Raw genomic sequence first — 144,179 nt, forward strand, 5'->3', positions numbered from 1 at the left:
CAAGAAACACCAAGTTTCCTCCCTGTCATGAGAGACAATAAGTGAAATTAATGTGGGGAGATGGAAGCTGGATGGCCTTCAGGGGCTGACCTGCAGAGTGTTGAACTTCGGGATATAGCAGAGAGAGAACTTGACATGACTTGTTACCCCAGGCTGTGTAATCCTGGAAAAGAGCTACCATGCAGCCCATGCCTGGTCGACTGGAGGACCACCCTAGTGGAAAGGGGTCAATCTGGGCCTCTGGCCTGCCATGCACTCAAGCATAACAATTGCTTTTGTTTCACCTGCAGACGGAATATTTGATCCATTCCAACCAGGCATTTGCATCTTGATATCCTGTCTCTATTGCTAAAGTTTGTTTTAAATCATTTACTTCTACAGCGTCTACTTTGGTCCTATCATTAGATGGAGGAGTAACAACTGTTTCATTGTGAGAGGTTTTGGAAGAAGGCTTAGGGGAAGGTGTAGGTGGTGGGGGATCAATGAAACATATTTCAAAGTATCTGATAGGGTCTGTTCCTGAAACCTCATCTCCCATACCATAAAAACCAGCTTAAAGAAGGGAACCAGCTTAGAGAAGGGGAAGATCTTTGAGGGTTTGGGGTAATAACCTGTATTGGATTGCACTGGTTTAGCTGACAGCTAGGTGAAGCTGTTCCTTTAGTAAAATGAATGTATGGCTTTAGGAAATTACAACTACTGGTTGAGGCAGTCCATCCTTGCTCTTTAGTGGTCCACAGAACGTTGGACCAACTGCAGCATAAAAGCTCTATGGGGGGCAAGACTCCCAGCTGATGCCAGGGTCCTCATTGAAATCTTCCCAGACTAAATGATCCCAATTCAATAATGTCCAGTCTGAGAAGAGCCAGGAAGGACAGAGGTACTTTTCTGAAGTGGAGAGCTGTCTTTGACTTAAAAAGTCTCCATAGGATGTAACAAGGCAAGCATCAAATTTAATAGTTTGAGGTGAAATTGACTTGGTTACATTAATAACTAGGTGGTCAGCAATAGAGTGAGGAAAGAAGGAGTAACAGAATAGATGAAAGGAAGTTAAATTTTTCTTAGCTTTAGTTTGGTAGGGTTTTCCCCTGGGACTATGGCCCATGACTCTGGAGGGGGTGGCGCTTTCTTGACTCAGGTGTAACGGGTCCATCCTTTTTCTGCTATTCGGACTGCGGTTTCAGTAGTTAGGAGCATTAGGTAAGGTCCTTCCCAGGCCAGTTCCAGCTTTTCCTTCTCTCCAAATTTTGATGGGGACGTGGTCCCCAGGCTGATGTTGGTGTACTGGGAACTCTAGAGGTGGCACCTGTGCTAAAAGACCTTTAGTTCTGAGGGAAGATAAAATGGAAGATAAACCAAGTATATAATTTCTGAGAAACTGATCTTTTGTTTCAAATGTAGGAAGATCAGTAGTAGAATGTAGATAAGGTGATCCATAAAGCATCTCTTAAGGGGATAGGCCTGTGTCTTTTGGGGGAGCAGTTCAGACTCTTAACAGGGTAATAGGCCTTTCTACTTTCCCTAATGAAGATGAGTGCCAGGGAGTATGATAATCCCATGCTACATCCAGTACCTGGGATAATTTCTTAATGACATGTGCCGTGAAATGAGTCCTATTATCTGAATTAATGTTTTCTATTAATCTAAACCTGGGTATAATATTTTCAACTAATGCCTTGACTACATTATTAGCAGTTGTACTTGAAAAGGGAATAGCTTCTACCCAATGAGTAAGGTGATCTACTATTACTAATAAATATTTCAGACGACCAATTGGAGGCATCTGTGTGTAATCAATCTGGATACTTTGGAATGGCCTTAAGCCTGGACTCCTTCCCCCAAAGGGTAATCTTTTACTAAGCAACTATCTGTAACCTGTTTGGCCAGGGTATAAATTCCTATGCACCCATAAACTCTGAGGACTGCATCACACATGGCTTGGGACCCACAATCGGTCCCTTGATGCAGTTGGAACAAGAACTCCCTTATAAGGGGCTTGGATAACATTTCTCTCTGGTCTAGCAATATCCATTTTCCTTCTAAATTCTCTTTAGCACCTATTTTTATTAGTTTTTAGACCAAAGAAAGCCAAACACCATTTTATATTTGACAATGCTTCCTGTATGATTTTATACCAGATAAGCTAAATTTCACCTTTATATTAGTGTGCCATTAATGTTAAACTCAATTTTAATAAAACCTTGTAGGCATATTTATCCAATTTTAATGTCTGACCATAAGGTAAGATTTTTATAGACTCTTTTTAAGCCTTTATAATTTTTGTTAAAGAACAGGTTAGTGCTTTAAGAAAAACCCGTCGTGCTTTTATTTTAATGTCCAGTTTACAGAAAAACTGTACCAGTCAGCCTGAGCTCCTGTTATCTGAGTAACTTTGCAAGGAACTTGGGTACCCTCTTTAGTGAAAAACATAATATTCGGAGACATTTTTGCATACTAGGAATAGGAAAAAGTGTGTGAGAGGATAAGCAGAGAATCATATTTTCTGGACAAGGCACACTGTACTCCAACTATAATACACAGTAAACGTACTACTGTAAGCAGTAATACATTTAAAAAGTGTGCCATCTGGGTCAAAGAAATCAAAAAAACAAAACACCACAAAACCTGCGTAGGAAATCCATTCTGCTATTTTCTAGCTTTATAATATTGCACCGTATTCTTAATGCTTCTTTATCTTATTTTTATCATATGTAAAATGAAAGGAATGAATATATCCTAGAGATATTTTAAAGCTTAAAAAGATGTAAAACTATTACTACATTTCTTGTTGTTCAATGTCAACTCAGTTGTAATTAGTACTAGTACCACAAAATATCATTTGTTTTATGCATAAAATTAGAATATGCAAAAATATTGTAAAATTTTGGAAGTGTTGTATTATTGTAAAATGTTTTACTACGTTTTTATACTTACTTTTTTTACTTATACTTTTTTGTATTTAATTTTTTTCTTAAATGCTAATGCACATTTGTTTTCTTTTTATTTTGTTATTTCTTAAATAACTCGGAATGCTTTGGCTCAGAAACATGTTTTTCCCTTCACTAATAGGAATTATTGAATCCCTTTAGGAGACTCTAAAGACTGAGTCTGGAAAACAATTGGTTAACATTATACCAGACTGTGACTAGAACCCAGTAAAAAAAGATAGGAATAGCCTTGAATGCTATAAAAGAGGAAAAGCCTAAAATAGCCTGTAGTGGTGAATCCCCAAAAGTCTTGGTCTTGTAAGTGATCAAGGAGGGGTAAATTTATGATGAAATCTAAGGTCTTGAAATAGGGTTCTGTCATTTTCAGAGCTTACTTGGGCAATTTAAAAATGAAACGTCAACTGAATTAAAAAGTCCACATAGAAAAAATTATAATATCTACCAAGTACTAATATAAAAATACTCTAAGAAGGTAAGATCATAAAAATCTAGGGGGAAAATATTTTATACTAAGATTCAGACTCCTACTATCATGAAGATAGGTGGTAGAGAATTATAACTCATCTCTGGTTCCCCAGATTATTTTATCAGTATTAAACAGAAGTTAACATAGGCCAATACATAACACACCAGTAAATAATTTGTTCAGGTGGTTGTTTTTCATGAACAACATATATTAAGCAGCCACTGTGACGAAGGGTTTGTGAAAGTGTTGAAAGTAAATGCCTTCTGCTGGTTAGTCATGCCCTTTTACATTTTACTGTATCTTTCACACCATTCATAGATGTGTCTTCATGTGCTGTCAGATATATAGTGCAGTATAAAATGCATTCGTATCTAGATCTATCACATGCTGTATATCACGTATCATATACTTATAAATAGATCTGTTATCTCTGTGGCTTGGAGATATGCACCTATCATTACTCCAAAGTTGGTGTGAGTGGTACTGTTTTCAAAGGGAGAGATAATAGTATATTAACCATTTATTTATAAGGCAATGTCATTTTCTCAATGTCATCAAAGTCTATATCTTAAGTTTTAAAATAAAGAATACAAAGTAGGAAATTTAAAAAATATACAATGGAGAAAGAATACTTAAAATCACTAAAGTTTATTTCATGAGTTTTTATTATCATTACAGTTTGCTTCGAATCAATCAACTGACCTTTCCCACAGGCCAAGTTGATTTGCTTTAAGATTACAGTGAATCCACTTGTAAGTGTATGGAGACAGGGCTAAAGTGGTAACAGTCTCATAAGTTTACTTTGTTTCTAGGAAAAGAACGTTTCTTATGACTACAGAAACCTGACCAAGCTTCTGATACCGACTCTTCAGTTTTGACATAGCTGCCTTCACTTCTTTGTTTCTTAGCATGTAGATTACAGGGTTTAAAATAGACGTGAAGATGGTGTAGAATACAGCAAGGACTTTGTCAACTGAGTAACTGCTGAAGGGCCACACATAGATGAAAATACACGGTCCAAAGAATAAAGTGACCACAGTGATGTGAGCAGTCAATGTGGAGCAGGCCTTCACCATGCTTACAGAGGAGCTATTCCTAACTGTAACAAGTATTACAGTGTAGGAGACAACCAAGAGGAGAAAGGAACTCAGAGAAAGAAAGCCACTATCTGCAACTATTAGTAGGCTGACAACATAAGTGTCTATGCAGGCTAACTTGGTCACTAGAGGAAGGTCACAGAAAAAAACTATCTACCTTATTAGGACCACAAAATGGCAGATTAACAGTGAATGCCAACTGGCTGGTGGTATGGATGAAGCCCACAAACCAGGAAATGAGGAAGAGCACAACACATACACAGCAGCTCATGATTGTCATGTAGTGGGGAGGTTTGCATATAGCAACATAACGGTCATAGGCCATGGAAACTAGGAGCACCATTTCACTGCCAGTGAAGAGATGAACAAAGAAAATCTGGGCCAGGCGGGCATCAAAAGAAATAGTCTTGTGCTCAACCAGAAAGTCTGCAATCATTTTAGGGGTAGCAGAAGAGGCAACACATACGTCTATAAATGACAGGTTGGCAAGCAGAAAGTACATGGGGGTGTGAAGGCGGGAATCTGAGGTCACAGTGAGGATGATGAGAAAGTTGCCCAACAGAATTGCTAGATAAAGTAGTGAAAATATAAGAAACAAGAAAGGTTGGAGCTCCCTTGAACTAGACAGTCCCAGCAACACAAATTCTGTCACCCAAGAATGATTTGTCTCATTCATTGAATTTTGGAAGGGACTTAATTTCAGCTACATGAATAGGAGAGAAACAGAGATCAGTTAATGAAGTGAGCATGGGTTTGGTTTTCTAATTACACTTAAACTTTTCAGAATTCCAATTCCTATTCCTATGTATGTGTCTGGGTTTTCATGAGTTATTACAAGTTATACAGCTAAGTGTGGAAGATTGGGTTAAAGGGGAGAGTTGTCAAGGAGATGTTCAACCAACTGGGATATCTAAATACATTAATTTAAGAAATAAAATCGACAATTTAAAAATGAATTTGAGCATCTGAAGTTTTTGTGACACTACAGAAATCCCGTCTAAAAGTCTACAGAGACAAAATCTAAACCAATTTTTCTAAAGTAAATGATAGTAAAAATTTTTTGAACATCTGCCACAGAGGAAGATAATTTCACAAACTTGATGACTAAAAAAGTTAGACACAAAAGAGTATACACTGTATTGGTCTATTTAAATGAAGTTCAAAAATGGCAAAACTAAGGTGTAGAAAAACCTCATAGCAGTTATCCTTAAGGGACAGGAAGTGGTCATGGGAGGGGTTTCTGAAGTGCTGGTAATATTCTTTCTTGATGTGGTTGATAGTTACATGGGAGTGTTTACTTTATGAAAACTTACTGAAATATGAACTTTTGCTTTTTTCTCTTTTGTATACATACGTTGCATAATTATGAAAATTAAAATAGAAAGAGAGACAGCATTAGATTTGTGTAAGAGAGCTCACAGGAGAAATCATTGCCTTAAGTGATTATATCTTATTTCTTCTCTACAGTTAAACATTATGTAAACGAAAGTACAGAACCCTGGCAAAATTGAAAGGCCCCAATATTATTGGAACTCTTTTATGATTCAGCTTTTCATGGAGTTCTACTTTATCATGAAATCTAGCACACTGGTTCCTTTCAATTAATCCCTGAAGGTATGAAGCGTCTTTAAACTTAGCCATTGGTGTTACTAACCATAGACAGTTTATTGAGCTATGATTGATATTTCATTTGATGTGACGTGGCTTAAAAACGTATAAGTTATATTGCTTACTATAAATACTAATATAACTAATAAGTTATATTACTTATTACTAAGGAAATCAGACCAGAAAAAAAAGATTTTTCTTTTCTACTCAGTTACTCTATATTCTATGTTATCAGAACTTTCTTCCTTTTATGTTATTTTTATTTGTAGAAGCTATTTAGAACTTAGAAAAGTTTTATGGTAAATAAGAAAAAATAAAATGTGAATTTTAAAGGAGCATTACATTATCTGATTTTGAAGAATCTTTCTCTACATCTTAATCAGGTCTTGGGAGAGGATGTCTTTTATTTTACTCATTTCTAACCACTTGCAATTTTTGATATTAATGTCTTCTTAGATCATAGCTGCAAATTGCTAAGTCTCTCTTTGGGTTAGACTGGAGGGTTTATTTATAAGAACAGAACGTGTGATAAATAATTTTAACTCCCAGAAACCAAATTTAGACTCACCTCTGTATTTCAAATCTCCAATTCTCCCAAAAAAATACAAATTTTCTCCCTTATTTGCAAATGATGTGTTCCAAGACCTCCAGTGGATGCTTGAAACCACTGATAGTACTGATTCCTATATAAGCTATATTTTTCCTATACATGCATACCTAAAATAAAGTTTAATTTATAAATTGGGCACAGTGAGAGATGAACAGTAATAACTAACAATAAAATAAAAAAGTATAACAAGATACTGAAATAGCATTTATGTGAATGTGTTTCTTTTTTTCCTCTCTCTCGCTCTCAAAATAGGTTAATATTTTTGGACCACAGTTGACCTGAGGTAACTGAAACTGCTGAAAACAAAACCATGGATAAGGGAGAACTCTTGTATTATCACAGATTATATCAAAACTATGGCTCTAGGCTTTTTAGAAGAGTTTAACAAGTGGAGCTTGAAGGTAAGGCAGGCTACCGAAAAAAATTATACAAATCTCTCTTTCTTCTCACTTCCCAGAAGTCCTGACCCTTCAATCCTGTGACGTAAATACTGCATTGAATCCCTAAGGCATGAATAGAAGTAAAATCTAACAAAATCAGTGAATAGGAGTTCATAGGTACTCCATCAGAAAGAGCAAAGCAATAAGCACAAGGAACGAGTGTCCTATGGAGACCCTCCAGTGCTGCATTAGAGAGGGGCATCAGGAGGCATTTCTGAGCACAGAAACTTCCTGGTGTCTTTAGGCTAAGACACATAATCCAACTATGTGAAAGACAGTCATAAGAATCATCCTCCTGATAGCTTTTCTGACTCTTCTGCAGAGCTGTATTGTTCCATTTTCATTGGCTTCTTCAGGTGCTCAGTAAAGGAAAATACCCTGTTTTTCATGGAGAAAACATTGGGCAAATTGATTCAATCAAGAAATTTCTTAGTATATAAGATTAAAGTGGTAGAACACATGAACTCTGAACCTGTTTCTTACCTAAATCCATTCTTTTTTAGTTCACTTACTTTATATAAATTTAAATGCCTGCTTTTCCCCAGGCACTGTGCTATGCACTGGTGATGAGGCAGTTAGGTTTATAACTTGTCTCCCTAAAAATTATTTGCTAATATTAATAACCCTTTCCTTATTTAGACAAGCTGATGAATTCACTTCCCTTTACCCCTAGTACATTCCCTATTAGATAAAATGGACTGTATTTTTGTTCCCAATAAAATCGCTGTACTGTAGTGAAAACAAAGCTATTATTTTAAAATGTTCTGTGTTGTATCACTGGGTAACTGTGTGATGCTGAGCAGTTCCTTTAGCCATTCAGGGATTATTATCATCAAATATTAAATCTTGAGACTATTAACCTCAAAGAGACACTAAAAATATTTCTTAAAAGATTATATAAATGAAAATTCTTTAACCAACTGTACTGACTAAGTATATGTATGCATTCTTAGTAATGTATTATTTTAGATCAGAAGAAGTATTTTCTCATAATTTTACATTATGTGGTCTGACTCACACAAGAATGAGTTTCCAATAAGTAGATGTTTTATGTAAAGACGTTTTTTAAAAAAAAATTCTTGAAAATTTGAAGATGGATTAATGCATGTATACAGGGCTGTGCTCAGCAAATCTCAGTTCCCTCCTATTTTAAATTCTGTCAAATGAATCTTGCCTCAATATTTCTATCTCAGATATTATGACTGATAGATGAAGTGAAATAAATAGGTATCGTTTACAGGGGCCACCAAACTCTACAAGTTCAAATAGGTATCTTTCACAAACTTGCCAATATTGCTGTTCCCCTGAACCCCTCTCCCACTCCAAATGCAGATCAGAGAAATAGCAGTCTCTCTATTATAGACTATATTGGAGACAAATGCTGGTGCATGGTCTTCAGAAGGATGCTGACAAAACACTTTTACTTACCTAAGATGAAATGGAAAGTGTGGAGCTATCCTATAATCTATAGTCATTAATGCTTGGGAAGAATTTCGTTGTTACTTCCACATCTCCTAAGAAAACAGAACAATCCCTCAGGAGATAAGTCATAAAGAATTTACTTCTAAAGACAGAAGTGGATTCAGGGTGTCTGTAGCTGAGTTGTCTTCAAGGAGGTGAGACAGGTCTGGATGCTGTATTTTAATCTAAGTCTTAGGCAACTAGAGGAGCATTTGGAGCAGTCAGAAATCTGAAAGGAGAAAAAGAGTAGACTGAAAAGAAGAAATGCTGAAAACAAAATCTTCTGCTTCACAATTTTGCAAAGGATTCAGCCTCACTGGATCTATAAAACTGGAGAATGTTTTAGGAAGTACCATCAATAATAGCGATTTTTATATGATTTGGGATCTGTAAAGACTCTGAAGTAGTAAGATACTGCATTATTTTATCAAAAATTTCATCAGGGAAGATTTAGGGTTTTCTTCCTTTCATCTGACTTTCCCTCGATTCAAAGTGTAGGTGACTTTTTACTTGCTTCTGACAGATATATATAATCATTATATAACTAAATCAAACATCTTGTGCAGTAGTGATATAATGAATTTACCATAATAGTAGTAATATTTTAAAATATATTTTAAGGAATTATACATGGGATATGCTTTTGTTCACAAATAGAATATATATCCAGCAAGAAATGTTAAATTTCATTAGTGGTTTATATGACTACTTTCTAGTCATAGATTAACAAGGAGCATTCTAAACTATAAGCTTTAAAAACCTGAAGTTCAAATCAATGGATGCTGGCCAAAGACATTATGGACTATCAAAAATGTATTAGCCATATTGAGTACAATGTACACTACTTGTGTTTGTGGGTGATAGGTGAACTAAAAATCTTATACTTCACTACTATATAATTTATCAATGTAACCAAAAACTGCTTGTTATCCTAAAAGTTATTGAGATAAAAGAATATATTAATTTTTAAAAATTAAATACATGTATTAGCCTAGGATATAGAAAATATATTTTCCAATTCTATCTTTCACTAAATAACTTTATAATTGTAAGCAAATTACATACCCTCCCAGGTGCTCTGTGTTTCCTCAAAAAAAGAGTAGAATTCCCTCTCCCAAATGCAGTCTCCGGTTTTTGAAAAACATGATCCAAACTGTGTAAGTCAATTCAAAGATAAGAATAATTATAAAATATTATATTGAAATTAAAGTATATCCAATCAAAAGCATAAAACAGCTGGTTTTAGTAAAGTGATGGCAGCAGTCACTCTTCAGAGTTAGGTATTGGGACAACGGTAAATAGGTAAAATGGGCATAGAATATTCAAAGATTAATTTAAAACAATACGGAGGAGAATTGACTGTCTCTGGTCTCTGTTCTGTTCTGACTCAATCTCTGTCCCTGGCCTTAAAATATCAGCACCTACCCAGGAAAACAATATTCACCAGGAGCCATTGGATGAGGGACAAAGATAGAGAACCCATGTCTTTTCCAGACTTCAGTCTTCACCTTTTACACTCTGCAGTATCAGTATACTCAGCACACTGATATAAGAAAAGCCATCACGATTATTACAAGCTAATTAGGAATTTGACGTCACTGGACGGTAGTGACCAAGAGACCCAGAGGAGAGTTGTGATAGCAGAAATACCTTAATCAGGGATAATTACGTGAGACAATTTGTTTGCCCACAATAATTATGGTGCATCACCTTGAGGATTTCACAAATGGAAGAAGCAGCAGGCCTAATGGAAATGCTTTGTTCTGTAAGAGATGTAACACTTTTTTTAAAAAGCAATGAGTAATTTTGTTAGCTAATTCTTTATGTTTCCGAAGAGCTTTAGAAAAGCACTATTGGGAGTGTCAAAAATTGATGGGGAGTCATCATGTGACTGTGCATATTACACGGCAAACACCTTGGCATTTTGACAGCTTCACAAAAGCCATGTGCTTGGTTTCTAGGGCAAGGATTTTAGAGTAAAAAAGTGAAAGCTGCTTTATTAATACAATAGAGATACTGTATCCTACAGAGTAGATTCTAGTAAAGAGACTCCAAATAATTTTGCAAACATTTATACTTCTGAGTTCAAATAAAGAATTTGAGCATTAATGGGACTCTAGGTTCATAATACAAAACTCAAGACTCTAGTACCATACAGTCTAGATGTGTCATGATCAAAACTCCCCTGTGCACCCCTTTACAGATAACCTCTTCCCCTCCTCAAACACCTGGAAACCATTCTTCTGTTTTCCATGCCTACAGATGTGTGTTTTCCAGAACATGAGACAAATGAAATTGTACAATGTGTAGCCTTTTCAACTGTCTTCTTTCATTTAGCAATATACATTCAAGATTCATTCTTGTTGTTGCATGGATTAATAGCTCTTTCTTTGTTACATGGAATAGTATCCCACTGTATTTCTACCACAGTTTGTGTATCCATTTGTATATTGAAGGACTTCTTGGTTGCTTTTTCTCTGTTTTTGGTGATTATGAATAAAACTGCTATAAACATTTTTTGTAAGTTTTTATGTTTATGTTATTTTTCAAGTCAGGTGGAGGATTTGATTTGATAAGAAGAAATATTTGATTCTATTTTAAACTCTGAAATTAGGTGCAAACAGATTAGGATTGGTATGTCTTCATGATTGATTAAGCCCCTTATATGACATGCTTCTCTTTACTTTTGATTATATTTTTTCTTCTGAAATCTACAGAGTCAGATATTGATGTGACTGCTTTAGCTCCTTTATAATTACTATTTGCATTGTATTGTATATCTTTGTTCATCTTTTTATGTTTAAGTAGTCTGTGTCTTTATATTTAAAGTGGATTCAAGGTAGGCAGCAAATAGTTGGCTTTTGCTTGTATTGTTCATTCTAGCAATGCCTGCCTTTTAGTAGACTTCTTATACTATTTACATATAATGTAAATGATATGTTGGGTTTATATCTACTACCTTGCTACTTTTTTTTAATTTGGGACTTCCTTTACTTTCCGTTTTTGTGGTAGAATTATATCAACCATGATATGTCTTGCTTTTGTTTGACTTACAAAGTCTTCATTTCACTTTCATTTTGAAGGATATTTTACATACTTAAATGATTGTGTTGACTGTTGTTTTCATTCTGTTTTTTTAACAATTCTAATCCTGTTTTATAATAAGTATTCAGTTATTCAAATCCTGGTTTTTCAGTATATGGTTGTTCTTTTATCCATGGCTACCGTAAGATATTTTCTGTATGACAAGTTTCCCATATGAATTGTGATATGTCTTCTTGTGATTTTCTTTTGATTTATCTTGCTTGAGGTTGGTAGAACTTCTTGACTTTTTTTATTATAACTTTCAATCAAATTGAGAACATTTTGGTCCCCATTTTATCCTTTCCTCTGGAACTCCAGTTACATACGTGTTAGGCCAGTTGGCATTCTCTTGCATATTGCTGTGACTCTGTTCAGTTTTTCCTTTCACATTTTTGTCTCTGTACTTTGGTTTAGAGATTTTCTATTGCTGTGTCTTCTAGTTTACTGATCATTTCCTTTGTGGTGTCTAACATTTTTCACCTCACGAAATCTTGATGTTGTTAATATATTCCATTCCTCTCTTCATTCTGTTTATATTTTTTATTTATATACTTGAGCATATTTATGACAGCTCTCTTAAAGTTATTTTATTCTAATTTCCACATCTTGGTAATTTCTGAGCTTATTTGAATCAGTTTCCAATTCTACTCATTATGATGTATATTTTTATGCTTTTTTACATTTATCAATGGTGGACGCTAAAAATATTTCTGAGTGCTGGATTCTTTCTTTTTTTATTCAAAAGTAGTAGTCTTTGTTCAGTCGCAAAGTTACTTGTGGGCTAGGCTAATTATGTCATTTTATTTTTAAATATTTTAGGGTGGGTTTAGAGTAGGCTTCTCTAAGCTACTTTAGCCTTAGTATTAAGGAATTATCTGGTATTTAAGGAATTGCCCAGGGTCGACTAAGGTCTTGGGTATTTTTATTTTATTTTATTTTATTTTATTTTATTTTATTTTTTAGTTTATTTTATATTTTATTTTATTTTATTTATTTATATGTTATGTTATGTTATGTTATGTTATGTTATGTTATGTTATGTTATTTTTTATTGAGATGGAGTTTTCACTCTTGTTGCCCAGGCTGGAGTGCAATGGCATGATCTCGGCTCACCGCAACCTCCACCTCCCAGGTTCAACCCATTCTCCTGCCTCAGCCTCCCAAGTAGCTGGGATTACAGGCATCTTCCACCAAGCCTGGATAATTTTGTATTTTTAGTAGAGATGGGGTTTCTTTATGTTGGTCATGCTGGTCTCGAACTCCCGATCTCAGGTAATCCATCCGCCTCGGCCTCCCAAAGTGCTAGGATTATAGGCATGAGCCACCGCACCCGGCCAGTCTTGGGTATTTTTAAAAGACTGTCTTCTCTGGCTGATCAGACATCATACGTCTCCTGAGTAAACTCACACAGTTCAGCTTATAGCTCTACAAAATTTTTTCTTGATTTTAGAAGATTTAGCCTTTGTGTATTCATCTTACTATTCAATAAACAACTCAAGTGGGCCCCATAGAAACTTCTGAAGAGTTTTTCTGTTTTGTTGTTGTTGTTGTTGTTGTTGTCGTCCTGGATGTAGATTTTGGCCATCGCCAGCTCTCTGAACTCCATTTTCTGTTTCTAACTCATCAGGTCAACTGTACTCTGCTTTGAATTGCCTTTGCTGCCCTGAAATGTAGAAAGTACCTCCAAGGAGGAAACTAGGTTGATCATAATATTAATCTTATATTTTATTCTCTCAAGGATCTTAGTCTTGTGTTGCATGTAGACTAATGCTTAAACACAATGTAGTGGTATATTTTATCCAGTTTTCTTGTTGATTATGAAGGGAAATTAAATCCAGTAGTACCTCATGGCTGGAAGTGGAAGTTCATACTGTTTTCTTTTTTTTTTTTTTTTTTTTTTTTTTTTTGAGACGAGTCTGGCTCTGTTGCCCAGGCTGGAGTGCAGTGGCGCAATCTCGGCTCACTGCAAGCTCCGCCTCCCGGGTTCACGCCATTCTCCTGCCTCAGCCTCCCGAGTAGCTGGGACTACAGGCGCCCGCCACTACGCCTGGCTAATTTTTTGTATTTTTAGTAGAGACAGGGTTTCACCATGTTAGACAGGATGGTCTCGATCTCCGGACCTCGTGATCCGCCCGCCTCGGCCTCCCAAAGTGCTGGGATTACAGGCGTGAGCCACCGCGCCCGGCCACTGTTTTCTTTTAAAGAAAAAAATCATGAATATTGTTTACTTCTCTTTTAAAATGATTTATAATTCATTTACCATGAAATTTATCCTTTTAAAGTGTACAATTCAGTAAATTTTATCATGTTAACAAGGTTATGCAGCTATCACTACTGTCTAACTCTAAAACATTTTCCACAACCCCAAAAGAAACCCTGCAACCATTAGCATTTACTTCCCATTCTCCCTAAATGCAGCCTTTGGATACCATTAAACTATTTTCTGACTCTTTGGAATTGCCTATTCTGGACATTTCTAATAAGTGACATGACATAATAATAATGTGTCTTTCCTTAACTTGGCATATTGTTTTTAAGTTTCATCCATGTTATGGCATGTATGAATGCTGTATTCCCTCTTATAGCTATGTAATATTCCATTGTAAGGATATAGAAATTTTGTTTATTCATTCATCAGTTGATGGGAATTTAGGTTGTTTTCAGTTTTGATTGTCGATAGTACTGCTGCTATGAATACTTGTATACAAGTTTTTGGATAAACATCTTATTTCTCTGAAATGGAATAAAAACCTATGAACCCTGACTAGAATTGGAATTTCTGGGGCATATGTTTCACTTTTTGGGGAACTACCAAACAGATTTCCAGAGTGGCTATACCAATTTACATTCTTACAAGCAATAGATGAGGAATTTAATTTCTTGACAATTTTGACAGCATTTGTTATCTTCCATTTTTTAAATTACTTACAGCTATCCTAATGGTTGTGAATTGGTATATCATTATAGTTTAAATTTCCATTTTATTAATGACTAATGGTGTTGAGCAATATTATGTGGTTAAGGTTATGTGCGTGTCTTGTTTGGAGAAAAGTCTATTCAAATCCATTGCCCATTTTTAAGTAGGTTATTTGTCTTTAGTTATTATTTTTGAGAGTTCTTTATATATTCTGGATACAAGACCCATGTCAGACATAACTTCACAATTTTTCATTTGGTGAGTTTTCTTTGAACTCTCTAGATTGTGTCATTTAAACCTCAACAGTTTTTAATTTTGATAAAATTAAATATCTATTTTTCTTTGATTACTTGTGTTTCAGGTGTCAAATCAGAGAAATTATTACCTAATCCAAAGTCACAAAGATTTACATATGTTTTGTTATGCTGTGTTTTCATTTTCATTTTAAAGCATTTTATAATTTGCCTTGTAATTCTTTCTTTGGTCCAATGCATATTAGGAATATGTTGTTGAACTTCCACTATTTGTTAATTTTTCAAGTTTTATTGTGTTACTGATCTCTAATTTGATTCCATTGTAATCAGAAAACATAGTTTGCATGATTCTAATCCTTTTAAATTTAGTGAGACTTGGTTTAGGGCCTAATACATGGTCTATCCTGGAGAATGTTCCATGTGCACTTGAGGAAACTGTATTCTACTGTTGTTTGGTGGAGTGTTTTATAAATACATTAAGTCTAGGTGACTTACAGAGTTTTTCAAGTCTTTTATTTCCTTGCTGATCTTCTTAGTGTTCTACTTAAAAGTATTAAAATTTTTGTCTATTATTGTGAAACTGTCTATTTCTCCCTTGAATTACGTAAGTTTTTGCTTTATGTATTTTAGGACTCTGTTGCCATTTAATGAAATAAATAAACACATACACACATGTGTACAAAATTGTTTAATCTTCTTGATGGGTTTATGCTTGTATCATTACACAATGTCCTTCTCTCTCTATTAAACTATCACAAGGACAAAAAACCAAACACCGCATGTTCTCACTCATAGGTGGGAATTGAACAATGAGAACACATGGACACAGGAAGGGGAACATCACACACCGGGGCCTGTTGTGGGGTGGGGGGAGGGGGGAGGGATAGCATTAGGAGATACACCTAATGTTAAATGATGAGTTAATGGGTGCAGCACACCAACATGGCACATGTATACATATTTAACCTGCACGTTGTGCACATGTACCCTAAAACTGAAAGTATTATATATATATATATATATATATATATATAAAAAGATGTTTTGTTATAAAGTCCATTTTATCTGATGTTGATATATCCACTCCAAGTCTCTTTTGCTTATGGCTGTTGGCATACTGTATATTTTTTTCATGAATCTTCTGTCAACCTATTTGTATGTTTGAATCAAAAGTGAATTTTTTATAGGCGTCATATAGATAAGTCATGTTTTCAATCCATTCTGCTTATATCTGCCTTTTAATTGAAGTATTTAATCTAGTCATTAATAATAAGGTAGGGCATCTGCTACTCTGTTATTTGTTTCTATATGTCTTGTATCTTTTCTGTTTCTCTTTCTTATTATAGTCTTCTTTCATGTTAAACGTATGTTTGCTAGTATATCATTTTAATTATCTTGTATTAGTGGTTTCCCTGGGGCTTAGAATTATCACCTTAACTTATAACAATCAAGTTTGGATTAATATCTATTTAATTTCAATAATATTTTTAAAACTTTGCTTCCATATAGCTCTGTTTTTACCCTTTCTCCGGGCTGTTATTGTCATACAAATTACATCTTTATACATGTTGTGCTGAACAACAAGTGGATTTGTAGGTGTTTCTTTGTGAAGTTATCTTCTAAATCAGGTAGGAGAAAAAAGTATTACAAATAGAATATATATTTATGTATTTTACATTTACATATGCATTTACCTTTATTAGTCCTCTTTATTTCTTCATATGTATTCAAGTTACTGTCTAGGACTTTTACTTCAACCTAACGGGCTCTTTTTAGTATTTACTGTTAAGAACCAAACTACTTTTCTTTAATAAATGTTCCCTGGGTTGCTGTAAGCCTTTCCTTAATCTCCGGGATATGGAAACAGTGGCCCTGTAAATTTTTGTCAATTTTTCATTTCTTTATGGAAGAGGGATTTTAGATTAGCTCCTTACTTTATCATTTTTGGTGGCATAACACTCTATTTTGTAGGGTGTTTTTTCTTTTACCATTTTTACTGGATATATATTCAGTGGAAAATAAATCATTCTACCAAAAACACACATGGACTTGTATGCTCATCACTGCACTATTCACAATAGCAAAGACATGGAATCAACCCAGATGTCCATCAGTGGTATAATAGTTTGGATTTATAAAAATGGTAAATATACACCATGGAATACTATGCAGCTATAAAAAAGAATAAAATCATGTTGTTTGCAGCAACATGGGTAGAGCTGAAGGCCATAATCCTAAGCAAATTAACTCAGGAACAGAAAACCAAGTACTGCATGTTCTTACTTATAACTACGAGTTAAACATTGAGCTCATACAAATATAAATATGGTAACAATAGACACTGTGGACTACTAGAGGGTGAAAAGGGAGCTTGGTTTAAAAACCACCAATCAGGTACTATGCTCACTACCTGTGAGATCCATACTCAGTATGTGAGGTTTGGAGTATGGATCCCATCGCATGTGTGAGCATCACACAAGATTCCCCTGTAACAAATCTACACATTTATCCCCTGTATCTAAAATAAAAGTTGAAAAGGAAAAAAAATTTCCAGGGATTTTGATGATCAGATGAATCTGATAACCACTCAGCTAGTTGGCCTCTAAAGTCCTTTTGAATTAGATGTGCTGTAAACCTCACCTCCTCACCTCATGTGCTGTGAACCTCACCTCCTTCTACTTTATGTTTACATTTTTGGCTTTTTTGTTAAAATTATTTTTGCCTTGAGCGTTGATATTTCAAATAAGTGGAGTAGATAACAGTGTCATTCCTAGATAGCATTGTGTGCTTATGGCTGATATTAAACTTTTCAGCCATATATACTTTTTATATTCTTTATGAAAGTTTTCTTTACAACAATAATTATTATTTTTAAACAGTTTTTGCACCTATTGAAGTAACTATATATATATTATATATACAGTTTTTCTTTTATTCTGTTAATACAGTGAATTGTATTAAATTATTATCAAATGTTCATTCAGTTCATCATCAACATTGCATTGCTGTGTGATCTCAAATGGATACTATTTTATTATTCTGTTTTCCTGAATTTGTATTGCTCTGTGTTTAAAGGAATTTTGTATTTTTGTTTTTGAGCGAGATTGGCCTATAATTTTTCCTTCTTGTATGACCCTTTTCAAGTTTTGAAGTCAGAATTATTCTAGCTCATTATGTGAGCGAAGCAACGTTTTCTCAGAACGAGGAAACAATGTCAGTCTGTTTCAGATGACACTTTATTAATTTTTTAATTTTCATTTTCAGTTTTTGTGGGTAGATAGTAGGTGTTCAGAAGACACTCTTGCACTGAGAAAATCAACAGTTTATTTTCTCCTTATGACTTGCTTTACCCATTTCTTCATGAGGCTATATTTTCTACAGTTCATCATTTCCAATGTACATATATATATATGCATTTAATTTTATGTTACAGAATTAGGGAAGAAATTATTCAAGATAGACTCCTAGAAATACAATTATCAGCTCGTGAGTACGGACATAATTTGATAAATACAGCAAATTGCTTTCTAAAAGTTGTTCAGTAATTTTTGACCAAATAGAGCTTCCATGTTTTCAAATTTTTTTGTCTTATTTAGTAATATCCTTTTGTTTTACTCTTTATTAATCTAATAGGGGTCCATTTTTATTATCTATTAGATCAATTTTTTTGCTACGTTTGTTTTCTATTTGTATATCTTTAGAAAATATTCTCATAATATTTGACTCACAAAACTTTATAGGTAATAAAATAAGTCTGACAGAGAGGGTTAAGTTCTAAAAACATGTATAATGGGTAAGAGAACATATGTGAATGTATGATGAGATTGATTTAGTTATCTTGCAGTGATATGTAACCAATAATTACCTTATTATCCTTACAATACTATAAAGTAGATATTATTATAATCCTAACTTTGTGTTAGAAGCAGCTACAATTTAGTGCTAAAGTTAGCGTCACAAGGCACACTGGTAGTCTGAAGGTTTGAATGCACAAAGAACATACGTTTAACTGCTATATATTGCTTAAATAAGGATCTGATTACGGAAAACCTCTATCTAAGGATGTCTACCTGGTCTTTAAAATAAATTTTTATTAGTATTATTATTATTTTAAGAGACAGGGTCTTGCTCTGTCACTCAGGCTGTAGTGCAACTATGTGATCATGGCTCACAGCAGCCTTGACCTCCTGGCCTCAAGTGATCCTCCTACCTCTAAAATAACAAAGTTGTGCCCAATTATATTCTCTGCTCTTTCTGAAGTATACATCAGCATGCTCACTTTTATCTTGCTACTTCAATCCCATGCTTGTGTTAGCAGTAACAATAATCAGTCATAATTCACTATTTTGTTTTATATTAGGCTCTCACACCCAAACCCCAAGTCCTCATGCTCAAAAACCCAGGTTGCCTTGATTTGGTAATAATTTTAGCCCAGAATCCCTTTATCTCTCTGAATGGCAACATGTATAGTAGCTTTTAAGCTTGATGCGATTAAATTCCACATACCAATTTTGAGATAAATCTCAGGAAAGTAATAAAGGGTGAAGAGGAGAAGCTTCCAAAACTTTTTAAAAAATAATTTAAAAAAGGGAATCACAGGAGTCTATAAAGGAACTATTTAAATATCATGATACTCCCCAAAGTCTCAGATAGCCAATCTCATGAATTGCAAAAGCCAATTAAAAAACGAACTTCGTTAAGTGAATTCATCTTGCTATGGTAGTTATTAACACTATTTTGGTTGCTTCTCCCCCATATCAAGATGGTAAGAACTTTTAAATTGTTTGCCCATAATTGCAAATGAGAACATATGTCATGAGACAGAAATGTGGTGACCCCAAGGTTTGCAACAACTACATTTACCCTCATTTAATGTTCTGCCTCTATGCTTTCTTTGTCCTTATCTAAAGTGACTGTGCCAGTAAGCACTAGCACACATGCACAGGGCCTGAAGAAAACTAGATCCAAAGAAATGTAAATCCAGCAATGGGTCTAAGAAAATTAGAATTTTGTTTTCTCTAATCTTATACTTCTTCCTTTTCTTGAAAATTTTTATGTCCAAGGTTTTCAAATTCCATACAACACAATATTTTGCCAAAATTATCCAATATTTTAATTATCACTACACAGTACTTGATCATACAACAGACATAAGTGGGTAAAACTGCCCAGATATAAAAATAGCTTGCTTTGGGATGTTATGGAAACATATCCCATTAGAGCTGCAGAAAGACTTAGGAAATCTACAGAGAAGAGCAGGCGACAAAGACAAAAGTAAATGTTGTGGCACAGAGTGAGTGCCCAGGAAATTTGATGAGCTTAATTGAGGAAAGGAGCCCAATCGTTAGCCCAGACTGATAGACCACATTTCTTCTTCACATCTTCTAATTTTCACAGGCATTTCAGTTCTTCTGTTTCCAAATCTAGTCCTCCTTTAGTCTCCCTTAACCAGGGTAACAGCATTTGTATTCCCGCAGTGGCTTCAGCCAGAAACTTCTCTCCTTCCATTTTCTTACTCCCACTTCCATCAAAGCTTTCTATTACAGTTTCCCTTGTCTAAACCTTCCCTTTCTTTCTCCTTAAACGTTTCGAAGGGCTTCTAATAATCTCCAACTCTCTGCACTGATTTTTTTCCAGTCAATTTCTCCTGAATGCTCAGAGCAGTCTTTAAAAATAAGATAAATCTTTAAAAATAAGATAAATAAGTCAAACAACTTTAAAATGATAAACATGCAGTCATTCCTCTGTATACATGGGTTCTGTGTCTATGGATTCAATCAATCACAGATCAAAAGTATTTAGAAAAAAACAATTCCACAAATCTTCAAAATCAAAACTGAAATTTGCAACACACCAAGTACTACATTGAATTCACTTAAACGAAGTGATATGTAGACATTGTATTAGATATTATAAGTAATTTAGAGATGATTTAAAAGTATATGGGAGAATGTGCATAGGTTATATGCAAATGCTACACCACTTTATACCAGGGACTGAAGCATCCATGGGTTTTGGTATCTGCGGGCATCTTGGAACCAATTCCCCATAGACACCAAGGGACCATCATAGTCCCCATTGCTCTAGAAATATAATCCAGTCTCCATAATGAGCCCTTGATATCCTGTATTTTACATATTAACCTTCAGCTTCATCTCTTCTCACTCATTGGTCATTCACTAAAGTCCTGCTTTCATTTTCTGAAACACATAATCCATTTCCACTTCAGGGAGTTTCCATTTCTCTCTTGTCTGCCTGAATATTGTTTCCTTCGGCTCTTCTATTGTATATCCTTCTCACTGGAACTAAATAAAAGATTATTCATTACACAGAGCAGAGAGAGGCTTTTTCTGAGCACCATTCCACCCTCTTCACTCCTTTGTTTTTTCTCATCTCACATTATTTACTACCTTCGTAACACTCATTAAACTTTTAATTTGCTCGTTTGATTTTCTTACATGTTTTTGTTTCTCTCTCCTTCCTGCATCTCCACTCCAAGACTGTGGGACTCGTGGGGAAAAACTGAGTGTCTTAGGATCACTATCATCACCCCAACACCTGGCCCAGAACCTAGCAAATAGTAGATGCCCACAGAATATTATTGATTCACTGAATAAATGAGTGTACAAGCGGCTGCGAGGTGGTTACTTTTTACCTTTCAAAAATACCATAAAACTCTTTTTTTTAAAAAATGAGAATGTTATAATGGGGTCATACATATGTTTTTATTGACACTGGCTTCTTTTACTCAACATAATGCCTTTGAGATTCACCCCAGTTACTCTGTGAATCAATCGTTGGTTCCTTTAAATTGATGAGTGGTATTCTGCACTGACTCTGGACTTGGCCATGTGTCTTGTTCTGCTGAAAGGAATAATAGCACAAGAGAGTTTTGCATTGGGACTGCCCTCTATTGTTACTATTGGAATACTGAGGCCACCATGGAATTGAGCCTAAGCCAGTCTTTTGGAAGACAAGAAGCAATGATGTCCTGGTAAATGTTTAGGAGCTGGTTCTTGGGGTAAGGGGGCAGAGAAGGCTCTGATTTGTAGTATTTTCCAATGTCTGTGGTACAAATACTCCCACTATGGCAGATTTCAAGCCACCAAGTGTATAATAACTACCTCACAAAACCCCTGATAATGTAAAACAAGCTCTCATTCAGGTATAAGTCACCTCCAGCTGATGACAGATGAGAGACCATGTAGAGAGAATTTGGGGCCTGGCTGACAGTAAACCAGCTCATGTTGCTAACCTGGAGGCTACCAGACATATGAGGGTTGTCAGTATAGATTTTCCAGCTCACCCAGACTTACCAGATATCCTAGTAGAGATCAAACATCTTGGCCCAGACCAGAAAAGGTACTCATCTGGTTTGTGAACAAATATAAAATGGTTCCTAGTTTAATTCAATACATTTTGAGGTGGCTTAATATGGAGCAAAATCTAATAAATACAATTGGCTATCATTTCATTCCATATCACCTATGGGTATCTTGAATATTATAAATAAACAAATGATAAGCAGTTTCTGAAAAAAAATGAGTCTGCAAGTCACCACGAAAAGTAGTAAAATTTTTGTTTTACTGAGATAAGTGGCTACGTTGTTGTCATATTGCTAGTGTACCGCTAGGTTCATGTGGAACTCGAATTATTTTTTTTAAACAGTGAAAATACAGGTTGTAATACCAGGAGTAAAAATAAACTGTCGATGCTAGCATCCCATCCTTGTTGATGTTGCATTTTTTTCTTTTCATTATATGTTGTTGTGACTATTGTTATAGAAAATTTCACACAACTGTCCTCTAATAAACTGTATGTTAATACTAGTGGTCAGTGTTGAGAACCAGACCCAAAACTGAAACCAAATATTTGAAATACAAAGATTTAGAGATGTTCTGCTCCTTTTCTTTTAAGAAAAAACAGAATTTAAATCATCCTGGTGGCACAATAGGAGCTGAGCTAATTTTTTAAATTGAATTTTAATGCCGGATAATTTGCATAGAAATGAACCGAAATAGACCACTCAGAATTAGGTCCCTTCTTGTACAGTTGGACAGTAAGGAGATTTCACCATTATGGACCTATGTAATGATAAGGGGAAGGAAGCACAGAAAACAGTCTTGATGATCATTCTCACACCCTAGAACAAGATATTTGGATTTTCTTCTTGACATGGGCTCTTAGGATATGTATATATGTACTGTATAAATTCATTTCTACTTTGTAAAACCAAACCCATTCCCATTAGTATGAATTCCTTCAACTTTCTCTCTGAAGTATCTAACTTTCTTAACACATCGTCTCCCAACTATAAATTCATCTCTTCCCATTTATACCCTAAACTCTTGAAATCAACTATTACATCATGTCAGTTGTCCCCAGGTCATCATTTCCCATTGATTTCTCTTGAAGTTTTCTTTAGTTGTTTGTTTCATTCTCCACCCTTTTCTATTCTAGGCCCCTGTTGGCTCATTATCATGGCTACATTATCTGGGCTTTTCTGCCTCTAGCCTTTATTGAGATTGGAGAATAAAAGGAGCTGGCAGGAGATTAGAGGGAAAAAGGAGAGAAAGGTCTGGATTTTACTCAGTTTCTCCTCCCTGCCACTTCACTAGAATTCTTCTAGTAATCTATCCTTGAGTATTTATACCTTGTAGGTCCCTTTATGGCTCTAGCTCTCAACAATTTCTGACCATCTACTTGTCTCTCCAGGCCAAGAGTAATAAAGCTTCCTGCTGGTTCTGGTGTTAGGATGCCTCATTTAATCCTGCCAAGATTTTTATAGATAGTTGATTCTCATATTATGTTGAAAACCTTTGCCAAATAGGTTTTATGTTTTCTTCTGTGGCCTTGACTAATACACTTCTTGACCCATTGTAATGGGTCTGCTTCTTGCTCAACACTTACAAAAATGTGACCCACCAAGCTATTTCACTAAATAAATGGCTTCTGGTTTTAGGGGGAATTTTGTCATTCTCCTGTGAGAAGGTGTTAAAGGTACTTTTTTTTTTAATAGCATGCTTTTTTTTTCTGTATATTTTTCTATATATTCAATTACCTACTGAGCATCTCCACTTGTTTTCATATGCACACTTCAAATTCATTATGGACAATATTCAACTTATCTTTCCCTTATGTAACAATTCATAAAGACATTTTTTAAATGAATGAACTCCTGGAGTTGTGTATTGTCTTGCTAGCTCCTCAAGCAAGAAAATTTTACACCAATTTTGTTTCTCCCTTACAGTCAAATGTAGTCAAGTAATAGGCATTATCTATATAATATTACCTATGTAACAAACCCGCACATGTACCTCTGAACTTAAAATAAAAGTTATTAAAAAAAAGAAATGCTGCTGATATTTTTGGTTGATGCTGTATCCTGCAACTTTACTGAATTTATTTATCACTTCTTAGAGCTTTTTGGTTGAACCTTTATATAAAATCTATGTATAAAATCATGAAATAGAAACAATTTGACTTCCTTCTTTCTGAATAGATCCTTTTTATTTATTTTTCTTGCCTAATTTCTCTGGCTAGGACTTTAGTACTACGTTGAATAAAAGTGGTGAAAATTGGCATCTATGTCTTGTTTCAGATCTTAGAGGAAAAGCTTTCAACTTTTCTCCAGTTAGCTGTAGTTTATCATTTTTGGCCTTTATTGTGTTGAGGTACATTTTGTTGAGAGTTTTAATCAAACAGCATTGTTGAATATTGTCAAATACTTTTTCTGTTTATCAAAGTGATAGATTAGCTTGTGTCCTTGATCCTGCTAATGTGCTATATCACATTTATTGTATTATGTAGGTTGTATTATCTAGAATGAATCCCATTTGATCATGGTGAATGATCTTTTTAATGTGCTGTTGAATTTGGTTTGCTAGTATTTTCTTAAGGATTTTTGCATCTATTTTTATCAGAGATATTGTCCTGTCATTTCATATTTTGTTGTGTCCTTGACTGGTTTTTGTATCAGTTATGCCAGCATTGTAGAATGAGTTTGGACGAATTCTCTCATCTTCAATTATTTTGAAATAGTTTGAAAAGTATCGATAACATCTTTTAAATGTTTGGTAGATTTCAGTAGTGAAGCCATCATATCTGGAGCTTTTCTTTGATGGGAGACTTTTTATTATAGATTCTATGTTGTTGCTCACTATTGGTCTCTTCAGATTTTCTACTTTTTCATAATTCAATTTTGGTAGGTTGTATATGTATATGTTGGCATGTAGTTGTTCATAATAGTCTCTTATAATCCTTTGTATTGCTGTTACATCAGTTGTAATGTATACTTTTTTATTTCTGATTGTATTTGAACCTTCCATCTACTTTTCTAAGTTAATCTAATTAAAGGTTTGTTTCTGTTCAAGGATTTCTGTATTGTTTTAGTCACTATTCCACTTATATCCACTCTCATTTATTTCTTTTTTCTACTAATTTTGTGTTTGTTCTTGTTGTTCTAGTTCCTTGAGGTATGAGGTTAGACTGTTTATTTGAGATTTTTTGTATTTTATGGTGTAGGTGTTTATTGCTGTAAACTTCCCTCTTGGAACTGCTTTTGCTGTATTCCATAAGTTTTCATATACTGTGTTTCCAATTTCATTTGTCTCATGAAGTGTTTGAATTTTCTTTTTAACTTATTCATTAATCCATTTGTTATAGAGGAGTATGTTGTTAAATTTACATGTATTTAAATGGTTTCTAAAGTTTTTACTGTTAGTGATTTCTAGTTTTATTCCATCATGGTCAAAAGAGATACTTGATTTTGATTTTTACAGATTTGCTGAGATTTGTTTTGTGGCCTAACATCTGATCTACCCTGAAGACACTTCCATGTGCTGATGAGGAGAATGCATACTCTTCAGCTGTTGAGTGGGATGTTCTGTGTATATCTGGTAGGTCCACATGATCTAGAGTGCGCTTTATATTTGTTGTTTTTTTTTTGCTGAATTTTTGTCTAGATGATCTGTCCTTTGCCAAAAGTGAGATATCGAAGTCCTCTGTTATTATTGCGTTAGAGTCTATCTCTCCCTTTACATCTAATAATATTTGCTTTATATGCCTGGGTGTTCTGGTTTGAGATTCATATATATTTGTAGTTGTTATATCCCCTTACTGAATTGACCCGTTCATCATATCATGACCATCTTTGTCTCTTTTCACAGTTTTTGACTTAAAGTCTATTTTATCTGATCTAAGTATAGCTACTTTTGCTCTCTTTTGATTTCCATTTGCATGGCATATAGTTTTCTCTTCTTTATTTTTAGTCAATATGTGTCCTTACAGGTGAAGTAAGTCTCCTGTAAGCAGTATATAGTTGTATGTTTTTAAAATGCATTCAGCCATCTTTTAATTACAGAATTTAATACACTTATATTGAAGGTTATTATTAATAGTTATGGATTTACTGTTGCGATTTTGTTCATTGTTTTCTGGTTATTTTGTAGGTCTTTGTTTCTTTCTTCCTCTCTTCTGTTTGCTTTTGTGGTTTCATGGTTTTATTCCATTCTCTTTTTCATTTGCATATATGCTGTAACTTTTTTCTTTTTTGTTACTCTGGGGCTTACATAACAAATCTTATAGTTCTAAAGGTTTATTTTAAGCTAATAACAATTTAACTGATTGCCTGCAAATATTCTAGACTTTTACCCTCCAACCCAATTTATAATTTTCTTGTCTTAATTCACATCTTTTATATGGTTTATTTCTAAAAAACTTATTGTAGCTATGGTTATTGTTGACCATTTTGACTTTTAACCTTCATACTGTATACCACCACTACAATACTGTAGCACTCTGAATTTAATTATGAGTTTACTTCTACCAGTGAGTTTAAATACTTTCATGGTAGTAATTAACATCCTTTCACCTCATGGTGGCAATTAACATCCTTTGAAACCGTCTTTTAAGCATTTCTTGTACAGCTGTTCTAGTGGTGATGAATTCCATCAGCTTTTGCTTGTCTGGGAAAGACTTTGCTTCTCCTTCATATTTAAAGAATAACTTTGATGAGTATACTGTTCTTGACTAGAAGTTTTTTTTTTTCTCTCAGCACTTTGAATATATTATCCCATTCTTTCCTGGCCTGCAAGGTTGAGAAATATTCTGAGAAATATGCTGATAGTCCAAGCAGCAAGATAACAGCCATGAAGTCCCATATAGGGGGATTTCCTCATAAGAAAATGTCTTAGGCTGCAGGAGTTTGTGAGGCTGCTGTGCTAGCTTGGGTACAGCCTCATCACTGGGCATGAGTGCCTGTTCCTTGGGGAACAGGGTGCCACATGGGCTCAGGTGCTAAGGTTACAGCTGTTGTGCTGGTCCTCGGCTCTGAGTAGATGGAGCCAAGATACCGCAGTCACTGGGATGGAAAGATGGAGTGCCTTCTTGGCAGTTTGTTTCCATGGGGTTAGAAGTTGTAGCTGCTCAGCTGCAGAATGGTGCGCTACCATGAGTAGGTGTGGTGTAGTGGCAGTGAAGCCTAGGATATGGGAAGATAGAGTGGCTACTGGCCCCCAAATGAGAAGGCACCCTAGCAGTGGCTTCAGTCTCAAGATGTCATTACACTGCAGCAGCTTCGATAATAGGGCAGGATGAGACATAATGTGAGCTCCTTGTTTGGAGTAACATAGACATGTGAACTCCAGGCAACTCCTCAGGCTGGGCCTAGGACCTGTAAGGACTACAGTGATCTCCAGGAGCAAAGATTGTGGGTGTCCACATTTTAATTTGTGTTGCTAAGGGCCTCCTGCATACCTTTTCTCTGTAAGGAGAGTCTGCCCTGGCTCTGACCTCATCCCACTAGGAGAGAAAAGATGGTAAAGGCAGAGTGTTCCATTCCCTTTTTTATATGGCCATCCTGAGTCTCCGTGATCCACATGGTCTCTGCCATTTCCTTGTTGTACTCCAGGGCTCTCTTTCATATATTTTAGTTGAAATGTGGTTATTTATTTGTTTCTTTGGTCCTTTTGTGTGGTGGCCGGGGAGGAGGTTGAGTGTTAGGAACTTCTAGTCAGCTATCTTATTGGTGTCACTTCCTCTTGCATCTTCTTGATTTAAGATTTATTTAGGATCCCAGAGTCTTCTGCATCCTCTTGGCAGACAAAGGACTAAAGAGTTAAGGCAGACTTCATTATTACTATGTTAGTCAAATTATTTCTTTTTGTTGATAAGAATATGATATTTTGTTGGTAAGAATAGGACATATGGCCTTGCTTAGAAGAAAGGTGACTAAGAATTGTAGTTCTGGAAGGGGAGCTATTTTCCAGTAACAGCTCTACACTCTAGAAGAAGATATAAGAAAATTGATGAATACTTAGTTCCCTGTAATTTACTCTGTCTCCTATAATCTGAGATTTTAATTTCTCCAGTGCAGTGTTTATCTGATTATCCTTTGTAGATAATTTCCTTTGTAAGTAAAGTTCTGTACTAGGGAGAACTTCACTTTTCTTCTTTGTCTACTAACATACTTCAGGCCTCAGATTTGTCTTACCTGCTCTTAAGTCTTTATCAAAGCAATTTAGACTCTATAGCTATTTGTTTAACCTACCTTTTCCACTAGGACTGGGAGATTTTTCATTTTTCTCATCATTAAATTCCCAGTAGTTAGCAGAAATTCTGGATAGAATAAAAACTTTATTAATATTTGTTGAAGAAATTCATACATCACTTAAGCCTGTTCTTTACGCATTTAATTTTTAGTAAACTCTTTACTGAGGTGTAACAGAAACATAAAAAATCACAAATCATAAGTGTATGTATAGTTTGATGAATGATGAATCACCATTGTATTAGTTTCCTACAGTAACAAATTACTGCACACTTGGTGGCTCATAAGAACAGAAACATATTTTCTCTTAGTTATGGAGGACAGAAATTCAAAATCAGTATCACTGGATCAAAATCAAGATGTTAACAGGGCCACACTTCTTTCAGAAACTCTGGAGAAAAATCTGTTTCTTGCCATTTCCAGCTTCTGGTGTCCGTGAGGATTCCTTGGCTATTGGCCACATCACTCTCACATCTTCAAATCTCTTTGCTCCAACTTTATATCAATCTACCACTTTATGTATAAGGTCTCTCTTAGCCTTCCTCTTACACAGATACATGTGATTGAATTTTAGGCCCAGCTAGATAATCCAGGATGATCTCCAGATTTCAAGATTCATAAATTAAGCACATCAACAAATACCCCTTTTTTCAAATATAAGGTAAAATTTATAAATTTCAGGAATGAAGACATGAATACCTTTTGGGAGACTACCATACCTTCACATGAACTCAGCCACATGACTATTTAATAGATTGATCTAAAGAACATTACCAGCCCCTAAGTTATTCTTCCTTTTAAACTTTCTATCAGTTTTTGACTTTGTTAACTGAAGAGTAATTAGTCCCCTGACTTCTAACAAAATGGATTACATTTGCCATTTTAGAATTTATATAAAGTAATACAGTTTGTTTTAACTATTGTCTGACTTTTTGCTCAGCATACATCTATGTTTTGGTGTACAATTATAGTTCTTTTATTCTCGTTGTTATATGGTAATCTATTTTATTAATATACCAATATTTAGTCTATTGTTGGGCATATGGCTTGTATTACAGTTCTGCTACTAATAGAACTGCTATGAATATTTCATACATGCCTTTTAGTATATATTGTATGTTGGACATACAACTAGGAGAAAATTAGTAGAATTAGTGTGTGGTAGAGTAGTATATGTGTGTTCACTTTTGGTATATTCTTCCAGCTTTCCAAAACGATTGTATAAATGCATGTTTCAGTAATAGTCTGTGAGAGTTTCTGTTGCTCCACATCCTAATTAACATCTAGGAGAGTATTACTTTTTCAGTTTAGCCATTCTGATGTATATAAATAAATATTGCATTAAAATTCAATACGTATATGAATAATTATTAATACAGTTAAGCAAACTTTCATATGCTTATTGAGCATTTGAATATCTCCTTTTGTAAAGGGCTTATCAAGTTTTTGCCCATTTATCCATTAGTCTGCTTTTTTCTTACTGATTTATGAGCAGACTTTTAGTATTTTCAATATAAAGTTTAAAAGGAGGAATATCTTGGGGGCTGCTTATATGCTTAGTAAATTTCTTTTTCCAAATTATGAGCTGCATTTTCACTCTCATAATGTCTTTAATGATGATTATGTATTTTAATGAAGTCTAGCTTGTCATTTTTTCTTTTAAGTTTAAAATAATTTGTCATATTTAAGAAATCCTTGCATATACAAAAGTCATGAAAACATTCTCCTATGTCTCCTATATCATCTTCTAAAAGCTTTATTTTTATTTATATAGAGATATATATTATTCTGAATTATTTTTGTGAATTTTGTGAATTTAGAGCCAAGCTTTTTTGTAGTTGTTTGTTCAAGGTAGGAGTATAATTGCCAAGCATCATATTTTTGTTTCTTCTCTTCATTATCCTATTTCTCATAGATCAGGTAACTATATACTTTCTTTTTGTTCCCAGAATCTCTAATGTGTTTCACTAGCATGTTTCTTTTTTCTTTACCAATACAAGATTTCAATATATAGTCTTTTGTTTAACTTTTATTTTTATTTCAGGGGTATACGTGCAGGTTTGTTTTATAGGTAAATTATATGTCACAGATGTTTGTTATACAGATTACTCTGTTACCCAGGTAATAAGCATAGTACTCAATAGGTGGTTTTTGGATTTTCCCCCTTCTGCCACCCTTCTCTCTGTAGTAAGCCCCAGTGTCTATTGTTTTCTTTTTCATGTCCATTCCTACTCAATGTTTAGCTCCCACTTACGAGTGACTACATGTGGTATTTGGTTTTTTTGTTTCTGTTTCTGTGTGTCTTTGCTTAGGATAATGGCCTTCAGCTTCATCTATGCTGCTGCAAAGGACATGATATCATTCTTTTTTATGGCTGCATTGTATTCCATGGTGTATATGTATCTTGTTTTCTTCATACAGTCTACTATTTATGGGCATCTAGGTTAATTCCATGTCTTTGGAAATGCAAAGAGGCAAGAATAGTCAAGAAAGTTTCAAAGGATGACATAGTCTACCATATATGAAGACTTCTTGTGTCTTTTTTCAAAATTTGAAGAAAGTCTTGATATATGCAGTGTATGCCTGCCTTCAGAATTTCTTTGGATATTCTTACCTCTTTGTATTTGCATATAAATTTTAGAATCAGCTTGTCAATTAGCTCAAATATATTATTAGAAATTTGATTGAGATTGCATTAAATCTATGGATCAATTTGGGAAAAATTAACCATTATCAAACAACATTGCTAAATGCACTAGTTAACCTTAATAGCTTAAAATATTTTCTACATATATACAGACATACAGAAATGTGTATTATATATATACAGAAAAAAATGTTTTTCTAAAATTATATTCAACTCTTTCAGTTATTTTTAAATACACAATGAATTATAGTTAACTATAGTCACCCTATTGTGTTACCGAATACTAGACTTTATTCCTTCTAACTGTATTTTTGTACCCATTAACCATATCCTCTTTATATCTCCCTCCCCACTACCCTTCCTAATCTCCAGTAGCCATCATTCTACTTTCTCTCTCTATGAGTTCAATTTTTTTTAGCTGAGATATGAGTGAGAAATATGAGTGAGAACATGTGATAGTTGTCTTTTCATGCCTGATTTACTTCACTTAACATGATGTCCTCCAGTTCCATCCATGCTTTGCAAATAACAGGATTTTATCATTTGTATAGCTGAAAAATATTTCACTGTGTATGTGCACCACAGTTTAATTATCCGTTCATCCATTGATAGACACTTTGGTTGATTCCATATTTGGCTATTGTGAATAGTGCTGAAATAAACATGAGAGAGCAGATATCTCTTCAATATACTGATTTCCTTTCTTTTGGATATAGACCCAGGAATGAGCCATCTCGGCTCACTGCAAGCTCTGCCTCCGGGGTTCACGCCACTCTCCTGCCTCAGCCTCCCGAGCAGCTGGGACTGCAAGCACCCGCCACCACGCCCGGCTAAGTTTTTGTATTTTTAGTAGAGACAGGGTTTCACCATGTTAGCCAGGATGGTCTCAATCTCCTGACCTCGTGATCCGCCTGTCTCGGCCTCCCAAAGTGCTGGGATTACAGGCGTGAGCCGGAAAAAAGATCTCGTATACACTATCGGTGGGAAAATAAACTAGCACAGCCACTATGAAGAACAATACAGAGTTGCCTTTAAAAACCAAACCAAAAGAAAACAAAAAAACTACAAATAGAACTACATATGATCCATCTATCCCACTACTGGGCATTTATCCAAAGGAAAGAAAATCAGTATATCAAAGAGACATTTGTAGCCTCATATTTATTGCAGCACTATTCACAATAACCAAGACGTGGAATGCACCCATGTCTGACAGCAGATGAAGAGATTTTTTTAATGCAGTACAAATATACAATGGAATATTACTCAGCTATAAAAATAACAATCATGTTATTTGCAACAACATGTATGAGACTGGGGTACGTTATGTTAAGTGAAATAAAGCAGGAACAAAAAGCTGTTCATCACATGTTCTCATTCTTATGTGGAAATTTTAAAAAGTTAATCTTGGCCAGGCGCGGTGGCTCACGCCTGTAATCCCAGCACTTTGGGAGGCCGAAGCAGGTGGATCACCTGTCAGGAGTTTGAGACCAGCCTGGCTGACATGGCGAAACTCTGTCTCTACTAAAAATACAAAAATTAGCCGGGCATGGTTGCAGGTGCCTGCGTTCCCAGCTATTCCGGGAGGCTGAGGCAGGAGAATCGCTTGAACCCTGGAGGCAGAGGTTGCAGTGAGCAGAGATCGTGCTATTGCACTCCAGCCTACACAACAGGGCGAGATTCCGTCTCAAAACAAAACAAAACAAAAACTTGATCTTACAGAAGGAAAAAGCAGAATAGAGATTACTAGAGGCTGAAAAATGTAGAGAAAAAAGGAGAAAGGAGACATTTGTTAAAGGACACAAAATCACAGCTAGATTAGAGACATAAGTTCTTATGTTTTATAGCACTGTAGGATGACTATAGCCAAAAATAATATTTTTTATATTTTCAAATAGCTAGAAGAAAAGATATCAAATATTCCCAACAAAAAATGATAAATGTTTGAAATGATGGGTATGCTAACTACCCTGATCTGATCTCTACATATTATATGTATCACATCACTATGTACCACATAAATATGTAGAATTATTGTCAATTAAAAATAAACTTAAGAATATAAGAACACAAAGAAAATCAATTATACTAAACTGTGGTATTCAAATATTTTTTCAATGGTGATATAGTAATACAAGTGCTTTCTGAACACACTGAATAAGATCTAGTGAGAATCTAATAGCTAAACCAATTTTAAAATAGTAATGTTCCATAAACAGAACTAAAAACAAAAACCACATGATTATCTCAATAGATGCAGAAAAGGCTTTCAATAAAAGTCAGCATTCCTTCATGATAAAAACACTGAACAGACTAGACTTTGAAGGAACATACCTCAAAATATTGAGCCATATATGACAAACCCACAGCCAACATTATACTGAGTTGGCAAAAGCTGGAAGCATTCCACTTGAAAACTGGCACAAGACAAGGATGCCCTCTCTCACCACTCCTATTCAACATAATATTGGAAGTTCTGGCCAGGGCAGTTAGGCAAGAGAAAGAAATACAGGGCATTCAGATAGGAAGAGTGGAAGTCAAACTATCCTTACTTGCAGATGACATGATCCGGTATCTGGAAAACCTCATAGTCTCAGCCCAAAAGACTCTTAAGCTGATAAACGACTTTAGCAAAGTCTTGGGATACAAAATCAATGTTCAGAAATCACTAGTATTCCTATACATGAACAACAGTCAGGCTGAGAGCCAAATCAGGAATGAAATTCCATTCGCAATTGTCACAAAAAGAATAAAATACCTAGGAATAAAGCTAACTAGGGAGGTGAAATATTTTTACAAGGAGAACTACAAAACACTGCTCAAAGAAACCAGAGATGACACAAACAAATGGAAAAATACTCCATGCTCATGGATAGGAAGAATCTATATCTTTAAAAGGGCCATACTGCCCAACGCAATTTATAGATACAGTGCTATTTCCATCAAACTACCATTGACATTCTTCACAGAACTAGAGAAAACTATTTTAAAATTCATATAGAACCATAAAAGAGACTGAATAATCAAGGCAATCCTAAGCAAAAGTAACAAAGATGATGGCATCATGCTCCCTGAATTCAAACTATATTACAGGGCTACAGTAACCAAAACAGTTTGGTAATGGCACAAAAATAGACACATAGACTAAGAAACAGAATAGAGAACCCAGAAATAAGACCACACACCTACAACTATCTGATATTTGACAAACCTGACAAAAACAAGCAATGGAAAATGAATTCTCCATTCAATAAATGGTGTTGGGATAACTAGCTAGCCATTGTCTTAGTAGCCTAGACAACTGCCTTGTCTAGGGAGATGGCAGCAGAGATGAAGAGACATAAATTAAGTCAGTATATATTTTTAAAATAGGAGGACTATTTAGTGGATTGTATGGAGTAGTGGATGAGAAAAAAGGGGGAATCAAAATTGTGAATTTATTAATAGCTAACTATTTATTTGACTGCATCCATTTTTCCTCTCATTCTACCTCCAATTTCTTCTCTTTGTACCTCAGACTCATCTTCCTTCTTTGATGACAAGGGCTCTAAAGTGAGTCACCTAAACTGCAGTCTGAGGAGGAGTCAAGGGTACTGCAAATGTGAGAGCCAGATTCAGATACTGGCATGTGGAACAAGTTGAAGAATGGCTAATCTGACGTTCTGTATTTATCCAGAAATTTTAACTAGGCTCCATGAGTAAGGCTTTGAGGGCACAGTTCAGGGCTTAGCTGATTCCCCCCAAATGAGCTCTACTACCAGAAATTCCCTGGTAGAGATTATTTATTCTCCAGCTTTAGGGCTTTTATTAGATGAAATGTCTTACTTCATGCTTTAATTTTATGGTTCTATTTTTAACAATTTCCTGAACAGTACATTCTACCATGTCTCAAAATAAACAATTTGTTATATTTTTATAAATCTGGACAAAGTCTGCCTTGTTTATTAACGTGTTTTTAAAAAATTCAATAGATAACTATTAAGTCATTTACTTCTCAGTTAATTTATAGAAGACAGCATTTCCATTAGTATCTTTTGAATAGGTAAGAGATGAAGGACAAAATACTTTAGACTTTTAAACTATGTTTATTTTATTTAAAATCATTGCTGTGAAAAAAAAACAAGACATTGACCTATTGAACATAGTGTATTATTTTTCCTTTTATGCAATCTTGGCATATTCTTCAATTCAAAATAAGAAACCCCAAAAGTATATAATACTTCTTTGGAAAAATATGCAAAGGCCAACACATACAAAGGACAATGCTAGCTACAGAAATGCGTCAAAGACTAATAATAATTGACAAAAATCCAGTATTTTAACAATAATTAATACCAGGTAAATTGATACATCCTATTACAGTATGAAATTCTGCCATTTAATTTCAAGTAAGAACCCTTATTTCCATTCTAGTACCTGCTGTCTTATGCATGTTTAACACAACAACAACAATAATATAAGTAGTTAGCATATATTAAAGCATTAACGAACACCAAGCATTGTTAAATATATTACATGTATTTTTGCTTAATTTTCACAACATTACTAATGGTTAAATATTATTACCACATTTTGTAGGGCAAAAAACTGAGGCTTAGAAACATTGAAAAAAACTTGCTCAACGTTGCAAAACAAGAAATTTGTGACACTGGAATTGACATCTACAAGGGACTGATGTAACTAATTGCTGGATACATGTCCCTCAAAGACACAGAAACAGATCTTGTATTCTAGTGGATCTCCGGCACCCAGTGAGGGCCTGAAACAGAGTACATGTCCAACAAATAATTATTGAAGTAAAGATTGACATTTCAGGAGCAGAGATTAATATTCAAAAACAAAGATGAGAATTTTGGCAGAAAAGTCAAAATGAGGTAAAAGTACATTTCCACCTTAACTTTTTTTAATTTGCTTAGCTGACATAAGGAAGAGTTTATAATTTGTTTGTTTTTTTTAATTTTATTATTATTATACTTTTAAGTTTTAGGGTACATGTGCACAATGTGCAGGTTTGTTACACATGTATACATGTGCCATGCTGGTGTGCTGCACCCATTAACTCCTCATTTAGCATTAGGTATATCTCCTAATGCTATCCCTCCCCCCTCCCCCCACCCCACAACAGTCCCCAGAGTGTGATGTTCCCCTTCCTGTGTCCATGTGTTCTCATTGTTCAGTTCTCACCTATGAGTGAGAATATGCAGTGTTTGGTTTTTTGTCCTTGCGATAGTTTACTGAGAATGATGATTTCCAATTTCATCCATGTCCCTACAAAGGACATGAACTCATCATTTTTATGGCTGCATAGTATTCCATGGTGTATATGTGCCACATTTTCTTAATCCAGTCTATCACTGTTGGACATTTGGGTTGGTTCCAAGTCTTTGCTATTGTGAATAGTGCCGCAATAAACATATGTGTGCATGTGTCTTTATAGCAGCATGATTTATAGTCCTTTGGGTATATACCCAGTAATGGGAAGGCTGGGTCAAATGGTATTTCTAGTTCTAGATCCCTGAGGAATCATCACACTGACTTCCACAATGGTTGAACTAGTTTACAGTCCCACCAACAGTGTAAAAGTGTTCCTATTTCTCCACATCCTCTCCAGCATCTGTTGTTTCCTGACTTTTTAATGATTGTCATTCTAACTGGTGTGACCTGGTATCTCATTGTGGTTTTGATTTGCATTTCTATGATGGCCAGCGATGGTGAGCATTTTTTCATGTGTTTTTTGGCTGCATAAATGTCTTCTTTTGAGAAGTGTCTGTTCATGTCCTCCGCCCACTTTTTGATGGGGTTGTTTGTTTTTTTCCTGTAAATTTGTTTGAGTTCATTGTAGATTCTGGATATTAGTCCTTTGTCAGGTGAGTAGGTTGCAAAAATTTTCGCCCATTTTGTAGGTTGCCTGTTCCCTCTGATGGTAGTTTCTTTTGCTGTGCAGAAGCTCTTTAGTTTAATTAGATCCCAGAAACCAACGAGAACAGAGACACAACATACCAGAATCTCTGGGACACATTCAAAGCAGTGTGTAGAGGGAAATTTATAGTACTAAATGCCCACAAGAGAAAGCAGGAAAGATCCAAAATTGACACCCTAACATCACAATTAAAAGAATTAGAAAAGCAAGAGCAAATACATTCAAAAGCTAGCAGAAGGCAAGAAATAACTAAAATCAGAGCAGAACTGAAGGAAATAGAGACACAAAAAGCCCTTCAAAAAATTAATGAATCCAGGAGCTGGTTTTTTGAAGGATCAACAAAATTGATAGACCACCAGCAAGACTAATAAGAAAAGAGAGAAGAATCAAATAGACGCAATACAAAATGGTGAAGGGAATATCACCACCGATCCCACAGACATACAAACTACCATCAGAGAATACTACAAACACGTCTATGCAAATAAACTAGAAAATCTAGAAGAAATGGATAAATTCCTCAACACATACATCACCCCCAAGACTAAACCAGGAAGACGATGAATCTCTGAATAGACCAATAACAGGCTCTGAAATTGTGGCAATAATCAATAGCTTACCAACCAAAAAGAGTCCAGGACCAGATGGATTCACAGCTGAATTCTACCAGAGGTACAAGGAGGAACTGGTACCATTCCTTCTGAAACTATTCCAATCAATAGAAAAAGAGGGAATCCTCCCTAACTCATTTTATGAGGCCAGCATCATCCTGATACCAAAGTCTGGCAGAGACACATCCAAAAAAGGGAATTTTAGATCAATATCCTTGATGAACATTGATGCAAAAATCCTCAATAAAATACTGGCAAATCGAATCCAGCAGCACATCAAAAAGCTTATCCACCATGATCAAGTGGGCTTCATCCCTGGGATGCAAGGCTGGTTCAATATACACAAATCAATAAATGTAATCCAGCATATAAACAGAACCAAAGACAAAAACCACATGATTACCTCAACAGATGCAGAAAAGGCCTTTGACAAAATTCAACAACGCTTCATGCTAAAAACTCTCAATAAATTAGGTATTGATGGGATGTATCTCAAAATAATAAGAGCTATCTATGACAAACCCACAGCCAATATCATACTGAATGGGCAAAAACTGGAAGCATTCCCTTTGAAAACTGGCACAAGACAGGGATGCCCTCTCTCACCACTCCTATTCAACATAGTGTTGGAAATTCTGGCCAGGGCAATTAGGCAGGAGAAGGAAATAAAGGGTATTCAATTAGGAAAAGAGGAAGTCAAATTGTCCCTGTTTGCAGATGACATGATGGTATATCTAGAAAACCCCATTGTCTCAGAACAAAATCTCCTTAAGCTGATAAGCAACTTCAGCAAAGTCTCAGGATACAAAATCAATGTACAAAAATCACAAGCATTCTTATACACCAATAACAGACAAACAGCCAAATCATGAGTGAACTCCCATTCACAATTGCTTCAAAGAGAATAAAATATCTGGGAATCCAACTTACAAGGGACGTGAAGGACCTCTTCGAGGAGAACTACAAACCACTGCTCAAGGAAATAAAGGAGGATACAAACAAATGGAAGAACATTCCATGCTCATGGCTAGGAAGAATCAATATCTTGAAAATGGCCATACTGCCCGAGGTAATTTATAGATTCAATGCCATCCCCATCAAGCTACCAATGACTTTCTTCACAGAATTGGAAAAAACTACTTTAAAGTTCATATGGAACCAAAAAAGAGCCCGCATCGCCCAGTCAATCCTAAGCCAAAAGAACAAAGCTGGAGGCATCACGCTACCTGACTTCAAACTATACTACAAGGCTACAGTAACCAAAACAGCATGGTAGTGGTACCAAAACAGAGATATAGATCAATGGAACAGAACCGAGCCCTCAGAAATAATGCCGCATATCTACAATATCTGATCTTTGACAAACCTGATTAAAATAAGCAATGGGGAAAGGATTCCCTATTTAATAAATGGTGCTGGGAAAACTGGCTAGCCATATGTAGAAAGCTGAAACTGGATCCCTTCCTTACACCTTATACAAAAATCAATTCAAGATGGATTAAAGACTTAAACGTTATACCTAAAACCATAAAAACCCTAGAAGAAAACCTAGACATTACCATTCAGGACCATGGGCAAGGACTTCATGTCTATAATTTGTTAAAATGAACTAGTGTTTCCAATTTAAAATGTGGTTTTCTATCTGGCTCCAACACTACATTTCTTCATAAGCTTCTGCACATTATTTAATGTTAAATATTTGGATTGGAGGTTGTGTTGAAGCATGTTTTACAATTATCTTGGACTTTTAAGTGGCAAAACTATTAATGCCATTTCTTTCTTTGCAAGGCAAAGTCATGTTTTTCTTATGCTACTCGCTGTTCAAATCTATGATGACTGATTGCTTCCGGAACTCTTCTTATATACATCAGTCATTTTAAGTAGACACATTTTTATCAGTATATCAAAATACCATGCAATCTAACCTAGTTTTGTCACCCCAACCATATTAGTGATGGAAAACTGGAAAACGTTCTATTCGTTTTTCTGTCATATGTCTTAACAAGCTGCAGTCTTAGAGACATGCTAAAACTAGAATATCGAATTTAACCTGCTAGTGACTTTTTTTGAAAGAAGTTATTCTTCAAAGGCATACTACTTTAATATAAGATGTATTTTGGGAAGAAGTTTTAGGAAAATAGAAATGACATTTTTAGAACCCATTCTGTATTACTTTCCATAAAGCAGTCATGACAAATATTTAATTTACCTTTTACAATATTTTTAGAGATGAAAAAGGGAGAGAGGTAAAGTGAATCCCCAGGGATAATACAACTAGGAAATGACAGAATCAAGATTTAATTCCAGGGTCCATGTTTGTCTACAGAAATGTCTTTGCCCCTTACAGTGGTTCAGCCTTAAATCTGTCCTGTGAATTCTCTGGACCTTCAATACTTCAGCTGTTAGAAAATTGGACTGGCTGGCTGATTTCCAAAGACTCTCTTGTAATAAAAAATCTGTTTAACATGATCAATAATATACCAAATTAGGGAGAATCATGCTAAGTATTTCTTAAATTCTTTTTTTCCTTTCCATAGGTTATATTATGTTGAAAATTAGACACAAAGCTTCTTCTAAGACTAATAATATGCTGCAATATTTATTTTGGAAATGAAAGCTTATGATTAATTTAATAGCTAATATTTTTCCCAAACATTGAGTCTTGGTAGTAAATAAATTCATCATACTTATAATTTTCAGCCCAATTTTGAAAGCCAGTCAGATTTGAGTAGTTTACTGTCTATGATTTAAACTTTACAAATTATTATTTGATTATTTACTATATTAATTATGAAGTGTGATAGTGGTATAAACACCTATTAAGAAACTGTATTGTTAAATTTCTGAATCTTTGAACTGTTCTCTTATTTTCAGAGTTGACACAGAACTCAAACAACTGAACCGCTTAAATCAAGATTGTTGAACATTAACTAAAAGAATCTCTTCACAGTATAAATTTTCCCATAAAACTATTTCCAGTGTTATACTTGTTTTGTCCTACACTGCTAATTATACTTCTAAATTAATCTAAACACCATCAGAGTACCACAAGGCTGTACAGAATGGGAGTATTCTGGATTAGAAAACAGGAGATTCATATTTTATCTCAGGCTTCTTTAATTAGTCTTAATCCGAGGTATGTTTGTAGGATCCAGAGGTCTATGAAGTCCTGAATTTATGTTCACAATTTTGATTATATGTTCATTTTTCTATGAAAATCACCTTTACATTTCACCAGATTATCAAATAGACCCATAACTCAAAAGGTTTGTAAACACTGCACTAACTTTTCGTCAAGATGTCGCACATTTCTTATCCCTGACTTCTTTTCATAATTTAAACTAAATGATTTGAAAGGTAAATTCTAAGTTTAATTTTTTGATTGCTCTAAGAACATAACTGTTGATATTATATCTCACAAAGGAGATCGCTATTCATTGCATGAAGTATCACGGAGCAGTTTTCCCAAGACTGAAATACTGAATATTCAGTTTCTTCTTCATTGCTGTCTTCACTTCCTGGTTTCTCAAAGTATAGATAAGTGGATTCAGAAAGGGAGTGAAGATGGTATAGAAAACAGAGAGAATTTTGTCTACCAGGAAGTTTGTGGAAGGCCACACATAAATGAAAATACAGGGCCCAAAGAACATTAACACAACAATAAAATGTGCTGTACAGGTAGAAAGAGCCTTGGAGGATCCTGTGGAGGAGTAGTCCCTGATAGTATTAAGAACAATGATGTAGGAGGTGAGCAAAAGCAGAAAACTTGTAAGAGCAGTCACACCACTGGTTGAAATCATGGAGGTCCCAAGAACATAAATATCTATACAAGCTAACTGGATGACCAAAGGAAGATCACAGAAAAAACTGTCTACAACATTGGGAACACAGAAGGGCAAATAGAGGGAAAAACTAATTGGCTCATTGTATGTAGAAAGCCCACTGTCCAACAAGAAACTGCCACAAGCTCAACACACACTCTTTGGCTCATAATTGTTGAATAGCGGAGAGGTTTACATATGGCAATATACCTGTCAAAAGACATGGAGATCAGCAGCACAATCTCAGTCCCATTGAAGAGGTGTAAAAAAAAGATCTGAGAAATGCAGCCTTCAAAAGAGATGGTCTTACGCAGAGCAAAAAAGTCCATAATCATCTTTGGTGTGGCAAAGGAGGACAGGCACATGTCAATGAGACAGGTTGCTGAGCAGGAAGTACGTGCGAGAGTGAAGGTGTGAGGTGGATAGGACAGTGAGTAAAATCAGGCAGTTGCCCAACATGGTCATTAAATAGAAGACAGAAAACACCACAAAAAAGAATATCTGGAGTTCAGGAGAATCAGTAAGTCCAAGTAACATGAATTCAGATACTCTGGAATAGTTAAACCCCTCCATTCATCTGCAGACTCGGCTTTATAATTGTAAAAGGAACAAAATTACAGAGTTTGAAAATGTGATATTTCTACAACCACATATTAACTTATCATTCGCTTAAAGATTGATTACTAGATTCCAATGAAAAATTCTCAGGGTAAACGTTTTTGGGGGGACTCACTTAACAGTTGCTACCAGATATAATCTGAAAAGTTTAACCTCTTGGTTTTGACCAGCATCAGCACACGTTGAGCTGTAGTCATCACATGCCCATACAATTATACACCTATCTGAATACTACTTAACGAGTTATGTAATACACATTTATTGAGGCAGATTACATTACATTTGTGTGCTCTACTGAATAAGGCAGGTAAATAAAACTAAAAATAAAATAAGTGTTGAACTCTCAAAGGTTTCTCTTACACACAAAAATGTGAATATTTTGAATCAACTATTGTTAAACACTAGACTTAACTAAGACTTTAATGATTTCAGAAGATCCATTTAATATCTTATGAGGGTGATAAATTATTTAATTTTTAATTTCTTAATTCCATAAGACAACTGATAACCAAAAGGCATTCTTGTAACCTACAAGAGTTATTCTCCACTTTTGGTAATTTATTATTTCATAGAAACATGTTTTAAAAAGAGAATCTCCCTCCTTTAATTCTCTTCATTCTACCCAAAGCTATATTTTAAACTAGAAAAAACAAACAAAAAAGATACATTAAGAACTCAGAATTATTTTTCAAAATTACTTTTTTCATTTACAGTGCTTCCCAAGTTCTAGAAATTTTATTTCCTATGGAATATCAATGTCTTTACCAAACAGTCAAAAGTGTGGTACAAAACAAGTGAAACTTAGTCCTAGTAAATGAAAGCTAATTTTGTGACCAGGTAGGGTTTACTTTGCCAGCCACCTAATGAAATTTAAGCCTTTGACTACAGAAATTTTAGCTGAGTAACTGGAAATTTGTCCGGGTTGCTGGAAAATTTGATGAGACCAAAATTAATTAAGTAAAAAAATATAGTGTTACATCAGGCATTTATAAGTCTATATGCATCTAAATCATTTTTTTAGTTAAATTGCTTTTTCCACATGTAAAACTACATGAATTCCCTTGTTATATTACACATTTGAATATTTCACTTTATATATTTGAATATTTATCTAGTTTTGATAATAATTTAATTATAATAGATAATGCAATTTTATCTAATCCTGTATTCTAACTTACCGTCTTTGAAAATGCAATATTTCATTCCTTCTTCAATAAAAGTTTTCAAGGTACACTAAAAAAGATTTCATTATGTCAGTGAAACGTGGTGGACGAATGTCAAAAATTTTAAAATATCAATATACTAATATTTAAGTTATAGTCAATATGCTTAGAAAAGAATAAAATCATTGTTATAAACTCAAAGAATGAACAAATGGAAAAAGACTCAAAAATGGGCCGGGCACAGTGGCTCATGCCTGTAATGCTAGCATTGTGGGAGGCTGAGGCAGCGGATGGCTTGAGCGCAGGAGTTTAAGACCAGCCTGGCCACCATGGCGAAACCCTGTCTCTACTAAAAATACAGAAATTTACCAAGCATAGTGGCACACACCTGTAATCCCACACCGGCTTCTCCGGTGGCTAAGGCAGGGGAATCCTTTGAACCTGGGAGGCGGAGGCAGAGGCTACAGTGAGCCAAGAACATGCCACTGCACGCCGGCTTGAGCACTAAGTGAGTACCTGTCTCAAAAAAAAAAAAAAAAAAAAGAAAAGAACTATTTGACTTTTATTTTCTTCATTATCTTCCATTAATTTATTCCCAATGATCCTTCCAAAAATTCTTGAAAATAAATAATAATAAAGAAAATCTTGCATTATGAATGCCTGAGACTACTGACTATTGAAATTTTAGATTGTAGATCAATACACATATAGATTTAACTGTCTGACAGTGCCAATGTATCAATTCAGTGAAAAAATAAGTTTTATGATTATGTGCCCCCTTTTTTCTGAATTAACTGATTCGCTGATTAAATTTGCAGATAAGCTGATTGCTTTTAGTTAAAAGTAGTAGCATGGTTTCTAGTCTAAAGAAAAAGTCTTATCTGATTTGCAGTAAAAGCTAAAACAAGTGTTCCAAAACAATTTTGGCTTCTTTTTTGGATAACTATCACAAATTTTACATTGACTACACATTCTGACTTTAGAATAGAAGGATTATACCAATTGTTCTGTTGCAGCAACTTTCAGAGTCCAGTTAGAAGTGGAAAAATAAAAATGGGAAAAAATCTGATTCATTTTTAAAAATTTTAATTTGTTTTTAATTGTTGCTGTGCAGAAGCAAATGTACTGGAAATGAATTGTACTCAGTTAATTATAATTTACCTTACTATTCCATCCTTAACTCATTCTGTGATTGAACACTAAATATCAAAATTTTAAATATTACTTTCACGGCCGGGTGGAATGGCTCATGCCTGTAATCCCAGCACTTTGGGAGGCCGAGATGGGTGGATCACTTGAGGCCAGGAGTTCAAGACCAGCCTGGTCAACAATGGTGAAACCCCGTCTCTACTAAAAATACAAAAATTAGCCATGTGTGGTGGTGGGCATCTGTAATCCCGGCACCTGTAATCCCAGCTACTCGGGAGGCTGAGGCAGGAGAATTGCTTGAACCCAGGAGACGGAGATTGCAGTGAGCAGAGATCACACCACTCACTCCAACCTGGGAGACAGAGCAAGACTCCATCTCAAAAATAAAAATACAAATAAATGTTACCCTCAGCAATATTTTTCCTTTAGATGACCTCATGTTTTCCCATGTGGAGGAAAATCTGGTTACATCTCCATTTATTTGCACATATTTAAATTGTTTTGTCAATATTGAAAAATTATTTTGGCCGGGTGCAGTGGCTCACACCTATAATCCCAGCACTTTGAGAGGCTGAGGTGGGTGGATCATGAGGTCAGGAGTTCAAGACCAGCCTGGCCAACATAGTGAAATCCCATCTCTACTGAAAATTAAAAAATTTGCTGGGCGTGGTGGTGCATGCCTGTATTCCCAGCTACTTGGGAGGCTGAAGCAGGAGAGTTGTTTGAACCTGGGAGGCAGAAGTTGCAGTGAGCTGAGATGGCGCCATTGCACTCCAGCCTGGATGACAGAGCTAGACTCCATCTCAAAAAAAAAAAAAAAAGAAAAATTGTTTTTAAATTTTGTCATAGAATGATATTCAAGAATTCTTAAAAGGAGTCTATGGCTCAGTAGTTAAGAGTAGTTACGGTATTCTTGACTTCACTTATGTCTCAGTAGCCTAAGATTTGACCTCTACTTGTGAGAATTATATTAGATGGTCTATGTAAAGCTTGAAGCATATTTTCTGGGCAAAATTTAAGGAATTTTCTAGGTTTGAAAATCCAAATTTAACAATGCTGTTCAGAAATAGTGTGTTTTATTATTAATAACATATGCAATAAAAATTCTAATCTATTTAATTTCAGGGATTTAGAAAAAGACCATGTACTACCAAAATAATTTCATCTGTTTGAAATTGCATTTTTCATATCAAAATGGCACAAGTTCCTTTTATATTAAATGCATTGAAAACCCTCAGCTTCACACATTTGAATATTTCTATTTTACTGACAATTTATTTACTATTGGGAACTACTCATATTGATTTAAACATACACATAAGTTTATATTTATATTTTTTTCTCCTTTTCATCACCAGAAAGAATGTTTTAGTTCCTATTTAATGGAACCATCCATTTTTATGTCTTTAAGTCATATATAATTTTTTCTTTGCTATTCCTCCATTGTTTCTGTTTTATATAATTATTAAATAAATGTCAATTGTTTTGCTATCTGAAGAATGCAAACCACAACTGCTTCTGAAGACCCTATCATATCTAGCTTTTAACCTACCAGTTATGCACCTAGCGTCAAAAACACCATTTCCTCCGAGATTCACAAGCCTACTGAAATCACCATAGTTCTTTAGTAAGCATCAGAAGCCTGGAGTATGGATGTATATTTTTCTCCTGTCTTTATTATAAAACCCCTTAGAAAGCAGTGACATTTACTAGATCAGGGATTAAACACTATAATCTACTTGCAGTGGGAGTCATTAAAATGTTGACCCAACTCTTCACAGAGTTGCAACAAGAACTGTGAAGTGTGTCTTTGCTATTTAAAGTGGGAATGCACTCCTGTGATGTAGCAATGTTCATTGGAGAAAAGCACAACTGGGACTGGCCTAGGAGAAGAAAACATTGAAGCAGTCATTTGCAGAGCATATGGGGAACAAAAATTACTCCTTTAGTTATGGAAATATTCCCATATTTATGCCCCAGTTTGCAAAGTCCAACAATTGGAAAATTATTCTTTTAGGCTAAGGCAATTTGTCTGCAGCAAATACTTGCTTACTGGAAGTTGCGTATTAAAGGAAGTATCATGCATTAAAGTTTCTGACAATACATTAAAAAATTAGCGCAAACTAATACTGATAGCTGTTTCGAGGGATAGGTGAATCATAGAAAGGGGGACGTTGGAAAGTCCAACATAGCCAGGAGGAGAGAAGAGAGGTAGTATGTAGTACCTTAGATGAATAGTGTAAAAATTAAATTATAAAAATAAACTTTAAACATTCAGTTCAATGCTTACTACAAGGAAAGTACTTAATAAAATATAGTAGAAATAATAGCAGGGATGTTTATAATAATTATCATTATTTTTGAAGTGTTCATAATGGATTATCCAGGAAGATACAGATGTGGATTCACAACCCAAAACCATAAGCCAAGGGTCTTGCCATATTTACCTGCAGGTCAATGATTTATCTGTGGCTTGCTCTCTAAGCACGACTTGTTTCCCAAATACCTGAAAGACTGAACTCTTCACAACTGTCATATCCATCGTACATTCCCCACAGGTCTGGCAATAGACCCCAAGAAAATCTTCCCTAGCTGACCACATTTCTAGCACTCTTTGAAATAAGGAAGCACGTTTAGTTTTAAGATGTTTTTCCTTCTACGAAGAAAAAGGAAATGATTTTTTAAAAACTTAACAAAACTGGTATAAAGATTTAATAGTTTTCTAGTTGTCCCTTGGTATCCATAGAAGATTGGTTCCAGGACCCTCGCTGATACCAAAATCCATGGATGTTCAAATCCCTGAGTTAAAATGGCATGATATTTGTATACAATCTAAACACATCCTCCCATATACTTTAAATCATCTTAGATTACTTATGATGCCTAATACAATATAAATGCTATGTAACTAGTTGTTATACGGTATCACTTTCTGAATTTGTATTATTTGTATTGTTTTTTATTAATATTTTGGATCCGCTATTGGTTGAATCCAAGAATATGGAACCCACAGAAAAAGAGGTCTAGCTGTAAATCTAAAATATGTATCCAATTGTAAAACAAAAAATAAGGATATATAGTAATTATTAGAGTAATCCTGGAAAACTGTATAAATCCTGGAAAACAGGTATAATTATTATTAGAGTAATACTGGAAAAGGCAAGAGAATAAACAGAAAAATAATAGAAATAAAAATAATTCAAAAAAAATAATTCAGAAAGAGAGCATGAAGGAGTTTTTTGGTATTAGTAACCTGTTGTATATCTTGGTTGTGGTGCTGATTACATAATATATATGTATGCTAAAATTAATGGATTGTTTACCAGAACAAAGAAAAGGTCCATTTTACTTTAAGATAATTTTATAAAGTAGAATTTTAAAAAGTAAACCCAGATAATTCAGTACAAGGGCAAATTTCAAAATGAGAAAATAAATTCAATAACCTTCTTATAAATTATTCAACAATATATTGAACTTAAATATATTGAACTTAAATATATTTAATTGTTAAATATATTGAACTTAAATATATTTAATTGTTAAATAAATATATTTAACATTATATTAAATATGTAATATATTAAAATGTAATATGTTAAAATGTAGCCAAAAAGAACCTATTCAAATGAACAATAGGCTATATAAAGTAAATAGGAATAATCTTAAACAGAAATGTGTTGTTTATAAATGACAAAAGCTATACTATTCTAAAAAAAGAAAAAAGTTGACAAATACATTTAAATACTTATTATGGTATTGGAGAAAAATGCAACATCGTTCAACACATACATTTTCCCTCCTATAAAATGAAATTCAATAAACCATGAGATATTTTTGAGTTCACAAAATAATTTTCAAAATTTGTCTGAAGGCAAATCAGATTAAAGTAGTCAAGAATTAGAAATATTATTTCGTTTGTTTGCTTTATGTTTTGGTTTTTAGCTAACTTAAGCTTTTTTTATTCGTACAAATTTATGGGATACGTGTGGAATTTTGTTACATGTATGTAATGCATAGTGATTAAGTCAGGATATTTAGGGTGTTCGTCACTCCAGTACAATACTTTTTAAAGTATAGTTATCCTACTCTGCTATCAAACATTCAATTTATTCCTCCTATCTTATCCTTTAGTGCACTTCTCTTTATTCTTTCCCCTGCCCTTTCCACTCACTCTTCCCAGTCTCTGTGATCTATTTTTCCACTTTCTACCTCCACGTGATGAAATTTTTTTAGCTCCTGCATATAAGTGAGAACATGGGATAGTTACCATTTTGTGCCTGGTTTATTTCACACCAGTTTTATCCATGTTGCTGCAAATGACATTATTTCATTCTTTTTTATGGCTGTGAATAATATTCCATTGTGTATATACACCACATTTTTTGTTGGTTTGTTTTGTTTTCTGTTTTATTTTTTCATGATTTTTATTGGAGGATATCATCATGAAATATTCTGTATTTTGTATGTTACTGGCTTGATAATAGATCATGCTCGGGAATTATTTCAGAGCTTCATCACCTCTTCCAAGCACCACTTGGGACCTGAGTACCCCAAACATTGCTGGGTACACCTGCACATCATGCTACTGCCCCTGCGCACCAGCACATCCCTGGCTGCTGAGCCGTCCACCTTGCCATCTTCACTGGTCAACAGTTCTGCATGCAGTTTGAAGAGCTTTGCAAAATCCCTCACCAACTTCACAAACCCTGAGTCTTTTTACTATCACCTTCATAAGCCCAAAACCCCACTTAGGTTGGTCTCATATCTTTGCATTGTGAAAAGTACTGCAATAAACATGCGAGTGCAGGTATCCCCTTGGTATATTGATTTTTTTCCCCTTTGAGCAAATACCCAGTAGTAAAATTGCTGTTTCCAATGGTGATTCTATTTTTACTTTTGTGAGGAATCGCCATAATGTTGTCTACAGTTGCTATACTGGTTTACATTCCCACCAACAGTGTAGAAGAGTTCCTTTTTCAATCTGTTATATTTTGTTTTGCTTTGTTTTTGTTTTTGTTTTTAGGAATAGTCATTATGACTAGGGGAAAATAATATTTCATCGTGGTTTTGATTTGCATTTATATAATGATTAGTGATGTTGAGCATTTTTTCATATATCTTTTGGCCTTTTGTATGTCTTCTTTTGAGAAATGTCTATTTATATCCTTTGGCCACTTTCCAATGGAATTTTTTTTTCCTGTTGAGTTGTTTGGGTTTTTGGTAAATTCTAGGTATTAGCCCACTATTAGATGAACAGTTTGCAAATATTTTCTTCCATTCAGGAGGTTGTCTCTTCACTCTGCTGATTATTTCTTCTGCTGCTCAGAAGCTTTCTAAGTTAATTAAGTCCCATTTGTCTATTTTTATTTGTGTTGCTTGTGGCTTTTGAGGTGTTAGTCATAAATTCTTTGCCTAGACAAAAGGCCAGGAAATTTTTCCCTAGGTTTTCTTCAAGTATTTTTATAGTTTCAGGTCTTCTGTTTAAGTTTTTAATCTACTTTGAGTTGATTCTTGTATATAGTGAGATAGTGGTCCAGTTTCATTTTTCTGGATGTGGCTATCCAATTTTCCCAGCACCATTTATTGAAGAGTGTGTCCTTTCCCCAGTGTCAGCTTTGTTGAAGATCAAATCTGCAAACAAATTATAAAACTGTAATATCTAAGTAATATTGGAGAAGCACAGAAAACAACTGACAATATAAGGGACTTGAGAACAATGAATTATATATAGACCAAGTATATATAAGACCTTACAATATTATAATGTGAATATGTTACCTGAATTGCCAAAAGGGACTTTGTAGATGGATTTAAGGTTGCTAATCAGCTTGCCTTCCAAATGCTACCGGAGGTACAAAGAGGAGCTGGTACCATTCCTTCAGAAACTATTACAAACAATAGAAAAAGAGGGACTCCTCCCTAACTCATTTTATGAGGCCAACATCATCCTGATACCAAAACCTGGCAGAGACACACATAAAAAAGAAAATTTCAGGCCAATATCCCTGATGAACATCAGTGCAAAAATCCTCAATAAAATACTGGCAAACCAATTCCAGCAGCACATCAAAAAGCTTATCCACCATGATCAAGTTGGCTTCATCCCTGGGATGCAAGGCTGGTTCAACATACCCAATCAGTAAACATAATCCATCACATAAACAGAACCAATGACAAACATCACATGATTATCTCAATAGATGCAGAAAAGGCCTTCGATAAAATTCACCCCTTCATGCTAAAAACTCTAAATAAACTAGGTATTGATGGAACGTATCTGAAAATAATAAGAGCTATTTATGACACACCCACAGCCAATATCATACCGAATGGGCAAAAGCTGGAAGCATTCTGTTTGAAAACCAGCACAAGACAAGGATGCCCTTTCTCACCATTCTTATTCAACACAGCATTGGAAGTTCTGGCCAGGGCAATCAGGGAAGAGAAAGAAATAAAGCGTATTCAAATAGGAAGAGAGGGAGGTAAATTGTCAAAGTTTGCAGATGACATGATTGTATATTTAGAAAACCCCATCATCTTAGCCCAAAATCTCCTTAAGCTGATAAGCAACTTCAGCAGTCTCGGGATACAAAATCAATGTGCAAAAATTACAAACATTCCTATACACCATTAATAGATAAACAGCCAAATCATGAGTGAACTCCCATTCACAATTGCTACAAAGAGAATAAAATACCTAGGAATACAACTAACAAGGGATATGAAGGACCTCTTCAAGGAGAATTACAAACCACTGCTCAAGGAAAAAGAGAGGACACAAACAAATGGAAAAACGTTCTGTGCTCATGGATAGGAAGAATCAATATCATGAAAATGGCCATACTGCCCAAAGTAATTTACAGATTCAATGCTATCCCCATCAAGCTACCATTGACTTTCTTCACAGAATTAGAAAAAACAACTTTAAATTTCATATGGAACCAAAAAAGAGCCTGTATAGCCAAGACAATCCTAAGCAAAAAGAACAAATCTGGAGGCATCACACTACCTGACTTCAAACTATACTACAAGGCCGCAGTAACCAAAACAGCATGGTGCTGGTACCAAAACAGATATATAGACCAATGGAACAGAAAAGAGGCCTTAGAAATAATGCCACACATCTACAACCATCTGATCTTTAACAAGCCTGACAAAAGCAAGCAATGGGAAAAGGATTCCGTATTTAATAAATGATGTGAAAACTGGCTAGACATATGCAGAAAACTGAAACTGAACCCCTTCCTTACACCTTATACAAAATTAACTCAAGATGGATTAAAGGCTTAAATGGAAAACCTAAAACCATAAAAACCCTAGAAGAAAACCTAGGCAATACCACTCAGGACATAGGCATTGGCAAAGACTTCATGACTAAAACACCAAAACCAATGGCAACAAAAGCCAAAATTGACAAATGGGATCTAATTAAACCAAAGAGCTTCTGCACAGAAAAAAAAAAAAAAACTCTCATCAGAGTGGACAGTCAACCTACAGAATGAGAGGAAATTTTTGCAATCTATCCATCTGACAAAGGGCTAATATCTAGAATCTACAGGGAACTTAAACAAATTTACAAGAAAAAAACAACCCCATCAAAAAGTGAGCAAAGGATATGAACAGACACTTCTCAAAAGAAGACATTTATGCAGCCAACAAACATATGAAAAAAAAGCTCATCATCACTGGTCATTAGAGAAATGCAAATCAAAACCACAATGAGATACCATCTCATGCCAGTTAGAATGGTGATCATTAAAAGGTGAGGAAACAACAGATGCTGGAGAGGATGTGGAGAAATAGGAACCCTTTTACACTGTTGGTGGGAGGGTAAATTAGTTCAACCATTGTGGAAGACAGTGTAGCGATTCCTCAAGGATGTAGAACCAGAAATACCATTTGACCCAGCAATCCCATTACTGGGTATATACCCAAAGAATTATATATCATTCTACTATAAAGACACATGCACATGTATGTTTACTGCGGCACTGTTCACAATAGCAAAGACTTGGAACCAACCCAAATGCCCATCAATCATAGACTGGATAAAGAAAATGGGTCACATATACATTATGGAATACTATGCAGCCATAAAAAAGGATGAGTTCATGTCATTTGCAGGGACATGGATGAAGCTAGAAACCATCATTCTCAGCAAACTAACACAGGAACAGAAAACCAAACACCACATGTTCTCACTCTTAAGTGGGAGTTGAACAATGAGAACACAGGGACACAGGGAGGGGAACATCCCACACGGGGGCCTGTCACAGGGTGGGGGGCTAGGGGAAGAATAGCATTAGGAGAAATACCTAGTGTAGGTGACAGGTTGATGGGTGCAGCAAACCACCATGGCACATATTTACCTATGTAACAAACCTGCATATTCTACACATGTATCCCAGAACTTAAAGTATAATTTTTAAAAAAGACTTCACCAATATTATTTATTTTTCCTGTTGCCTCAGGTTCCAACATGGCTCAACATGGCAGTTGCTGATCCTGACTTTGCTTAAAATTTGGTACTTTATCACAAATTTTAAAATTAATTTTGATTTCTCAAAATATTGATTAAAATATTTATCTCTACTATTGAATTTTTGGGCACACCTTTAAATTTTGCATGCAAGATAAGCACCTTCCTCAGTTGTAGGATGTTGACGGTGATAAGGACATTAGCAAAGGAAATATTGAAAAGCTCATGAATACTGTTGCATAATTCTTCTTAGAGAAAATAGTTTCTTGGTATAGGATAGAACAATTGCTAAAGGGAAGGTGACCTCCTACATAGCATGAAAAGATGTGTCATGATCTTGGTATTTGTAATTTGTTCCCTTTCACTCTGCTCAACTAAAACAAGGATGAAAAACATTTTTCCATTAAAGATTATTAATTTTAAAAATTAATTGAGTCAGAAAAAAATGCAAATTAATTTTATTTTATTTTAAAATTATTTTAATCTTTTGCTTTAAAGAAAACACTGAGTTTATGGGTCACTTTACAAGTGAAATAAGAACACAGATTTGGGGGTAATAAACATAATTTAGCACCAAATATATTTGTTCTAATTTATTTCACAGTTTAAAAACAAAGTGTAAGAGTAGAAAAAGGAAAGAAAGAAGAAAGGAGAGAGAAGTACAGAAAAAGTTACAATAATCAAAATAAAAACCAAGAGAAAAGGGAAAAGAAAGACTAGCAGAGACATAAATGGAAAGATAGTCGTATGACTTAAAAAAAAAAAAGGTGAAGAGACAGAGAGATACTAGTCCACGAGGAGAGCAAGACCATCCAGAGGCAGAACTCCTTATCCAAGGAATTCAGAAGTAATTAGACATCCCTATTATGTAAAGCTGGCATCTGGTATGAGATTTCTTTTCCAAAAATTTGTGAGTAACCAGAATTTCTATGCATCTCTGGAATGCATGTATTCTAAACTCATTGTGCAACCCTTGCTGACATCAAGGCACCAAAATGTCTATAAATGTAATTGTTTACCATGACCTATGTGGCTAATATGGTAAAAATTACCCTTAAGCTCCCACTTTAAGGTCCATAAATACCCTAAGGAAAAATCTAGTGCAGTGGCATACTCAGTCCTCTCTTGCTGAGGAGCCCTGCTGCACTTCTCTGCAGCATTCTTTCCATCTAATACAGCTTTCCTTTCCAAATCTATACAGTTGTTGGTAAATTCTTCTTACTACCCACAAGCCAACCACACTCCACTGCCTGGGCTGTGACAGCTCGCATGGCAGTCCATATAAATGCACAGTCTACAAATCCATATAACCACAAAAAGAAAACAATGATAAAGAGAGCTGCACAAAGGAAAATAGAGAAAGGAAGCAAAATGAATGAGGTTAGATACGTTCTTAGGTGGAATAACAACCCCATCTTGGAGTAGGTTAGTCTTGCCACCAAAACTTTTAAAAACATGATTTTTTTCATAATTGTGCATATAATCCAGGATCTTACTCACCTCTTAATGTTCACTCTAATACATAAGATAAAATTAATCTGAAGATCTAAAATAGTCCTCAAAATGGAGACTTTTTAATCCTTCTAGGAAAGTTTTATCACCTTGGATAGATTTTTTCCTCCAGATAATCTTGAATTAATTTTACAATGAAAAGTATTACTGGTATTTTATTAAATTGTATTCAATTTATGCATTGGCATGTATATATTCAATAATATTACTTTTAACCAACAAAAGAGTTTGTCTCTGAATTTATTCATTTTTTTCTCAAAAAATATTACCACTTTTTACATGAACAGATACTTTCCAAAAGAAAACATGTATACGGCCAATAAGCATATGAAAAAAAAATGCTCAGCTTGACTATTCATTAGAGAAATGCAAATCAAAACCACAATGAGATACCATCTCACACCAGTCAGAAGGACTGTTATTAAAAAGTCAAAAAATGGCTGGGCACGGTGGCTCACACCTTAAATCCCAGCACTTTGGGAGGCCAAGGTGGGCAGATCACGAGGTCAGGAGATCGAGACCATTCTGGCTAACACGGTGAAACCCCGTCTCTAATACAAAATACAAAAAAAAAAAAAAATTAGCTGGGCGTGGTGGCGGGCGCCTGTAGTCCCAGCTACTTAGGAGGCTGAGGCAGGAGAATGGCCTGAACCCGGGAGGTGGAGCTTGCAGTGAGCCGAGATCGCACCACTGCACTCAGCCTGGGCGACAGAGTGAGACTCCGTCTCAAAAAAAAAAGTCAAAAAATAAAAATTCAAAGAGAATTGTTTTTTTCTTTTTTTACTTTTATGGCACGACTTCTAATATTTTTATATCCTTAACACTTTATACAAAAAAATCAAAGGAAGAAGAAGAACATTTAAGTTTACTTTGTTTCATTTTTCAGAGTTAATAGTTGTTTCACATTCTCACCAAGATTTGATTTTTAAATGTGGATCTTGTATCCTGCAACCCTTGATAAATTTCCTTGTAAATTATAGTTCTTTAAAGACACCATAGTATGCTCTACACATATATTTCTTCTATGAATAAATAGATTTTTATTTTTTTCTTCCTAATATTAATACCTTTAAAAAAAAAACTTTATTTCAGTGGTTAGCACATGTTGAATAGAAGTGGTGAGAGCATGAATACTTGCATTCTTCCTAATCTTAAGGGGGCATGCATTCAAGATTTTATCATATGTTATAATGGTTGCTGTAGGTTTTTCATAATTGCCCTTTATTGGACTGGAGAGGGTCCCTTTCATTTCCAATGTACTTAGAATTTTTTACAGACATGAATGGATGTTAAAACGAATGATTTTCTGCCTCTATTGGCGTTCACCACCACACCCAGCTAATTTATTTTATTTTATTTTATTTTATTTTATTTTATTTTATTTTATTTTATTTTTATTTTTAGTAGAGTTGGGTTTCACCGTGTTAGCCAGGATGGTCTCGATCTCCTGACCTCCTGATCCGCCTGCCTCAGCCTCCCAAATTGCTGGGATTACAGGCACTAGCCACTGCGCCCGGCTGAGGACATGTGTTTAAAAAGGTAGCATAACTCCTATTTCTAGCTGCTCTTGCAACTAAAGGTGGCTGTGTACAGAATAACTCTATTCCTCTATATCCTGTTTGGACAAACCATCTTTCCATTGATTTAAGCACACTTTCAGAATAAAACGTAATTTCTTATCTCAGGAATTCCAAAGTCTAATGGAAGAGGCAAGCTTATATTGAATAATTTAGCAAAGCAGATTGTGCTTGGCAATAATAAAGTAATTCAATATATAAAACATAAGAAAAGAAGGAAATATCTGTTTCATAGTTGTAATTAGAACTTTACTATGCAGAATAGGTAGAGAGGCATTCCTCAAAAGATTAAGAGAGGTATAAAGTAAATGTAAATGTCAACTATAGGGGTTTTCTTAGGCAGAGAATCATGCTTTAGGGTAAATGAAGGTGACGCTGGTATTCAGGTTCCTTTGGAGAAGGCAACAATAAAAGTAGAGTTATCATTTATGAGATCCAAGAAGCCCAAGAAAAGATAATAAGAGCCCAAGCCACAGCAGGCTCAGACTCTTTTTCCTAAATAAAAAGGAACGAATAGCTAAATATGACAAAAGTCAAGGTATCTTTTAAGAAAGTTACACTTCCCCTGAAGCACAACAGAAATCAAAGATAGTCACCCTACAGCACTCCTTGCCTCTCTTCCAAGGATACAGCTATGTATTGTTTTTTAAAAAAGGTAAAGGGAATATATCACTTGACCATGTCTCTTTCCAAGGTGAATTTCTCCAAAAGCACAACTTTGGGGCACTTGTATGAGATATAGTTTAAACCCCACTGAATTTGATTTCCCACCCTCCCAGACACTTACCTTTATTATTTTCTCATATTTGTTTGCTTTTGTTTCCTTAATATAGTCCAGGAAAGGTATTTGTGGGCCGTCCTACAGGAGAAGTTATAATGAATTGAAAAATGTGAAGAACCTTCTATTCTCCCAAGAGTATATGGCAAAGAGGGTTTAATTGCACCCAAAATATCAGTGTGGAAGGGTCACATAACTGATACTATAAAGTAACACATTGTCTTACAGAATTTTCGTTCTTAGGCTGAAATATTACCTTCTTCATCAAACTTACCTGACCGCATGTTTGATGTTGTTTGAGTAAAATATAATACTCTTTTATTTCCCAAATGCACACAGACACACACACACACACACACACACACACACACACACACATATTATGTTTTGGGAAATATATGTGCTATAGTATCTATATTTATTCACTTCTTAAATTTGTACTTAATTAAAATGACAAGATGAATTTGCTGAAAGGAGTTGGTAAAATGATCAGCTGTATTCAGTCACATAACTATTGTTTAGTCTTAGTAATGAAAATAGAAAAAAAAAAAAAAAAAAACCAGCCAGGTGCAGTGGCTCACGCCTGTAATCCCAGCAATCTGGGAGGCCAAGGTGGGTGGATCACCTGAGGTCGGGAGTTCGAGACCAGCCTGGCCAGCATGGTGAAACCTCATCTCTACCAAAAATACAAAAATTAGCTGGGCGTGGTGGCACGCACCTGTAACCTCAGCTACTTGAGAAGCTGAGGTAAGAGAATCACTTGAACTTGGGAGGCGGTGCTTGCAGTAAGCCGAGATTGCACTACTGCACTCCAGCCTGGGTGACAGAGTGAGACTCCACCTCAGTCAAAAAAAAAAAATGAAAATAGAAAAAACCGACAGACACTAAAAGCTAAGAAAATAGTGTGTTCATTTTGGAATCTAATTCAAAATTCATTATAATGAATTTTAACGGGCCACCAAAGGCATGTGTTGAAGTTCACTGAATATTATTCAATGTTTGAGAATTACAGACAGCACACATATTTCATTTGTAGCAATGTCTGATTTGTTTTGCATATATATATTTGCATTTATTTAAAACAAAAAACGTCAAAATATATTTCATCTGTTATTTGGAAAAAACATTGAGTAACTAATTGTCCAAATATAGGTCTCTATTTTCTAATTTTTAATTAACAATGCTTCTTATTTAAAAAAATAACTTATTTCAAAATAACTGACATTTAATGTTTTTACATTTTTTAAAGTGTTCATGTACATCTATTTAATTTCTAGATATCGTGAGGGAATCGTCACTGTATCTGGAAGCCAGATGCCAAAGATGTTCAGTTATTATCAATGTATCTATGCATAAAGGATTGAAAATGATTCTTCATGCCATAATTTATCTAAATATTCATTCCTTTGGAACACTGTTTTCCACCAATAGTAACAAGACTTGGAACAAAATAAAATAGTAATATCATGTGCATTTTCTATTTGTGCACTTTTCCACTTCTGGAAATAGTCATAGAATCATTTTGTGACAGATTACTATCATCCATGATCCTAAGTCACTAAGAATAAGTGTTAGAGTCTTTGGGTTAAATTGCCATAAGGACTAAATTTATTTTTTAACCAATTCCCTAAAGAATCAACTGATTTTTAGTTTTACAGCATATGTATGACCTCTCCATCCATTTTGCCTTAATTCTAGTTCTTTTTATCCTTCAGTGGTGAGAATGAGAAAACCTGGATGCATATGGCTATGGTTGATTTGAAAAGTACTTTTTAAACATTTGGAAGTTTTTCAAAACCAAAAGCATATTTGCCAAGTGATCTTTTCCCCCTACATTTTAAATCCATGTGCAACCTAAGAGAAATTTAGACCATATGCTAGTTCAGATTGACTTACATTAAAATCATGAAAATTTTATTTAATAGCTCTTTGACACACAGGGAGTGTTTAAATTAAGCTTCTCTAAACTTTACATTTTTCAGAATACACTCTGTTTTCTATCTACCCTCAACTACTCCTCACTACTCTCCAGGAAAATATCAGATTTAATTCAGGAGGTGTAAGTTGGATGTTTTCAGTCCATCAACAATGATTAAGTAATTTAAAAAGCATTCTTTTTTTCACTTCTTCTCTAGTTTTCGTTTGTTTGTTTAAATATATCTGTGCAAGTTCAGAACAGTTTTATTTATATTAGGACCAATAATCTGAGGAATGAAATAAATTGTTGCATTTGTTGCAATAAATGAGTTTATGCTCCCTTTACAGAACATTAAGGACATGAACTTTTAAGTTTTAATGTTTCACTATAAATGATACTTGAGTCTTCTATTAGAATAAATAAGGTAAACCTTATATAAAGAAAAAATAAAAATCTTCTCCTTCTCATCTGCATTTGCAATCCCACATGCACTGAAGTAATCAATGTTAATGGTTTTCTGTCCATTTGGCCACACCTCTAATGGATGGAATTTATGTAGTGTAATTCTTTGTCAGGTACAACTACACATGAGTAAAACTAGGTGTGATTTAGGACTCAAGATTAGGATTTTTAACTAGTAGTGAAATGGGAAGGGAAAAGCAAAGGTAAAATATACATCAACTAATTGCAGAAGGGTGTATAGAAGGGAGTCATCTGTATATATGACATCTGATGGCCCCGCCACTCAGCTAACCCATCCACGCTTGAAATGATAAATAGACAAGTGCATTGAAAATTGTAAGTGTGACGGAAAGGTCACCACGTGATTGCTACTATTATATTGTTTTATTATTTTGTTCTCCCAACAATGTGTAGCTCAAATTTATACTACAGGCTGTTCATATCCCTTAACAAAATATCCATTAATTTATGAATTTGACAAAATTCTAACTTACTGCAATGTCCTATAAATAATAGTTCGGCCCATCTGCGGTGATGACTGTTCCAGAAGATCTTTCTGATGTTGAATAACTAATACTGTTTTTCAATGTTACTATTAGGTTGGTGCAAAAATAATTGCGATTTTTGCCATTAATCCCAACTACATTTGCACCAACCTAATAGTAATTTAACATGCTGTATCTAACATTTGTGGACACTGATCGAATATGCAATATTCTGGGGAGAAGTTGGTGGAAGAGATGTGTGTTGTTTTGTGAAAGATAGTATTCTGAGGGAGGGCAGAAAAGGGATATATATGTAAGAAAATAGTGGATCTTGATCAGATGCATGCTTGTTCCTATTTACAAGAAGTCTACTCTGTGTTACTGAACAAATAAACTTACATGAAGTCAACTAATTCCAAAGAATTTACCGTCTAGAGAAATTCACATTTGTAATAATAAATAGTTTTCTTAATGACAGAAATTTCATGTCTTTTTTATTTTATAGCTATAAACATAGAGTTATAAAATCTAAATACAGACAAGCCTACCCAGTGTTTGATTATATTCAATGATGTTTAAAAGTAATAGCCTCTCTTTTGTTCTTACTGGGAACATTATCATTAGCACAGTGCTTCATACAGGCTCTTATTACTTCTATCTCCCATTGTTATGATTGGCAAAGCACAAAGCCATACTCAACTAGGAATACTTGGGCACATTGCAGCATTTATCACAGGGTGGACTGGATACTGAGTTTCTTAATTTATAAATTTTTCTTTCCAATGCAAAATTTGTGAAGGCTTAATGTTGGAAAAATGTCTGAATGGCTATAAATTCCCTTCCTAATTCCCTCCCCTCAATGCATACCTGTTTTTTTTGTTTTTTTTTTTGGCTCATTCTTAGAACTGTAGCTGTTCTTGAATCTTTGATGGGTTGAAGCTAATCCACATTCAGATTTTACAATCTCATATAATTGCCAAAATTCTACCCTTCAAAACACTTGTTTCTTTCTTTTTTTCTCTTACATTTCCTAAAAGAAAATTAGTGAAAAAACAATTTTTTATTTGGTCTGAAACTTTATGGCAAATCTGAGGACAGGAAGAAATTAGGGACTTCTTTGTGCACTTTTGATTTGGCGAATACCTGGAATATATATTTTTCTCTCTGCACAATGCAAAGTAGTTGCACTCACAAAGTATCAATTAGAAAAAGAAATTCTTCCCACATTTCATCAGAGTTTTAAGTGGTTACACTACAATAATCCCCAGCTATTTGGGAAATGGTAAAAAAAACTTTGAAGATCAAGCCATCATTATTATTTTCACTAAAACCTAAAAATTCAGCCACAATATGTCAAACCAGTTGGGACAGGACTTCCTTCCTCTAATTTAGTTTTTACTGCTGGATACCTGATGGGCTACTTACTATATCCGGTGTCTCATAGGGCAAATTGTACTTGGAGACAATGTGAATATTGGCTCTGTTATACTCATCAGTCTGAGCCAATATAAACATTCTATGAGTAATTCTGAATACTATCAGTCAGCTTGTCTTCAGCCTTTAAATTTAGTAATAATAGCAAAAATAGTCAACATTTATTGAGAACTATGTTCCAGACTTTACTAAGAACTTTATCTGCAACACTTTATTTAATGCTCATCACCAATCTGTGAGATACTATTGTTTTGCTCACTTTTACATAAAGGAAGTAGGGCTTAAAGAGGCAAAGTAACTTGACTATGATTACATAGCTAATAAATTTTGGAAAATGCCATGATTTAAAACTGTGATTGTAAAAATTATAGCAAAACATCAGACCCTCTTATTATTTACCTCCCCTCTTTCTTTGGAGGTGGTCAATCTGTTCATATATACCATAAATTTTTCTCCTATCAAAATGGCTTCATAACATTTGATAACAATTAAGGAAATCTAAACAATGTATGGACTTTAATTTAATATCATGTGGCAGTATTGGTTTGTTAGTCTCAAAAAAGTTACCATACCAATACAAGAAGTTACTGAGAGAGGAAACTGAGTGTGGGGTATGGGAGAACACTCTGTGTTATAGTCAATTTTCTAGCAATCTAAAGCTATTTTAAAATTAAAATTCTATCTTAAAAAATGACTATATAGGCTGGGTGCAGTGGCTCACATGTGTAATCCCAGCACTTTGGGAGGCCGAGGCGGGCAAATCACCAGGTCAGGAGATCGAGACCATCATGGCTAACACGGTGAAACCCTGTCTCTACTAAAAATACAAAAAAGTAGCCAGGCCTGGTGGTGGGTGCCTGTAGTCCCAGCTACTCAGGAGGCTGAGCAGGAGAATGGCATGAACCCAGGAAGTGGAGCTTGCAGCAAGCTAAGATCACACCACTGCACTCCAGCCTGGGTGACAGAGTGAGACTCTGTCTCAAAAAAAAAAGAAAATGACTGTTTATGCATACCCAGCCGGTGTTTAAAACAATCCACCCATACAACTAACAGACATCTTCTATCACAATTTTATGATGGTTTTGCTAAAGAGTGGCAAAATATACTCAGAAACCAAATTAGCTGATTTCGTTAAACCCATTCTTCTTAATGTCAGAAGCCCTTACTCCATGTTTTCAAAATTCATGATATTGTAAGGATTGTGAAAAAATTCGAAAGCAAATTAAGGTAGTCAAAGGAAAAGTGTTTACAAAAATGTTACTAGCACAACAATCCATCTACAAAAATGTGAACATATTTTAATAACCTTGAACATGGCAAGAAGAGTTGCAATATAAAAAGAGATTTACATGTACAAAAGCTGAGGGAAAAAGTTTCAGCTTCAAGCATTAACGTTTTAGTTCATAAATCTGAAGGAAAATAAAGAGAAAATAAAGGCATTAAGAGATATGAAACAATGTAAAAATGAATATTTCTTTTATGAATCCTTGTGAATATATGACAGTATACAAGCTACAGAAAACTAGTTTACTGGGCGGATCACGAGGTCAGGAGATCTAGACCATCCTGGCTAACACGGCGAAACCCTCTTCTCTACTAAAAAATACAAAAAATTAGCCAGGAGTGGTGGCGGGCACCTGTAGTCCCAGCTACTAGTGGGGCTGAGGCAGGAGAATGGTGTGAACCCGGGAGTCAGAGGTTGCGGTGAGCCGAGATCGCGCCACTGCACTCCAGCCTGGGCGACAGAGAGAGACTCGGTCTCAAAAAAAAAAAAAAAAAAAAAAGAAAGAAAAAAGAAAACAGATAAAGGACAAGCAAATAGAGAGGGGGAAAGCAGCCACCACCGTAATTTGAACAGTAAAACTGAGAGGAACTTTGAAGTGGAAAGGAGTGTAGTCTTTATTTCATCCTTGGGGATTTGTCAGGGCTGGAGGATGCACACAACAAATAAATAATTTAGAGTGCTCTGAAATATGGTCAGACAGCATATGCCTTGCAGTTATGTCTACACTTTGTGCTTGATCCAAGCATACATATTATTGGGGCAATATCTGACTGATACCTTTTAAACACACCACACACACACACACACACACACACACAATGTTTTATAGAAAATATATCTGGGCCTGGCTACATTTCCAGAGTGCCCCATTTCTCTTGGTTCAAATTTCCGTCTAGAAATCAAGTTAAATCTTTGGGATGACACTAATGTTGTAAAGGTGCTGCATAAAAATAAGATTTTTTAAAGTAGATAAACCATTCAATAATTTTCTACAGCAGGTGAATGACAGAAGCATTGACCTGAAATTTCACAATGGACTCCAGTGAGAATTCCCTGCAATCATGTCTCTTTTCCCATTTGTTAAGTACAACCACAGTACTACAACCACAGCCACAACTACACCAACACGATTTCCTCACATGATCAGCTGTACTTTCCTGCTCTAGTCCAAGATCTTCCAGCCATGCCTTCCTACAGCACTCTACAGCAAGGGTCAGCAAACATTTTCTAAAATGAGCCAGATAGTCAGGACTGGGAAAGGCTTTGATAAATGAGAGAGAACGAGTGACTACACAGCCGGGAGGAGTGTGAAAACAGAAAAAGGACAAGGCCGGGCGCGGTGGCTCACGCCTGTAATCCCAGAACTTTGGGAGGCCGAGGCGGGTGAATCACGAGGTCAGGAGATTGAGACCATCCTGGCTAACACAGTGAAACCCCTGTCTCTACTAAAAATATAAAAAATTAGTCAGGTGTGGTGGCGGGCGCCTGTAGTCCCAGCTACTCGGGAGGCTGAGGCAGGAGAATGGCATGAACCCGGGAGGCAGAGCTTGCAGTGAGCCGAGATCCCACCACTGCACTCCAGCCTGGGCCACAGAGAGAGACTCCGTCTCAAAAAAAAAAAGAAAAAAGAAAAGAATAAAGAAAACAGATAAAGGACAAGCAAATAGAGAGGGGGAAAGCAGCCACCACCGTAATTCAAGTTTTATGTGCCGTAATGTCGCTCTCAACTGCTCACCTCTGCTAATGTGGAGCAAAAGCAGCAATAGGCAATATGTAATCAGAGATATGGCTGTCTTCTTCAGTGAAACTTAATAAAAAGTGGCAGCAGGCTAGATTTGGCTTGTGGGCTATAGTTTGTCAAACTATGATGGAACGTTTAAAATTTCCCTGGTTACTTTAACTGCAAAAGTGAGTCTTGCATGTTATATTTTACCTCTTCCAGCAGGGCATACAGAGAGGAGCTAGTCAGAACACTTCTTTTTGACATTTATATACTGAGAAGTATACCAGTGTGTTACTACAGTACATCATGGAGAGTATTCTATCCTTTCCTTTCAGTTCTCATCTTTTGTCCTAGATTAATAGAGAACATCAAGTACTGTTTTCGGACAGAAAAACTAACAAGCCACCTAAACCCAGTCTTTCTGGCCTCTTAACATTAATGTTGAACTTTCCTTATGCACGGTCAACAAAGATGCTTCAACACTTCTGTAAGCTTCTCCAATCAGACATTGTGTTTCATTTTATCATCTGCAAAAAGCAGGGGAAAGAGTTTCCAATTTTGTATTGGTTATCAACTGCAGCATAACAAACCACCCCACAACTCAGAAAAATAATCATTTATCCTCTCAGCTCAAGTATCTGGAAACATCTAAGACCAAGTTGATCTAGGTTGAAACTAGTTGGGCTTCCCTGAACTTGCACTTCTGCAGTTTACTGACTGGAGGGAGTTTTATTATTTACTGGCTTGCATTGGGCAAATTATCTAACGAGGATCTGCACCACCTTTCTTCAATCTTCCTGGAAACAAGAGACTAGCTGAGATATGTTTGTCTCATGGTAGTGAAAGAGGCACAAATCAAGTGTAATTATGCAAACTCCATTTAAGCCTTTGCTTTTGTAATGCCTGCCAAAGTTCCACTGGTCAAAGCAAGCCCCAGGAGTAAACCTAGGTCACCAAGCCATAGTAGAAAGACACTACACGTGGAGCGGATTCAGAGAAGTGTGAACATTTTAGTCAGATGTGCAACCTCTCTAAGACTGGCACAAAGGTGAGTGTCAGTAAAAGCCCAGCTTAATTCCAGCTACCTGATGTTCAGTTCAGTTTTTCAGCTGTAAAGAAGAGAAGATGATGCCTACCACAGAAGATCATTTGTGCAATTACAAGGATTAAATAAGAATATGAGAAATGTGTGAAGTGCCTAATACAAAGTTAATTGGTAAATGTTCTATATTTTTCATATACTCTTGGGCTTGAAAACAGATTAATTCTAAGCTTTCTAATATTATTCTGTCATAATTGCATAGTTTAGTGGGCCTATCAGCATGTATAAGCAAATGTTAATCAGAGCCAGCCAAGGTTGTGTCTTTTGGATACCAGGAAAGAGTTACCGTGGCTCTTAGAGAGGAATTGATATGGAGTTTAGTAAAAAAATAAATTTTAGTTTGCTATCCAAAATATATGTTTTGTAAATAGAGCTAAGATTTGACTGGAAATTTGAGAAAGGTTGGACAATTAGTTATGTATATAAGAAACTGTGCTGAACCTGCCAAATTCTTTGAAGTGGGTCACAATGATTGAACAGAGAAGGTGCAAGTATGATATACAGGAATATCACATGACAAGATTTAGTGGGTAGGTGGTTATTGCCATTTGGTCTGTTTTGCTATTTATAACCAGTCTTAGGAGTTTTCTTTAAAACTCATGAAGAAATGAGAGTCTACACTAGCACACAATAATAATATAGATCGGTTGAAAGTAAAAGGAGGAAAAATGGTATGTTATGTAAACATTAATAAAAGAGGGCAGGAGTGTTATCTCAATACCAGCTAAAATTAATTTCAGAGCAAAGACAATTGGGAGAGACAGAGAAGGGCATCACGTAAGACAAAAAGAGTCAGTTCACAAAAAAGATCTGGCAATCTTAAATGTACGTGCAACCAATAACAGAGCTACAAAATATGTGAAGCAAAATCTGATAGAACTGCAAGAATAAATAGACAAATCAACAATCGTAATTGGAGACTTCAACAAGCATCTTTCAATAATTGGTAGAAAAACTAGATCTAAATACTGTCAATGTTATATATATAAAAAAAAAACTCAACAACACCATCAAGCAACAGGATCTTACTGGCATTTATAAAGTGCTCCACCACTGGCTGGGTGCGGTGGGTGTAATCCCAGCATTTTGGGAGGCCAAGGCGAGTGGATCACCTGAGGTCAGGAGTTGACGAGCCTGGCCAACATGGCAAAACCCCATCTCTACTAAAAATACTAGAATTAAGGCTGGGCCCGGTGGCTCACGCCTGTGATCCCAGCATTTTGGGAGGCCGAGGCGGGCAGATCACCTGAGGTCAGGAGTTTGAGACCAGCCTCAATATGGAGAAACTCCATCTCTACTAAAAATACAAAATTAGCCCAGCATGGTGGTGCATGCCTGTAATCCCAGCTACTCGGGAGGCTGAGGCAGGAGAATCACTTGAACCTGGGAGGTGGAGGCTGTGGTGAGCTGAGATTGCACCATTGCACTCCAGTCTGGGCAACAAGAGTGAAACTCCGTCACAAAAAAAAAAAAAAAAAAAAAAAAAAACTAGAATTGGCCGGGCGTGGTGGTGCATGACTGTAATCCCAGCTACTCGGGAGGTTGAGGCAGGAGTATCGCTTGAACCCGGGAGGCAAAGGTTGCAGTAAGCCGAGATTGCGCCATTGCACTCCAACCTGGACAAAAGGGTGAGACTCTGCCTCAAAAAAAAAAAAAAAGAAGAAAAAAACGGGCTCCACCCCCTAGCAGCAGAATACAGCAGAACATTTAGGTACCCACAGAACATAAACCAAAATGGACTGTATCCTGGATTTTAACAAACATTAAGAATTTTTTAAAAACTGAAATCCTGTAGAATGTATCCTCCAGCCAAAATGGCATCAAATTAAAAATAAAAAAGTAAAATAACAGCAGAATCTTAAATACTTGAAAAATAAACAGCATACTTTTTTAGTTCTTTTTTTTACATTTTTATTTATTTTAACTTCTGGGGTAGATGTGAAGGATGTGCAGGTTTTTTACATAGGTAAATTTGTGCCATGGTGGTTTTCCCTACCTATCAACCCATCACCTCGGTTTAAGCCCAGCATGCATTAGAGATTTTTCCCGATGCTCTCCTCTCCCTCCCCCATCCACAGGCCCCAGTGTGTGTTGCTTACTTCCCTGTGTCCATGTGTTCTCATTGTTCAGCTCCTACTTATAAGTGAGAACGTTAGAAGTTTGGCTTTCTGTTTCTGCATTAGTTTCCTGAGGATAATGGCTTCCTGTTCCATCCATGTCCCTGCAATGGACATGATCTCCTTCATTTTTATGGCTGCATAGTATTCCATGTTGTATGGGTACTACATTTTCTTCATCCAGTGTATTACCGATGGGCATTTAGGTTGATTCCATGTCTTTGCTATTGTGAATAGTGCTAAACAGCAAGCACACTTCTAAGGAGAACGTCTCAAGGGAAACAATTAAATATATTAAACTGAATAAAAATAAAAATACAACATATCAAACTTGATTTAACACAGTTGACATCAGTGCTGAGAGGAAAATGTATTTCACTAAATGTATATAATAGAAAAGTAGAAATCTCTCAAATAAAAATTCAAGCTATCACATCAAGAAAGTAGAAAATAGTAGCAAAATAAAATCAAAACAAATATAAGAAAGAATATAATAGGGATAAGAGCAGAAATAAATGAAACAGCCAAAAGAAAACAACAAAGAAAAGCAAAGAAATAAAGCTGGTTCTTTGAAAATATCTATAAAATTGACAAACCTTAACTAATAATGATAAAGAAAAAAGGGATGTCATAAATTACCAATTTCATGAATGAAATGGGCTATCCTTACAGACCTTGAAGACATGAAAATGATAAAGGAATGTCATGAACAACTCCACTCACATACATTTGACAACTTGGGGAAAATGGGCCAATTTCATGAAAAGCAGAAACCACCACAAAACTCACCCAATCTAAAATAGGTAATTTAATAGCCCTAAAATGTAAGGACATTTAATTTCTAATTTTAAAGACTCCTGAAGGAGAAATCTCCAGGACAAAATGGTTTTACTAAAGAATTTTATGTACTGCTTAAAGAATTGACACCAATACACACAATCTTTTCTGAAAATAGAGAATCTTTCCCAATTCATTTTATGAAGCTAACATTACTCTGATATCAAAATAGTACAAAAAAGTAAACTATAGCCTGGTAATTCTCTTGAACATGGATACACCAGTTCTTAACAACATTAGCAGTAGCACTCAGCGATGTACACAAAGAATTACACATCATGTCCCAGTGACGTTTACTCCAGTGACTGCACACCTAGACATTCATCCCACTGAAATAAAAACTTTTTTTTTGCACTTGTAATTGGCTTCCCCTCTGCTTTTGTTGGCAAGAGCAGGTCGGTGTCCCAGGCTTAGAATCCATTTTTCTCTCTTTCTCTCCATCTGTCTCTCTGTCTCCGTCTCTGTCTTTGTCTCTCCCTCTCTCTCTCTTTTTTTGACAGAGCCTTGCTTTGTCGCCCAGGTTGCAGTGATGCGATCTCGGCTCACTGCAAGCTCCGCCTCCCGGGTTCACGCCATTCTCCTGCCTCCCGAGTAGCTGGGACTACAGGCGCCCACCACCATGCCCGCTAGTATTTTGTATTTTTAGTAGAGATGAGGTTTCACCGTGTTAGCCAGGATGGTCTTTATCTCCTGACCTTATGATCCGCCCGCCTCAGCCTCCCAAAGTGCTGGGATTACAGGCGTGAGCCACAGTGCCCGGCCAGAATGCATTTTTCCTCCCACACCAAAGCACCTGCAGTATGGGTGAAGCAGCCTGGAGCCTGGCTGCATAAGCCTGCACAGCAGGAGGGTCCCAGCAGGAGGGTCGAGGTGCCACTGCCTGGGTCCAGCTCACAGGCTACCAGGGAGGCTCCGATCTGGCTCCCTGGTGCTGGCAGTGTACTGTTCCCAGGATCTGCATGTGGGGGTGCCTTCCTGCATCTCCCCATCAGTGGTAGGTGCTCCTCCCAGCCGCCTCTTTCAGGCCTGGAGACAGCGGCCTGCACCTCAACCCTACTGCATGCCAGTGAAGCGAAGCACCCCGGGCCAGAAGCCCCACAGCTGTTGGCCCTGGTTTGGACACCAGGCAGGGGGCACCACAGCAGGAGCTAGCAGCCCAGCCCCGATTCTGTGGCCCCGAGTGCCCCGTTGCTGATGGCCCTGTGTTCTGGGCACGGACCAAGGAGGAGCAGGTGTGGAAGGCGCCTCACGCAGGCCCTGGGCTCCGTGGGCGTCTTGTGCTCGGAGATTTTGAGGCCATTTGCATCCAGCTTCGCCAACCAGAGCTCTAAGCTGCAGCGGCGGCCACCCGCAACAGCACCACCACTAGTGTCTTGGGGGCTTTCTTCAGAGGAGGCTGTCAGCATCCTCGAGTTCCAGGCGCTCTAGCCCCAGTCCTGCTTCAAGAGGCTTTTTCCCACCACAGGCTTCTCCTCAGTGGCCAGAAAGCTGGGTCAACTCCCATGAACTTTGCCAGTAACGCAAGGCTGTCACTGACATTTGTGGCGCCAAGACTTGCGCACGCGGATTGCACACATCGGCCACTTCCTGCACCACGTGCAATGACGCGCGCACGCCTCACGCGCACGCCGCATAACGTCTGAGGCGCGCACGCCTCACGCGCGCCCCGCACGCGCGCCCGCCTCACGCGCGCCCCGCACGCACATGACGGCTTGGCTTACCTGTAATGGGTGCGCTTCGCTTTGCGTTCCTCGCTTGGCCTTGCGTTCCTAGCTTGGCTTGGCGTTAGTCGCTTTGCCTGGTGTTTCTTGCTTGGATTGGCGTTTTCTCCCTCGCATTCCTTTGCTGGGCCTGAATTTTTCTCTGCTGGGTTTGGCATTCCCTTGACTGGGCTGGGTGTTTCCTTCGGAGGGGGGGCTTGGCCTTTCCTGGGGTGGGCCTGGGGTCCCCCTGGTGGGCGTGGGCTTTCCCCGGGTGGGTGTGGGTTTTCCCTGGGTGGGGTGGGCTGGGCTCCCTTGCTGGGGTTGGCAAGTTTTGGCTGGGATTGACCTTTCTCTTCAAACAGATTGGAAACCCAAGGTTTCCTGCTAGTTGGTGAAACTGGTTGGTAGACGCGATCTGTTCGCTACTACCGGCCTCCCCTGGCTGTTAAAAGCAGATGGTGGCTGAGGTTTGTTCAATGCCCACTGCCTCTACTGTGAAGAAGCCATTTGATCTCAGGAGCAAGATGGGCAAGTGGTGCCACCACCGCTTCCCCTGCTGCAGGGGGAGCGGCAAGAGCAACATGGGCACTTCTGGAGACCACGACGACTCCTTTATGAAGATGCTCAGGAGCAAGATGGGCAAGTGTTGCCGCCACTGCTTCCCCTGCTGCAGGGGGAGCGGCACGAGCAACGTGGGCACTTCTGGAGACCATGAAAACTCCTTTATGAAGATGCTCAGGAGCAAGATGGGCAAGTGGTGCTGTCACTGCTTCCCCTGCTGCAGGGGGAGCGGCAAGAGCAACGTGGGCGCTTGGGGAGACTACGACCACAGCGCCTTCATGGAGCCGAGGTACCACATCCGTCGAGAAGATCTGGACAAGCTCCACAGAGCTGCCTGGTGGGGTAAAGTCCCCAGAAAGGATCTCATCGTCATGCTCAGGGACACTGACATGAACAAGAGGGACAAGGAAAAGAGGTAACCGGGCCTGGGATGGGAGGAGGCAGGACATGGGGGGATGATGGGGACATACCCTCCTGGCGCAGGGAGGGAGGAGCCAGGCTTTCTCTTCCTCCGCAGGCCCCACACCACCCTGGGTGTGGAAACCTCAGAGAGGTCAGGGCCCAGGTCCCTTTATAAACAGCGACACAAAAAGTTTTAGCTGATTTCCAATCCAATTACAATTTCCCTTATAGAACACTAATAGACTGTTTTAAAGTGATTTAACTCGCAAAATTAAGTCGATGCAGCAGATTATTTTTAATGTACACATTTTAAAACAATGTTCTGTACACTATAGAAAGGTGTATATTGAGAACTAAGTCCCATAATATATCAACTTCTGGGCTAAATATCTTTCAAATAAAATCCAATATGGATTTTATATCGATGTACCCCTATGTAAATACGTTCTTTACTGAGTAACCTTAAAAGGAAACTGAAATGGGAAGTATGGTTCATATCTTTGAATAGGAAGGTTCGTTTTTCTTAAGATGTGAGCTTTTTCTGTGTTTATCACTTTTACATAAGCCAAATAAAAATAGCAAAGTCTTAGTGTCTTTAAATTGCACATGATGTATTTTATCATTGTGATAAATTGATTTTTTTTAACAGAATGGAAAAAGACTTGCTTTTCCAGATATCAAAATGTGCATGTGTTATTTCCACAAATTGTTTACTAACAGCTGAAAAGATATAAATGAACAGAACAGAATAGGAAATCCAGAAATACCCAAATATATGTAAGAATTTAGCACTTGATAATGGTGATGTTTCATATTGGTAAAACAAGGTGAATTATTCATAAATTAAATGCATGCTGCTTGGAGAAAACTACCTAGATTTTTATGTCACAAAAATAAGTTCCTGGAGTATAGATTAAAAATTTTAAAGATACAAAAGGAGAAAAGTACCAGAAGAAAACACAAATGCCTATTTATATGTGAAAATATTTATTTATTTTTCTGAGACAGACTCTCACTCCATAGCCCAGGCTGGAGTGCAGTGGTGCAATATCAGCTCACTACAACCTCTGGTTCCTGGTTCAAGTAATTCTCTGCCTCAGCCTACCAAGTAGCTGGGATTACAGGCACCCACCACCATGCCTGGCTAATTTTTTGTGTTCTTAATCAAGACGGGATTTCACCATCTTTGCCAGGCTGGTCTTGAACTCCTGTCCTTGTGATCCACCCACCTCAGCCTCCCAAAGTGCTGAGATTACAGTCATGAGCCACTGAAACCGGCATATATATGCAGATATAATAAAATAAGCTCAATTTAAAATTGGGCAAGGTACTTTTTTGCATGTCTACCAGTGACCTGTGCACATAGGAAAACAGCATTCCTGCTAAGAGAAGGAATTTAAGTTAGAAGAGGAATGAAAGACTATTTTCTGTTTAAGTTAGAAGAGGAATGAAAGGCCAGCCATGGTGGCTCATGCCTGTAATCCCAGCACTTTGGGAGGCCAAGGCAAGTGGATCACGAGGTCAGGAGTTTGATACTAGCCTGGCCAGCATGGTGAAACCCGTTTCTACTAAAAATACAAAGAATTAGCTGGGCATGGTGGCATGCACCTGTAATCCTAGCTACTCAGGAGGCTGAGGCAGGAGAATTGCTTGAACCAGGGAGACGGAGGTTGCAGTGAGCTGAGATTGCACCACTACACTCCAGCTGGGTGATGGAGTGAGACTCCATCTCAAAAAAATAAATAAATAAAAATAAATAAATAAATATAAAGGAATGAAATACTGTTTTCTGTCCACAAAGTTTGTGAGGGTGAAGAACAGTGGTACTTATATACTTGCTGAAAGTTTAAGTTGCTGCGACTTTTCAAATAGACACTTTGATGGTAAGAACCATATTTTTAAAATGTGTATGCCTTTTACCCATCTATTCCATTATACTGAAATATCTATATGAAACAGACACAGCTGTTTTTCTTAGTATTGCTTAAAATAGCCATGTATTGAGAAGAACTCATATAAAGATGTTATAAACAAATTTCAGTGCATCCATAGGATGGAATAATATGTAACCATTGAGGGTGTCAGTAGATACAGAGATATGTCGGCATGCAAAGATGTACTTTGCTATATCAAGTGAGAAAAAATCAGTTTGTTATACATATACACAAACAGAATCTGCTCTTGTGTTAGCTGGAAATATGTGGAAAATATAATCAAACTTATTTCTGGGGATTTGTAAGTGAAGTTTTTCCCTTTCTCTTATCTGTGATTTCTGCAATGAACATCTGAAAAGTTTTAGTTAAGTTTCATTAGTAATGAAATAATCCTTGGGAAGAGAAGGAATATGCTACTTGCATAGATACAAATAATTTCTCACATTCTGTTATTTATTTTTATACCTGTGGATGGCTATCTTCTGTGAACTTTTACCCTCTTCAGAAGTAGAGGGCTTCTGTTTACCTCTTCTGGTAGATTTTATTGTATATACATTTTATTATATATAGATTAATGTGTAAATAGTATGGATTAATTATTTTAGTTTAGTTATATATTTATGAAAACTAAAATAGCAAATATAAATGATCGTTACTATCGCAAATGTATTGCTCTACTCAACAGGAGTTTTCTTTTAAAAATATTGAACTTCCAACCTATGTTTATCCATTCTTTCAATCCGTTTAGTCATCAAACATAAGCCAGACACCTATTATATGGCAGGCATATTCTGCTATCTCTCAGGATCCTTCCACCTTTGAAAACTTCATGTTTACCTGCTGCGCCTGAGCAAGCTGAGAGAATCAAAATTGGGGCATTAGGACTTAATCTCAATTGAAGCTTTTCCTCCCTCCTTTCAAACAAAAGCATTTCTGAAGGTGACAAATAGTAAAAGATAACCCTTAACTGCCCTTTTGAAAATTTATAAGGCTTGGGTAAAGACTGTTTTAGCTGTTTTAAGAACTTAAATGTGGTACATAAACAGCATGGAATACTATGTAGCCATAAAAGAAAGAACAAGAGCCTGTCCTTTGCAGGGACATGGATGGTGTTGAAGGCCATTATCCTTAACAAACTAACATAGGAAGAGAAAACCAAATACTGCATGGTCTCTCTTATAGGTGGGAGCTAAATGAGGAGAACACACAGACACCTAGAGGGAAGCAACACACACTGGGGCCTATCAGAGGGTGGAGGGTGGGAGGAAGGAAAGAAGCAGGAAATAGAACTAACGGGTACTAGGCTTAACACCTGGGTAATGAAATAATCTGTACAACCAACCCCCTTGGCACACGTTTACCTATGTTAACCAACCTGCACATCCTGCACCTGTATCCCCGAATGTAAAAGTTGAGAAAAGCTCCACAAATAGTTTCATAAATCCATTTTAAAAAGAGAAAATTTATAACAGTCTTAAATCCTAATATGAATGATTGGAAATATCTGATGTACATACATTGTATAAATCTAAGTATTGAAAAAAATGAGCCCATGCTATTCATTTGAATTTCAAGTTTTCTTTGGCTTAAAGTTTTTGAAAACCAAAGTAAGAAATAGATTATTTTAGAAAATTGTTTTTGTTTTCACCTCAGCCCTCTTATTCCATAGTTCTTTTAAAAACTAAAATTTATCTAAATGCTAGTCATCTGACTGGAACTGCCCCAGACCTGTTATATTATAACATATTCTACTTAGTATAAGGCACCAGGGATTGTATGATGCCCCATTATTTTATGTCTCACTAAGAAAATTATTTAAATGCTGCCAATTATAATTATAGTAAATCATGAATTATAAGTGGTATTTCAGTGTAAGAAATGTTAAAACATGGAGACAATGATCATCTTAGACTCAATAAAATACAGTACAACGCTACCTGTAATCTTTAAAATGTACCTGAAAGTGTAGGTATAATTGTATCGTTTCACTTAATTCAAATGTTGTCTTTAGTGGTATTAGTAAAAATTATAATATCTTACAATTTTTGAGCTGTTATTTGTGTTAGGAACTATTCTATATTTTGTGTAGAGTCTTATTTAAGCATTACAGTGGTTTCCTCTGAGAAACTGACTATTTTCATTCCCATTTTATTGATGAGGAAATTGAGACACAAAAAGGCTAAGCAACAGCTAGGAAGTGACAGAGCTTCAAGTAGGATTCCAGCCCAAGTTGAATGTCATCCAAGAGCTATGCTCTTTCTATTCAAATAGGCTGCTCTTTCATTAATACAGTGAGTAATGAGAGGTAATAAGTAGTGTGCTTTCTTCAAAGGAAAATTGAGTTTGTTTTGAAGGCAGAGTAATAGGCTATTCAGTGTTTGCAACTACATGAATCATTAATGTGGCATTAGCTAGTGAACTACAATTTCCTCAAGTCTTCTCACTCTCATAGGACTGCTCTACATTTGGCCTCTGCCAATGGAAATTCAGAAGTAGTACAACTCCTGCTGGACAGACGATGTCAACTTAATGTCCTTGACAACAAAAAAAGGACAGCTCTGATAAAGGTATGCAGTAGTCAACTATATCAGCGTGAGATGGGTTTGATTTCAATAGATAGCATAAAAATGAGTTTTCTCATTTAAATATAACTAGTTGGTGAAAGCTGTGGAATGTTATTTTGAATTCCTAGGACTTGTAATTTGTTTTTGGTCTAATACTGACAGGCCATACAATGCCAGGAAGATGAATGTGTGTTAATGTTGCTGGAACATGGCGCTGATCGAAATATTCCAGATGAGTATGGAAATACCGCTCTACACTATGCTATCTACAATGAAGATAAATTAATGGCCAAAGCACTGCTCTTATATGGTGCTGATATTGAATCAAAAAACAAGGTATAGATCTACCAATTTTATCTTCAAAATACTGAAATGCATTCGTGTTAACATTGACCTGTGTAAGGGCCAGTTTTCCGTATTTGGAAGCTCAAGCATAACCTGAATGAAAATATTTTGAAATGACTTAATTATCTAAGACTTTATTTTAAATATTGTTACTTTTAAAGAAGCATTAGAGGGTACAGATTTTTCAGTGCACTTGTGGTTAGTGCTTTTTTTAAAAAAACACTGAATTTGTAAAAGGTAATACTTTTTTTTTTTTCAATTTTTCCCTGCCAAGTTTTTTTTCCCTAATGAATGTAAAATGACAAAATTTGCCCTGGAAATAGGTTTTACATTAAAACTCCAAGAAAACTTAAACATGTTTCAGTGAATAGTAATCCTGCTACTTTGGCAAATTCCTAAAAAAACACTAATAGATATGAGGTGATGTATCTCTCAGTGGCAAGGCTTAAGATATTTCTGATTGCTCATGAGGCAGAAGTGGAAAGGGAAAAATGCAGCAATCAGAAATATCAAGGCCAACTTGGAAATTAGGTAATGGGGGAAAAGACCATGAAGAGGTTGTGTGTGTGTGTGTGTGTGTGTGTGTGTGTGTTGTTACTGTTGTTCATTCATTTGTTTCCTTTATATGGTGAGACAGGGTTCTTTTCCATTTTAGAGAATGACAGTTTTCAGTTTGGGAGAGGGAGTTAGTGGGTTGTAAACTGCCTAGAGATAAATTTTAGGAGGCCTCTGAGGAACCAGATTGGCAGTGAATATGTGGTAATGTATTGGGAACCCTTGAGTAGAAGGAATAACAAGTAATTAACCAACTTAGTATCCTATTCTGGTAGAAATGGCCAATTAGAGTCTCAACTCTGCTTTCAATTCTAGAATGTCTTGATGGGAAGGTGGGAGATAAGGGGCTTATAAGTAAAAAGATCAGGTTGGATTTTGAGTTTACTAGACCTTGTTCTACTCTTACCGGGGAAAATTTTGTGGTGTTTTCAGCAAATGAATCTCTCTCCTACTCTTTCCTCTTTTTGACCAAATCCTCAAATGATAAAGGGAATTGTTTATGTGGATGAGAGATGAGACTGAAATAATTGTCTATTGCACTAGCTTCCAGCTAGAGTTGTGCATTCCAGTTACCTCAGGAAAATTTTTAAATAATCTTCAAGTCTAGGTTTTCCCCTGAAGATTTTGATAGAGTAAGTCTAATAAAGCCGGGATATGTATGTTTAAAAATGTTTCCTTGAAGCCAGGCATGGTGGTGCATGGCTGTAGTCCCAGCTGCTAGGGAGGCTGAGGTGGGAGGATTGCTTGAGCTTAGGAGTTCTAGTCTAGCCTGGTCAACATAATGAGACCCTGTCTCTAACAACAACAACAACAAATTTCTCAAAATCCGGATACACTCCTGCTTAACCACTGAATACATAAGTGTAATATGTAAATTCTTATATCTCAGAAACTTCAGATATTTCTAGAAGAGTTGGAGTTGGATATGTGCTAATTCCTTTAAATCTTTCCTTTCCAATAACATTAATCTAAATTTTTGTTTGTTTGTTTTTGAGATGGGGTCTCACTCTGTTCCCCAGGCTGGAGTGCAGTGGTGCGGTCACAGATCACCACAGCCTTGACGTCCCTAAGCTCTGGTGGTCCTCCAATCTGTTTTTGTATTTTTTTTTTAAGTAGAGATGAGGTTTTTGCCGTGTTTCTCAGGCTGATCTTGAACTCCTGGGCTCAAGTGAATCACCCACCTCAGGCTCCCAAAATGCTAAGATTACAGGTGTGAGCCACCATTCTTGGCCTAGTCTGACTTATCTCTGTCGTTGAGACATTAAAATGAATATTATTGGCACTATCTATCAGCTTACAGAATAATAGCTTTTCCTTTCTACCATCAGTTATTCACTGCCATTCAGAAGGTCTTTAGAAATTTGCAGTGAGTAGTCTTCCAATAAGTAGAGGATGGCTCTCTCAGGACTTTGTGTCCCTTTGTTCACTCATTCAAGTGCTTAGGTCAGTAAGTCGTTTTTAAGAGCAGAGTTTTCTCAGAATTGTAGCAAATTCTAAACCTTTTTTGTCAATTGAAGCTGTATTATGGGCTATCCAGTATGTCTCTTAAGTTTGTAGAGCTTTGGCTTAATCAGGATGGCAGGTTTAAACACTAAAAACCATGGAGTTATTAAGAATACAGATAGGAAATCTCTTAGTTTCAGTAATCCTATGAACTGATTATCTATCTAGTTAACAATCTGGAAAAATTAAATACAAATAGATTTTAAATGAATAAATGTTGGAAAAATTCTTGAAATGGGCAGTGTATTAATAGCAATATTTATTGCACGTTGGAGCTTGAACTTTGGTAAAACATGTGAAACTAAAGAAATATTTTACATTCAAATTCTTGCTTTATACACAACAATTTTGTCTTAGGGTTGGATAATATAGAGATAAAAGATACAGCCCCTGCCCTCAAGAAGCTTTTTGTTTAAATGAAAAGAAAAATCATCCAAAAGTGCCATGCCAAATGCTCGTTTAGAAACAAAGAGTCTTGGAAACAGTAAATGTTTAAGGTGAGTTTTTGAGATGATCAGATTTAATGTGGTGAGGCAGAGAAGGGATGTTTCCAAGGGAAGGAGTGGCATGTGGGAAAGTACAGAAGAGTGAGAAGGAAGCGACCAAGTTTTATTTACTTTCTGTGAGTGTAAGTCCATAAGCTTCCAGTTCAGTTGAGAAATACATAATTTTTTGAATTACATATTGTTTTTGTTTTATATTGTTTTACAGTGTGGCCTCACACCACTTTTGCTTGGCGTACATGAACAAAAACAGCAAGTGGTGAAATTTTTAATCAAGAAAAAAGCTAATTTAAATGTACTTGATAGATATGGAAGGTATGGTTATTTCTTTTAATTTGTGTGTTGTTCTAGATTGATAGCAGTCACTCAAGTCATAAATAATAAATTAAAAAGATTAAATTATACTTATTGGGACATAGTGATCAGTATCAACACAAATCAGTTAAGTAGAAAAGCAATTATTTGGACTGGGCAACATAAAGAACTGTTTTAGTAGGATTCATCATCTCTTATTATATTGACTGATGTTATTTGTTGTATGATGTTTTTGGTTACATGATCTTATGTTAGCTAAAGGGATTTCATATTAATTTTATGAAGTTTGAACTTTAACTTTCAGTTTACTTTATGACTCAGTATTGAACTTCTTAACCCTTTCTAGTAGGTTTTAACCTCTGTATCTTATATGCTTTTCCACTAAATATGCTGTATTAAACATAAATAGGAGTTGAAAATCCTTTTATCTTTTCAATGACTCTGCTTTAAGTTGCTTTCTTTGAAGAATATTAATGTTAGCTTATCCCCACATGACAATTAATTGCTATTCCCACATACTGTGGGTTCAACAGCTTTTTTCCTTTTTTATTTCCAGTGTATTTTGATGTTTTTATTTTTAGTTGGTATGGAGAGAGGGAGTGAAGATAGTTTTAAGTGGATACACTTTTCCTTTAATGAAGGCAAGCTGTAGGTGGGTGATAAAGAGAAAAGATGAAATTGGAAATCATCATTCTCAGTAAACTATCGCAAGAACAAAAAACCAAACACCGCATATTCTCACTCATAGGTGGGAATTGAACAATGCAATCACATGGACACAAGAAGGGGAATATCACACTCTGGGGACTGTGGTGGGGTGGGGGGAGGGGGGAGGGATAGCTTTGGGAGATATACCTAATGCTAGATGACGAGTTAGTGGGTGCAGCGCACCAGCATGGCACATGTATACATATGTAACTAACCTGCACAATGTGCACATGTACCCTAAAACTTAAAGTATAATAAAAAATAAAAATAAAAAACAAAACAAAAACAAAACAAAAACTAGCTGGGCATGGAAAAAAAAAAGAGAAAAGAGCTAGGCTTTGGATTCACACAAGACTGGGTTTAATTCCTAACTTTCTTACTTGCTACGCGTGTGACATTGGGAACGTTATTTACCACCCAATATGTTGTCATATGTGAAAAGTAGGAGAATATATCCTTCAAAGTTGGCTGTGCATAAGCAAGAAAGATATATGTGGCATTTAATTCAGTGCGTAGCACATGCTTATTGGCAGCATTAACTGAAACTCCTGTGACTACTATTCTTACCATTATTATTAATATTACTGCTTTCAGCATGCAGAGAGCTCTTATTTTTCTTACCCCCTAGCTAATTTTCTATTACAGCATATCAGTTTAGGGAAGCTGTGACAAAATCTTCACTTAAATCTTTGTCCACTTCAGATAAGTGGCCCTAGCATTGTTTCTTGCCCATCAAAGGACTTTAAATTAGTAGCTTCTGCTATGCAATACCCCACTGAGATAAGAGGTTTCCTTTTTGTCCTTTCCTTTTAACCTTGGTGGTATTTTACAAAGATGAACTCTTGAGCACCCAAGATGCTTCTGTCTTTTAGTGCATGTAAATGTTTGATTCTGCATGGACAGGCAAGATGTTAAATTGGTAAAGTATATCAAATTAGCTTTTAAAATAACTTTATTACAGTTCCTAAAGGAGAAATTATCTCTGTAATTTTAGAACTGCCCTCATACTTGCTGTATGTTGTGGATCAGCAAGTATAGTCAATCTTCTACTTGAGCAAAATGTTGATGTATCTTCTCAAGATCTATCTGGACAGACGGCCAGAGAGTATGCTGTTTCTAGTCATCATCATGTGTAAGTGTTTACATGAAAAGGCTAGTTAATGCTAAATTGAGGTTTAAAATAATTATAACAATTGCATCTTACATATCAGGTGAGATGTCATAGTTTGGTTCAGGTAGTTTTAGATTGGCCGTGAGTTAGTCCCCTGCATCAGCCAGAAATCAGACAAAAAGCAAGACAAGTTAGAAGTACCAATGGGTGCAGGATTCTTTACCTCAGGACTTTTAAGACCTTTATCCTTAGAGATCCCAATATTGTTCATTTCATCCAAGTATAACACCTATGCATGGGATAAAAAAGAGTATCACATCTTTGATTTTTCTGATTAGTTATTTGGGTCTTGAAATGTCCAGTTTAGCAGAAAGTCTTGTACTGTCTTCTGGGGACTATCTTCTACATACTCCTTGAATTTTTCAAGAACCAAAGGGGTTCACTAAATCCAAGGAAGACAGTCCCTTTTATCAAGTCAGAAGGAGGAGAAAAAAAAGGACATTCCAATCATTCTGTTGTTTCCATTGTTTCTGTTGCTGCATTGTTGCCACTCAAACTGGTTCTGCTGCCTGGTAATTGTTGACCTTTGACACCAAGATGCCCTTACTGATTCAGATCCCTCAAGTCTTCATGGGGATTCATACAGTGACTTTGAAGTTACAACATTTTTTTTTAGTTCCCTTACCTATGCTTATATGCTCAGCCATTGTTCCCAAAGCACCAGCACCCTGCTCTGGCCGCTGGGCATCCTGACTTTATCCGCACACAAAGTGAGCAAATTGACCCTTCCTCCTGTATTCAGAACCTAATGTGGAACCCACATCTTAGCCAAGAATTAGCTGAGACCTTCATGGTAAGAGATCCTTTGAGGCCGTTGTTGGTCTTTTCTCTAGCAGATATTAGGTGGGCTTGTTCTAAAGGGTCAGAGGGGTTCAAATAATGTGGCAGAAAGAGATCAGTGTTTGTTTCTTCTTCTTTGCTACCAGATCTATACTGTGAGGCACCTTTATATCCTGTGTAGAACCTTAGGCAGTAGAAAGTCCCATATGAGCCTTCCCCAAGCAGTGGCTCCCAGCTGTGGTTGGCCCCTTGAGTGATCTGATTTACATGATAATGAAAATCGTCCAAGCTACTTCCATCTCTAGCTCAAGATTTTAAAATATTATCAAATTGTACCTCACAGGAAGCCATTGAAGAGAATTCTCAGAATCTCAAGTAGGTTAAGTAAGTAGTGATGAGTCACGGACAAGAGCCAAGCCTTGTCCATGACTCGTCACAAATCATGTGTAAAAGTAGGGCTTTGTGCCTGCTTTGGCGGCACATATCCTAAAATTGGAACAATACAGAGAAAGTTAGCATGGCTTCTGCATAAGGAGGCAGCACAACTCTTTGAGGCATTCCATATTTTGTGCAGTCACTGGAAGATCATTTCACTATCTGCTGACTAGCTCTAAGGAAACAGTGTGAATCAAAGCAAAATGGGTGCCACCAAAATATCGAAATGTGATTTGTGCTGCAAAAATAGTCATGGAAGATGGTCTGTGAGATGATTTAGAGCTGAATAATGTGTTCGGTGCAAAATATATTAAGTATGTATGTCAAAAATTAGAGAATGTCAATTTGCAGCTTCTTCATGAAAACTGAAAAAAAATAAAAGTAGAGTTTTGGTCTCCCATGTCAGCTGGAATTGAACATCAATATAAAGCATTATCCTAACAAACATCTGCTGGCTCAGAGTTTGAGTCTGTAGAGAAGGATCATTGCTCCAAGCCAGGTCTTAACATCCATTGGTTTTTCTGCCCTTAGCACAACAAATTGGTCAACTCCGTAATAGTGGACAATCACATTATCTACTTTAATGAGAGATTTATGAAAAAATTTAGTTACAAACTATGACACAGTTGAGATGCCCTGAATTATAAGCCATAAGGAGTAGGACAACTAAGAAGCAAAATTAGGACTTAATAACATTTTCTGAAAACTACAGCATTTGCATATTAGAACCTGTGAACAAAATACACATGGGGTTTTATTTGGGATTCCAAGATAATTTTAGTCATAAAGTTTAGGAACAGATTATTCCATTGCTTTACTATTTCTCTGAGCATTTAAAAAATGTTACCTTGTTAAATATTTGTAACAACCTAGTGAAATAAGGCAGCAAAGTCCTCACTTTGTAGAAGAAGACATTGAGCCTAAGAGAAGAAATTTGTCCAAGAACTAATAGCTGTTCATTATGGAGCTAGGACTTATGCAGAGTTGGGACACTTTCTATTATGTCATGCTAATGCATGCTGATTTACTGGGTCACAGTGTCCTTGATTTATGAGCATTTCACCTAATTTTTTTTCTTCTTTAATTAGAAGCTTAAAGAAAAGTTTGTAGAATGTACTCATAAGTGTATGGGATAATACTGTTAAATTCTGATATTATGAAATTGTTTGAAATACTCTAAGAATTTTACATTTGGTAAGTATTTTTTATATCAGTATTAAAATAGTAATTTGGTTTATTACATTTTTATACATAGAATTTGTGAATTACTTTCTGACTATAAAGAAAAACAGATGCTAAAAATCTCTTCTGAAAACAGCAATCCAGGTAAGACTTGTGATAATGAATTACTTTAGGTCAGTTGTCCACAATGTTTTGGGCAGCAGGGACCAGTTTTCTGGAAGACAGTCTTTCCATGGGCTGGGGGAAGGTGGGGATGGTTTCAGGATTATTCAGCCATGTTTCATTTATTGTGCTACTTTATATTATTATTACATTGTAATATATAATGAAATAATTATACAACTTACCATAATGTAGAATCCGTGGAAACTCTGAGCTTATTTTTCTGCAACTAGATGGTCTCATCTGGGGGCAAAGTGAGACAGTGACATATCATCAGGCATTAGATTCTCATATGAAGCACACAACCTAGATCCCTCAGATGAGCAGTTCACAACAGGGTTCATGCTCCAATGAGTATCTAGTGCTATCACTGATCTGACTGGAGGCAGAGTTCAGGCGGTAATATGAGCCATGGGGTGTGGCTGTAAGTACAGGTGAAGCTTCCCTGGTTTGCCTGCTGCTCACCTCCTCCTGTGTGGTGTGGTTCATAATAGTCCATGGAGTGGTACCAGTCTGTGACCTGGGAGTTGTGGGCCCCTGCTCTAGGTGGTCCTACCGTAGATAAATAAATAAAAGTAAGGAATTTTTGATCACAAAAGAACGCCAAAGCACAAGTCATGTTACATATCCTTGTCCCAACAAGGTCTCACTCTTACTGACTTCATTCCTCCTCATTTGAAGTTGGAAAGAGATACATTTACTTTGTTGGAACAAGATGTGTTCTTCTACCTGCTGGTCAATTGTCTTGATAACAGTAATTTTGTTAGAACAAGATGCTCTGCTACCATTTACCAAAAGATTGTCATAATAAATATACAAATTGCCCAATTCTAGGCTCAGCAGATTATAATAAAAGTAGAAAAATGTTTCACATTAACAAAAATACTAGTATGCCACCTGGTTGTGGACACCTAATACATTGTATAACCCAAACTGTATTAGGACACCTTTAATTTAGCCATCTATTTATCAAAAAGCTTCTGTAAGTTAGGTTTTATAAGTTGCAGGAGACAAAGATGGAATAGATGTAGTTTTGATCTTTAAGGTGCTCATAGTAGAGCTGTCTCTATTTCATTTCTGTGCTTTTTCAACAGAATTTACAAAGAAAACCTTTCTATGTTTTCACTTGTCCACTTAACAAATAACTATTAAATGTCTTTTAGATACTAATCATTTTTCTAATGTTACAGAACACACACAATTAAAAATACAGACAGGAGCTTGTTATTATCATTGTCATTTTTATTATTTTACTACTTTATTCAGTGCTTACTGTGTGCTAGATGCCCACTGGAAGCTTATAATTATGATTTATTATATATTAATTATGTGCCAGACGTATGTGATGAGGAATGAAAGTTTTGAAAAAAAGTAGGTATGATTCAAGGTAAGCACGCAGAGTGAGAAGAATTTTTCTAGGTAAAGAAGCAGAAGAATAATGTTTGGCAGAAGGAACACGCAACAAGATTGTGTGTTTGCCAGAAGAACATCTAATGAGATTGCCTGTTTGGCAGGAAGAGCAGCAAGTGCAAAACACAAGATGCTGAGTGAACTTTGCAGGGTTTCTGAGCAGTTCACTTTTGCTAGTACCAAAAGTGTGAGACACCAGAGGTTGGGAATAAGGTGAATACTTAGCTAAGGCAAGTTTATGATAGACTTTTTTAATACTATAGAAATGAGTAGGTCTTACCCTGTGGGCCATGGGAAATTTACCAGGTACAATGCTTTGGACTGTAAATACTAGATGAGCAGTGGCTAAAACAGTAGGAACCAGAGTTGTTTTGGTTGTTCAGTGATATCCTAGGATCCCACTTGTCCCTCTTTCAGCTGTGCTGTTGGCAGTGTTTTATTCATGTCTCCTTTCATGGTTGGCTAATCCTCAGCAGCTCCAAACATCTTGTTCTCACAACACAACATTTCAAGGGCTGCTTTTCTTCACATGTGTCTTTTAAACAGGGAGAAAACTTAGAAGCATGCAAGGGGCTTCCTGTAACATTTCACTGGCTGGGTCACACCACATGCTCATTCCCAAACCAGGCACTGGGAAGGCAAATACATGATTAGCTTAGAATAAACATTTCTCTTTCTGAGGCTGAGGAGGGGGATTGGGATAATAAATATCCCAATAGACTTGTGTTTCTTCTGCAAGAAAGAATAAGGAATGGCTATTGATAGGGAGCCAACAATGTGTGCTGCAGGGGCTCATTGGAGAAATTTGAGCAGGGGAGTTACAAGATTAAATTTGAGTATTAAGGCATATTCTGCTTATGGTGTAAAATGGGTTAGCAAGCTTTTTCTGTAAAGGACCAGGTGGGAAATATTTTAGATTATGTGGTCTCTGTCATATCTACTTAACCAGGCTGTTGTCTGTTGTTGTAGTGTGAAAGCCACCATGATTATATGTAAGCAAACAGGCATGACTGAGCTCCTATAAAACTTTATTTACAAAGCCAAAAGGCAGATTGGATTTGGCCTGTGGCCTATAGTTTGCTGGGATTGATGGAAGATAACCATGTAAAGAAACCAGGAGAAAAAGGAAGCTTTTGCAGTAGTCAGCTATAGTTTCCATGTCACACATCCTTGGACTAGTATCAATGTATTCTAAGGTTTTCACCTGCCCATGGCAAAATAAAGTTTGGAATCTCAGTTACTCATTTTAATGTGTTGGCCTTTTTTTGGTGTTATGCTTTTTTCATTTGTTTTGCTTAATTTTTTTCATGTAAGAAATAACATTAATAGTTGGAAGGGTTGTTTGTAATAAAAGCCGTTTTGTAAATGTTTATGTTCTCAGTGGCAGTGGTAATATAAAGCAGAGGAAGAAGAGAGGTATAGTCAATATGATTTAGTGATAATTGAATGAGAAAGGTTTGGGGGACAGAGAGAAATGTCAGATAATTTACAGGTTTCCACGTTGTACACTAGTATTTAACCTGGACATGAGGAAGGAGTAGGAAATTTTCTCCATGACCTGTGTGAGTCACAGCTTCCAGAAAAGAAAGAGAGCAAGGAGCATATTAAGGAACCACAGCAAAGTCAGTCCTAGAGTGCCCTGCTTGACTTCATGTCATAGTTCTGACTTCTAAAAAATCATTTTCTGCAAAATGTGCTTTGTGTTTTTCCCCTCTTGCAGCCTGCAGCCAAACAGAATCCCTTTAGCAGGGCATTTTTGTGTTCTTCCTTTAAACAAAGTAACATAAAAATAACAAAAAAGAGTAAGAGAAAGAGTGTTTTTTGTATAGGCTAGCATTTAACTTAAACTTGAGAGCGAGTACTAGGATTATACTTAGAATTTATGGACTCGGTAGGAAGACTAGATAGAAATCTAAATATTGCTGACTCAAACACAGTGTGTTTTTTTTGCTTTATTGTCACAGCTCTGAATTCACAACTATTAGTTATATTCATATACACTATAACTTTATAAAGCACCTTCCCAAACAAATATTAAGTGATTTATTATAATTTCTATGACTTATTATAGAATTGACTTTCCAAGTGTTCATGAGAATTATTGAGAATTTGCTACATAGTATCATCTCAGCTGTGTCCACATGAGCTAGCTGTCACCTTGTCTTAATGAATAATGGCTCACTAGGAATATTGGTTTTGACATTAAAATGATCTACATCTAAATACAGATAGGACCAGGGACCACTCTTGAACGTTAATGTCTAAGCATCTTAAAAGTACACATAAGGCTTTCATAATCTGACTTCTGCCCTACTCTACATCTTTAGCCCTTTTCCCTGTGTGCCCTTTCTCTGGCATTACTGAGTGGCTCTTAATGCCCTACTCACTCCTCCTTCTATTGCAGGCAAATACTTTCACTCTTTCAGGCCTCGCTCCTGCTCTTGCTGCTGTGTGGCATGCTGTCACCCTTTCTTGCCCTCTACCACTTTTAATCTAGCTAGCCTCAATATTTAAGTCTCTGCTTGGGCAGGTGTTCTAGAAAAGCCATCCCTGACAGGCTTTATTTTCATTCTTTTTAAACCCTAACACCTAGCATGTGTGTAGCAGGACTCAATAAGAAATTTCTGAGTAAAATAAAGACTGTTTTTACAAAGATGATGTGCAAGACTGTCCTCTGCAGTCTTGGAGTAGAGGGGACAGACCTGTGGAGGAATAATGTACAGTTCAGGTGGTAAAGGTGCAGTAGAAAAATCAGTGAGGTCCTAAGGCTACCTCAAGAAAGGAGTTACCTGTTTATCTGGGGAAAGATCTGCAGAATCAAGGAAGACTTCCCATAGCATTGTTTTAAAAGATGAAAATAAGGCTGGGTGTGGTGGCTCACACCTGTAATTGCAGCATTTTGGGAGGCTGGAGCAGGTGGATCACAAGGTCAAAAGATCAGGACCATCCTGGCCAATGGTGAAACCCCATCTCTACTAAAAATACAAAAATTAGCTGGGCATGATGGTGTGTGCCTGTAATCCCAGCTTCTCAGGAGAATGAGACAGAAGAATCATTTGAACCAGGGAGTCAGAGGTTGCAGTGAGCTGAGATTGTGCCACCGCACTCCAGCCTGGTGACAGAGCAAGACCCTGGCTCAAACAAAAAAACAAAAAAAAAAAAGAAAAATGAATATAAATTTGTCATAATAGTGGATGGAAACATTTTAGACGTTAAGAAGACATTGTACACTAACAAAGGTGTCAGTAGTAATTTTGGAAATCATTTGTAAGGTACTATTGTTGCAGAAAACAGGAGGCAGGAGAGACCCAGTGGGTCAAACAAGAGGATTTTATTTAGGTGCACACCAGCTCAGCGGATTTGCATCAAAAACCTGAGCCCTGAACAAAGACAGGGCTTGGCTTATATAGGCAAACTTACAGAAGCAGAACAAAGGCAGTTAATCATATAGTGACAGTTTTGCAACCACTGCATAGCTTGTGACCTTGCAGCTGCATTGAAGGAAAACAAGAATTTGCAAAATATATGCATTTGTAAAAATAGCTATGAATAAATGCTGAGGGGGAGGGGAGATGGTAAAGGAATTTGTTTTCTTAACTTTTCTCTGGGATGTCTGGAGCCCATACCTGTGGGCTCTGGCTTCTCAGACAGGGTCACCACGACCTTTCCTGGGCCCTGCCTGATACTATCCTTAGAGTCAGAGTAGCTAAGTGCAGGAAAACTTGTTTCTCTTTAAAACTAAATTTTCTTTTCTTTACATTTCCTGCTTCACCATTAGGAAGTGAACAACATACTGAGTTACCTTATATGTTTCTACTGTATTTTAAAGTTGTGTTTCTGGTGGTTTTGTTCATTTATGTGGGGTGGATGAATTTGTGAGTGAATCACATCAGGTGTCTCCCCAAGTGGTTTGTTGAAGTTTTGGAGAATTATTTCCTAAGTAACTATTTCATGAAAGACTAAACACTCAATTAATGAAATAAAATAAAATGTTGTCTTCAATCTATTTTTATAAAGGCAATAGTTTTTAACTGTTCTAAGTGGTTCATCTTAACTGAATATATGGATTTCTCAACAGAACAAGACTTAAAGCTGACATCAGAGGAAGAGTCACAAAGGCTTAAAGTCAGTGAAAATAGCCAGCCAGAGGCATGGAAAATTTTAAATTTAAATTTTTGATTTAATGTTGTTTTCTTTGCTTTAACAATATTAGATAGTCCAAATGAAATTACCTTTCAGACTAGGTTTTAAGAATCAATAGATTCTTTTTTTAAGAATTTTTTAATAAGATTCTTAAAATTTATTTTAATAAATTCAGCAATCTCATTAACAGAAGAATCAATAAATTCTAATTTAACATTTGATATTTAGCTTAAAAACATAACCACTATAAAATTTAAAATACCCTTATTTTACAGTATTCTTATTTAAAATATTCTTGTCTGCCTTTTTGATTAGCTTATAGCTAATCTTTCCTTTTGGAATAGAGGCAAAAACATATTCCAGACCTTTGTTTGTTCTTTTATTTTAACAACACCCTAACATGATAAAGTAACATCAATTATTGGATTATATTATTAAGCAAAAGAACTATGAACAATGTAACACTGAAGGTCCCTGAGCTGGATTCATGGTTAAAGAATAATCACGGCCAGTGATTGAAAATCTGCAGTTTTATATTGTCAGTCACTGATACCAAGGTTAAAGACATATTCTGCCTTGTGATCTCTCACTGACTTCAGCATTTCTGTTCAGGGAGGGAACCAGGTCATAAAAGCAACCCAACTGCCTATTACAAGAATCATATCTTGCAGAATGGGACATTTGGTGTTAGTGCACAAACACAATAACCTTTTCCTTATTTTAGTTGCAGAAAATCAGTACAGATTATTAAAAAAAATTTATCCACTATAATTAGTACACCTTAGAATATATTAGAACTGGACTTAAGCAGATCATCTAGATACATAACACTATCATATTACAGCATATAATTTCAATTAAAATGTAAGAATTTGCATTTCTTTCTGTTTGGTGTTGATTTCAGCTCCTAATAATTTAAAGCGTGCCTACAATCCAATTAGGAATCTTTTAAAAAAGCACTTCAGTGCACTATAGGGGCTCACTAGTTAGGGTTTCATGAGATATACTTTTTCAAGTGAGGAAGCCTTTGGAACACTACAAATCATCTGCTAATTCATTTTTGGTAGATTTAACACATAACAAATTAAGTTTAGTCCAAACAAATGGTAACAAAGTTAAGTTTGCTGGTTCATGTTTTTATTCTCCCTTTGTCTGAGGTGAATTATTTTTCACATGTTAGTCAGAAGCCAATGATGTGGCAGTTGCTAAACATAGATTAAAAAATTAATTCTTAATTTTAATTATTTATTTATTTAATTATTTTAACAGTTAAATTTTATTTTATTTTCTAATTTTTCATGTCCATACTTGATTACTTAAGAATAAAATTATTTTAACATGCATTCCAAAAGAGGAGACATACACGGAAATACAACAAGCAAATTAACCTTCTATTTTTGCATCTGCAGAAAATGTCTCAAGAACCAGAAATAAATAAGGACTGTGATAGAGAGGTATACCTTTATGTTCAAATGTTTCTGTTGAATTAGATTTTTATGTTATGCTGTTTAACAAAGTGTAGTAAGTGTAGGCATACATGATCCTATCATGTAAGTAGCATAAATCACCAGTGAAAAATTTAATATTTAACTCAGAAAGAATTCTGTACATTGAGTTTTCAAGAGATACAAACCCTAGAGAGATTCTTTCATTATTATGGAACAATCCTGAATGGTGCCATAAAATGCTAGGTAATGCCACTTTAGGAGCTTTGGACCAATCATTTTATCTTTCTTGGTTTTAGTCTGATTATCACTAGATAATGTGGCTAAAGAAGATAATTACTTATTCTTTGTAACTTCCAGCTGGAAAATTGTATAGCTATTGAATGTGAAATTTTGGGAGCATCTAATTTTCTGGAATTCCACGCTTGCACTTCAGCAGTTTCACTCTGCTCCTTGTGTTGTGGCAAACTTTGGTTTTCATGTTTCAGTGAGCACCATCATGTTTTTGATATCCAGGAACCAAACGAAAAAAGAACGATCAAAGGCAGTGGGGGAGGAGAATATCTTAGTGCAGAAAAGGGCCATCTTCCTTTCTATTCCTGAAGTCCCCCAGTGTCTCATCCTCTACATCTGAGTGTTTAATGTAAAATCTAGGTGGTAAAGATAGAAGACACATTTTGTGTCTATGTCGTTTTATTTTTGTGTTCCCACGAGTCAAATGGGGTAAATTCATATATAAGATTCTGAAGAGTTTTTGGGAATAAAGGCACAAAATGAAGGAGGGCCCTTTTTGAATTTTGGAAAATTCTGTTTTATTCAGTCAAACAGCAATCAAGCAAACTTTACAAAAATTTCAATGATATACTAATGACATGATAATTACATCTTAAAATTATACGGTAATAGTTCTGTATATATGATCAAATTTAAGTGTGAGATTTTTAATGACTAAAATAATGGCAAACTGAATCAATTGATAAAATCAATTAAAAAGGTTATTTTTATTCAATAAAGTGATAACCATCCTTAATATCAAACTTCCACTCAAGGTTGAAGAAGAAATAAAGAAGCATGGAAGTAATCCTGTGGGATTACCAGAAAACCTGACTAATGGTGCCAGTGCTGGCAATGGTGATGATGGATTAATTCCACAAAGGAGGAGCAGAAAACCTGAAAATCAGCAATTTCCTGACACTGAGAATGAAGAGTATCACAGGTAAGCCTATGGCAACATTTAATAGGAGATAACTATATGCTGTCAAACTAATCTTAATTTGGGCTAATATTCATGATGAACAAATTTTATACTTTTACTAGAATATTCAGCCTTGCCTGTTAATCAGAAAAATGAAAATCAGTAAACAATGAGTTACCGTTTTTTCCAGTCATTAATTTATTTGAAAAATAACCAGCATTGGCAAATGTGAGGGAAAAGGCATTTTCTTTTCTTTTTAATGAACTTTTATTTTAGCTTCAGAAGTTCATGTGCAGGTTTATTATATAGGTAAACTGTATCATGGAGGTTTGGACTACAGATTATTTCATCAGCCACATAATAAGCAAAATACTCGAGAGGTAGTTTTTTGGTCATCTCCCTCCTGCCACACTCCACCCTCAAGTAGACCCTGGTGTCTGTTATTCTCCTCTTTGTGTCCATGAGTTCTCATTGTTTAGTTCCCACTAATGAGTAAGAATATGTGGCATTTGATTTTCTGTTCCTGCATTAGTTTGCTTAGGATAATGGCCTCCAGCTCCATGTGTGTTGCTGCAAAGGAAATGGTCTCATTGAAAAAGACATTTCATACACTGTTGGTAAATACATTTTGAACATTAATTTAGTAGCATATTCACACACACATATATATAACATAGTAAGGATATATAGGTATGTTAAGGATATTTGTATAGATTTGTCACATATATACTTATGTGTAAGGACATTTCTTACAGCATTATTATATCAAAAAGATAGATCCTTATCAATAGGAATTTATCATCAAAAGTAAATCCTTACCAATAGGAAATACCCCGAAAATAATACAGTATGCAACCATTTTTTACAAATGAGGTTAGATCTAGAGTATACTGATTATTCACAATTAAAATATTTAAAGCATTTAGTTTGGTAACACATCTTAAGATAATTTTGTTAGAATTCTTGTAATATCTGCTGTGTTGCAAATGGAAGCTACACGCTACATTGACACCGTACCTTGTTAGCAACAAGATTGCTAGTTATTAAATTTTTGTTGTCAGTGCCTGAGTGCCGAAATATTGGACCTTCAATCTGAATATTGCCAAGGGATTGTACATGGGGATCTATATTTAATATAAACATTTGAGTATATTGGGTAAAACTTTTATTAAAATATATCAAAGTATCTTTCATCTGCTAAACCAGGAGCTGGCCAGCTTTTTCTGCAAAGAGCCATTTAGTAAATATTTCAGGCTTTGTGGACTATATATATTTATTTTTTTTGAGACAGGGTCTCTGTTGCCCAGGCTGGAGTGCAATTGTGTGATCACAGCTCACTGCAGCCTTGACTTTCTGGGCTCTAGTAATCCTCCCACCTCAGCCTTTCTACTGTCTGGGACCCCAAGTGTGCAACATCACACCCAGCTAATTGACTCTATGGACTGTAATGTGAATAAGCATGGCTGTGTTCCAAGATTCTTTACTTACAAAAACAGGCAGTGGGCTGGATTTGGCCCACAGGTGCTAATTTGCTGACCCGTGTGCTAAAAGGAAGGTGCTGCTAATGCAGTAACACTTATTTGTAAAAGTGCCCTGCATGTGTGACATTATCTTTCCTTTGAGAAAAGGATATATTTCAGTATTCACCTCACCATATTTTTCCACAGTGATGTCATATAATTTTTAAAATTTCATTTGTAAAATAAGATTATTTTCTGCATTTCTGCCACTTTATTCCTGTCAATAGAACTCAGTATTTCACTGTGATCAATTACTTTGTATATTTGATGAGTATCAACTGTCCTAGAATTGGCTGATTTTTATCAAGCAAGAAATACTCTCCTTGAAGCTTTTAGTTTTTCTTGGTCTTTATGTATAAGCATGAACAAAATAATAATCAGCTTCTGTAATCTAGAAATGGTCAAGGCAACTTTTAGTTCTATAGTTTTAAGAATTTAACACCTTGGTCTGGCATTTTTAATGCCAAATGTGTATAATTTTTATAAGCTTTAAAATATGTAATTGTTATATAAAATTTGAAAACTACACCTGTTATGTAAAATTTGAAACTATTTGTCTACTACTTTTCCATGACTGTGGAAGAAAATTACAACATTCTCAGCCATGACTCCTAAGTATGATGTCCTTAAAAGAACTGTCTACACTCACGAACTCAAATTTTCTTTTCATTCACTCTTGATCTCATGCCAGTAAGTCTTCAATTTCAGCAGTCCTCCAACGTTTTTCCTCAAAATTATCACTAATTTTTTTCTGTAATCTAGGCACTTTTCTTCCACCTCATTTTATTTAATCTGTCAGCAATATTTGAGGCAATGGAGGACATCTCCTCCCTAACGGCGTCTTCACTTGGCTTTCAGGACCTCACTGCCTCAGGCTTTTCCTCCTACCTTTCTAGTCCATTCATCATGTTCTGTTTTGCTTGCTCCTCCTCATCTTTCTCCTTTTGGACATTGTTGTTTCCCAGGGCTCACTCCTCAATCTTCTTTCTTGTGACTTTTTCTTTTTCTTTTTTGGAGACAGAGTTTTGCTCTGTCACCCAGGCTGGAGTTCAGTGGTGTGATCTCGGCTCACTACAACCTCTGCCTCCTGGGTTCAAGCGATTCTCCTGCTTCAGCCTCCTGAGTAGCTGGCATTACAGGTGCATGCCACCATGCTCAGCTGATTTTTGTATTTTTAGTAGACACAGCATTTCCCCATGTTGGCCAGCCTGGTCTCAAACTCCTGACCTCAGGTGATCTGTCTGCCTTGGCCTCACAAAGTGTTGGGATTACAGGTGTGAGCCACTGCACCTGGCCCCTCATGACTTTTTCTACTGTGTATATGCTAGTGATTTCCAAATGTATGTCTCCAGCTCAGATCTCTCTCCTTAATTCCAGATTTCTATATCAGCCTGCCTACTTGTGACATCTCTATTTGGTTAGTTATTGGGTATCACACACTTGTCAGATCCAAAATTGGGCTACTGATGTCCTTCCTGAAATCTACACCTCATGCAGTCTTTCCTACTTTGGTTAAGGGCAACTCTTCCAGTTGCTCTGCCAAAAATCTCGGTGTCATTCTTGACTCATCTCTCTCTCTCTCTCTGACACCTCACATCTAATCTCTCAGTAAATCTTGTCAGGTCTACCTGAAGAATATGTCCAGAAGCCAGTCATATCTCATACATCTGAGCCACCCTCATCTGCAGTCTAGATGAGTGCCATAGACTGGGAATTGATAGTCCTGGTTTTTAAAAACTTCCCTTTTCATCAATTCTTAACTCAGTGGATGTATTTAAAGCATAAGTCAAATTGTGTCATTCCTCTGCCCCAGCCCTTCTGATTATCTCCCATTTCACTCAGAGTACATGTCAAAGTTCCTCCTAATTATCTCCCTTGCTCTGCTTCAGCCACACTGAATTCTTGCCATCCCTTATCTACCCCTAGTGCTTAAAGATGCCAGGCACACCTCTGTGATTTGCAGTTCCCTGTGTCTGGAATGCTTTTTCCCCAGATATCCTCCTAGCTTTCTCTTTCCATTCCTTCAGTTCTTTATTTAAAACCCCCTTTCTAAGAAGAAGAGGAAAAAGGGTAAAAAGAAACACATTAAGGAACAACCACTTTCTGAGGAAGAACGGTGTGCTACCCAGACGCGTCATGCTTAAGGTTCAATTGGGTGCCTACCAGGGATGCTCTCTAACGTAACGAAGGGAAGGTTCAGTGAAACAAAGTGATTTATCATCTCTAACTTCAAACCCATTTGTATCTTGACATCAACGCTGTTAACCTTATGTCATCATTTCTTAGAGACTTTGATATACAAATAAAAGGTTTTTGTATTAGAAAAAAAAAATCCCCTTTCTCAGCAGGGACTTTTCTGACCATCCCAACTTTCCCACCACCCTCCCCATCAAACACATAAACATTTCATTTTCCTGCTTTAGTTTTTCTCCTGTAACATCCTGTATATTTTGCCTTATCTGTCTGTTGTTATTGTGTGTTTTTCTCACTCTCATGAATAGGGTTTTTATTTTTCACTACCATATCCTCACTGCCTAGAAAAAGGCCTAGCATATTGGATGAAGCTACCTAACAAATACTTATTAAATGAGTGAAGGGAGTTTATCCTGGATATATTGTTTGATTAATTCTCACTTTAAAAATGTTTGACGTGGTTCATTCTAACAGTTTTGCCCAGTAATTACATGCATTTTTAAAATTGTTTTGGCTTTTTATAATAAGCTACATTCTTTATATTAATTTTTTTATTTAGAGAGAAAAGCCCAATATTGTGGTTATTCACTATTTATTCTTTTACTAGTAATCATAATTGTAATTATGGCAAACTGAGTCAGAGGAATTGCAAAGTTTACTGGTATTTTATTTTATTTTGAGATGGAGTCTCGCTGTATCCCCCAGGCTGGAGTTCAGTGGTATGATCTCAGTTCACTGCAACCTCCACCTTCTGGTTCATGCATTTCTCCTCCCTCAGCCTCCCAAGGAGCTGGGATTATGGGGGCATGCCACCACGCCCAGCTAATATTTGTATTTTTAATAAAGATGGGGTTTCACCCCATTGGTCAGGCTGGTCTCGAACTCTGTACCTCAGGTGATCCACCCACTTCGGCCTTTCAAAGTGCTGGGATTACAGGCATGAGCCACCGCACCTGGCCACTAGTATTTTATTTAAAAAAAAAATTAGGGTGGCACATTTAATGGACTTACAAATTCTTTTCAAGGGATTATGAACCTTTGGTATTTGAAATAAAGAGACAGAGTTGGAATTTTTTGCTTCCTATAGTAAGAGGAATACTGGTCAGGCACTGTCTATTCTGATGGAGCAGGTGCTGCTGCATGGCTGTATTTCAGAAGCAAGCTGCTCACATTGATATTGGTTGGTGAGCAAGAGCAGTGGTCATTGATTGACTAGATTTCAAACTGGCTTTGTGTGGCTTCTTGTTACCATTGGTACAAGTCATTTCTTTCCTAAGTTAGAGTCAACTTTAACCGAAAATTTTCTGTATAAAAGTTGCCTTCAATTAACTATGTTCAAAATGAAACTATTTTATATTCCAGAATTGTAGACTTCATTTTAAAATTTTGGTCAAGATGAATTGGTTAATAACAGCTCTCAGGAATATCTGTTTTCTTTTTTAAAAAATACATATTTCTCTGTATAATTTATTCCTTAAAATTAATTATTTTCTTTCTGTTTTTGGTATTTTTAGAAGCTTTTGCTCAAGTCCTAACATAATCTCCAGTAGGAGATTTTAGTCTCTTTGTCAGTTCATGTATGTATATGGTAGTGATACTCTACTCTCTTTTTAAATTCCTTTTCTTGTTCACTTTCTTCTCAGTACAATAACGGTGATATTCTTATACATCTTTACCTCATTTAAAAGTAATTACAGTTTGCTGCTGGCAAATTCAGCTTTTTATATTTTTACTAAATACTAGGCTAAAAGTGAAGAAAATTTACCAGGTCATTTTATTTTCAAACAAAATCATTACTAATAAAAATTGCTATCTTTGAAATATAAATAATGACATTTTGATATTTTAAAAGTAAGGATACACCCCCCCCCCAATAGTTTGGCTTTGTGTTTCCACCCAAATCTCGTGTCAAATTGTAATTCCCAGGTGTTGAGAGAAAGACCAGCTGGGAGGTATTGGATCATGGGGTCGGTTTCCTCCATGCTGTTCTCGTGATAGTGAGTTCTCACAAGAGCAGATAATTCTATAATGGGCTCTTTCCCTTTCACTTCTCTCTCTCCTGCCACCTTTTGAAGAAGTTGCCTGCTTCCCCTTTACGTTCTGCCATGATTGTAAGTTTCCTGAGGCCTTCCCAGCCATGTGTAACTGTGAATCAATTAAGCCTCTTTCCTTTATGAATTACCCAGTCTCAGGTATATATATATATTTTTTTTTTTTTTTCTTTATTCCACTCATCAGTTGGTGGACACTGGCTGATAACATATCTTTGCATATGTGAATTGTGCTGCAGTAAACATATGTATATAGGTGTCTTTTTGAGAGTATGATTTCTTTTATTTTGGGTAGGTATCCAGAAATGAGAACGCTGGATAGAATGGTAAGATCTACTTTAAAAGAACTCTCCATAATGTTTTCCATAGATTTGTACTAATTTGTATCCCCACCAGCAGTGTATAACTCTTTTTTCACCACATCCACACCAACATCTGCTGTTTTTTTTATTTTAGTAGTGACCATTCTGGCTGAAGTGAGGTGATATCTCACTGTTGTTTTATTGTACATTTCCCTGATGATTAGTAATATTTAGCATGTTTTTATATTCTTGTTCACCATTTGTACATCTTCTTTTGAGCAATGTCTATTCATGTCATGTGCCCACTTTTTAATGGAATTATTTGTATTTTTCCTGCTGATTTGTTTGAGTTTCTGGTAGGTTATGGACATTAATCCTTTGTTAGATTCATAATTTGCCCATATTTTCCCCATTGTATAGGTTGTTGGCTCACTTTGATGATTATTTCTTTTGCTGTGCTGAAGCTTTTTACTTTAATTAGGTCTTTATTTATTTATTTATTTATTTTTATTTTTGTTGCTTTTGCTTTCAGGGTCCTCATCATAAATTATTTGCCTAGGCTGATGTCTTCAGGTCTTAGGTTTAGGCCATTAATCCATCTTGAATTAATTTTTTTACATGGTGAGAGATAGAGATCCAATTTTATTCTTCTATATGTGACTATCTTTTTTTCCCAGCACCATTTGTTGAATAACGTGTGCTTTCTCCAGTGTATGTTTTTGTATCCTTTCTCAAAGATCATTTGGTTGTAAGTGGCCTTTTTTCTGAGTTGTCTATTCTGTTCCATTGATCTGTGTATCTACTTTTATATCAGTACCACGATGTTTGTTACTGTGGCCTTAGAGTATAATTTGAAGTCAGGTAATGTGATGCCAACATGTTTGTTCCTTTTGCTTGGCATGTCTGTTGCTATTCAGGCTCTTTTGTGGTTCTACATGAATGGCAGCTTTTTAAAATAACTCTGTGAAGAATGACATTGGTACTTTGGTAGAAACTGTATTGACTCTGTAGACTACTTTGGGCACTATGGCATTTTCACAATATCAATGCTTTCAGTCCAGGAACATAGAATGTATGTTCATTTATTTGTATCATCTGTGATTTTCTTCAGTGGTGTTTTCCAGTTATCCTTTGATAGATCACTCACCTCCTTCATTAAGTATATTCCTAGGTATTTTACTGTTTTGCAGCCATTGTAAAAAGAATTGGATTCTTGATATGACTCTCAGCTTGGTTGTAGTTGGTGTATAGTGGTACTATTCATTGGTATTTGTATATTTTGTAACCTCTGAGACTTTACTAAATTCATTTATCAAATCTAGGAGTGTTTTGTAGGAGTCTGTAGGGTTTTCTAGGCATAAGATCATATCATTGGTGAAGAGAGAGTTTGACTTTCTCTTTTCCAATTTGGATGCCCTTTATTTCTCTTGCCCAATTGCTCTGCCTAGGGCTTCCCAGTTTTCTTCTTAATATGCATGAAATAAAAGTAAAATTGAAAGCGATTGTTGATCAGTTTATTTCACATTTCTCTCTCATACACAAATAAAATGAATTCAAAGTTCTATGTTAAAAACACAATATTAGAGCCTGTCTTGTTCCAAAGGGAATTTCTAAGTTGTCTATAGATTACAGAGGAATCAAGAATATAAGTGGAAACTGTTTCCAAAAAATAAACATAAAAAGTTTAGGTTAACACAGGGGTTTCCAATCCCCAGGCCACAGACCAGTACCAGTCCCTGGCCTGTTAGGACCTGGGCCACACAGCAAGAGGTTAGTGGTAGGGAGCAAGTGAAGCTTCATCTGTTTACAGCCACTCTCTGTCACTCACATTACCTTCTGAGCTCCTCCTCCTGTCAGATCAGCGGTGACATTAGATTGTCATAGGAGTGTGACTTGAACCCTATTGCAAGCTGCTCATGCATGGGATATAGGTTGTTCACTCCTTATGAGAATCTATTGCTTTCTGATCTGTCACCATCTCCTGTCACCCCTAGATGAGACCATCTAGTTGCAGGAAAACAAGCTGAGGGCTCCCACTGATTCTACATGATGGCGAGTTATATAATTATTTCATTATATATTAGTAATAATAGAAATGAAGTGCACAATGTATGTAATGTGCTTGAATCATCCTGGAACCATCCCCCACCTCAGGTCCATGGAAAAATTATCTTCCACAAAACTAGTCCCTGGTGCCAACATGACTGTGAGAGCAGGTTTAACAGATGTGAAACCCCTTTGTCTTGTCTTGGATTAATGTGCAGATATACATTGTGTGAATGACATCTGATGGTGCCATCTTGCCCTGTAGATCATTTTAGGGACACCTCCAGTATTTCATGAAAATTAAATTTTCTTCTAGTGATGAACAAAATGATACCCGGAAACAACTTTCTGAAGAACAGAACACTGGAATATCACAAGATGAGATTCTGACTAATAAACAAAAGCAGATAGAAGTGGCTGAACAGAAAATGAATTCTGAGGTATTTTCTTTAGTCATTTTCAAATGTTTTCATATGTGTATATATTTTTAAAAAGCTTTATTTTGGAAGGTATAAAGGATTTTTAAATCACATATATACACACGTGTGTGTGTGTGTATATATATGTGTGTGTGTATATATATACACACACACACACACACACCCTGTATATCCTTGGTCATATATTTATATATGTACATATAGGATAAAACCATGTTCTTAATTCAACTGCATTTGCCTGCAACAGTCGAGTAGTGACCTTCACAATGGCCTCAATCCAAAGGAAAAGCATTTGATATTTTTCATAAGAATTGATTATCTTTCCAATATCAAAAATAAGTTTTGCTACTAACAACAGATTTGCTAGTTTTGGGACATTAGTTCTTTTTAAAATATTAATAGAGAAGTCAGTTTGTTATTTTCACTAACAGGAAAGTAGGAAATGTACAGCTGGGTCAGAGGCCACATTGTGGATGTCATTATCCTTGCTTTTGAGGAGAGGAACAGTTTGCTCCGAGTAGTTTCTCATTTCAATGCAAAGAGCTTTGAAAACAATGACATGCCATGATACACATTTAGTGATAATTTATTGATAAGTATTTTGTTCCCAGATGAATAGTTCAGTATGTTTCCCCTATTTCACACTTACTACTACAATGTTTCAAACATTATAAAGAGGAAAGAAAAGTTATTGCAATGGCAAATAATCTCATGATTTCTAAGAAAAGCCTTGTAAGTTATATCTTATTTACCATTTGTATTTTGAAATAAAAGGTTTCTTTTATATTTATATATTTACACCACAGAAGCAACTGTGATTTTGTGGAGGATCACTAGCAGTAGCATCAGAAGACCTGGCAAAAATCCTGCACGTTGCATATATACGTGTGTGTGTGTGTGTGTGTGTGTGTGTTTGTGTGTGTGTATTCTAGATGGAGTCTTGCACTGTCACCCACGCTGGAGTGCAGTGGCACAAACTCAGTTCACTGCAACCTCTGCCTCCCAGGTTCACACGATTCTCCTGCCTCAGCCTCCTGAAGTGCTGGGATTACAGGTGTGAGCCACTGGTCCTGGCTGCATATATTTTTTGACCTCTCCTTTTAAGAATCGTGATCCTAAATGAGTTGAGTGTTGTATGTAGAAGTGCAATGCTTAGATGCAGATGTGTACATTGTAGAAGGGTACAATGCTTAGATTTAACAGTTATGAATAAATGTAATGCTTACAACTGACTGTAAAAATATTAGAAAAGCAGTATATTGATAAAACATTCCTCAGAAAAAGGAACTTAAAGAACTTTGAGGAATTGCTTCTGTCCTAATATATGCATAGCTAAGGCTCTTATGATGGTGTGGTTTATAGGTTAGATATCAGAGTGTAAACCCAATTTAAAAAATGTAGCCAAATATATTAATCTTCTATTTTATGCCTCTGGGTTTTTTGTAATTCAGAGAAAGGCTTTTCCAATTCTGAAATTCTTAAAAATCCTCTAGTGATTTATTTTTCATGGTCTTTAGATAAATATTTCAACTTTTTGGAATTTACACTCTTTTAGATTTGAAGTTTTGTCCAACTTTTTTCCAGTTAAATATCCACTATGGGAATTATTTCATTATACAAATATAAATGTCATTCTTTAATTTTAGAAGAAATCATGATATGTCATTCTATTGAGTGCTAACTAAAAGTTCCCTTTGTTTACTTAGCTTTCTCTTAGTCATAAGAAAGAAGAAGATCTCTTGCGTGAAAACAGCGTGTTGCAGGAAGAAATTGCCATGCTAAGACTGGAACTAGATGAAACAAAACATCAGAACCAGCTAAGGGAAAATAAAATTTTGGAGGAAATTGAAAGTGTGAAAGAAAAGACTGATAAACTTCTAAGGGCTATGCAATTGAATGAAGAAGCATTAACGAAAACCAATATTTAAGTACAGTGGACAGCTTAGGATTTTGACAACTGAGAATGCTCAGTTCTGAACTGGAGAGTGTAAGACACAGCTAGGAAACACTGGAAATGGAAATTCAATCATGTCATTGTAGACTGACTACTGCTCTACATGATTGTGATCAAAGTCAGATAGCTGAAAGGGACTTCTTTCCAGAGAACAAACATGAACAGGTTTATTTACAGGAGAAAATGAATTCTCATATATCTCACCTAAAAGATAACAGTGAGATTCTTTCTGAACAACTCTAACGCTGACAGTAAAATTAACAACCTAAAAATTAAGCTCCATCACACAGGATAAATTCTGAGAGAAAAGATGAGGCAGGCCACCATCTTTCCTGTTTGGGCAACTTAGCCATTCCAGCGTGCGGGCTTTGGAGAGTACAAACCCACCAGGGGCAGAAGAGATCCTGTGGCATAGCACAGCTGCTTTACCAAATCATGGCCAGAATGCTTCTGTAAGCAGGCCCCTGATCCTGTTCCTTGTCACTGGACAGGATCTCCCACCTGAGGCCTCCAGCTACACCCACCAGTGTTCCCTGGCCAATGGAGATTTGAAACCTTCCTGGGACAGAGTTCCCAGAGAGAGGGGTGGGCCATGACCTTTGTTGTTTGGGCAACTAGCCCTTCTGGCCTGTGGGCTTTGGAGAGCCCAAGCTGACCAGGGGTGGAAGTGGTACCTCAGCACAGAACAGCCACCCTGCGAAAACGTGGCCAGATTCTTGTTTAAGCCAGTCCCCAACCACATTTCTAATCACTGGCTGGAGCCTTTCAACCAGGGTCTCCAGCCACCTTCACTGCTGTTCTCTGGCTGACAGAGGTTTCAGGCCTCCTGAGTGAGAGCTCCCAGGGGGAGGACCAGACTGTCATCTTTGCTGTTTGGATGACTCAGCCAGTTCAGTCTTAGAGTTTCAGAGTGTCTGAGGAGACCAGGGGCTGAAGTGAACCCCCCGCACAGCATAGCCACTCTACAAAAACGTGGCCAGACTTCTTTTTTAAACAAGTCCCTATTCCTGTTCCTCCTTACTAGGCAAGACTTCTCAACTTGCTTCCAGTCACATCCTACAGGTGTGTTCAGATTGGCAACAGGTTCATACCTCAGAGGTACAGAGCTCCCAGAGGGAAGGGCAGGTTATCGTCTTTGCTTTTTCGCAGGCTTCACTGCTGATACCTTCAGCCACTGGAAAATACGAGGCAATTGGCGACTGGAGTGGACCCCCAGCATACCACGGCAGCCCCACAGAAAAGTGGCCAGACTGTTATGTGGGTGCCCATTTCCATATCTCCTCGATGGGCAGGTCTTCCTGGCCTGGGTCTCCAGCCAGCCCCCCACTTGAGCTTTCAAGCCAGTAGCAACTCAGCAACTCCCTGGACAGAGCTTCCAGGAGCAACAGAAATCCTCTCTGCCACTGCCTCTGCAGTGGAACTGCCCTTGCTACCCTCAGAATATCAAGGGAGCAAAGACCCTAAGTACCATATTGACACCTCCAACAAGCTGCAGTTGACACAAGGAACAAGTCAGTCCATCTTCCACAGGTACAACACACCCCTTACTGCTCATCACCAGACAAGGAACCCTGGCTTGGGCCCACAACACAGACCCTCCATCCTGGGGTGATTACATTAAGTAACTGCTAACTTACACCTCTCTGGGGTGGAGCCCCCAGGAGACAAGGAAAGTGGTGGAGCAGCAAGTCAGCTGATGTGGAGCCCGGAGGGCAGGGACAGCTATGTCTCTAGGCTCCACTTGCTCTTATGAGACACTTTATCCCAGCACTTTAGGAGTGCTGAGGTCAGACCAGCCCCATCTCACATGCAGGATTGCCCAGCACAGATCAGGTCTAAGAGTTCTCTTCGTAAAAAAGGGGACTTGCTTAAAAAAGAAGTCTGGCCACGTTTGTGTAGAGCAGTTGTGCTGTGCTGAGGATTCACTTTTGAGAGAGTTCTCCTCTGAGACCTGATCTGTGCTGGGCAGTCTTGCACATGAGATGGGGCTGGTCTGACCTCAGCACCCCTTAGTCTGCTTGCCTCTCCCAGGACCCCAGCCAGGCCACACCTGCTTAGAGGGCACTTTCGGGTGCCCACACCATAGCTTCTGTACAAGCGGACCATGCCTGATCAATGGAGAGCTGCAGCAAGGTGACCTCTACAGCCACGCACTAGCCTGCACATTACCTCTCCATACTGCAGCCCTTTATATGGAAACTTCCTACATCACTTTGCTGTGTGTGTTTACACAGGTGGGTTTTGTTGTACTTGCCCTAACAGCATATGGGAATGCAGCACACACCCCAACCCACACCAACTGCCACTGAAGATGAAGCCATGGTGGGCACAGAACCAAAAACCCCACCCCTGCTAGCATCTCACCCTTGAGGTAATGCTGTGCAGAGGAAAAGGGACCTTCTTATACCCTGAGTGACCACTGTTGCTTGGGGGGGATCAAAGAAGGCACCTTCACTGGCCAGCCACCCACCCCAAACCAGCACTACCTCCAGTGCAACAGCACACACAGCAGGGGCCCCCTGGCCCACACCCCAGCTGTTTTGCCTCCACCACTGGGTGAATGCCCACAGGGAGGCAGGGACTTTTGCATCTGGTAGCATTCTGCCACAGCTGCCGCACTTTGGTCCCCTCAGTGCAGTGGACTCCAAACCTCGAGGAGCCAGAGAACAAAGTTGTGGCCCAATACAAGTTCCCCAGAGTTAAAGCACACAGTCCAAGAATTGGGAGCTGCATGTTGGCCCCTTAAAATCCTCCAAAAACAAAACCTGTTGGCTGAATCCACCTTACACCACAATCAAATCCTCAAGGTCATCAGATATAATAAAGGAAAAATACCCTGTCCAAACGTCAGCAACCTCAAAGATTGAAGATGGATAAGCCCATAAAGATGAGAAAAAGACTCTGTGCAAGAACACTAAAAACTCAAAAATTCAGCATGCCTTCTTTTCTCCAAATGACTGCATCAACTCTCCAGCAAGTGTTCAGAACTGGGCTGAGGCTGAGATGTCTGAAATGATACAAGCAGAGTTCAGGATATGGGTAGGAACAAAGTTCATTGCGTGAAAGAAGTATGTTGTAATCCAATACAAGGAAGCTAAAAATCATTGTAAAACATTGCAGGAAGTAACAGACAAAAGAGCAAGTATAAAGAAGAAAATAACTGACCTGACAGAGCTGTAAATCACACTAGAAGAATTTTCATAATGCAGTCACATGGTGATTGTGTGTGATTGCATTATGAATATTATTGTATGTGTGGGCACCTGAGAGTGCCCTGTAAGCAGGTGTGGCCAGGCTGGGGTCCTGGGAGAGGCAAGCAGACTAGGGAGGGCTGAGGTCAGACCAGCTCCATCTCATGTGCAAGACCATCCAACAGAATAGACCAAGAAGAGGAAAGAATCCCAGAGCTTGAAAACTGGCTTTCTGAAATAAAACAGGCAAACAAGAATGGGGGAAAAAAGAATGAAAGGGAATGAACAAAACATCTGAGATATATGGGATTATATAAACGACCAAATCTATGACTGATTAATGTACCTGAAAGAGATGAGAATGGAACCAACTTGGAAAACACATTTCAGAATATCATTCATGAGAATGTCCCCAACCTAGCCAGACAGGCCAACATTCAACTTCAGGAAATCCAGAGAACCTCAGTAAGATATGCCATGAGAAGATCATCCCCAAGACACATAATCGTCAGATTTTCTGAGGTCAAAATAAAAGAAAAAATGTTAAAGGCAGCTAGGGAGAAAGGCAACATCACCTGCAAAGGGAATTCCATCAGATTTAGCAGACCTCTCAACTGAAACTGTACAAGCCAGAAAAGACATTCAACATCTCAAAGAAAAGAAATTTCAACCCAGAATTTCATGTCCAGCAAAATTAAGCATCATAAGTGAAGGAGAAACAAGATCCTTTTCAGACAAGCAAATGCTGAGGGAATTCGTTATCACCAGACCTACCTTACAAGAGCTCCTGAAGGAAGCACTAAATATGGAAAGAAAAGACCACCACCAGCCACTACAGAAACACACTGAAGTACACAGACAAGTGATGCTAAAAACCAACTACATAAGTCTGCAAAAAAGCCAGCTGACAGCATGACGACAGGATCAAATCCACACATACCATTACTAACCTTAAATGGAAATGGGCTAAATGCTCCAATTGAAAGACACAGGGGGCAAGCTGGATAAAGAACCAAGACCCATTGGAGTATGCCGTCTTCAAGAAACCCATCTCACATGCAGTGCCATACATAGGCTCAAAATAAAGGAATGGAGAAAAATATTTCAAGGAAATGGAAAACAGAAAAAAGCAGGTGTTGCACTCCTAGTTTCTGACAAAACAGACTATACCAATACAGATTAAAAAAAAAAAGAGGGCTGGGCGCGGTGGTTTACGCCTGTAATCCCAGCACTTTCGGAGGCTGAGACGGATGGATCACAAGGTCAGGAGATCGAGACCATCCTGGCTAACACGGTGAAACCCTGTCTCTACGAAAAATACAAAAAATTAGCTGGGCATGGTGGCGGGTGCCTGTAGTCCCAGCTACTTGGGAGGCTGAGGCAGGAGAATGGTGTGAACCTGGGAGGTGGAGCTTGCAGTGAGCCAAGATCGTGCCACTGCACTGCAGCCCAGGAGAGACAGTGAGACTCCGTCTCAAAAAAAAAAAAAAAAAAAAAAAAAAAAACAGAAGGAGATTACAAAGGTGGTCCTGACCTTTGATAAATCTCATTATTGCTTGATACCAACCTGGGCTATCTTTATTGCCCAAACCAATAGGATAATGTGCTGAGGTTAGGGAGCTTCTCCCCCGCAGATAATCCCTGATCTCCCAAAATTTGGTTGACATCTAAGGTTGATTGCCATACAACTCCTTTTCTGAAGTTTTACTTATTTCCAACAAGGCAAGTTTTCCTGCTTCCATGATGATGGAGAGCAGGCACCTCCTTTCTTGAGTTTCAGCTTGCTTCTGACAGGGAAGGTGAGTGTAAGTTTTTTCCAGCTTCTAAGATGGCAGAGAACAATCACCAGCCTGAGACTTATTTCCAGGTAAGTAGCTGAATTAGAGTTTTGTCTTAAAATTTTTCCTTAATGACTAAAATTTAAGATTACTCACCAGCTGCTTTTAATTTCTCCTTACCATTAGAACACTCAGTAATCATATGAATTGTGCATTTGTTTGTTTTGCTTAACTCTTTTTGTTTGTTTATGTTTGGGGTTTTGTTGATGTTGTTTCACTTTTCTCCCATCTCTTCCTGACTTGGTCAGATCCAAAGAATGCTCCAAATTGTGGGGAACAAGGCTTCTGAATTGGCTAAAACTCATGTGGCTGCAAAAAAAAAAAAAAAAAAAAAAAAAAAAATCCGTTAGCAGAAATGATTTTTTTTAACTTTTTTATTTTTATTTTTTACATAAGTGGTTGCATCTTTTGCTAGCCAAGGCCAAACTGAAGGAGTAGTGGTGGCGACCCAAAGTTAAGATTCTGCCCTGTTCACTACAGAAACCTGAGTTTGGTTCCTAAGTCTAGTTCTTTCTGTTTGATATTTGTGTTATTTTTAAAATATCAGCAGTTTGTCCCAGCTATGATGTGGTAGTAAAAGATTCAGAAGTATTTTCTTTACAAGTTCTATGATGAAAAGCTTAATTAAAAGCAAATTTATTTTTTTAAAATTATACTTTAAGTTCTGGGGTACATGTGCAGAACATGCAGGTTTGTTACATACGTATACACATGCTATGGTGGCTTGCTGCATGCACCAACCCGTGATCTAATGCCATCCCTTTTCTAGCCCCCCACCCTGACAGGCCCTTGTGTGTGATGTTTCCCTTCCTGTGTCCATGTGTTCTCATTGTTCAGCTCCCACTTATGAGTGAGATCATGTGGTGTTTGGTTTTCTGTTTTTGTGTTAGTTTGCTGAGAATGACAGTTTCCAGCTTCATCCATGTCCCTGCAAAGGATATGAACTCATCCTTTTTTATGACTGCATAGTATTCCATGGTGTATATATGCCACATTTTCTTTATCCAGTCTATCATTGGTGGGTATTTGGGTTGGTTCCAAGTCTTTGCTGTTGTGAACACTGCCGCAATAAGCATACATGTGCATGTGTCTTTATATTGGAATGATTTATATTTTTTTGAGTATATACACTGTAATGGGATTGCTGGGTCAAATGGTATTTCTAGTTGTAGATCCTTGAGGAATCATCACATTGTCTTCCACGATGGTTGAACTGATTTATACTCCCACCAACAGTGTAAAAGCATTCCTATTTCTCCACATCCTCTCCAGCATCTGTTGTTTCCTGATTTTTTAATGATGGCCATTCCAAGTGGCGTAACATTGTATCTCATTATGGTTTTGAATTCCATTTCTCTAATGACCAGTGCTTTGCTTCACATGTTCGTTGGCTGCATAAATGTCTCCTTTGGGAAGTGTCTGTTCGTATCCTTTGCCCACTTTTTGATGGGGTTGTTTGTTTTTTTCTTGTAAATTTGTTTAAGTTTTTATAGATTCTGCGTATTAGCCCTTTGTCAGATGGATAGATTGCAACAATTTTCTCCCATTCTGAGGGTTGCCTGTTCACTCTGATGATAGTTTCTTTTGCTCTGCAGACATTCTTTAGTTTAATTAGATCCCATTTGTCAATTTTGGCTTTTGTTGCCATCTCTTTTGGTGTTCTAGTGATGAAGTCTTCGCCCATGCCTATGTCCTGAATGGTATTGCGTAACACAAGGACATTTCTGTGCCTGAATGCCATATCTCCCAAAGTAATTTATAGAATCAGTGCTATCTCCATCAAGCTACCATTGACTTTCTTCCCACAATTAGAAACACTACTTTAAATTTCATATGGAGCCAAAAAAGAGCTCGCATAGCCAAGACAATCCTAAGCAAAAAGAACAAGCTGGAGGCATCACAGTACCTGACTTCAAACTATTCTATAAGGCTACAGTAACCAAAACAGCATGGTACTGGTACCAAACCAGATATATGGACAAATGGAACAGAACAGAGGCCTCAGAAATGACACCACACATCTAAAACCATCTGATCTTTGACAAACCTGACAAAAACAAGCAATGGGGAAAGGATTCCTTATTCAATAAATGGTGTTAGGAAAACTGGCTAGCCATATGCAGAAAACTGAAACTGGGCCACTTCCTTACACTTTATACAAAAATTAACTTAAGATGGATTGAAGAGTTAAACTTAAGACCTAAAACCATAAAAAACCTAGAAGAAAACCTAGGCCACCAAACTCAGGAGAAATGTACTTGTAGTGAAATGCATGGTACAAACACACATTCCCTGCTTCCTTAAGTGGATGAGGTTGGAGGCTGGTCCACCTGCTCCAGGTGGATCCTTGCAGAGATGGCCGGTTGCTCTTTGAGCCAGCTTGGCCTTGCCTGGCATGCACAAGCCTCAGTGCAACAACTGTGTTACAAATGGAGCCACACAGAAAATGACCAGCAGGCTCAGTAGCAGGGTGTACATTGCCTTTGGGGCTCCAGTCCATGCCTCAGGGCTCATATGGCACTTTGGGCTTCTTGGTTGCCAAGAGGCAGATCACAGGCCATCTTGTGGAGGACTTTATGTTCAAGTGCAGAAAGCAGCCAGGATTACAACCTAGGGGACTCAGGCTTCTGTGACCCTGGCCAGACTTAGAATTTGGTCCCAGGCATGACACGCTCACTCAGAGCAGCGTGTCAGTACCTGGGGCCTGTGCATGCCAGGCAAAGCCAAGCTGGCTAAAAGAGCAACCAGACACCTCTGCAAGGGTGTGCCTAGAGCAGTTGGACCAGCCACCAATCTCACCCCCTCAACGAAGCCAGGATGGCCAGGTTCCCACAGCCTGAGTGGCTGCCACCTGATGGCTGATGGAGCAGAGGCCTGAGGAAAAGCAGATGGCACTGGGGCCCTACCTTTAGGGTAGAAGAACTGAGGTACCATGTCCGGCAGCGAGTGATGTTTGTGGCTGGTCCACCTGCTCCTGGCACACCCTTGCAGAGGTGGCTGGTTTCTCTTTGAGCCAGCTTGGCCTTGCCCAGCATGCACAAGTCTCAGTGCAACAACTGTTCTACAAATGGAACCACACAGAGGACATTAGAGGCAGGCTCAGGAGCAGGGTGTACACTGCCTTTGGTGCTCCAGTCCATGGCTCAGGGCTCGTATGGCACTGCGGACTTCTTGGTTGCCAAGAGGCAGACCACAGGCTGTCTTGAGGAGGACTTTATGTTCGAGTACAGAAAGCAGCAGGATTACCACCCAGGGGACTTGGCGTTCTGTGGCCCTGACCAGACTTAGAATTTGGGCCAAGGCAGGACAAACTCACTCACAGCAGCATGTCAGTAGCTGGAGACTATGCATGCCAGGCAAGGCCAAGCTGACTCAAATAGGAACCAGTCACCTCTGCAAGGGTGCACCTGGGACATGTGGAGCAGCCACCAACCTCAGCTACTCAAGGAAGTAGGGATGGCCAAGTTCCCACAGCCTGAGTGGCTGCCTCCTGATGGCTGATGGAGCAAAGGCCTGAGGAAAAGCAGATGGCACTGGGGCCCTACCTCTAGGGTAGAAGAACTGATGTGCTCTGACCTGCAACAAGTGAGTTTGGTGGCTGCTCCACCGGCTCCTGGCACACGCTTGCAGAGGTGGCTGGTTGCTCTTTGAGCCAGCTTGGCCTTGCCTGGCATACACAAGCCTCATTGCAACATCTGTGCTAGGTATGGAGTCACAGAGAGGAAATGAGCAGCAGGCTCAGGAGCAGGGTGTGCGCTGCCTTTGGGGCTCCAGTCCATGCCTCAGGGCTCGTGTGGCACTGTGGGCTTCTTCGTTGCCAAGATGCAGACCACAGGCCATCTTGAGGAGGACTTTATGTTCAAATGCAGAAAACAGCCAGTATCACCACCCAGGGGCTCTGCCTTCTGTGGCCCTGGCCAGATTTAGAATTTGGCCCCAGGCAGGGCAACCTCACTCGGAGCAGTGTGTCAGTAGCTGGGGCCTGTGCATGCCAGGCAAGGCCAAGGTGGCTCGAAGAGCAACCAGCCACCTCTGCAAGGGTGCACCTGGAGCAGGTGGAGCAGCCACCAACCTCACCCACTCAAGGAAGTAGGGATGGCCAGGTTCCCACAGCCTGCATGTCTGCCTCCTGATGGCTGATGGAGCAGAGGCCTGAGGAAAAGCAGATGGCACTGGGGCTCTACCTCTAGGGTAGAAGAACTGATGTACCCTGACTGGCTGCGAGTGAGGTTGGTGGCTGGTCCACCTGCTCCTGGCACACCCTTGCAGAGGTGGCTGGTTGCTCTTTGAGCCAGCTTGGCCTTACCCAGCATGCACAAGCCTCAGTACATCAACTGTGCTACAAATGGAGCCACACAGAGAAAACAGAGCAGCAGGCTCAGGAGCAGGGTGTGTGCTGCGTTTGGGGCTCCAGTCAATGCCTTGGGGCTAGTATGGCTCTGTGGGCTTCTTGGTTGCAAAGAGGCAGACCACACGCCATCTTGAGGAGGACTTTATGTTCAAGTGCAGAAAGCAGCCAGGATTACCACCCAGGGGACTCTGCCTTCTGTGGCCCTGACTGGACTTAGAATTTGGCCTAATACAGGACAAGCTCACTCAGAGCAGCATCTCAGTAGCTGGAGCCTGTGCATGCCAGTCAAGGCCAAGCTGTCTCAAAGAGCAACCAGCCACCTCCGCAAGGGTGTGCCTGGAGAAGATGTAGCAGCCATCAAACTGACCCACACAAGGAAGCACGGATGGCCAGGTTCCAACAGTCTGACTGGCTGCCACCTGGAGACTGATGGAGCAGAGGCCTGAGGAAAAGCAGATGGCACTGGGGCCCAACCTCTATGGGAGAAGAACTGATGTGCCCCAACCGGCAGCGAGTGAGTTTAGTGTCTGCTCCACCGGCTCCTGGCACACCCTTGCGGAGGTGGCTGGGTACTCTTTGAGCCAGCTTGGCTTCGCTCGGTATGCACAAGCCTCAGTGCAACAACTGTGCTACAAATGGAGCCACAGAGAGGAAATGAGCAGCAGGATCAGGAGCATGGTGTGCACTGCCTTTGAGGCTCCAGTCCATGTCTCAGGGCTCATATGGCACTGCGGGCTTCTTCATTGCCAAGGGGCAGACCACAGGTCGTCTTGAAGAGGACTTTGTGTTCAAATGCAGAAAGCAGCCAGCATTACCACCCAGGGGACTCTGCCTTCTGTGGACCTGACCAGACTTAGAATTTGGGCCAAGGCAGGACAAGCTCACTCAGAGGAGCGTGTCAGTAGCTGGGGCCTCTGCATGCCAGGCAAGGCCAAGCCGGCTCAAAGAGCAACCAGCCACCTTTGCAGGGGTGCACCGGGAGCAGGTGGAGCAGCCACCAACCTCGGCTACTCAAGGAAGCAAGGATAGGCAGGTTCCCACAGCCTGTGTGGCTGCCTCCTGATGGCTGATGGAGCAGAGGCCTCAGGAAGAGCAGATGGCACTGGGGCCCTACCTCTAGGGTAGAAGAACTGATGTGCCGTGTCTGGCAGGCAGCGAGTGAGGTTGGTGGCTGGTCTACCTGCTCCTGTCACACCCTTGCAGAAGTGGCTGGTTGCTCTTTGAGCCAGCTTGTCCTTGCCCAGCATGCACAAGCCTCAGTACAACAGCTGTGCAAATGGAGCCACACACAGGGAATTAGCAGCAGGCTCAGGAGCAGGGTGTTCACTGCCTTTGGGGCTCTAGTCCATGCCTCTGAGCTTATATGGCACTGCAGGCTTCTTGGTTGCCAAGAGGCAGACCACAGGCCGTCTTGAGGAGGACTTTATGTTCAAGTGCAGAAAAAAGTCAGGATTACCACCCAGGGGACTCGCCTTTCTGTGGCCCTGGCCAGACTTAGAATTTGGCCCCAGGCAGGACAAGCTTACTCAGAGCAGCGTGTCAGTAGCTGGGGCCTGTGCATGCCAGGCAAGGCCAAGCTGGCTCAAAGAGCAAGCAGCCACCTCTGCAAGCATGCTCCTCATGCAGTTGGACCAGCCTTTAACTTCACCCACTCAGAGAAGCATGGATGGCCAGGTTCCAACAGCCTGAATGGCTGCCACCTGATGGCTGATGGAGCAGAGTCCTGAGGAAAAGCAGATGGCACTGCTTTGTAATGCCCTTCTTTGTCTCTTTTGATCTTTTCCATTTAAAGTTTGTTTTATCAGAGACTAGGATTGCAACCCCCTTTTTTTTTTTCCTTTTCATTTTCTTGGTAAATATTCCTCCATCCCTTTATTTTGAGCCTGTGTGTGTCTTTGCATGTGAGATGGGTCTCCTGAATACAGTACACCAATGGGTCTTGAGTCTTTTTCCAACTTGCCAGTCTGTGTCTTTTTACTGGGGCATTTAGCCCAGTTACGTTTAAGGTTAATATTGTTACATGTGAAATTTATCCTGTCATGATGTTGTTAGGTGTTTATTTTTCCCATTAGTTAATGCAGTTTCTTTATAGTGTCGATGGTCATTACAATTTGGTATGTTTTTGCAGTGGCTCATACTGTTTGTCCCTTTCCATGTTTAGTGCTTCCTTCAGGAGCTCTTGTAAGAATGTGGATTTATTTCTTGTAAGGCAAATATGTGGATTTATATCTGGGTGCTGTATTCTATGGCCTCTACCCCAAGAGTCATTACTTTTAAAAATGCAATTCAAATTAGCATAAAACATTTACAGCCTAGGGAAAGGCTTATGGCATTAGAATCCTTATTTATAGGATTATTTTGTGTTTTTTTGAGATATGGTCTCTGTCTGTCATCCAGGCAGAAGTGGAGTGGCTTGGTCATAATTCACTGCAGCCCTGAACTCTGAGTCCAAGCCATCCTTGTGCCTTAGTCTCCCAACTAGCTGGATCTACAAGCATAAGTCACCATGGCTGGCTAATTTAAAAAAAAAATTTTTTTTGTCGAGATTATGTTATCACTATGTTGCTCTGGCTGGTTTCAAATTCCTGGCCTCAAGTAATCTTTCTGCCACAGCCTCCTATAGTGCTGGGATTACAGGCATGAGCCACCATGCCTAGCATAGAGTATTACATTATTTTCAAAGTCTTATTCTAAGAGCCATTTATTGACTTTGGCCTAAATAACTCAATATTATATCTCTGAAACTTTTTTTGACAAATTTTGGGGCATGATGATGAGAGAAAGGGGTTTGAAACTTTCTAATAAGAGTTAACGTAGAGCCATTTAAGGAGGAACAGACACAAATTATCAGAAAAATAAAAGAAAGATCAAGTGCAAAAGTTCTGTGGCAAAGATGATGATAGTAAAGAATATATGTGACTTATGGTGGCTTTTACTTTGTTCTTGAATTTCTGAGTAATTTAAGGGTTAACATTTAAAGAATCTACATTATAGATAACATTTTATTGCAAGTAAATGTATTTCAAAATTTGTTATTGGTTTTGTATGAGATTATTCTCAGCCTACTTCATTTTCAAGCTATATTATTTTATTAATGTAGTTTGATGATCTTACAGCAGAGCTGGAAGCTGTATCTTCAAAATATGTCTGTTTGACTCAAAACAATCAAGGTATTCAACAGGAGTTATTATGTATGAAAAAATACAACAGGAATGTAAAAAACTTGAGGCTAAAAAGATGTTGGAAGAAGTAATATTAAATCTTAAAAAACGTATGGAAAGTACACATTGGTGAAGACACATTGGTGAAGTACAAAAATATAAATTGGATCTAGAAGAAAAGGCAATGCAGGCAATGGAAAAATTAGTACAAATCCCTTTACAGGTTAGTTTGTAAAATCAGGTAAGTTTATTTATAATGTGCTTTCATTTATTTCACTGCAAATTATATTTTGGAGATTATATATATATATATATCGTGTTTCCTCTGCCTCTCTTATAGTAATTTGCCTTGTGGAGTTCTAGCAAAGAGGTGGCTTCTGTTTTTACTTTTATATGTTTAAATTTCCATCATTATAACAAAATCGATTTTTCACAGTAATGATTCTCAGTGTGGAGTCATTTGATTATTAAGACCCATTGACATGAGATTACATCCTCTGCCTATAAAAATCCTGGAAGAAAACCTAGGAAATATTCATCTGGACATTGCACTTGGCAATGAATTTATGGGTAAGTCCTCAAAAGCAATTGCCAGAAAAATGAAAATTGACAAATATGATTTAATTAAACTAAAGAGCTGCTTCTACACAGCATGAGAAACTCTCAAGGGATTGAGCAGACAGCCTACAGAATGGAAGAAAATATTCACACACTATGCATACAGCAAAGGCCTATTATCCAGAAGCCATAAGAGACTTATGCAAATCAACGAGCAAAAAATAAATAACCCCATTAAAAAATGGGCAAAGAACATAAACAGACAGTTTTCAGAAGAACACATATGTGGCCAACAAACATATTAACACATGCATACCATCACTAATCATCAGAGAAATGCAAAACAAAACAGCAGTGAAATACCATCTCACACCAGTTAGAATGACTTCTGTTAAAAAGGAAAAATAATAAAAATATTTAAATATTTAATATTAAAATATCATTTAGATTGAGATAAATTAATTTGTCATTATTAATTCTCAAAACATGGATATTTAAGAATAACCTTACTTCACATGTAATAACAACTACCTTAAAAACTAAAAGCTGGGGCCTGGTATGGTGTCTCAAGTCTGTAATCCCAGCACTTTGGGAAGCTGAGGTGGGCCGATCATGAGGCCAGGAGTTTGAGACAAGCCTGGCCAACATGGTGAAACCCCGTCTCTACTAAAAATACAAAAATTAGCTGGGCATGGTGGTGGGCACCTGTAATCCCAGCTACTCAGGAGGCTGAGGCAGGAGAATTCATTGGAACCCTGGGAGGCGGAGGTGGTTGCAGTGAGCTGAGATCACACCATTGCACTGCAGCCTGGGCAACAGGGCGAGACTCCATCTCAAAAAAATAAAATAAATAAAATTAAATGAATAAAAACAAATAAATAAAAGCTGGAAGTTCTATGAAAACAATGCACATACCATTTTTAAAAAATGTTCATGGTTTCTCTAGAGATTTCAATACCTATTCTAGCTTATTACAGTAACCTATAATTTGTACTATACCAACTATGGTATAAAAACCTTAAAATGTATATTTCTGTTTCCTCTCTCCTTTATACTATTTATGTCATGCATTATAGTCTCAAATATTATGAATTCCATAATATAAAGTTACTTTTTTAAAAAAAAATTAGACAATCAATTATCTTTAGAGCAATGTAAAATAATTGGGTTATATATCTTTATATCTTCTCTGGCATTATTTATTTCTTTGTGTAGTTTCAACTTTCACCTGCTTCCATATTCCTTTTGCCTCAAGAAATGATTTTGACATTTATTTTAGTGCATACCTGTTAGCAAGGGACTCTTCCAGTGTTAATCTGCAAATGTCATTTAATTGTTATTTTTGCTGTATTACAGTTAATGGATATAAGATTGGGGGTTGACTTTTCTTCAGTTATTTAAGAATTTTGTATCATTGGTTTCTGACTTGTAGAGTTACTGACAAGCAGTTCATTATAATGTTTGTTTCTGTTTATCTCTCTACACAGTGTTCCTATTTTTTCTGTGACTGAATTCAAGATTTATGGTAATCATTGGTTTTCAGCAGTTTGACTAGTGTGATTATTCTAGCGTTCTTTAAATTTTGTATTAATCTTTCTTGGATATTTTGAGGTTATTTGGTCTCCTTAGTCATCTTTTTCAAATTTTTCTTCTCTCACATTCTGTTTTTACTTTCCTTCTGTAATTCCAATTAATTATATTTTAGTTAATTTCATATTACCAGAAAATTCTTGGATTCACTGGAGTATTTTATTTGCTTGGTTTATTGGTTTATTTGGTTTTTCTCTTTCCTCCCTTTGTGCTACCATTCAAATGATTTGTATTGACCTAGTATAAAATTTACTGCTTCTTTCTTTAACTCTGATGACCAGTCTGCTAATCAGCTTGCTGATGTAATTCATCTTTGTTCTCATGCTTTCACTTATTTCTAGATTTTGCCTTTTACTGTTCCCATCTTTGCTGAAATTCCTCATTTTTCCATACATGTTGTATTTTTTAGCTAGATCCTTTAACATTTTGATCATTATTATTTTAAATTACTTGCATTTAGTTCCAACATCTGAATTATCTCTGAATTTGATTCTGTTGACTTTTTATCCTTTGAAAATATTATAACTCATAACTCAAATTTCTAACTTGCTTTTATGTGTCTCCCAATTTCTAAAAAATGCAAATCATCTGATGTAGAAAAACAGTAGATCATGAGATAATTATGTCGAGATTGTTTTATATTTCTGTTTCATTTTTATGTCATGCTATTAGTGTGGGCAGGAACAAAGGTTGCTTTTTGCTGCGGTGTCTGAAACATTCAGTGACCAATGTAACTCAGATTTCTCCAGCAGTAGGCTGCTATGTGATGTGCCTTGTGTGGGGCCTTAGACTCTGGAGAGCATATGCCAATGATCCTGTTCCACAGTTAGCTTTCGGTAGTCCTTACCACCTATGTTATAGAGAGGGTCTCTCTCCACTTTCTTGTTCCTCTCTAACTGTAGAACATCATTTTGTGTATATGTGTGTGTGTGTGTGTGTGTGACTAGGCAAAAAATTCAGGTTGGGGACAGAGGGATGATTCATGTTATTTTTGAGCCAGTTTCATCATTGGACACTCACAGAAGGGGTATTTTTAACACTTCTTGACTCTTATTCTAGTGGGAGTCAAACTGTCACTTACCTGTGTTGTTTTTTGCAGAAGAAATAATACCTTACCCTCCTCCCACCTCAGTAGTAGAAAACCTCTGATTTATATCATTGCAAGTTTTCAACCCCACAATAAGGACAAACTCTTTTATTTCTCCTTCCATAGGAACAATATACCTTTGTCTGTGGTCACTGGATGGAGACTTTCCAAACCTTTACCACAGTAGCACGACTCTGCATTAGTGCAAAATCCTGGGCCCCAAAACAATCCTTGTTCCTCTCCTGATGGAGGAGTATTTTTCTTGCATCCCTCTCCCAGAAGCAGTGATCCTTTGCCTGGTATCAGGTGGGGTAGGGTAGGGTATGAGAGGTTTCTTAACCTTCTCTGAAAGCTGATGTGTTTTGCTTCTTCTTATCTCCCAGAAACAGTAGACTTTTGCATGGGTTCATGGACCCAGATGCTTTTTTGCCACAGCAAATTAAGGGTTTTGATTCTTAGGAGAGAAGCAAATGTTCATGTAGTCAATTTTTTTCTTATTTATTTTTTGCTTTGTTTTCTTATTTCAGTAATGATGAGTTCAATATGATCATTATTTTCCACTTACACTGCTTGCAACTCTAATGTTTTGTTTTTGTTAGTCCCCCTTTGACAGTTCAGCACTAAATCAAATGCAGATAATCATCAGTTGTGTGAATAAAGTGTTTTTAATTGAGAACAAAATTGTTGATATAGACACAAATTTGGATATTATCCTACTTAGCACAATATGTCGCTGGTTCAAAATGTAAAAACCTCTTTAGGCTGAAGAAAGAATGGTTCTTGGAACTATTGTCCCTTTTTGACAAATAAAATAAAACCCAATGCTTTTTATCTCATGGATAGATTATTAAAATAACTACATACCTGATCTTCATTTTATGTTCTCTCTCTTCAAGATATTCCTTCAAAACTACTTTGACTGATTAGTCTCTTTTGAATTATGTTAGACTCTGTATTTTCTCCACAAGCTCATCAGGGTAAATCCTGCCTTTACATTTTTTATAAAAATTCTCTTTTTTTTTCAAATCTTAGTTGAGCTGAAAGATTTCCACCAAATGTCTCCTATGCCAGAAAGCCTTATTTTACTTATCTCCCCTGTCCTCCTTGCTCAAGCTCATTTAGGAATATTTTAATTAAAACATTCATGCAATACTGTTTTTTAAAAAATCTGAACATATAGTATTTTCAATCTGAATACAAAATAGTGCTCTAATTTGAAAACAAGTTTTAGAAGCAAATGTTTCTAGAAGGAGAATCAACAGTGTCATAAATATCATAATCCAATTTTCCTGTTTGTACTAAAACATTAGCAAATATTTATTGAGAAATTGCCATCTGCCTGAAAGTATAATGCTTTTGATGCACATTATATCATAAAAACTAGGTACTATTATTAGTAGTATCTTAAGAGTAAAAATATTGAGTCTTAGAGAAGTTAAGCAATGTGCCCAAATAGCATAGGGAAAGTTGGAATTCTGAAATTCTGACTATGCTGTGCGTAGGTTAGGAGAATCAAGGCTTGTCAAATGTAACTGTTAAGTCATTGTGGGGATACGGAGGCCTCTGATTGCTAGGGTCAATACACTTAAGCAGATCATGTCACTACTTAGTTAAATCTATTTCATTAAAGCAAAATTCCGTAAAGATTATTGGCACCAAAACTATTAATTTTCCTTCCTTCCTTTCTCTCTTTCTTTCCTTCCTTCCTTCCTTCCTTCCTTCCTTCCTTCCTTCCTTCCTTCCTTCCTTCCATCCTTCCTTCCTTCCTTCCTTCCTTGTCTTTCTGTCTTTCTTTGAGACAGGGTCTCATTCTGTTGCCCAAGCTGGAGTGCAGTGGCACAATCATGGCTCACTGCAGCCCCAGCTTCCCCAGACTCCGGTGATCCTCCCACCTCATCCTCCTGAATAGCTGGGACTACAGGCAGGCAAGCCACTATGCCTGGCTAAATTTTCTTTTTCTTTTTCTTTTTTTTTTTTTTTTTTTTGTAAAGATTGGGTTTCACCATGTTGCCGAGCCTGGTCTGCAACTACTCAGCTCAAGCAATCCACCTGCCTTTGCCTCCCAAAGTATTGGGACTCCAGGTGTAAGCCACATGCCTGGCCAAAAATATTATTTAACAAGTTCAATTTAACTATTAGATTTTGGACAATGAGGGATAGAATTTTCTACATCATAAATCATCTTGTGTTCTTTATTTAAAGTAATATGTAAGGATTTCAATTTGATTCAAATATATTTATTAGCAAATTAAATGTCTTTTTCAGGATTCCAAACTTTTGTTGAAGACATAAATGTTAAATGATGTCACTAATTTTAATTAGATTAGCAGAAAGGTACTCTGGTGTTTAATAACAATGACAGAATGGGCTATTAATTTTATTTTCTTTCCCTTTCTCCCTTTCCCCTTTTTAAAATATTTTACTTTTTAGGCTCTTTGGAATCCTGTAGATAGAGTTTTGGAGAATTAGACAAAACACTCACAGAAACTGCCAACCCTTGGATGAAATATATTGTTACTGTGCTTTGGGATTAAAATAACTACAGTTTATAGAACTTTTGTACTGATACACAGACACTAAAAAGGGAAAGGGTTTGGATGAGAAGCTCTGCTATGCAACCAGGAATCTCAGCCACTCATTTCTGTCGGAGCTGCAGGAGCTCCCTGTAAAGAGAGGTTATGGAGTCTGTAGCTTCAGGAAAGATACTTAAAACCCTTCAGAGTTTCTCCATTTTTCCCAGAGTTTCCCCAAAAAGGTTATGACATTTTATAAGAATGCTTCACTTGTGATAAACTAATATCAAAGTCTTCTTGTAATTTATATTTAAGGATAAATCTTTATCCCATGTTTAATTTATTTAGCTTACCCTGTAGCTAATATTTCATGCTGAACACATTTTAAATGCTGTAAATATAGATAATATAATTTATGGATCATTAATGCCTCTCTAGTAGTTTAGAGAAAATGTCAAAAGAAATGGCCCCAGAATAAGCTTCTTGATTTGTAAAATTCTATGTCATTGACTCAAGTTTATATGGCATCTCAAAATATAAATATAGACATCTCAGAAAATATATTTGAAATAGCAAATTCCTGTTAGAAAAGAATAGTACTTAACTAGATAAGAATAACAAGTCACCATTATTTGAATTGTCTCCTATTAATTTTTGTTGTGTTGTGTTACTCATGTTTTACTTATGGGGGATATACATAACTTCTGCTGTTTTCAGAATTATTGTATGCAGTCAGTATGAGAATGCAATTTAAGTTTCCTTGATGCTTTCTCACACCTCTATTACTAGAAATAAGAATACAGTAATATTGGCAAAGAAAATTGACCAGTTCAATAAAATTTTTTAGTAAATCTGATTGAAAATAAACATTGCTTATGGCTTTCTTACATCAATATTGTTATGTCTTAGACTACCTTATGTGAAATTAAGGCTTTGAAATTCTAATTATGTGCAAATGTGTAAAATAGCATCACCTAACGCTATATAATATACTCTATTTCTATACTGTGATGGCAGGTTTATAATTCTGGAAAGATATACACAACATGAAATTTACCTTTTTAATCACTTTAAGTGCACAGTTTTGTGGCATTAAGTATATTTGCACTATTGTGCAACAGTCACCACCATAGACCTCCAAAACTTGTCTTCTTCTCCAACTAAAATGCTTTACTCATTGAACACCAACTTCCCATTCCTCTCCCTCTCCTTCCCCCTAGCAATCACCATTCTACTTTCTGTCTCTACAACTTTCACTAAGTAACTCATAGAAGTGGCATGATAGAATGTTTGAATTTTTCTGACTGGCTTATTTCACTTAGCATGTCTTCAAGTTTCATCTATTTTGTAGCATGTGTGAGAATATATTTTAAGGCTGAATATTATTATGTTGCCGTATATACCACATTTTGTTTAACCACTCATCCATCAATATTCACAAGGGCTGCTCCCTCCCTTTGATTATTGTGAATAATATTGCTAATGGACACGCTGCACAAACATCTGTTTGGTCCCTCTGCTCATTTATTTTGGATATGGATTTGCATTTTAATACAAAGGAGAAATTACACAGCTTTTTAAAAGTGTCCAGATAAAAAGGAGCACAACATCAGTAAAATATTAGAAAGTAGATTAGGGGGAAAAACAGGGAAGGAATTGAACCAAAAGTCAATAAGCTGCATAAGAGAGTTTCAAGAGGAGGAAAAAATTGACAATATTAACATAGAATTAAAGAGCGATAGGTAGATATTTAGAAAATTGTCTCATGTACTTATATGTCGCCTGTGAACTGATATTTACATTATTTTATTATTCCAGGTTTCCAAAAGTAAGTGCAATATGAGAGTTTCATGATGCTAAATAAACTGAAACATGCTATATATTTTGATATATTGTCCTTGAGAGGAGGCTGAGTGGTAATTAGTGCAATTTTAAATTATGATATGATAATGCAGTCAATCTGCCAAACTGACAAACAGTATATATACAATATGTATACATTTCTCGCAAAATTCAGTTTTATCATACAATTAAATTATGATTTAAAACTACCTGACAATTAATGGAGGAAAAAAATAAAACAACATTTGCATTAATATTACCATAATTTTGATATTATTGTAAATATCAAAATATGTACTTAGAGATAAACCAGCAAAAAAGAGAAACATTTGAAAACTACAAAACTACAAAATATTGCTAAAATAAATGAGACCTAAATAAATGGAATTTATGAGTCATAAATCTCTATATTGTTAAGATGTCTACTCTTCCCACATTGATCTATAACAATTCCAATCAAATCACAGCTGGATTTCTTATTTTAGAAATTGAGAAACTAAAATTCTGAAATGTACATCAATGGGTAGAGGACCTATAATGGCAAATTACTTTGAAAGGAAACAGTTACTTTGAAACCAGGTGCTGCTGGAGAATAAACAGCACCTGGATTCAAGACTTAGAACGTTACAGTAATACTTAAGACAATGTAGTACAAATATAGATATACACATGTATATCAGCTATCAGCTAATTTTTGATAAAGTTCTTAGACCATTCATGGACATAACATTTTCAACAAATGCTTCTGAAACAATTAGATATCCCAGTATATATTTGTGTGTATGTGTGAAGCTCAATACTTCACACCTGAGAGGTATGAGTGTGCATTACAAAAGAGAACTAGGAAGCTTTGAGAGTATTGGATATGCTCATTGTCCCCTTCATGGTGATTGTTTAATGGGCACATGTACATATCAAATTCATCTCATTTACACTTTAAATATTGGAAGTGTGTTTTATGTTCGTTAGACATGAATAAAGCTGCAAAATGTTACCAAATATTCACTTACTATGCTTTTATTCATTTTCCTCTCTCTATAAACCTTCAGATAGAAAATGCAGTTGAAAGATATTTCATAAAGGAAGAAAAGAAGTATGAATACAGGTGAGAGATATTACTGAGATTTTTTTTCAGTGCAATCCTGGGCTTTTCTGACTAGCAATATTTTTATGTGCAGAAGTAGTAGAAAAGATAAATATTTTGTACAGTAGAAAAACACATTATTTCTGTGCCATGGAAGAGAGAACTCACAAAGATGACAGCTTCTGGCTATGTTGGATACTAACCAGTACTGTAAGTACCCAACGATCTGACTTTAACACTGGCTGTAAAGCTCCTTTAATGTTCCTTGCAAGGATTTGAACCTATTTACTGGAACCCTCATCGCTTATTGAGTTGAAAAACATTGTTGATATGTGTTTATCTTATATTTGCAGTAGAGTCATAATTTTACTTTTTAGAAAATTATATATTAAACAAAAAAAGACACATGAAATTGTATATTGTTTAATGTTTCAACTGTGATATCACTCCATATGCATATTTAAATTCCTATTTGATAAAGGATAGGAAATACAGAAAGAATTCTTGTGATAATAGCGAACACAGAACTGTTGAAAGGTGTTGAAGCTGAGCTGGAGAGAGTCACCAAGGCTGGCGCCAAAGCTGGCAAGGTCGGAGGGTTTCCTGCCTGGGCGGCACAGCTTGAGCTCGCCCTGCGTCACGAGTGGTGGAAACTGCAGACCCAGCTGGGCCCTGAGGTCTCTGCCTCAGCCTCCCGCCTGCTAGGAGCTGCGCTGAGGTCCCAGATAGGCGACGCTGGCGGGGTGCCCCTGAGCGAAGGCAGCCCATGTGTGGGACAGCAGCAGGAGACCAGGGTCCAGGGACCCACCTCCCACCGCGGGAACCTCGAGCCTCCCCTGGCACCCCTAGCTTGGTCCGCCTGGCCTCCGGAGCCCGGTGTGTATCCTGGTCATGGGGACGCCCACCAGGTGCCCGGGAGTCCCCCTCGGCCACAGCCTGCGGCTCCGCCGGCCCTCAAGCCCGGTGTGGGGACTCCAGCCCTGCCGCCTCTGCTCCCGCCAGGCCGGGACCTGTCCTCCTCCTGGGCGCCCGGCAGTAGGGGCGATGCACACTGCCCGCTGCCCTGCACAGCCTTTCGCCGCACATCCCCTCTCGCCCCTCTGCCCCGGGCCAGGACCTTCCTGGCCGCACAGAACCCACCTTCCTTCCCGTTGTAGAGCTGCTCCGCTTCCCCAACCCACAGGGAAAAACGGCAGATCTCCAACCAAACAGAAATCTGTGTGTGACTCCTCTGGTTTGATACTGCCAGTCCCCACATTTTCTTCCGGGTGTTTTCTTGGCAGAATGTGCTCAATGTTTGATGTTTCACCAGCAATGAGGCTGAAAAGTGACAGCAATAGAGAAACACATCAGGCTTTCCGTGACAAACATGACCTTCCCTTCTTCAAAACTCAGCAATCTCCACGGCACACAAAGGACTTAGGACAAGATGACCGAGCTGGAGTGCTCGCCCCAAAATGCAGGCCCGGAGTGGGTCACCTCCTTAGGGCAGGCCCAGGCTTGTCCTGGCTGCCCCGGCGCCTTTCTCCTCCCACCCAATGCAGGGGACCCCACAAACTCGGCTGTTGGGGCTCCCTGCTCCTCCCTCCACAGAAGCCACCTCCTGCCCTCCAAGCTGGGGGTCTCCTGGGGCGTCCTGGGCTGAGAGGGAAAGACGCCAGCTCCGCAAGCCAGGAAGGGAACACCGCCACATTGTTACACGCACACACCACCACACTGTCACATGTACAGACACACGGAGACATTACCACACGGACACACCGTCACATGGACACACTGGCACATTCACATGGACGGACACACAGACATACGGAGAAATCCACACGGACACACCACCACACTATCACAGGGACACACAGACACACGGAGACATCACATGGACACACCACCACACTATCACAGGGACACACAGACACACAAGAGACATCACTACACTGTCACATGGACACACCATCACAGGAACACACAAACACACTGCCACATGGACACTGCCACACACAGACACACCGCCACACTGTCACATGGACACACCTCCACACTGTCAGACACCACCACACAGACACTGCCATGTGGACACAAGGACACACAGACATTGTCACATGGATACACACACTGTCACACGGAGACATCACCATGCAGATACATGAACACACCACCACATGGACATAGCACCACACAGACACTCTGCCACACGGACACACCACCACACAGACACACCACCACGCTGCCACACAGAGACACCACCACATCGTTGCCACATTTTCATGTGTCAGCTGGCGGTGTGGGCCCCACGACTCTGAGCTCTAATAGATAAATTACTTAGGCATATAGTGAAGGCAAAATTTTTTTTTTCTGAGGCGTAGTCTCGCTCTGTCCCCCAGGCTGGAGTGCAGTGGCGCGATCTCGGCTCACTGCAAGCTCCGCCTCCCGGGTTCACGCCACTCTCCCGCCTCAGCCTCCCGAGTAGCTGGGACTACAGGAGCCCGCCACCAAGCCCGGCCACCTTTTGGGTGTTTTTAGTACAGACGGGGTTTCACCTTGCTAGCCAGGATGGTCTCGATCTCCTGACCTCGTGATCTGCCCGCCTTGGCCTCCCAAAGTGCTGGGACTACAGGTGTGAGCCACCGCGCCTGGCCAAGAATTTCTTTCCATCTCCTGTGTTATTGCTTTGGCAGTGGAAATGCGCGTGGCCTCTAGAGTGGGTCCCAAGGTCATGAAGGCCTGTAAGGTGGAGGGCAAGGTCTCTCTTTCCAGGCTGGAATGGAGGAAGATGTGGTGGCCGAGGGGCTGCATGTCCTCCTCGCGGCAGGCCCCTGAGGACCTTTATCCTCCTGAGCCGCAAATGTCCCTCAGGGGTGTCTAAAGCGCTGGGTGGGGCCCTTATAGGCCTTACGAGCTCTGGCCAATTAGTGGTCCGTAAAACGCAGAGGTGAACACCATAGAACCACAGGTCCAGGAGAATTTTGCAAAAGCTCTGAGGATGCCCTTTTTTATTCTCCCACTGCAAAATTGTTTTAAAAAGCAAAAAATCCAGCAATGTCCGGGGAAAGTCAATACTGAGTGTCAGCGCGGGATGCTGCCGCTGATACGGTCCCGGCGTCCTGGCCGAAAGTGGCCTCCTCGGGGACCGCATCTCCGCGCACCATGGCAGCAAACGCCAGCGGTTTGTGGGCGGATGGTGTCCCCGTGGCCATCCCCGCTCCTGAGTGCGGAAGGACAGACAGGAGCGGGGACTTCTGGGTGTTCCTGGTGTCAGCCAGCTTGACGCCGTTGTTCCTCCTGGAAATCCGGGATTTGGAGAAGCACCTGGTTCCTGATGGAGGCCGTGGGCCTCTTGGTCCCCGCTTACCAGGCAGCGGCGCCAGCCTAGTTCTCAGCCCCGTCCCTGATGGGCGCCGCCTTCCATCAGGCCAAAGACTTTCCTCCAAACTACCCTTCTTGGGGCAGGGAAGCAGCATCCTGGGCCTTCCCTGGGGCCTGTGGTGCTGGCAGCAGCTCCACGTTGAGGTCGCCTGCAGCCCGCACCGCGGAGCGCTGGAGGTTCCTGAGCCCGGTCTGGGGAGGCCAATCCGCAGGTGCCTGGTGCCCGGTGCCTGCCGCAGTCTCAAAAGCGCCTGGAGGTGACATCCAGGAGCACCACTGCACCACCCGCAGGGAGACCCACGGCGAGGCGCGCCCCCTAAAGCGGCCAAGGAAGAAGCAGAAGGATAGGAAGGCACCCAGAGCTTGGGGTGATCTCAGGCCGCCCGCCCCGACCAAGTTCCTGGTCTCCGGGAGGTTTTTTTTTAATTTCTTCCATATTATTATCTTTATTATTATTAACTTTTCAAGATGGATTAAAGACTTAAATGTTAGATCTAAAACCGTAAAAACCCTAGAAGAAAACCTAGGCAATACCATTCAGGACATAGGCATGGGCAAGGACTTCATGTCTAAATCACCAAAAGCAATGGCAACAAAAGCCAAAATTGACAAATGGGATCTAACTAAACTAAAGAGCTTCTGCACAGCAAAAGAAACTACCATCAGAGTGAACAGGCAACTTACAGAATGGGAGAAAAATTTTGCAATCTACCCATCTGACAAAGGGCTAATATCCAGAATCTACAAAGAACTTAAACAAATATACAAGAAAAAATCAAACAATCCCATCAAAAAGTGGGGGAAGGATATGAACAGACACTTCTCAGAAGAAGACATTTATGCAGCCAACAGACACATGAAAAAATGTTCATCATCACTGGCCATCAGAGAAATGCAAATCAAAACCACAATCCGGGAGGTATTGCCAAAGACGATGTGGGCTTTCTGGGCAATGTCCGGCCTGAGCTGGAGATTCTGGGACGCGGTCAAGTGGTCCTTTGGAGATTCCACGGCTTCGGATCCCTACTGCAGGATGCTCCGCTGTGTCTGACAGCCTCTGGCATTTTGCTGAGGGGTAACCTCGGAATGTATAGACATAAGAACACTGGGATGGCCCAGTCGTGCCCCAGGCATTCCCGCACACAGTGGTGGCAAAGGCAGGCGCTGAGACAAAGTGCCCAGTCGGCTTGGTGAGAGTTCTTTACAGGTTAGTGACAGACTTGGTCCCGTGCTTGTGTTTTCTCATGTTTTCAGTTAACCTGCGGATGCCCAGGGGCTCCTCCATCTCCAGCCTGTTCTCCTCGGGCTGAAGCCCAAAGTCCCCCATTTTCTCCTCAAACAGCTCACAGAGCCACTTCTGCAGGCAGGAGGACAGCGGTGGGCTCAGTGGCTGACCTAGGAAGCCACATCTGAAGGAACTGCTGGGTGACTATGGCCATAAGTCAATCAAAGCAGACTCCCTGGCTTGCTGCGCTACATTGATTTTGTTTTCATTTTTTAAAAGACGCAGAAGGGAGGTCCTAGGAAATTTGCCCAATGCAGATGCTGACAAGAGTGGTGACATGAAAAAGATTACCCAGAAGGAAAACAAGAGCTATTTTCTAAACATCTGAAATCTGTATAGGCTTTTGGAAAAGTGAAACTAGATGCAAAGCACAATGATATAATTCTGGCAATTTCCACTGACACAGAACTCAGTCAATCTGAATTAATCTAAGGGTTATAAGGAAAATGGCACTCCAAGAAGTATCTATTAACATCACTCAGCTGCTGTGAAATAGGCTTACAGACAACACGGAGTGTCAATTATCCAATGTTTAAAGTCAGTGATACAGATTGGACTACAATCTCTATGGCTCATAAAGTCTTCTTTAAAGGATTGACAGATGATTTATCTCATATGTAGACAATGATTCTCAGCAGTTAGCTAGCACAACTTGCTAATATCAATTGCTTGAGAAAATCAGATAATTGCTTGAGAAAATTAGGACATTGCTTGAGGATGTTAGGTAATTAAATAAATTACTTTTTTAAAGAATAGTTTAATGTTTTGGCAAGTAGACTTTAAAATAGATTGGTAATATTTTAAAGGCCACTTTTAAAGAAGTAGCAATATAACATGTGGAATTATGAAAAATAATAATGTTGGAAACAATTCAATTTTCTATCACAGATAATTTCACAAATATAGAAATACCATCTCAATAATTAGAAGAAGTAGCAGCAATTTCTGTCATTTTTATGCAAGTTACTCCTAGTCCATTTATCTGGTCTTAAATAGTGTTTTTAAAATTTGTTTTCAAACAAGTCTAATCATAAATAATAGAATATATTTTACAATAGTTGAAGGTAACAAAAAATAAGTGCTATTTAAAAAATTGTATTAGATTGTTTAAAAATGTTGTGGGTACATAGTATGTGTATGTATCTGTGGGGTCCCTGAGATGTTTTGATACAGGCATGTAATGTGAAATAAGCACATCTTGGGGAATGGGGTATCCCTCCCCTCAAGCATTTATCCTTCAAGTTATAAAAAATGCAATTACAGTCTTAGTTATTTCAAAATGTACCATTAAATTATTATTGGATATAGTCACCCTATTGTGCTATAAAATAGTAGGTCTTATTAACTCTCTATTTTTATACCCATTAACCATCCCCACCTTCCCACAAACCTCCCCCCAGCTACCTTTCCCAGCCTCTGATAACCATCCTTATACTCCATATGTCCATGAGTTTGTTTTGATTTTAGATTCCACAAATAAGTAAGAACATGTAACATTTGTCTTTCTGCGCCTGGCTTATTTCACTTAATATAATGATCCATAATGTTCCATCATTGTTACTGACAATGACTGGATCTTGTTCTTTGTTACAGCTGAATAGTCCTCCATTGTGTATATGTACCACATTTTCTTTATCCATTCATCTGTTGATGGACACTAAGGTTTCTTCCAAATCTTAGTTTTGTAAACAGTGCTGCAACAAATATGGGAGTGCAGATATGTATTTGACATACTGATTTCCTTCATTTTTGGTATAGACCCAGCAGTAGGATTGCTAGATCATATGGTAGCTCAACTTTTAGTTTATTGAGAAACATCCAAACAGTTCACCTTGGTGGTTTTATTAATTTACATTCCCAGGAGCAGTGTACAAGTGTTCCATTTTCTCTGCATCCCTGCTAGCATTTGTTACTGCCTGTCTTTTGCATACAAGTCATATAAACTGTGGTGAGATGATATCTCATTGTAGTTTTGATTTGCATTTCTCTGATGATCGGTGATATTGAGCACCTTTTCTTATACCTGTTTGCCATTTGTAGGTCTTCTTTCGAGAAATATCTATTCAAATCTTTTGCCCCCTTTTTTTTAACCAGGTTATTAGATTGTTTCTTAAAGAGTTGTTTGAGCTTTTTATATATTCTGATTATTAATCCTTTGTTGGATGAGTAGTTTGCAAATATTTTCTCCCATTCTGTGGATTGTCTCTTAACTTTGTTGATTGTATCATTTTCTGTGCAGAAGCGTTTTAACTTAATGTGATCCATTTGTCCATTTTTGCTTTGGTTGCCTGTGCTTGTCGGGTATTGCTCAAGATATTTTTGCCCAGACCAATGTCCTGGAGATTTTTTTATAGTTTGAGGTATTAGCTTTACATCTTTAATCAACTTTGATTTTACTTTTGTATTCGGTGATAGATACTAGTCTGTTTTCATTCTTCTGCATATGGATATCCAGTTTTTTCAACACCATTTCCCACCAGTGTATGTTCTTGGCACCTTTGTCAAAAATGAGTTCACTGTAGGTATATAGATTTGTTACTGGGTTCTCTATTGTGTTCCATTGATCTATGGGTCTCTTTTTATGCCAGTACCCTACTCTTTTGGTTACTATAATTCTGTAGTATAATATGAAGTCAGATAATATAATTCCTCCACTTTTATTTATTTATTTATTTTTGCTTAGGATAGTATTATTTCTTATACTGAAAGCATTCTATGTTATTTATTATTAGGCTAATTTTGTAGTTTACAATGCTATCCTCTTTTACAAAGCTGTGATCAACTCAAAGTCCAGATCAGGGTCAATTGTAGCTATTTGCAAAAGTAGCAATATTCTGGCTGGGTGTGGTGGCTCATGCCTATAATCCCAGCACTTTGTGAGGCCAAGACAGGCAGGTCACCTGAGGTCAGAGGTTCAAGACCAGCCTGGCCAACATGGTGAAACCCTGTCTCCAATAAAAATGCAAAAATTAGCCAGGGATGATGGCAGATGCCTGTAATCCCAGCTACTCAGGAGGCTGAGGCAGGAAAATCACTTGAACCCGTGAGGTGGAGGTTGCAGTGAGCCCAGAATGCACCATTGCACTCCAGCCTGGGTAACCAAGTGTGACTCTGTCTCAAAAAAGAAAAAAAGCACTATACTGTGTAATTATTGACAGCATAATTCACTATTATGTGGATCAGAGAGCAGAGGATTCTGAATGCATGAACATATCTTTAACATTTCAATACATTACTCATAATTACTAATGAACTAAAGAGAAACCAAGAAATTATGGTGGTAGTTATATTGACCTGGAGAAATGTAGACACAAAAGAATGGTAAGATGAGAAATGTGTTAACACAGGCTATAAGGGCATGCAAGAATAAAAATAGGGGAGAAAACAGGAGAGTTTTTCAAGAGCTTTCTGGTCATGTAAGTCAATTTGTATCAGTTAATTTTTAAAAGGTTTATTTACATGCAATAAACTGCACATACTTCAATTGTACATTTTGATAATTCTTGGCATTTGTAGCTCTACAAAACCAACAACATATTAAAATAGCAAACATATCCATTACCTTTACCACCAAAGTTTCCTTGTGCTTTTTCTACTCACTTTTTCCTGCCTATCCCCATTCCATCCACAGGCAACCACTGATCCACTTCCAGTCACTATCCATGAGTTTTTATTTCCAAATACATAAAATCATAGGGTATGTATACTTTCTGATCACTCAGCATCACTATTTTTGAGATTTATTCATGTTGCTACATCTATCAATTGTTCTGTTCTTACTAGGGAGTATTATTTCATTATATACAGATACCATAGTAAGTTTATAAATCACAAATTCACCTGTCCATGGATATTTGAACTGTTTTCAGGTTTTGGCTGTTGCAAGTAAAGCTGCTATGAAGATTCATGTAAAATCCTTTGAATGGTCATATGCTCTTAGGTTTTCATCTCTACCGGAAGTGGAATAGATAGCTATATGGCTATCATGTCTGTAATATGCAAACACAAAGCCTGACAAAACTGATTTCTAAAGTGGAAATTCCACTGAAGAACCTTGACTCCAACCTGGCTTTTGAGATTATCTCCTATGTCTGGTGCAATGATTGGTCCTGGGGTAGCCACATGACCCAAGGGGGACCATGTTTAAACTTCTGAGTTTTCACTGAGATTAACATGCATTTGTTGAAAGAGAAACCCCTTTTCCCCTACTCCCCCAGCTGCAAATGCTTTCAGGGATTACATCATGTTGGAACATTTGGTTACAGTGTTTCCTAAACTTTGAGGGTAAAAATTGTTCAAGTAGGTAAAAATGGAGCACATACAAAGAAAAAAGGAGTCCAGAAATATCAAATAAAGAAAGGGCCTCCATAAAATCATTTGAACTTATGATTAATTCATTAGTCATTAAAATAAGTTTAGTGTACAAAGAATCATCCCCCCAACCACCCTTTATTCCTTCACCAGGTTTAAGTTACATTTTTTAACTTGCAAACAAAAGATTTGTCATTAACTTAGACATCAAAATCCCTTGTCTCCAAGAGCAATCATTCAACTCTGTCCCTCTCATTATTACAATAATATGTTCACTTTATTCTGCATACACCTGCTCTTTGCCCTTGTCTCCCTATTCTATTCTGTTAAACTTATATCCAGACATTTATTTCATTTTATATCAAAGAAACTGTATACATGTTTTTAATCTTAGAAAAATTTCTGAGTAATCTTTTGTCTCATATTCGATTTTAAGCCACCCAAGAAGCATTATTTTTTCATTTAGCATTTTAACTTTTCTAACCCAGGACTTTTATAGTAGATATTATGTCTTTTTCTAAATGTCCTGCTTCAATTTACATTTTAAATCTAATTTTTAAAAAGTGTATGTTTTGAATATTAGCATCATGCATCTCAGGCCTAAATATCCCTTGATAACAAATATTGTCTTTTTTTCTCTACGTTTTTCACATATTTCAATAGGGAGATATATTGCCTGCAACAATAAAAGTTTTTGTCAATATAACATAACACATAGGCAAAATATTGTTTCCAAGTGATTGATGATGTGGTGCCTTCAGTCTAGTCCCAACCCCTCAATGTAATCATCCCTAAATCTAATGAAATATGAAATAAATATTTCATTTTGTTTCTAAAATTCAGCAGAAAAATATATAGCCTGTCACATATAGCCTGTAACACCAACATATAAAAATTAAAGCAGTTCCTTCTCCACTCCCACTGCTTCACTTGACTAGCCTTAAAAAATAATAATAATAAAAAATAAAAGCAAAATTGTTCCTTTACTTATCTTTGAAATCTAATGGGTATACTATCAGAAAAGCTCTTATATATATGGAGGGCCTCTATAAAATATAGACTCTTAACTAGAAAAGTAGACTTATATGATAGTTAAATTTAAAACACAATTGTATATGGTACCTTCCCAAATGCACCAGTACTTATTTCAGAATGCATGATGTAATTGACTAAACCATTTAGGGCTAGACCTCTGAAATAAAAGGCATTCACACTTTGTGATTCCTGGGGAAAATATTATTCAAAATAGAAACATGCAGAACCTTTACCTGATCGTGATAAAAAAATGTTCCTACTTGTTAATATGCCACAGCTTTTACAAGGTCAGCAAAAAGAGATTATCCCATAATATAAGCTGATGGCCGAAATTATCTGCCTTACTTTAGTTACTATAATATCTATTAAGTGTAAATTTCTTTTGAAAGAAAACAGATACATTTTTCTCAGAAATGTCTTTAGATGAAGATCTAGCACATCTGTGTTTCTCACTTTTTAAAATGTTGATTTTATTGATAAATAAATATATATAGGGTACAATGTGGTACGATACAAGTAAATATTGTGAAATGGACAAATTAGGCTAAAAAACATATCCTTCACCTCAGATATTTATTACATTATGGTGAAACATTTAAAATGTACTATTTTAGCACTTTTAAGATATGCACTACATTATAAGTGACTGCAGTCACTTTGCTGTGCACCATATCACCAGAATGTCTTTCTCCTAACTGAAGCATTATCCCATTGAATATTTCCCCTTTTTCCACCCCTGCCCCCCACCCTGCTCAGCCTCTGATAAACCACCATTCTACTCTTAACTTCTATGAGTGCACAGTTTTGGATTTCACATATAAGTGATATTAAGAGATATTTGTCTTTCTGTGTCTGGCTTATTTTACTTAGCATAATGTCCTCTAAATCCATCCATGTTTTTGCAAATGACAGAATTTCATTCATTTATAAAGATAAGCCGTATTTTTGTATGCATCCTACATATACTTTTAACTTTCCACAGCTTTATTGAGATATAATTTATACATTGTGTAATTCACTCATTTAAAGTACAAACTTCAAATTCTTTTAGTATATTAACTGGATGGACAAATAATCATCATAATATAATTTTAGAACATTTTAATTCTCCTTAAAAGAGACTTGCACCCATTAGCAATCTTCCCCATTTTCTCCAGCTTTTTTTAAACCCCTCCTAGTCTAGGCAACCACTCGTCTACTTTCTGACTATGAATTTGCCTATTCTGGACATTTCACATAAATGGAATCATAATAACACATAGTCACTTTTTACTCACATCTTTCACTTAACGTATTTTTAATGTTCATCCATTTTGGAGCATGCATTAACAGTTTTTTACCTTTTCTTGCTAAATAAGGTTCTGTTTTATGGACACACCACATTTTATTTATCCACTCCTCGGCTGATGAACATTTCTGTTGTTTTCTACTTTGTGTTGCTATAAACATTTGTGTACTACTGTTTGTGTAACATTTGTTTTATTTTCTTTTTGGTAAACACACAGAAGTGGAATTGCTGGGTCATGTGATAACTCTATGTTTAACCATTTGAAGAACTGCCAGACTGTTTTACATTTTAAAGTCTCACCAGTGGTGTAGAAGGGTTCCAATTTTTCCACATATTTTTATCCATTTTTCAGTTGATAAGCACTTAGGTTGTTTCTAATTCATGGGTATTATGAATAATGCTGCAACGAACATGAAATTGCAGATGTCTCTTTTTGACATACGGATTGAAATTCCTTTGGACATATATCCAGAAGTGGGATTGATGGATCATAGGGTAAATATACTTATAATTTCTTGAGGAAACTTCATACTGTTTTCCAAGATGGCTGTACTAATTTCCATTCCTACCAACAGTGTACAGGGTTTCTTTTTCTCCACATCCTCATCAACACTTATCTTCCGTCTCTTTTTATAATAGCCTTAGTAAAATGTGTGAGGTGATATCTCATTGTGGCTTTGATTTGCATTTCTCTGATAATTAGAAATGTTTTTGATTTTTTCATGTACCTGTTGGCCTTTTGTATGCCTTAGGAAGTGTCTATTCTGGTTCTTTGCTTATTTTTTTAATAAGCATAGTTTTATTCTTATTTTTGAGTAGGTTGAGTTACTTATATATTATTATATGAGCCCTTTATCTGATGTATGGTTTAAAAATGTTATCCCATTTGTGGGTTCTCTTCATTCTATTATCGCTTCTTTTCCTGTGGAAAAGCTTTTTAGTTTTATGCAATCTCATTCGTGTGTTTTTGCTTTTGTTGCCTGTGCTTTTGGAATAATCTACAGAAAATCATAGCTCAGGCCAATGTCATACAGTCTTCTTCTATATTTCCTTGTAGTAGTTTTACATTTAAGTCTTTAATTTTGATTTGATACTTGTATAAAGAGCAAAAGGAAAGTCAAATTTTATTCTTCTGTATGTGGATATTCAGTTTTTTCTACACCATTTATTGAAAATAATTTTCTTTCTTCATTGTGTATTTTTAGTCATTTTATCAAAAAATCAATTGACCACAGACACACGGACTTATTTACGGGTTCTATATCCCTTTGCACTGTTCTACCTGTCTGTTTTTATGCCACTGCTATGTTGTTTTAATTACTATGGCTTTGTAATATAGTTTGGAATTGGGTAGTCTGATACCTCCAGCTTTGTTCTTTTTGTTCAAGATTGCTTTGGTTAGTCGGGGTCTTTTGTGGTTCCATACAAATTTTAGCAGTAATTTTTCTATTTCGGGGAATTTGATAGTGGTTGCATTTAATCTGTAGATTGCTTTGGGTAGCATTGACACTTTTACAATACTAATTTTTGAATCCATCAATAAAGGATGTTTCTCCATTTATTTATGCCATTTTAATTTTTTTCATCAATGTGCTATAGTTTTCAGTGTGCAAATCTTTCACATTCTTGATTAAATTTACTCCTAAGTCTTTTATATATTTTTATATCTGTTTTGATTCTATTATAAATTGAATTGCCTTATTACTTTATTTTTCAGGTAATAGTTTGTCATTAGTGTATAGAAACAATAATGCTAGCTGTATGTTGATTTTGTAACTATTAACTTTATTGAATTTCTTTATCAGCTTTAACCATTTATTTTGGTGGAGTCTTTAAGATTTTCTCTATCTTGAGTGCGCGAGGCGCGGGGAGCCTAGGACCTGGAGCGAGAGCCGCCTACCTGCAGCCGCCGCCCACGGCACGGCAGCCATCATGGCGTTCCTGCTGCGCTTCGTGCTCCTGTGCGGAGTCGCGGATTTCACCAGAAGTTTGAGTATCACTACTCCTGAGCAGATGATTGAAAAAGCCAAAGGGGAAACTACCTATCTGCCATGCAAATTATGCTTAGTCCTGAAGACCAGGGACCACTGGACATTGAGTGGCTGATATCACCAGCTGATAATCAGAAGATGGATCAAGTGATGATTTTATATTCTGGAAACAAAATTTATGATGATTACTATCCAGAACTGAAAGGCCGAGTACATTTTAAGAGAAATGATCTCAAATCTGGTGATGCTTCAATAAATGTAACGAATTTACAGCTGTCAGATATTGGCACAGATCAGTGCAAAGTGAAAAAAGCTCCTGGTGTTGCAAATAAGATTCAGCTGGTAGTTCTTGTTAAGCCTTCAGGTACAAGATGTTATGTTGATGGATCAGAAGAAATTGGAAGTGACTTTAAACTAAAATGTGAACCAAAAGAAGGTTCACTTCCATTACAGTATGAGTGGCAAAAATTGTCTGACTCACAGAAAATGCCCACTTCATGGTTAGCAGAAATGACTTCATCTGTTATATCTGTAAAAAAAATGCTTCTTCTGAGTACTCTGGGACATACAGCTGTACATCAGAAACGGAGTGGGCTCTGATCAGTGCCTGTTGCGTGTAAACGTTGTCCCTCCTTCAAATAAAGCTGGACTAATTGCAGGAGCCATTATAGGAACTTTGCTTGCTCTAGTGCTCATTGGTCTTATCATCTTTTGCTGTCGTAAAAAGCGCAGAGAAGAAAAATACGAAAAGTAAGTTCATCACGATATCAGGGAAGATGTGCCGCCTCCAAAGAGCCGTACATCCGCTGCCAGAAGCTGCATAGGCAGTAATCATTCATCCCTGGGATCCATGTCTCCTTCCAACATGGAAGGATATTCCAAGACTCAGTATAAACAAGTACCGAGGGAAGACTTTGAACGCACTCCTCAGAGTCCGACTCTCCCACCTGCTAAGGTAGCTGCCCCTAATCTAAGTCGAATGGGCGTGATTCCTGTGATGATTCCCGCACAGAGCAAGGATGGGTCTATAGTATAGAGCCTCCATACGTCTCATCTGTGCTCTCCGTGTTCCTTTCCTTTTTTGATATATGAAAACCTATTCTGGTCTAAATTTTGTTACTAGCCTCAAAATGTATCCAAAAATAAGTTAATCAGGAGCTGTAAGGAATATATTTTTTTAAATTTTTCTTTGGTTATATCGAAATAGTTACAGGCATTAAAGTTAGTAAAGACAAGTTTACCATCTGAAAAAGCTGGATTTTCTTTAAGAGGTTGATTATAAAGGTTTCTAAATTTATCAGTACCTAAGTAAGATGTAGCACTTTGAATATGAAATCATAAGTGAAGACATTGGTGAACTTACTTGCATACCAAGTTGATACTTGAGTAACCATCTGAAAGTGGTACTTGATAATTTTTACCGTTATTTTTAGGATGTGTATCTCATTTATTTATGGCCCACTAGTCTCCCCCAAATTAGTACAGAAACATCCATGACAAAATTACACATGTGTGTTTGTACTTGTTTTCACAGCTCCTTGGAAAACTCTGTGTTAGGAATATCTCTAAAAACATAGAAAACTCTACAGTGGTTTAGAAATTACTAATTTTACTTCTAAGTCATTCATAAACCTTGTCTATGAAATGATTTCTTAAATATTTAGTTGATAGACTGCTACAGGTAATAGGGACTTAGCAAGCTCTTTTATATGCTAAAGGAGCATCTATCAGATTAAGTTAGAACATTTGCTGTCAGCCACATATTGAGATGACACTAGGTGCAATAGCAGGGATAGATTTTGTTGGTGAGTGGTCTCATGCCTTGAGATCTGTGGTGGTCTTTAAAATGGTGGCCAGCCAGATCAAGGATGTAGTATCTCATAGTTCTGGACTAAATACTGGCTTTCCACTTTAGGTGATATTTTTCTTATTAGAAAAATATTATAACTCATTTATTGTTTGACAGTTATAGATTGAAATTTCCTAATTCTAAATTTTAAGTGGTTCTTCAGTTTCAGTGCTTTATGTTGTTTGTTGTTGGTTTGGCATGGCATTACATATTATATGTTCTAGAAACATGTAATCCTAAATTTACCCTCTTGAATATGATCCCTAGATGATATTTTTATCATAAATGCAGAATAATCAAATATATTTTAAGCAAGTAAGTGTCCTCCATCAATTCTGTATTCCAGACGTGGGAGGATGTACAGTTGCTGTTGTGTGATCAAGCATGTCTCTGTGTAGTTCCAGCAAATCAAGCTGAGCTTTGAAAAAGTTTGAGTCTTAGTTTTGTGAAAGTGGTTTATTCTCAAAAAAAAAAAAAAAGAAAAAGAAAAAGAAAAAAGATAAGAAGAAGGAGTAAAGGGACTACTCCTCCTTGCCAAATGTGCTAAATATCATTTTAGGAGAAGAAAGTGGATTTATTGTATTTCCCTTAAGATTGTGAGGGAGTGTGGATACAGTAGAACGAGCCAACAGTTTCTTTATAATAAATACGGTCTGCAATAAATTATTTCACTAGCTGTAAAACCTTTCCCTAGATTTTAGTAGGGAGTTGGTTTCTGTTAATATCTTTGGTGCTGTGGTGGTAAATGCTACATTATAAACAGTGGCATGTATTTACAGTTAGAGTATTGTGTGTACACTTTTTAATGGTAAACTTAAGCTGAATGTGTAATGGATTTGTCTATAGTTTTACATATTTGGAAGCATTTTAAAATAGGTTTTAATCTTACATAAAATTACTTTTATACTTGTGTTAACATTTTCTTCTGTGCCTTTTGGGTAATTTAATTTCTGTTATGAATTTCTGGTGCCTATGAGCTAGCTATCACCTACCTGAAAGGTGCTTAGAGGTGAAGGTACTGTTTCTAAAAACACATCACTGTGACACCTTTCTATCCTCACATTTTCAAGCTTGCCTCTTTTCTGTTCTTTGTGGATATAACGTAAGTGATTGTGTTATTCATAAAGATTTAGAAATTTCAATATTCCCAACACTCTGACTATGTTTCTGATTTTATAATAGTAGCCATTTTTGAATGTCAGATGTTTGGCCTGTTTTATATGAATAAAGTTTATTTATAAAATATTATAAAAATAAGTAAACAGAACATTAATAATAAAAAAAGATTTTCTGTATCTTAAGATTATATTTTCAGAAAACAGAAACAATCTTACCTCTTCCTTCCCTATATGGATTTCTTTTATTTCTTTGTCTTGTGTAATTGATCTGGCTAGGCAATTACACATAATGTTTTCAGCATTTGTAATTTTACATCAAATCCATCCATTGTAACACATTGATTGCTACTTTTCAACTTGTAAACCTGGACATTTGTCACTACTCTTCCTCCAGTACAGGAGTCCATGGCGCGGTGTGGGCCCTGCTGTGCCACAGTCCAGGGCACGGCTGGGCGCAGGTTCTCTCCTGCAAGAGTCCGCGGCTCTGCAGAGCAAGAGTTCTCCAGTGCCTTAGTCCAGGGTGAGGCAGGGGTGAGGCTCCTTCAGTAGCTCAGTCCAGGACGCAGCCCTGCGAGGGTCCTCCTGTGCAGGAGTACACGATGCTGCGGGGTCCTACTGTGCCTTAGTCCAGGACGCCAGGGGGCTGGGTCCTCTGCTGCCATAGTCCAGGGCGCGAGGGGCTGGGTCCTCTGGTGCCATAGTCCATGACGCAGGGAGGCTGGGTCCTCTGGTGCCATAGTCCAGGATGCGAGGGGCTGGGTCCTCTGCTGCCATAGTCCAGGGCCCGAGGGGGCTGGGTCCTCTGGTGCCTTAGTCCATGACGCAGGGAGGCTGGGTCCTCTGCTGCCATAGTCCAGGATGCGAGGGGCTGGGTCCTCTGCTGCCATAGTCCAGGGCGCGAGGGGCTGGGTCCTCTGGTGCCATAGTCCATGACGCAGGGAGGCTGGGTCCTCTGGTGCCATAGTCCAGGATGCGAGGGGCTGGGTCCTCTGGCGCCATAGTCCAAGACGCCAGGGGGCTGGGTCCTCTGGTGCCTTAGTCCCGGTCGCGGGGAGCTGGGTCCTCTGGTGCCATAGTCCAGGGTGCGGTGGAACAGGAGTCCTGCGGAGCAGTAGTCCAGGGCGCGCTGGGGCGTGGATCCTCAGGTGCCACAGTCCAGAGCGCGACAGGGCGGGATTCCTGCCTTGCTATATCCAAGGTGCAGCGGGGCGGGGGTTCTCTTGTTCAGGAGTCCAGGACGTGGCAGAGCCGGAGTCCTCCGTGTAGGAGTCCTCCGGTGCTGGAGTCCAGAGCACAGTGAGGCTGGGTCCTCCCGTGCCATAGTGTAGGGCATGGCGGGACAGGGATCCTGCCCTGCGATAGTCCAGTGCTTGAGTCCGCAGTAAGGCAATGGTCCTCCAATGCTGGAGTTCACGGCGTTGTGGGGTCGGGGTCCTTTGGTGACTTAGTCCAGGGCGTACCAGGGCGGGGGTCCACAGTTGCCATAGTGAGGATCTTGGAGGAAGGTGGTTCCTGCCTTGCTGTAGTCCGGGGAGCAGGGGGCAGGGGTCCTCTCTTGTCAGAGTCTCTGGCGCGGGGTGGGGGTGGAGGTGGGGGTTTTCCTATGCGATAGCCCACGGGTCGGTGAAGCCGGGTCCTCCCGTGCCTTTGTCCAGGGCGCAGGGGGGCGAGGGTCTTCGGTGGTGGAGTCCGCGGAGCGGCAGGACGGGGGTCCTCCAGTGCCATATTCCAGGGCGCGGCGGAGTGGGGGACCTGTCCTGCAGTGGTCCAGGGCATGTGGGAGTGGTGGTCCTGCTGTGCCTCAGTCCAGTGCGCGGTGGGACGGCGGTCCTGCTGTGCTGTAGTGCAGGACGCGGTGGCGCAGGGGTAGTCCAGAGAGCGCCGTGGCAGGGGGTCCTCCAGTGCTGGAATCCAGTGCAAGGCGGGTCAGGGGTCTTACCGTGCCGAAGTCGGTGGCAAGGGTCCTCCCGTGCCATAGTCTAGGGGGCGACGGGGCAGGGTTCTCTAGTGCAGGTGTCCAGGGTGTGGCAGGGCAGGAGTCCTCTTGTGCAGGAGTCCAGGACGTAGCCGAGGAGTCCTCCAATGTCAGAGTCCAGGGCTCTGCGGGGCCGGGTTCCCCCATGCCAGAGTGTAGGGCGCGTTCAGGTGAGGGTCTTGGCGTGCAGTAATCCAGGGTGCGGTGGGGCAGGGGTAGTCCAGACCTCCATGGCGGGCGTCCCTCTGTGCAGGAGCCCAGTGCCTGGCGGATCGGGGGTCCTTCTGTGCTGTAGTCCAGGGCACCGCAAGGTGTGGGTCCTCTGGTGCCCTAGTCCAGGGGGCGGCGAGTCAGAGGTTCTCCCGTGTCTCAGTCTAGGGCCTGGTAGGACTGGGGTCCTGGAGTCCACGTGGTAGCCCAAGTTGCCGCAGGACCAGGTACTCTGGAACCACAGTCCAGGGCGCTGAGGGGCAGGAGTAGTTCAGGGCGAGCCGGGGCCCAGGTCCTCGGGAGCCAGAGTCCAGGGTGTGGAGGGGTGGGGGTTCTGCAGTGGCACAGTCCAGGACACCGCGGGGCGGGACAGGGCGGGGATCCTCCCGTGCCTTAGTCCAGGGCTGAGCCGCGGGAGAGGTCCTTCAGTAGCACAGTCTAGCGCACGGCGTTGCAGGTGTCCTCCAGTGCCTGAGGCCACGGCAGGTCGCGGGTCCCACTGTGCTCTAGTTCAGGGCGGAGTGGGTCTGAGGTCTTCTCCTGCCTCAGTCTAGGGCGCTGGAGAGCGGGGATCCTCTGGTACCGGAGTCAATGGATCCACGGGTCCGGGTCCTCCCATGTTTTAGCCCCGGGAGGGGAGAGGCGGGGGTCTTCCTTTGCCCTAGTCCAAGGCATTGTGAGGCCCCGCTCCTGCATTCTTAACTGTCTGTGCCTCTGCCGCCGCGGGGTAAAACTGCACCATCTCAGGCAAGCCTAACAGAGCAGCTGTCCTTAAAAGATTCCCAGTTGAGTGTCGTTCGGAGCAGGCCTGAGAAGTGTGCCCTTAGTTGGCTTCAAGGGCTCTGGGCAGTGTTTAAGGAATCCAGCTGACCTCAGTTACTCCAAGCCCTTTTCCACTTGTTTTCTTCAGGCCTCCTTTCTTTGTGCCAGCATCAATGGGTTTTTGGTTAAAGTTTTCAGCAGCTGCCTGCAGTTCCATTTTTCTTACCAGGTAAGAGACATAGCTTCATGAAAACAAAGGGAGAAGGCTTGTGACCAGAGAACTCCCAGTCCTCTCCCTGCATAGGAAAACTGGACTTCTCCGGAGGGCTCCAGCTCCTGGGCAAATCTCTAGGGCCACTTAATTGGGCTGTCCCCCACCTTTGTTTCTGGTTTTGGAGGGGCCAAGGTTGGGAATCCTTTCTAAGTCTCTACACATGGAGCCCTTCTTTGGTGGGATAGTCTTGACATATACCAGGATTCTCATTGACCTTTCAGAGCCTTCAAGAATCCTGAGCTGCTTTGGCTTCTGTTCCTGGAAGAGATGCAACTGAACTGCTCTGGAGCTGGAGTTCAGGTTCAAATATTCATCACTGTTACTAAGCCTTTACATAGCATGTGATTTCTTTCCGGCAGGCTCATGGTCACTTAGGTTTGCTTGTATGTAGATGGAGGGTCTGCATCCTCATTCAGGTAACACCCTCAGCCTTTCATGCTGAGATTAGCCATTTTATTTGTAACTCACTGTACAATCCATTTGCTCTTCCAGTGTCCCTTAGAAGGATGCAGAGTGTTCTGTAGAATGCCATAGAGACCTGGATTTAGGGAAAATATTTGACCAAAAGTCTGCCAACTCACATGAGTATCTCCCAACAACTTGTACAGTGCTAGTCTCTGGGTATATAGCAAATGAAACCGTGCCTGAGCAGATGTTACAAACACCCTCCCCTGAGAGACTCCAGGGCTGCTTTATTCAAGCAAAACGGTGTGCTCTAATAAGCTCAGTGTTGAGAGGAACAAGTTTTCATTCCAGCTTTCTCAAAAACTCCCTTTGTGACTTTAGACATAATAATAATAACACTACCTAGGTAGTGAACACCTCTGCCAAGAAATATCATGATCATTACCTGAGTTGTAATTCTCACAGTAGTCCTGCAGGACAGCTGCTGTTACTGCTTATTATGCAGATGGGCAACCTGAGGCTCAGATGGAGTTAAGTGGCTTAATTGGTAGCAACAGAGCCAGGATTTGAACCCAGGGCTGCCTGATCACCAAATAAAATTGTACTCAACATGATGCACTTAACTTTTCTGGCCTCATTTCTCTCACCTGTAAAAATGCAGGTTTCAGATGTTGGTAATATTTTACCTGTGGTTGAAAGAGTTACCAGCCCTTCCTTGATCACCCATGGTAAGACCCATGAGCCTCTGAATATAATTATAGAAAACATTTGGAGAGGGATAGAGAGAGACAAGATCATGCCTCCTTTGATAATGTCAAATTTTCAGTGCACGAAGCCATACATAGTGCAGTTTTCTAGCTTCCCTTTCACACATGGCATTGAAGAAAGTAAATTAAGCAACTCAGCTAACACTGGGAATGCAGCAGAAGTAATCGAGTTCAGTGCTGGGAGACAGTTGCCATGATATTCCAACATGGACACCAGGATCACAGTCGATGACTATGCCCTCCCTTGAAGATGGTGGCTTGCCTCTCTTTCTGTAAGCACATGTCATGTCATAACAATATTAAACAATTGAAAGTAATGTCCCCATCTTCTTCTACACTGCCTTTGAATTATTATTTTAGATCTGCCAAAATAAATTGCAAACTCATTAACAAGAAAGGGGGGGTGCATGCATCCTTGCCTTCCCGAGTAGTCTATTCACCCAAAGACAAAAGGGTGACCAGCCTCCATCTGGGATATTCAAAGACACAGTCACCTTGCCATGCAGCCTGAGGCCAATCCCCTTTTTAAGAAGCTTGTTAGATGAGCTCCTTAAACATACAACCACAAAGGAAAAGCACAGCTGGTGTGAGCGAGGCTGATAAAATGGGCATTTTGTCTGCTTCAAGGTTAGAATGCAACTTGTCTATCAAAATGTGGTTATCTGACCTCCACAATGCTGCAGTCCAGCTAAATCATGCAAATATTCATCCACCATTTACTATGGATAAAACAATAA

At 37.9% G+C, this 144,179-nt stretch overlaps 1 protein-coding gene, 1 long non-coding RNA gene, 1 other non-coding gene and 5 pseudogenes across 5 annotated transcripts; 4 read left to right on the forward strand and 4 right to left on the reverse strand.

Moving 5' to 3' along the window:
* On the reverse strand, positions 4,233-5,187 carry OR4K11P (olfactory receptor family 4 subfamily K member 11 pseudogene; annotated as a pseudogene).
* LINC01674 (long intergenic non-protein coding RNA 1674) lies at positions 6,035-18,463 on the forward strand. Its single transcript, NR_110544.1, has 4 exons — positions 6,035-6,125; positions 6,982-7,130; positions 16,395-16,513; positions 18,319-18,463. It is a non-coding gene; the product is annotated as a long intergenic non-protein coding RNA 1674 (long non-coding RNA).
* OR4K12P (olfactory receptor family 4 subfamily K member 12 pseudogene) lies at positions 41,074-42,006 on the reverse strand (annotated as a pseudogene).
* On the forward strand, positions 69,779-105,825 carry POTED (POTE ankyrin domain family member D). Of its 3 annotated transcripts, NM_174981.6 has the most exons (11): positions 69,779-70,751; positions 75,125-75,239; positions 75,399-75,572; positions 78,351-78,457; positions 80,160-80,297; positions 82,807-82,877; positions 88,384-88,454; positions 89,858-89,902; positions 90,943-91,109; positions 99,517-99,640; positions 101,347-105,825. In NM_174981.6, the coding sequence occupies exons 1-11, from the start codon at positions 70,231-70,233 to the stop codon at positions 101,566-101,568; spliced, it is 1,755 nt and encodes a 584-aa protein (NP_778146.2). In that variant the 5' UTR covers positions 69,779-70,230; the 3' UTR covers positions 101,569-105,825. The 3 variants fall into 3 exon arrangements, with proteins under 3 accessions (NP_778146.2, XP_006724060.1, XP_011527852.1); XM_006723997.4 differs by lacking the exons at positions 88,384-88,454; positions 99,517-99,640; positions 101,347-105,825 and having other exon boundaries at positions 90,943-91,030; XM_011529550.3 differs by lacking the exons at positions 88,384-88,454; positions 89,858-89,902; positions 90,943-91,109; positions 99,517-99,640; positions 101,347-105,825 and adding an exon at positions 85,275-86,232.
* RNU6-286P (RNA, U6 small nuclear 286, pseudogene) lies at positions 81,579-81,685 on the forward strand (annotated as a pseudogene).
* MIR3118-1 (microRNA 3118-1) lies at positions 104,777-104,852 on the reverse strand. Its single transcript, NR_036061.2, has one exon. It is a non-coding gene; the product is annotated as a microRNA 3118-1 (primary transcript).
* Positions 125,869-127,559, reverse strand: GRAMD4P1 (GRAM domain containing 4 pseudogene 1; annotated as a pseudogene).
* Positions 135,943-137,037, forward strand: CXADRP1 (CXADR pseudogene 1; annotated as a pseudogene).

Source organism: Homo sapiens, chromosome 21, assembly GCF_000001405.40.
Source record: "Homo sapiens chromosome 21, GRCh38.p14 Primary Assembly".
NCBI lineage: Eukaryota > Metazoa > Chordata > Mammalia > Primates > Hominidae > Homo > Homo sapiens.

Excerpts from the sequence above, each read along its gene's own strand:
- POTED (NM_174981.6), top strand. The coding sequence starts at position 70,231 with ATGGTGGCTGAGGTTTGTTCAATGCCCACTGCCTCTACTGTGAAGAAG. Across the intron at positions 88,455-89,857 it reads GTGAAAATAGCCAGCCAGAG|AAAATGTCTCAAGAACCAGA; the intron begins GCATGGAAAATT and ends TTGCATCTGCAG. Across the intron at positions 89,903-90,942 it reads ATAAGGACTGTGATAGAGAG|GTTGAAGAAGAAATAAAGAA; the intron begins GTATACCTTTAT and ends CTTCCACTCAAG.